Source organism: Semicossyphus pulcher, unplaced genomic scaffold, assembly GCF_022749685.1.
Source record: "Semicossyphus pulcher isolate SPU_LCO1_2020_fin unplaced genomic scaffold, fSemPul1.0.p SCAF_16, whole genome shotgun sequence".
Taxonomy (NCBI): Eukaryota; Metazoa; Chordata; class Actinopteri; order Labriformes; family Labridae; genus Semicossyphus; species Semicossyphus pulcher.
This window is the reverse complement of record NW_027211670.1, coordinates 4,243,414-4,387,592: the sequence shown is the minus strand read 5'-3', so window position 1 is coordinate 4,387,592 and position 144,179 is coordinate 4,243,414. Positions and strand designations below refer to the sequence as shown.

At 41.1% G+C, this 144,179-nt stretch overlaps 4 protein-coding genes and 3 non-coding genes across 9 annotated transcripts; 2 read left to right on the top strand and 5 right to left on the bottom strand.

Moving 5' to 3' along the window:
• Positions 1–12,117: 12,117 nt before the first annotated feature.
• LOC138593895 (protein Tob1-like) lies at positions 12,118–15,541 on the bottom strand. Its single transcript, XM_069664978.1, has 2 exons — positions 15,347–15,541; positions 12,118–14,268 (listed from the first exon to the last, which is right to left on the bottom strand). Exon 2 carries the CDS (start codon positions 14,104–14,106, stop codon positions 13,078–13,080), a length of 1,029 nt encoding a protein of 342 aa, XP_069521079.1. The 5' UTR covers positions 14,107–14,268; positions 15,347–15,541; the 3' UTR covers positions 12,118–13,077.
• Positions 15,542–71,884: 56,343 nt separating this feature from the next.
• Positions 71,885–116,392, bottom strand: spag9b (sperm associated antigen 9b). Of its 3 annotated transcripts, none has more exons than XM_069664001.1 (29): positions 115,824–116,392; positions 105,696–105,816; positions 102,300–102,370; positions 99,650–99,765; positions 94,026–94,173; positions 90,127–90,550; positions 89,872–89,965; positions 88,715–88,839; positions 88,128–88,185; positions 86,429–86,581; positions 86,267–86,324; positions 85,897–86,027; positions 85,224–85,280; positions 83,890–84,069; positions 82,726–82,855; positions 82,504–82,593; positions 80,774–80,935; positions 80,454–80,625; positions 80,159–80,350; positions 78,991–79,147; positions 77,432–77,560; positions 77,256–77,336; positions 77,090–77,157; positions 76,825–76,973; positions 75,946–76,117; positions 75,699–75,812; positions 75,312–75,491; positions 74,889–75,020; positions 71,885–74,802 (listed from the first exon to the last, which is right to left on the bottom strand). In XM_069664001.1, the coding sequence occupies exons 1-29, from the start codon at positions 116,121–116,123 to the stop codon at positions 74,684–74,686; spliced, it is 4,083 nt and encodes a 1,360-aa protein (XP_069520102.1). In that variant the 5' UTR covers positions 116,124–116,392; the 3' UTR covers positions 71,885–74,683. The 3 variants fall into 3 exon arrangements, with proteins under 3 accessions (XP_069520102.1, XP_069520105.1, XP_069520103.1); XM_069664004.1 differs by having other exon boundaries at positions 75,312–75,488; XM_069664002.1 differs by having other exon boundaries at positions 89,872–89,962.
• An 859-nt stretch (positions 116,393–117,251) lies between these two features.
• On the bottom strand, positions 117,252–125,608 carry daglb (diacylglycerol lipase, beta). Its single transcript, XM_069664444.1, has 15 exons — positions 124,863–125,608; positions 124,586–124,737; positions 123,807–123,981; positions 123,442–123,709; positions 123,159–123,281; positions 122,892–123,019; positions 122,620–122,746; positions 122,401–122,484; positions 121,706–121,783; positions 121,138–121,218; positions 120,660–120,787; positions 119,710–119,778; positions 119,256–119,328; positions 118,893–119,146; positions 117,252–118,295 (listed from the first exon to the last, which is right to left on the bottom strand). Exons 1-15 carry the CDS (start codon positions 124,955–124,957, stop codon positions 118,100–118,102), a joined length of 2,031 nt encoding a protein of 676 aa, XP_069520545.1. The 5' UTR covers positions 124,958–125,608; the 3' UTR covers positions 117,252–118,099.
• Positions 125,609–126,606: 998 nt separating this feature from the next.
• Positions 126,607–126,678, top strand: trnaq-cug (transfer RNA glutamine (anticodon CUG)). Its single transcript has one exon. It is a non-coding gene; the product is annotated as a tRNA-Gln (tRNA).
• Positions 126,679–126,836: 158 nt separating this feature from the next.
• mrpl58 (mitochondrial ribosomal protein L58) lies at positions 126,837–128,739 on the top strand. The gene is made up of 6 exons (XM_069664872.1): positions 126,837–126,989; positions 127,520–127,544; positions 127,652–127,711; positions 127,874–127,956; positions 128,245–128,414; positions 128,499–128,739. The coding sequence occupies exons 1-6, from the start codon at positions 126,837–126,839 to the stop codon at positions 128,581–128,583; spliced, it is 576 nt and encodes a 191-aa protein (XP_069520973.1). The 3' UTR covers positions 128,584–128,739.
• A 184-nt stretch (positions 128,740–128,923) lies between these two features.
• Positions 128,924–128,995, bottom strand: trnam-cau (transfer RNA methionine (anticodon CAU)). The gene has a single exon. It is a non-coding gene; the product is annotated as a tRNA-Met (tRNA).
• Positions 128,996–129,285: 290 nt separating this feature from the next.
• On the bottom strand, positions 129,286–129,358 carry trnar-ucg (transfer RNA arginine (anticodon UCG)). The gene has a single exon. It is a non-coding gene; the product is annotated as a tRNA-Arg (tRNA).
• Positions 129,359–144,179: the final 14,821 nt, after the last annotated feature.

Below are 144,179 nucleotides of genomic sequence, written 5' to 3'. Positions count from 1 at the left end.
CAGCTTTAGCATGTAGGCGTCATATAAACTAACGTGAATACAACACTACAAAAAAAAACAATCTCACGACCCATGGTGATGTCATTGTGTTGCCAGATCTCAGCGCTTACTTTGCATGCACAGTGTTATCCAAGCTGATCATTATGAAAATTAGATCCATGTTGTAATTAACTGGAATTAACCTTTACATCAGCACACAGCCGCACTTGTTGCACTCCAGACAAGCGTTTCTGAGCAGCACCACTTCTGTCATCCCATCTCCCTCCTTTACAACAACCTCCCTTGTAGTTTTCAGTGGCAGTCAAACATTGTGTTATTGCTGAAAGGTTCTAATCCAATCCACGTGAGAGGAGGAGGGAGTGTTGCCCTTGAATGCGTGTCATCCTTTGAGTATGTCAAACAATTGCCTTTCAGGAATCACAAGAATGCAGAAGCACAAAATAGGATGAGAGTTACTATAACCTGTGCACTTAGAGTCAAGGAGTTCACGTCATTGTCGGGCCAACAAAGTATAAAGTGGAAAGTATACAGTTTGAATGTCAGTCTGTGTGTTTTTCAATTCCTGTCAGATAAGATGGATTAAGTGAAATTCCTTTGCAGGGCTTTAAAAGCTCAGCCACAGTCCAACATGATGTATTGAATGTGACAACAATGTTAAATATGAGAAATCACATGACAGCTAAATAGTAGAATGTTTTTATCAGGGCTACAAGTCTGAGAAGACATCAGATAACTGGATATTGCAGAAAGGAGTTGGAGAAGTGGAATGAAAGCTGTATCGACCCGCAGAGCAAAGATCTGAGGCTGATGTTACTCCAGTCGACAGATTTCCCAGCAGCACTTGCTCTTGAGAAGTCCTAAAATCGGTGAATCTTTCCATTCCACCTTGACCTTTCGCTGAATACCGTGTAGCGCATCAGGATGCCATTTGCTCTCTTGGCTAGTGAAATATTTAAACCGTGGGAGAGGGCTGCTTAGAGTGCGGTGCTGATTCCTCACCACTGTCTTCTCTGAGAGAAATATAACCGAGGCAGCAGCCGACGGCGCCGCTTCTATTTTGATATGAGCCATAAATGAAACATTGCTGTGGGGCGATGGAGCCTGGACAAACATGGACAAACAAGCAGCATTTGGTTAAGTCTATTCATGTATCATTTACGGCCTCTGCAATGAAAACTCAAACAACCCTACCTGCTCTTCTCCAAGAAAACACAGTCTGAAGCAGCTTTCACATCTGTTCCCCGCATATCTCACCTCCTAATCACTCCTCATTCCATCGACCATTTAGATCATAATGAGGACCGGAGAAGCACAGGCAGAGGAGTAATGATGGATGCTTTTACTAATAGTCCTCAGAGCAACTGACTGACCACACTTACACTGGCCACCATTTATCAGAGAGAGGGATTCTCTGGCCGTGAGTCATCTTAGGGTGGTTCCCTCTCTGTGCAGATGCATACTTATGTCACATACAGAAACACACAGCAAGCAACACACAATACAGATATTCCTCCGCCCCTTCCTGACTCATACGAGAGGCGATCCCACAGGCTACAGACTGAATCACTGTGACTTAGCACTAACAACAACAGTCACTCTGTTGTCGTTTCAGATGTTACTGTAACAATGTTCAGATATGCAGTTCAACAGGTCGGTACGGTTTCTTCGCTAGCGTCTTTGATAAATCAAATCCTCAATCTTCATCCTCTTAACCATTACTTCATTAAAGTTCTAATCTTGAAGATCTCATTTGTTGTTCTCTTTAGCGGCACCTACGGCGATAAACGGTAATTGCGATAAACGGTAATACACTTCCAGAGAGTGTTGCAGGTGTAACATTGACGGTTGGCTCCGGTTGTAACAGTTGTAACTTTTGATTTTCCTGGCTGACGGTCGCTTTCCTTTTTAGACAATTAGCCTTCATCTGAGCATCAAATTTGTTTCTTTCATTTATTTTTGTTGTATCTGTAGTCATCGATCTTTTCTTTGTTTGTTCAGCCATAGTAGATTACTGTTTACTTGCAACACTTGCAGAGACCGGAAAAGCAGCCGCTTAGCTCCACCTATACCTTCTCTGGCAGACCAGACTACAGCAATGGTCTATTCACCTGCCTCCCAAAATCAGCTGTCCATGCATCTACAATTCATTCAAAATCCGGCTGCATGAATTCTCACCAGAACTAAAAAGTTTGAACACATCACGCCTGTTCTTAGATCCCTCCACTGGCTCCCCGTCAATACCAGAATAGATTTTAAAATTCTCCTACTTGTGTTCAAAGCTTTAAATGGCCTTGCTCCTCAGTATAAAACAGACATGCTAATCAGCTACAATCCAGCTAGAACTCTTAGGTCCACAGGCAGCGGTCTTTTGACTATCCCACGTTCAAATTCCAAAGCAGGGGAGGCTGCACTGCACACCTGTACAGTTTTTAATCACACCTGTTGCACATATTTTGTACTATTTGTATCATGGGTATTGCTTTTATATTTTTATTCTTGTGTTAATTGTTCTGCACCAAAATCACCAAAATAAATTCCCTGTATGTGTAAACCTACTTGGCAATAAACACTGATTCTGATTCTGCTTTCAGTATTTATGCCCCAAGACAATGGAAGTCCCTGCCTGAGGACATAAGAGGTCCAACACTGAACATCTTAAAAGCAGATTAAAAACCATACTTTTTTCATCAGTTTATGGCTAGCACATTGTGTTGCCCTGTGAATGAAATGTGCTATATAAATAAAGTTTGACTTGACTTGACTTGATCAACCACTGCTGGCTGATGGAAAACGCGTCACTAACTGGCCGTCGCTTGTGATTTTTTCCGCAAAAGTTGCACCAGACAGCCAGTCTGTGATACTGCAAATGCGCATAAGTTTGGCTCACCAGCCTCTGTGCTCGACAGTAAGTAATGTTGGCCTAGGTTACTGAAGCTGGTACCTGGCACCCCATACACAACAACAACCTGTCTCTTAACCCCGTCTGCTGCTCAACTTTATTTGCAATAAATGCAGGAGTTTATTATCTGTAATTTATAGTCCAAAATCAAAATGTGCCAATGCTAACATCAGATTCTGCCCTAAACTCCCTATGAAAGGTACATTTATCTAATAACATGGCCACTGCCCTATACAAAACTTGTTTTTCTTTGTTCGTTTCTCCATGTTCTATGTATCTACAGATGAACAGACCTCGTTTGGAAGATTTTTTCCAAATGACCACAGCTGAGCGTGGGAAGTAGTCTGCTCCAGACACATATGGTGGAGCTTTGAAGGCTAACAGAGCCACTTCCTAGCTGTTTAATCAGTGAAATTCCTTTTAAAGTTTCAATGCTGCAATCTACAGTGGTATCATACTCCTGTGCTATCAGTCTCCTGATAGGACACACAATAGAGAGTCTGCACAGCAATAGCAGAGTTGCACGAAACATTAATGGTTTAAGTGTCTGGTCTTCTTTATATCCCCCACCCCTCCTTCCTTCTTCCCTGATTCTGCATCAATATTGCAATTTGTGAGTGAAAGTTAGCCTGGTCTTGGAGTGGCCAAAACAAATGTAGCCTTATCTCTATGGTGCAGAGGCGAGAGCAGTTACGCACAAACATCCACACACAGAGGCAGAGATTAGAGTGGAGACTGTGCCTGGGCTTCCTATTATTAGAGCAGAGGTTTATGGTCGGAGAGAGCTGCAGGGAATCACTGAGATTAAATTACACAGACGGGGAACATCAAATACAGGAGAAACTTCCCAGGCTCTGTAGAGAATGATGGGGTTTGGAGTAGTCGGGAGTAGAGAGGGAGAGATATTGAAGCGGTGGGAGAGAGAGATGTACAACACCAAAGCCATCTCTATCAAGTCCTCTACGCCCGGTTGTCCTCGGACACACACACCAAGCCTTACAGGAGTAATGTGGCCATAAAATCATACAAATGTGCTTCATCACAAGAGGACCTCTGTGAATATATAAAGGGATAGATACCATCCTATGTTGCCTACATAATGTACTTCCTGAGATATTTCTCTGAGGTTTGGAAAGGTCATTGGGCAGACAGTATATAGGAATTGGACGATGCTTCTCGTCCAAATATTCAAGATGATGACGTCCAAAATGCCAAACTTAAGGCATCAAAACAAACTAATGGGATATGTCAAGGTGGCAGGGGCGTTGCACACAGTTCAGGGCCCCGTACACAGGCGCTCTCTGTGGGCCCCTAACATTGACTGGCGTTCACAAATTCATTTTTGTGGGCCTTTCTCGCATGAGGACCATGTGTACTCGGCCTCTTTTCCCCCAGTCTAACGCCCCTGCACGATGGCTGTGTCCACTGCTTATGCACAGTTTTTGGGTGATTTTAAAGGTTCTGTTAAAAATCACAGGCACATCATATTCTTAGTTTTAGATTAATAGAAACAATAGAGATCAAACCATCTTTAACATTGAGCTGCAGACGTGCAGAAACTCACTCTGATTACCTGTACAGGAGCTCATACTTGATAGACCTTAAAGTGTTATCTCGGCCCTCTCACGTCATAACAACAATGAATTGCCTGAGCTGAATTCAACAGCTCCTTTCTGCTTCAGCAGGCCATTATCAGCATAAAAAGGTGAAGGAAGTGTGTTGTCATGGCTACATGGTTTGCCATTTATGTAGTCGGAAAAAACATCTGTGTATCACTCTCCTTTGTCTCTATCACTTTCCATGGAGCAGACCTGCCTGCTTTTCCGGCTTCTCTTCATGCCTCTGACTTGAGAGGGCAGCATACTCTACATAACTCTGAAACAGGACCCACCCAGGTTCCTCAAAAGGGCATTCATGCCTCTGCAGCTGTTACGTCAGCGCAGGTTATGATGCAGGTGCGAGGGGAAAGAATTGTTCCATGCCGTATTAGCATACAAGTAGTCCCTGCTGTGAAGTGAGGCACGGTTGGCTGATGGGAGGAGGAGGGAGGAGGGGTGGTGTGCGAGGCGAGGATTCTCCTAGGATGACGCAGGAACCCTGCAAGGTCTATTTTTAAACCTATTGAAGTGTGCAACACCCTTTCGGTACTGTAACCTTCAACTGCGCCTTCAAACCAAAACAAACAGACAGGAGAGGCAGAGGCGGAGAGAGAGAGCAATGGCAACAATACATTCCTGTCTTTCCTTTCCTCTCAGGCTTGTAGAGAAACAATGAAATATGGATTATGACTCCATATTGCTGAGATGTGGTGCTTTTAGGTTGAATGATTGTCTGGCTTGGAATAAGAATAGGGTTGAATGGATGATCCCTACTAAAATGACTTGGCAGCACTTGAAAGCAGCGCCTGACTGAGGTTCTGTCCTGGCCAAACGCAGAACAGCCTGTATTCATTAAAGTCTCAGCTCCGGGTTTATCAGCGAATAACACAGACTGGATGGGGCTTTTTTATATCCTCTTTATCTCCTCCTCTCTCTGTTTTTTTTTCTTTCAATCAAGTGAAATGTTGAGCTTCCCTGAAATTGCAGATGTGGTTCTCGCACGCGTGGCAGTTTCTCTGGACCATGAGCCTCCGAAATGTCCCCGCCGGACTGCACGTGCCAAACTCAATAACCAGGAACAGGTGCTAACCTCTCTTCCCACAGTATGTGAAGGCAACAGCCCTGATCAGCTGCTTAATATAGAACTGAGAGTGTTGATCAAGGTAAAAATCTATCACACCTACCTACATTGCTTAGGGGATGGAAAAGTATTCTTCTTCTCTGTTTTACAAAAAATTATGTCTGACTTCTACCTTACTGATCTTTACTCTTAATCTGTTATCACTGACGCTCCAAAAGACGTCAGATTACCCTCCCTGCTCCTCTCCTGTTCCCTGGCACTGTGCTGAAATACTTGGACCCATCTGTCCATGCTGGAAGCCTTGTGATACGCAGCACTGTGATAAATACACAGTTGAAATGTATCATCTACACTTTAGTATGACTCATTCTGGCTTGCCCTTTGCCTTGTAAATACTGTATTTACAACCCATCAGCCACTTGGATCTTAATATGTGTGATTGTTTAAACAAGTGAGAAAAGTCTGCCAATGTGGACGAGTAATTCAGCCTTATTCTTTCAGCAGTTTCACTTGCTGCACAAAAGGTTTAAATGTGAGAAGTTAGCCTTGTAGTAGCATGGTTAGAGTGCAATGTTGCAGATACCACCTGTCACTGTTTCTGTCTCTCAAAAAATCTCTCTAAAAATGCTCCAAAACTATTACAGCTATTAAAAAAGTGAAACATCTCACATCATTAGCGTTTGTTTTCATTGGTTCTTTAAGAAAAAAAAGATCAGCTTTTAAGACTTGATACGAGATGAAAAGACATTCCAATGGTATATTTATGAAAGCAAATAAATCCATGAGGATTTGAAACTTATAAGCGACTTAATACCTAATCTTGAAATTAGGTCAATGCTAAACTCTTGCAGAGTGCTAGATTACAAGATTGGTACCAGTTTAATGTCAGAACACAACAACCAACAGTTTAGTTAAGCTTATCATAAACACTGCTGGTTGGCCGAGCTTGGTCCAATTTCTTGTCTGTGAGAAGTCAACCAGCCGAGTCTCCAGGAAGTCACTGTTTCCGATCATGAAATAGCATTGCACAGAGATTACATTGTTAACTCACTTGTTTTTACACACTTTAATTTATTTTCAAGATTAAACAAACAAGACTCTTTTAACACGCTAACTAATGAGCTCTACAGTTGTTGGTAGATTTTGTAACCCTTTGACCCCAGAGCCAGGCTATCTGTGTCCCACTGTTTGCAGTCTTTGATAAGCCAAAGCCCAATTTGCACGAGACGAGCACCAGGGAAACTAAAGTGATCAGAAATGTACCCCAATCTGAGTTTTGTGCAGCACATTCTCACCAGATAAGCAAAGTCTGAAAAACATTAATCCTCTGATATAAAGTCAAGGCTCTGAGTAACATGAGCCTCATTGTTAGCCTACTATAGACTACCACATAATAACTGCTGAACATGTAGAGAGACATAAGTGTTTGTACTAGAAGCGTTGGGGCGGCTGTGGCTCAGTGGTAGAGTTGGTCGTCTGTCAATCGGAAGGTTGGGGGTTCGATCTTTCACTGCTACAGTCATATGTCAAAGCGTCCCTGGGCAAGACACTGAACCACAGATTGCTCCCGGTGGCACAGCCATCGGTTAGGAATGAGCATAGATCTGTTTGGAGATTGACACTTATGACTTGACCTGCAGAATGTGATATGTAGTGTAAAAGCAGTTTTGAGTGGTCACAAGACTAGAAAAGCGCTATGTAAGCACAGTCCATTTTACCATTTACCACATGCTGCCATCATCTGTCTGATCCTCCTTTGAGATTTGCTCTCTGATGAATTCTGAGAAAGAGGAAGCTTAAATCCATCAGGAGAGCAAAAGCTCCAAACATGATGAGATGGATGTTACGCGTGGCAGCATGCAACATTGTTGTATCTATCAACCAGCTCAACAACTATTATGTGGTAGTCTATTAATAGCGGCCTACGTTAGGGAATAAATGTTGCCTTCACATCATACATCGACTTTGCTTATCCTGTTTAAATGCCCTGTAAAAATCATATTTTTTTGGGTGGGGGGGGGGACTGATTCATACGTAGTATTGCCCAATATTTAAAAAAATGTATTCAAGCTTGTTTGCTTTGTTGCTTTGTGTAAGATGGGAATAAAGGCTGATAACACTCCCATAAGCCAGCTTCCTGTTATCATAGCTCAGGACAAAGAATGCACAAAAGTAAAAATGCTAGCCTGCCTCTGTCCATCTATCTACCGATCTTATTGTTTAACATCTGATCTGAGCCAGGCCAGCTCTTTCCCATTCTCAGTCTTTAAGCTAAGCTAAGCTAACCGGCTGCTAACTTTAGTTTTATATTTATATATGCCCACTTGTTCTCATTCCTTTCTTGACAATAAAGGGAATAATCAAACTCTTTGAAATGTCATACTGTTTCTTTAAATTGCTGAATTGCTTTTACATTCCAGAACTTAATGTTAAGTCACTTATAAAATATGAATTATCACTGTTTAGCTAGCCTCAAAGGTGCTGAAGGTGGAAAAGGCTACCTTTGAGACAGTGCCACATGTCTCAAGGTATAGCTTCATATTTCTTGTACAGACTAAAGGCCGATATGAATAACCTAATTTTACAAAAATGTCAAATTATACCGATAACTTCAACATTGTGATTAATAATAGCTATGTATTTATAACATTAGGGTTACCATGGCCTGCCTTTACTTCAATAGATGTTCTTTGCAGCTCACGTTACCATGCACAGAGTTCCTCTTAGCTGAAGAACACCCTTCAGAACAAACACAAGTCCTGTATGCTGAGTGCATAACACTGCAGGGCGTGTGAGAGATACAGTATGATAAGGACCTGCGTGTAATATATGAAGCTCATGTCAGGAATCTATCTCTCTGAAGCAGGGGGAGAGCACGCTCTGGAACAGACAAGATGGAGTCACAGCAAGGCAACACCCCACACCCTGGGAGTCTCCCAGATGGTGTGACACCAGACCATCTGTGGGCCTGTTTATCCCAGAGAGATGAGCTAGTCATGTGGAACTGTGTGTGAATAATTTTGAGTGTGTGTGTATGTGTGTGTGTGTGTTTTGAATATTGTTTTCCACCGGACTGCAAGGCTTGAAAGGCTTCACTCCATATTGAAAAGTGGCAAATTGGGCTGAGGACTAAAATAGTTTCTGTGGTACAGGCCGACCCAGTTAATTACAGCAGCACACACAATGGGAAATGGACTTTGGTTTCAATAGTTAAGAGCTCCTGAAATAGAACATTTGCACCTCAGAATATTAACTGACCACCAGAGCATACAGACACAACACTCACTACATAACACTATTATGCATCTTAATGAAGTCTTAGCAGTTAAACGATGTTGACAGACAACAACAAAAGGTGTGTTACCTGCAGAGAAACCAGTCACTTAAGCAAAGACTGCTCTCTATACACAAAGGCATTGATGTTACTCACAACATCAACGTGGAATGTTTTAAATAAAACTGAGTTAGAATCACAAACACTTTCCCATCTATTCCTCTGCATCTACTCCCCGAAGCACTGCAGGAATTAAATTGCAACGCTGGGGTTTCTGAGCAATTTATTTGCCACATTAATCTTAACTGAGATTTAAATTTCACCACCGCAAACACAATTCAGAATTAGACGTCTAAAACTTCATTTTAGCTTTCTACAAGCTGCAGTGCACACTGCAAAGGCTTTCTGAGTTTAAGTTCAAGTCAATACCTTACCCTTTTTGGCTTGTGCAACCGTCTCCTCTTAAATGGCTCCAGTTAAATGACTGTTTGAGACCTGCAAAAGAAAGCGGGTCTTAATAATAATAATAATACATTTTATTTGTATAGCGCTTTTCATGGTACTCAAAGTCACTTTACATTATTAAAAACAACTAAAGAAACAAAATAAGAAACAGGGGAAAAAAAGAAATGACTTAAGGATACAAAATATTGTTTTAATCAGAAACAGTAGTTAGCTACACCGCTCTCTTCACAGTCGCCAGATTCCAACTGATATTTTACTTCACAGGATTCAGGATTTGCTGGTTTACCACTGCCTGGATCCATTAGTTTGTTTGTGTCATTATTTGTTATGACACAAACTGGCATGACCATTTAAAAATACAAAATCACAAGAAAAACTCAACAAATCTCAGTTTTGGCAGCAGATTGTTCTGCAATGTAAAATTAATGTGTTTTTTTTCAATGGAGTCTGGTGGCTTTGAAGAGAGTGATATAAGGGCTGTGTAATGACAAATAAAAGCATCTTACACAAACAAAAAGTCTGTCTCTGCAGCGATCCTTCCCATAATGGTAAACGGAATAACAGTCTGAGCCTACGAAGGAGTATTAGGGCCACACTAAGAAGTTTGTTTTTAATAAAGTTGAAATGTCAGGAATACAGTCGAAATGTTGAGAATAAAGTCGAAATGTTGAGAATAAAAGACAAAGTACTATTTCAAGAAACTAGTCAAAATGTTGAGAATAAAGTCGAAATGTTGAGAATAAAGTCGAAATGTTGAGAAAAAAAGACAAAAAACTATTTCTAGAAACTAGTCAAAATGTTGAGAATGAAGTCGAAATGGCGGGAATAAAGTAGAGATGTTGAGAATAAAGTCGAAATGTCTGATATTTCTATATTATTTCATGGTATCATCATGCCTCATACATTAATGTGACAAGACTCTTTGAAGTGTACCAGGTTAAAGTGGAGCTACATTTAACTCGTGTTTATTCTGTACAGTAATTTAATGTGACATTGATTGATCAGGTCCCTGATGAACCTGAGGAGTTGACTTTAATCTCAACATTGTTTTCGACTTTAATCTCAAAATGCAATCTCAAAAAAAAAACTCCCTTCTCTTATTTTTGTTTTTCTTAATGTGGCTGTAATACTCCCTCGTATGAGCCCGTCAGTGGTAAAACAAGCACTGCTAGTGGACTCATTTCCATCAGGGGCATTTGACCTGCTGCCATTACAGCCGTTTGGAAGCTGCCGGCTAAAGCAATCTACATTTCATTTAAAACGTGTCAAAAAATAAAATATGTAAAATAATGTCATCATTTTTAATGTATGAAATATGTAAAGACAGGACCAAGATTAAAAAACACCTAAATTCCCCTTTAATAATCTCATGTCAATCATTTCACAAACTCAGATTCATCTTGTAACAAAGTTCCCAACCCCGAGGTTGAGACCTACTTGACAACGGAACTGGATAAAAAGTACGAACTAGCTTAATGTTGACGAGCTTTAATGGTCAAGTGTCTCTTACATGTTGATGTATCAGTGTTAGCCATCGAACAATAATATAAAATAAATAATGAGTTAAAATGGCAGGTTGAGTACCATTACTTTTAATATTTTAAGTACACTTATCTGATTTAATGCAGTATTTTTATGCAAGTATAGTATGGATTTAAGTGGTGGAGTATAGCATTTTACTTTGTTGCATTGTTTCATTTACATTTTACCTGAAGTAAAGGATCCGAGTTATTCTTCTCAAACCAAGAAACAGTATAACTGGACAGAAGGACAGTACATAACAACCCCATAAAGGCAACTTGTAAACACTCGTATAATGTGGTCATTTATGAGCATATAAAACAGGCTTTAGGTGTATTAAGGTTCAGCCATAACGACACTTCAGTGTTCATTAGTCTATGAGGAAGTGGAGAGCAGGAATCTTGAAAGCCATTTTCCTTCTCAGACCTCTGAGTCATACATGATTGCAAATGTGGTCATGTCTCTGGCAAGTAACGTGGTTGGAATTTGAATGTTTGGCTTGTTCTTAATGCGACTCTTCCTTCACATCCAAGACTGCAATAAAGCCAAGTGTGATCACAACGCTCTAGCATACTGTTACTGGTGTTTCAAGCCTATACAAACACTTTCCCAATTCAGCAGAAATTGATGAATCATAACGGATAATTAAACCTGAAATAATATTTTCTGTATGTTTCATTCATTTAAGGAAAACCTTTTATCAATAAATGTAAGTGCATTAAATTTGTTTGTCTAAAAGAAAGGCATTTTGTGTCGTGTGCTCCATTGATCAAAATGCCCACTGCTTATGATGTATGACTTGCCATATATTGTTTTCATGCATTTCAATGAAGAGAAAATAACTGCCAACAGAAACACAAACACGTATCCACCTTCAAAACAAACAAAGGCAGCAGCTTTAAGTGAAAGGCGATGGTTCATACTGCTACAATGAGTGTGACAGACCATAAATAGCTCTCCACCTGTCTTCACAGCCACAATGTCACATGGCTGCTCCTCCTGGTTACTGACATTAACCTCCACCTCCAATCCCTGAAGTGATCCAACGTTTACAGTTCATAAGCTACAGGCTTTGTGTTGCCACAGACAGATAGCACAGTCAAGCCTCCATTTTAACCTCAAGTTGCCCCTATGACACAAAGAGGCAACTCCTAGCATGTGACCATCAACACCATTATCTGCTCAGGCAGAGGATTGCCCAACAGCAAAGTCTGCTCCTGGTTAAATATTAAGAACAGAAGTCACTGTTATGTTTCAATAAAAATCCGCTTTCCACAGATCATGTTCAACTGTAGTTTATTTTATTAAAAAGACCAGGGTGCAAATATGAAATTAAAAAAAATAAAGACAAGCATATAATTTTTAAGCATTTAATACAAACTTAACAATATAAACTATTTCAGTCCCTCTTGACATGTAAGACACTGACTCAAAATACTTTGTTATACCGTATTTTTTATCAAGTATTGCACAATGTAGGTACAAAATTAATATTCATACGATTACATTTTGTCCATAGTATAGCAAAATCTTTTTAACCTCTTAACAGAAAATACAATTCATCTTTCAGAAAAAGCAAATATTCCTACACTTGAATTCCACCACTAAGGAATACTCTGTACACAATCTTCAGAATATTTGATGTATTTTTTTTTTTAAAGATGGATTTCTTTAACAATTATCTTTAAAAAAAGAAAAAATAAGGAAAAGCTGCTGCAGCCATCACAGATCACTGGAGTAGTAAAAAGATATAAATGCAACACCATGTCATAGAAACAATATATACTCTGATATCTTACAAACTCTGTACTAAATTAAATTATACAATTAGAAAAAGACCAAGTAACCCCACTTAGTAGTGCCAATTCATAAAAATCAGCCTTGTCTTACCACCTGTAAAATACTGTAAGAGGCCAAAACTTGAAGCTTGTATTTTTTTTTTTTTTTTTTTTAAGTTTTTGGAGAATTTTCTCAACATGGTAAAAAATTTTGTGCTTGGTTGGCAAAAAGGAAAAAGAAAAACAACGATGCATGTTGAATTGAAGTAACCAAGCTTGGATGTGTTTGTACAACAAGCTTTTAGTAGAAACAAACTCAAGGGGGCACAGTAAAAACACCCTTGGGCACATGCGCTTGACTGACTAGACTATATCCTTGAAAGTCCAGTTTCTAAGTGTGCGTTTTGTTTTTCCTTCTCTTTGAGCCACCATCATTCATAAATAACATCTTGATGATGAGTTTAGTTAGCCATGACTGGCTGGAATTGCTGGTTAGAATACTGCATGTTGCTCAGACTGAAATTGAGACCATCCATAAGGGACTTGTCATTGAGGCTTCCATAGGCCGCGAACATGTCAAAGGCATTGTTGTACTGCAGAGGACCGAGTCCCAAGGAGCCCTCCCCGGGGAACACGGCTCCAGGGCTGGCCTGGCCCTGCAGGCTGGGGAACACAAACTCCTTGGCGTTAGGGGAGAGAGCAGAGGCTTTCTGCTGCTGCTGCTGCTGCTGCTGCTGCTGCTGACCCAGGCCCAGCCCGTACAGTGAGTGCATGGAGGTGGAGATGGCTTTCTGCTTCAGCAGGGTGTTGACATTCAGACCCAGGTTATTGGTAGGGGAGGTGCGCGCCACCTTGCTACTACTGCTGCTGCTGTTGTTGTTGGCGTTGTTGCCGCGGCCGCTGCTTTTCATCTTAGTGGAGCCAAATTTGGTGGCAGCAAAGGTGGCAGTGGTGAAGGTTAAGGGCTGGGTGGAGCGCGGCATGAAGGAGGGGCTCACGGCAGCAGACTGCCCAAAAGGAGGGGAGGGCGAGCTGGACTCTGAGGATACCCCGACAGGGTCGCTGATTGGCATGAAGACCTGGGCCTCAGGATTAAAGCTGTTCTTGATCTCTTTGTCCAGCTCTGACCCATTCTCATTGTTATCATCCACATATAGCACCTTGACTGGTCCCTTCTCCCCAATCTGGTATGAAACCTCAAACGGGTCGATCCACACGCTAAGGTCCTGAGGGAGATTATTCCGGACGTCTTCGATGTCCAGCCCACTCTCTTTGGCTGCCTGCTCCACCACGGGGTCCACCTTCTCCCCTACATGGATGCACCTGAACCCTGAACCTTTGTATGGCTTATCCGGATACCAGTGGCCTTCATATTTTTTCTTCAGCTGCCTCTCAAGCTCTTCGCCGAAGATATTCACACGTCGTCGAGGGAGTTTGTTGTATAAATAGGAAATAATAAAGTTGAGTGCTACTTGAATTTCAAGCTGCATAGCTGCTTCAGTGGCGAGGGTGAGTCTTCTTCTGTCACAGAGTTGCTTTTTCTGAGTGTTGCAAAAACCTCCAAGGCAGCAGTGATCGGCGTAATGAAAAACTGATGGAGCGTTTGTTGCCAAAACGAATATCCTTCCTGCAGCAGGGTTAAGTTCAGGATCCTGAAACAGTGAAAAAGGGAGAAACATTAAGTATTATGAGTTGTTTGTAGTTTGTAGTTTGCGCAAAAAACATTTTAAATTCAACACCATGATATATTATCTATACAAGCTTCTTGTACTCCGCTTTCACCCTTCACTCCCCCCCCACCACCCCCTCATCACAGCAGTGCTCCATCTCAGCTGCACAATATCAACAGCTATAAATAAACAGAGGCCACTGACTCAGAGACGGTGTCAGCAGTGTGCGTTCCCCAGCGGTCTAGTGTGACAGAATACTCGAGCGTGGTTGACCTCTGCGGAGGGCGGTGGATCTGATAGCAGGTGTCAATAGTCAGAAGGATTTTCAATTGACTCATTTTGGCACGCGGACATGTCCAGGCAGAACTCCTGTCTCGTGTGTCGAAGTGGGAGTATGTTTTTAATCAGCCATCAAGGCAATTCTACAGCTTTCCCGTGCATCGTCCAAGCTACAGTAGATAGGAGAGCACGTACAAGCTTGCGACGAGAATTGCTGTTACATAATCCACATTCAAAGTCTAACCACGGCCATAAAGCTGGAGCAAAAGACACTTGCTTAATGGCATTACGACAGTGACAATAAATGCAAAAACCACTAGCTTTCCCGTCACGTTCGACGCTGATACAGCCCTCCAACTAGCATTAGCTGGCCAACTTAATGAAGGGTGTGAACAGAATTGTAGCAGGCTAGCTATCTGGACGCCAGATACGGTTAATGTTTAGCTCGACCAGCTGGTTATCAGTGTTTCCTCGCTGTGACATTGTGTACAGCAGGTAAATAAAATGTGGGCACGGACAGCAAGTGGCAGCTAGCGTAACTGTTAACATCGACAAAATAATTATATCCGCTCCAATCTGGACCTTGTTGACCGATTGCATGCTAAGTTAGGTAGCATTTAAATTAGCTATGTGGCTACAGCCTGAATATTTGTCTTAAGACCAACGATCAATAGCACTATTGCGTGTCAGTTTGAGAATAATTATGATATAACTATAAATCAATGCATTACTTTCTCATATAAAACGAATGTTATGTCGATATATATATATATTTACTTACATGGAAATTCACAGCAGGTCCTTCTTGCACGAGCCAAAGTCCGTCAAGCAAACGTTACGCTTGTACAGTCTCTCGTAAAGCTTTCTCGAGGAGATACAAAATGATGTTAGAATGCTCCAGGCGATTTTCCTTCTGTGGGGTATAGTTAAATTCCGATTCGTTGGTTACCAAGCTAACTCCCCACAGCCTGGGAGTTTTTACAACTCTGCCCTTTAAAACTTGGGCTGATTTGTTTATATAGTAGTCCTCCGCCACGGACATGGAGGAGGTGGTGATGCGGCTCGCAGAGGTCAACACCCAGTAACGTGTTTCTATTGGCCATACGCTGCGTCGTCATAAGCAACCATCCCAACCCCCCCTGCTATTGGATGATTTTGTGCTCAATCATACGCATGGTTCTATTTACGGTAGTGCTTTGCCTTTCATGTGCTGAGACCTATTTTATTCGAGCAGGTTTGACCGAAAGTATCTTTTAAAAGCCGTATTTGACAGAATAAGATTCTCTTTTAAAAAGTCTAGCACCCTCACACCAACCCGGTTAATTGGTTAATACTTAGATGGTGTTCATGTCTGTTTTATGTGATGCCAAGCCCTTTTAAAGGTCCTATGTACTCAGAGGTTGTGCTCCGTCGTGAATGTATGGCTATGGCTAAGGAGTTAATTATAATAATAATCTTATACAATCGCTCCTGCAAAAGAGAGTCACCACTAAATTGGAAGCACATTTAGCTCTGCTCTTACCACTACAGGGTTAAAAACAGAGCAAGATAGTCACTGTGGCGGAGGGACACGTATGACACTGCTTGTGTTCCCTGCTCCACACTAATGACATTTTGATGTTCCCTGAGCCAGCTGTAGCTGTGTATCTAAACAGCCTTTCCTGGCTGGGAGTGCTGTTTTATGATACAGCACAATTTCATCCACTTTTAAACAAAACAGATGGAATCTCATAATTGCCATCTGTGTAAATATTGACATTCTTGTCCCGCTGTGTACCTGTGATAAAATTCTCTTCATTATAAGGTCTGTGGACTGTGAAAATGAAATGTTACACAATGGCTTCTTAGCAGCTGTGCAGTGCAGGGCTTAAGCTCTCCCCTGTCAGGCCTAAGGTGTTTGACGCCACAGCCTGTTCTTACCTAACATGGGCTCTTGCACTGTGTGTTTGCACAATACATACAATGCCACATGAATTACACAGCTGGGAGGCAGGTGGTAGGGCAGGGGAGGGCAAGGAGAGGAGACAGGCTGTTCTTTGGAGGGGTGCGCTTAGACACAAAAGTATATCCTGACTCAAAATCCCAAATGTCTGTTACAGTGAATTTCAGAGCTGTTTTATCGGAGAGCTGCAGGCTGGGAGTCAATATAATTTCAAAGGCGTATGTGATTTGTCTGAGTCAATAATAATTCACTTAGGTAGTCTGTTGTCCAAGCCATGTGTCTTATTAAATCATGATAGAAGAGATGAAAAAAATGGACACATTCATCTCCTCTTTCCCCGCTGAACTAAAATAAACATATATGCTTCAAAGTAAGTTATTCATAATGGCAAACTTCAGAGTGGCTCTGGACAGACTGCCATATCCCTGGTGAGAAAATTGGCTTTAGTATGTATGGAGTACAAAGAGATGAGAAGCAGAGAAAGATTGTTTCATCAGTCTTAAAAAGCAATTCTTGTCTCTTTAAGTGGGTTTTTTATATTCAGAGCATTTTTCTTTACACCTTCTAGTGTGCAGTTATAAAACATTAGCTAATATAAATACATGAATACAATGCCACATCCCAGTGCTACAAACAAAGTGCTATAAAATGCAGTCAGATCATAGCCACAGGGCTGCAGGATGCTGCAGGCACAATGGAGTGTTCTTCCAGCCTCCAGATTGAGTCTCAGCAGGGGTGAGAGATGACTCCCCCCACCTCAGAGGATCTCGTGTGATGGATGACCTGTGCACAAACCTAACACACCGTGGGGGCCTTGGAGACAAACCAAGGCCACCAGAGCAGGGCAGGCTTTTTTTTCTCCCCCTTCACAGCACAGGAAATGTTTCACTATGACCAAATGTTCAGACATGTTTTAATTTTCACTACAGGCTGCATCCAAATTCCACAGAAATACATTTTCCCAGGACTGTAAGAAATACCATGAACGGGTCCAGAATCCCTCTGCTCACTCTCCCACTGTTTCTGCTCAGTATTAGTGTTAGTTTTGGCTGTGGGTAGGTGGTGCTTAACAATGACCTATTTGTTATTCTCCACCAGAGTATGGATCTGGTGAGTGGAGAAAGTTTCCTCCTGTTGTTCTGAGTCCGTCTGGCTGGGACCTGGAGGTAAACACAGCTAATGAAGTGAGATGTTTTAGCATGACTCATGCACATTTTTGAGTGAAGTCAGTTCACAGAGACATTTTTCTCCTCTCCTCACAGAACTGTGAAATCCTTTCCTCTGTTCTCTGGCTCTGCACACAGGCCCTGCTAAAGTCCCAGATGTGGTCAGTGGATTTCAATCTGATATGTGTAACATCACGTGCTCAGTGATACCAAGAACAGTATGAAATAAAAAAACAGATGTTTTATATGGAAAGAAATTGGATTCTGGCACACTGAAATGAAAGAACTGGTGAAAAATCATTGCTCATGTGAACATGCGGTATAATGAAAGCTGTCAGAGGAAGCGTTAATTTCTTTTGGTTATTTGACTAGCACTGAGAGAGCTCGGATAGATTTATTAGATTCTGTTCTTTCCAGTGGACTTCAAAGCTCAAAGTGTTTGGAAAAGGTGACTTCACTCTTTTATGCCGTACCAAGGGAGCTCTCTTGATATCTTCAGCTCCAAATTCTTTCTCCCGCAGGATAAAGACTTTTTATTACTTTTCAATTTTGGGTTAGGGGAAATCATGTAGCACCTTCTTATCTTGTCGCTTCTCTCCTTAGCATATGAAAAAGTGGAATTTAAAAAACGGGCCAAAATAAAAAGGGTCTTAGTTTTCCTGCCCTTCCAGCCCTTTGAAGACATGTTCACCTATCATCCTACCTACCGATTTCTAACTAATCCACTTAACTGTGTTTGTATTTTAACATTTTGTCACTTGAACTAAATGCATCAGCATGAATCTTTATGTATATTGTAGACAGTAACAACAACCAGAACATGTTGGACCTCTGAGCTTTTTTGTGTCTTTTAGCTCTTTTAGCTCATTGTTTTGGTTTTGTAACCTTCTAACCAGTTTTCATCTACCTCATTTTCAACCAACTATGCTATTTGCCAAATACCAAATGGTTAACAAACAGTACTAACAACTAACTCTCCAAACATGAGATTTTTGCTGCTGTGGGAAGAGTCCAAGAGAAAGTATGGGGAGAGGGGCGCTAGTTGTTTCCAGGGGTGAACAGTAAAGAAGTAAATTTACCTGAGTACTGTACTGAAAGTGCTAATCTTGAAATTCTCAGTTTCGTTCTATTTGGCGGCACCTTATGTGGGTGCAAATGTCCCAGATAACCAGACGTCTACGGTTGGCTCGCTTTGTTAGGGTTGTAACTCTTGATTTTCTAATGAAGACTGCTTGCCTTCATCTGAGTGTCGAGTTTGTTTCTTTTTCTTTGGATTTTCACTTATTGTTGAAGTTGTATCTGTAGTCATCCATCTTTTCTTTGTTTGTTCAGCCATAGTAGATTACTGTTTACTCGCAACACTTGCAGAGACCAGAAAAGCAGCCGCTTAGCTCCGCCTACCCTCTCTGGCAGACCAACGACTGCTGGCTGATGGAAAACGCGTCACTAACTGGGCGCCACTTGTGATTTTTTCCGCGAAAGTAGACACCCAGTCTGTAATACTGCAAATGCAAAGGCTTTCATCAGTGGGCCATAGGCTCAATCACCAATGTGTTACCTCATTCAGGGATAGATAGTGACATTTATTTAAATGAAAATCTTCGAGATTATATCTTTAAGTAAAGTTTGTGTATCTGTACTTCACTTGAGTATTATTTTTTGGGGAAACATAATACTTTTACTCCACTACATTCGAAAGACAAATATCGTACGTTTGACTCCACTACATTTCTATGAATGTTCTTGTTACTCGCTACTTTTCCTCTGAAGTCAGCTGATGAATTTTGGTTTCTTTTCTAAAATCCGAAAGACAATAAACTGGTTGTATAGATCAGCGTGTGGTTTGTCTAAGTGGTGTTGCAGTACCCGTACCTCGCAAAACATAGAGCAAATGCAGGGCAAACGTCACTCAGATCAGGCAGTTTATTTAGTCGTGCTAATGATAGCTATACGGCAGAGAAGGACGATGATTCACATATTCTTGACTGCACTCATGCATTGTGAAAATACAACAATGTTTTGAGTTTTTTTTAGAAGTACTTGGAATACTTTAAAGTAATAATCCCGATGATTTTCATTGAAATAAATGTCTGTTAAATCATTATCGCCAAATGAGATAACACAATGGCGATTGAGCCTATGGCCCACTGATGAAAGCCTTACGGAATTACGGACTGGGTGCCTGTGGTGGCAGAAAAAAATCACAAGTGCCTAGTTAGTGATGTGTTTTACATCACCCAGCAGTGGTTGGTCTGGTAAACAGTAATCTACTACGGCTGAACAAACAAAGAAAAGATCGATGACTACAAATACAACTTCAAAAATAAGTGAAAATCCAAAGAAAAAGGAACAAATTTGATGTTCAGATGAAGGCAAATAGTCTAAAAAGGAAAGCGGCCAACCGTGGACGTCACACATGCGATGCTGTCTGGACATCTGGTAAGTGCGCTCCCGCAAGTACCGTTTTGTTGCCATGGGTGCCGCCAAAGAGAACGAAACTCAGAACTTCGAGATTACCACTTTAGTATTTTTTAAAAGCAAGTAGTCCAGTACTTTAACTTAAGTAATAATTTGACCGAACAACTTTCACTTGTATTGGAGTAATATTTGACCAGGAGTATCTGGACTTTGACTCAAGTAGTGAAGTTGTGTACTTTGTCCACCACTGGTTGTTTCTAACTACCTTTCTCTGTGGTCCAATCCCAATCTGCACCCTAAAGCCTAGCACTGAACCCTCACTGCCTCTACTGATGTCAGGCGTGCAGTGCATCAGTCTGTGAGGGTCTGCATAAAAATGTGGAATGGGATCACTATCATGACATCACTCGAAACAAGATGTGCCATTAAATAATTAGAAAAAAAGCAGACCTCCAGCACGTATTACAGTGATACATATTTTAGCAAACTGTCCCCTTTGCTGCAGCTGTACCTTTGCCAATATTTAAGTGAAAAACATAAACAGCTCTAAAAATGTGCAATAAATAACCACTAAAGTAATTAACTACATGTTGTCACTTACAGCTAAACTTTTTTGGGGTTTTCCTATCACCATCCATGCTTGCTTTGTTTACATTTAGTGGGGGACAGGACAATAATATAAGTTTGTATATGTTACCAAGTTCGCTATGAACTCTGGGTAAGTCCCACACAAAAGACTCAATGTGTAATTTGGCGTTGTAAAGTCCATATCAGAGCCCTCATGCACTCGGTGATTTGACAGTGAGTCTGTGAGTGTGGAGATTGGGATAGGGCCTCACATTATTGTACAACTAGCTAGCTAGCTTTAGCTGGTAGACAGGTAAGTAGTTTGACAGGCAGATAGCATGTATGGTAATTGAGCCACAGATACCAGATTTCTTTTTTCTTCTTCTTTTTAGGAGCATTTGTTTTTATCGAATGCTGTGATTAAGGGATTTTTAAATATAGAACTTTTCTAGTCAAATATCTACATCTCGAATACCTTTCCTGTCCTTGCTTTATGTCAAAGTAAGTAAAACTACCACGAGCTACTGGTCATCACAGACCAAGTGCCTTTGTAGAAGCAAATCTAAATGTATAAACATGAAGTAACATAGTTCTTAATTTAAAGACCCTCTCCAGTGAAAATCCAGTGTTTAACCTTGTAAACATCTCCATGTGGTGTTCTTCATGTGCTACAAGACATATCAGGGACAACATCAGCATCATCTCCATGGCTGGGCCTGTCTGCTTTTAAACGGCAGCGTACCAAGGACAGGCTGAACAGCACGTTTTCAGGTTTGAGACGTCACAAACCAAAGGAGCCAACGTTAACATTACTGCTAATTACTAAATTTCAAGCTAGCTAAGTTTCAACAAGTTGCCACTGAACGACAGCAGAGACGTGTTTTGTTTTCGGTTGTAATTTTATGAAAGGAGAGACGTAGGGCAAAGTGGGCGGGGCCTATGCAGAGTCAGGAATTTTTAATGAGGGAGAGGGAAGAGATGCCCTGGGAGGAGTTTTACAAGGAAATTAAATGTATCTTGCAAAAACAGACACAATTCATTTTCAAACAGAGCATTTTATATGTCTTGTCTTGTCAGTCCAACCAAAAAATCGACCAATAGATCTATAAAAAATGTGAAAAGAGCAGTGTGAGAGAGTGTGTTTGGAAGATTATATTGACGTGATATGTTCCTGCCTTTCTTGCTAAAATGAAATTATCTCTGCAATGGCCTGAACCTTCATGTTGGATTTCACTGTGATCTCTCAAAAATAAAAACAAATCATGATAAAAAAATAAAACTCTACATTTAGCTTTCAGTACAGTTTTGGCAGAATTGTATTCCACTCCTGTTCCCTTTGCTCCTCTATTTCAAACACACAATCTCTGCAGCAGCTTTCCTCTGTTATTGAATCTGTTATGAAGTTCTCTGTTCATATCATTTACCAGCTGAATAAATGTGATTCTGCCTGGAACAGAAGTTTTACTGCTCTGTTATTGAAATACAATTTCCCCCGTGGAAGAGGAGATGGTGCTCAATTAGTATTCATAGCGGATCTGTAGTGATAGCAATCTAAGATTACGCTGCTCACTAGAATTTATAGCTTCAAGCGCACATGCACAAGCACCTGCTTTATTCTTCCCTTAAATTCAAAGGAATGACCGTGTTTAAACACTGTGGTGATGAAAGCGGGCAGAAAGGGACTCATCTGCAGCACGTACGGTATGGGCCGTTTACACAGAAGAAATCATTTAAAAGTTTAGAAAATGAGTTTTTATTCTGGTACATGCCAGGGGTCCTGTGTGCGGTGTTCTTGGGGGTTTGGTTTTACTTCCTCTTGAGTTGTTTACAAATGCTTTAGCAGTCAGAAGGAGACTCTTTTTCACACCAGAGGCAGGAATGTCATTAATATAAGCAGTGGTAATATTTGCGTCCTCGGCCCCCTGACACTCTCGTACCTGCATGCATGGACAAACACAGACATTTCTCGGAGAGTCTGAGCCTGAGCTTACTCTCTATACATCTGCAGAGGGGGATGAGATGGTGTTTATGTGGAATAGTGAGCGTATTCATGCCATGTAGCACCCAGCGGTTTTATATTTGAGCCAGGTTACAGTGTTTTGACCCCTGGAAAGATTCATATCAAGCCATCTGGAGGAGAAGGAAGGTTACACAATAGGGGATCAGCTGCGCTCCTCCCATTTAAATACCATTCTGCTCGACTATTTGGTTTCATGTTGGAGGATTATGTTTAGCATGCCGGGTGCTGTGTCATGAATCAGCCAACAGAACTGAACAGAGTCGCATTAAGCTTAATAACACGAGCATGGCACGGAGACAAGATCACTGCGTGTTGTCGCTGCCATCCTGCCTCAGACGGCGCACTACATGGCAGAGCTGTGCCCTTGCAGTCAGATCGACTTTTAGAGAAATTCAATTACGCTCTGAAATGAACAGCCAGTGCTTGTGGATGGAATGGGTTTTAGAGTGAGAGCCATCCATTGCAGTGGGAATGTGTCACATTTCCATGAATACTGAATGGAGTGTGCTACAGCAGGCAGGCTGTCCCTGTCGTTGTGATTTGTATTTTTATCCCCCGTCTGCACATCTTCCAATCGGACTGTAACCTTCTCCCCCGCACTCGCTGCACGCTCCTTTAAACAGATTTCTGTCTCCCCTTCGTCTGTGTGGGTGAGATCCATCCCTGGGCAGGCATTGCACTGGATGATGTCAGATTATGCAAACAACATGCATCATCATCGCAAGATATTAACAGAAACATCAGCGTGTACAAGCTCAAAGACGTCCTCAAAACACGGCTTTTTCACACGAACTCCCATCAATGCGTACGCACAGCCAGAATTTGCACAGACCCTCTATTGAGAAGCCCTCAATCCTGTTTGCCAGAAATGATGTCAATGTAGTCATGGCAACTATTCTTACACATTACCCCATGCTCTTCCACAGTTAGAATAGCACTCAAGTGCTATTTTTCTGACAAATGTCAGATCTCATCTCTTAAATGGCAATGAGGTTTTTTTCTTTTTACATTTGGAAGCTTAAAATGCAGAGGAGGAGAAGTGTGTGGGCCTCAGACACGCTTCGTGAAAAGGAAGAGAAGCAGCATTTTTAAGGTTAATCCTTTGCTTCATTTTGCTTTCATCAACAGCTGACCAGGAGGAGGAAACCGGATGAGAAGGAATAATGTGCTACAGGTCATGATCATTCATGTGTGGAGAGGCTAATGATAAGTGCTGCTCCCAAATTCATTTATATGTAAGCGCTCCAACTGGAACTCACCTTACACTCGCTTTGTATGCTGAATATTCCGTCATTCACTCAGGTAAAAGTGACATAATAGAGACAAATGTGTGCAGTGTTGGAGTGTGTGTCTGTAACCTCCCCTCCACCCCAGCAGCAGCAGCAGTCGGTGCTCTCTGGTTGAGAAAGCTGACACAGAGCAGTTGGGGTAACTGAAGAAGGTGGAGCCATATTTCGCTGATGGATGTCTTTTGATAGAAATGGAGAAAGGTGATAGGCTGAGCCAAAAAGAGCGTGAGAACATAAAAAAGAGCCGCGGTGCAGAAAAACGAGTGTTTCAGGGAGCCGCTGTACTGTATGCAACTGCATCAGCAGCTCAATGCCGTAATCTCCGGGGAGGGGAGAAGGAGAGTAATTGTGACATTGCTCTTTGGCTGCGAATTGCTACTCAGTGCAATTCAGCCTAGTAATCAGAAAGCATTGGGGTGAATACTCAACGCGGTCAATTCAATCAATTCAGCTGGTTCAGATGATAAATGGAAATGGCAACACCTAGCTGCAATAAACCCATAAAGGAGAGGGATTCCTTAAAGGCTCCCCCCTGATGACTAACATGGCCGAGAACACTTCCTCTAAGTGTTCAGGCCGGACTCTACCGGGCCTCTTTTAAGTAAGTCTCAAGTCATTCGGTCCAAGTATCAAGCAAGTCTCGAGTCATTTTATCTTGGGCAAGTCAAGTCAAGTCACAGGTTATGTCAAGTCCAGTTCAGTTGAGTCTTTAGTTAAGGCAAGTCAAATCACTTTTTTCCACCCAAGCTCCAGCACTCTTAACTGTAGTATCCGTTATTTATAAAGAGAAAAGAAAAGGTGTTAGTAGCTCGTCTGATAATGATATTATTGGCCAATTTATAGAACCTGTTCAAAATGTATGACAATGAATTGTATCTGTATTATCTTGGCACAGACGCAGCCATGATGACGGTCTGCTCTGAGAGTAGTAACGAGTACGACTGATGAGGCTTCTCTTTGGGGGTTAGCATTTTCTTCTGGCAAATTTTACTCCTAGCTATGAATGTATGCCTTTTCAATCATATGGCATCACACTGGCAAACAATAATGTTATCTAAGAGACGGTTGAATGATAACCTCACCACTTGAAAATGAAATGCTAGCCAAGACTTGGTTATACACAAACATTCGCTGTTGTCTAACTGAACCTGAAATATGCTGCTTAAACTTGAAATATGTCCCTTCATTTTCACTCCTCAGGTGTGAAATTACAACAATTAGTTAGAATTACTACATATTTATGATGTGTTAGCCTGAAGTAGCATTTGAGCTTCCCACCCTTAGCATGGCATCAAAGGAAAATGGCCGTCATGTGAACATGGTGAATTGTTAGTAATTTCCCCCCTGCTTCCAATCTTTATGTAACTCAGTCACTCAGTCACACACAGACCCATGTGTAGGGCTGACCCCGGTGGTCAGCCAAATTTAAACGTCAGAAAAATGAACACTTGGACGTAAATCAGCACAATAATAACTAACTATAATGACAGAAAAATGTACTTGCCCTGTATTTTGATTTTATAGTTTGACTCATGTCCCCTCTGATAACATGGAGGAGGCGGGCTTTATGAGCTATACTGCAGCCAGTCAGCAGGGGGCGCTAAAAATGTTTTGGCTTCACTTTTAGGGAGCTGAAATGTCGTCCATCGTTTTATACAGTCTTTGGTATGAACACACAGTCCCAGACATTGGAATTCATTCATTGAGTACAAAAGAAAATGGAGAATCACTTCCTCGACATAAATTAGGGATGAGTTATTGGTTATTGGTACACCCAGCTCGTTCACTTTTATGTCTGGGTGATGATTGGTTAAAGGAACTTGCTGCTTCTTTCCTCCTGCAGTTAGTGAGCAGTCAGTCCAGAGAGCCACAACCACATGAACACACATTCACTGAAAAATATTGGCAGCTTTCCTCAACAAAGTAGAGTTAAGGTCTGGACAAAATGTCGCTGGCGTTTTTTCAGAAAATAAAACCCTCTCAAGGGCCTTAAAAGTTGCCAAATCCAGAAAGAAAGTGGCCAAATCCAGGAAGAAGTCGCCAACTAGGCAACACAGTGTACAGGCTCCAGCTTTGTACACACAAACATGAGAGTGGCATTCATTTGGTACAGACTGCAGTAAAGGTTATGTGGAAGAATAAACACCAGTACCTCAGGTCCATATATAAGCAGTCTGTTTTCAGGCAAGCACAGAGAATATTGTGGGACCCATCTCATATCCTTCACGCTGAGTGTGAGCTTTTCCCCTGTGGCAAACGGTATATAGTACCCTAATGTAAAGTCAACCGTTTCAAAGTCTAATTTGTGCTGCTCTATTCACATTTTAAACAGTGTTGCTTAAGGCTATAAGGGTTGTGAAATAGCTTCATGTCGCTCTTACCACTGTTTGTGTAATATGTGCAATATGTATAATGGGCAATATGTGTAATAAGTGGTATTGATTTTCATTTATCTTTTATCATCTTTTATATGTTGTCTTTTTTTTCTATTTGTACAAATTTATCAATTGTATTGTAAGGTATCGTAACATATCGTAACGTATCATAACGAATCGTAATGTATCGGAATGAATCAGAATGTAATGTAACATATCGTATTGTAATGTATCGCAACGTATCGAATCGTAATGTAGCGTAACGAATCGTAATGAATCAGAATGTAATGTAACATATCGTATTGTAATGTATCGCAATGTATCGAATCGTAACGTAACGAATCGTAACGTAGCGTAACGAATCGTAATGAATCAGAATGTAATGTAACATATTTTATTGTAATGTATCGTAACGTATCAAATCGTAACGTAACGTATCGTAACGTAGTGTAACGAATCGTAATGAATCAGAATGTAATGTAACATATTTTATTGTAATGTATCGTAACGTATCGAATCGTAACGTAACGTATCGTAACGTAGTGTAACGAATCGTAATGAATCAGAATGTAATGTAACATATCGTATTGTAATGTATCGTTACGTATCGTAACGTATCATAGCGTATCGTAGCGTATCGTAACGTATCATAGCGTATCGTAGCGTATCGTAACGTATCGTAATGTATCATAACGAATTGGAATGTATCGGAATGAATCAGAATATAATGTAACATATCGTATCGTATCGTAACGTATCGTATTGTATCGTATTTATTCAGTTGCGAAAATTACAGTAAATATATAAAAGGCAGTGGTCTGCCTTCATTTTTTTTCACATATTAATCATAACTTATCTTACAAGTATAAAGTCACTGAGGAATAAATTAGTTATTGTACAGACTCCACGTCTTGTCTTTCTGTACTGATTTCAGTTTCACTCCTAAAAACAGCTAAGCAGATGTTTGGGTTTTACTCCTGTCAAGCAGAAGGCCTCTGTGTAGGTGACCTGTTGACCATGATTCGTGCTGTTTGTGTGATAAGCCTTTAAATAATCTGAAGTTTGACCTTAGAAGTTCAGCTCCCCTCCTCCTATCTCTCACCATCCAAAACCAACGTCATGTGTCCCTCTGTTGCACCACCTCCTATAAGTACAATACAAAAGGCCACACAAGGCAACTCCAGTGCTCGCCACAATACAGCTGAGCTGTGTCAATCCCACAAAGCTGCCCCTGTTGGGAAATATCCACTGCGTAGTTGGACACAGGGACTCAGTCCCCACACCAACAGCTTAACATACACTGATAGAGAGGAAATTCCTACATCCTGGTTATTGATGTAATACGATTTGAAGTAAATACTACTTGTACTAGCCCGCACTCACAGTTCAACTTCTTTCATTCACAGTTGTTATTCATGTAGCATTTGTGACATAGCTTTAAGCATCAGTGTCGTTAAGATCTAGCTTCCGGGGCTTTATCCAGGAATCTTATTTGACCAGCCCTCACTCTTTCTTACAGAGAACAAAATCTGTAATCATGATGAAAGGTTAATAATTTAATTCTGGACCAGCCTAAATCTCGCTGTTGCCTGTGTATAGATGTACAGAGACTGAGGGAGTGGGCGATGCTGGTATATAGTCCTGGGTATAGTTATGTGCAATTGCAATTCATTTACAGAGGGAGACATCAAAAGTGACAAAATAGCCATAGCCATCTTTTTCTATGTCATTGCTCATAGTATATCGGGACAGTTTTTGCTCACTCACTGTATGCTTGGAAATGAGTATTACCATGACAGTGTGCACCTGTGGTGCTTCAAGTATGTGGAGTCACCATTTAAAAGATATCCTAGCCAGCAGACCCGCTGAAGCGGCCAAGAAACTTCAGCAGACAGCACACATTGACCTCATGGCCCATACAATCCCAAAGTAGTAAAGTGACAGTGGTAAGACAGAGGATCTGTGAGTGTCATGACGGCTTACATTAAATCATATTGTAAACTTTATGGTCCGATGCTAATTTTTGCATCTGACTGTACGTCCCCCTTTCTCTCTGTCTGCTTGTTCGTCTCTTTCCATCTCTTTCTGTCCCCTCTATGCCACCTTCTCGGCCCATCCAGTCACGACAGATGGCTGTTCCCCAATAAGCCTGGTCTTGCTTGACATTTCTGCCTGTTAAAAGGAAGTTTTTCCAGTTGCTAAGTTCTTGCTCGTGGTGGATAAATAAAAGTTCATCGATAAATGTAGTAGTGGTTTAAGTTGTGCAAGCGTGCATTGAATGGGAGCAGACAAAGTTACAACACTGAACCAAACATACAGGCACCTATCTGAGAAGCAGGAAATATCCTGATGTTCCCACAAAGGTTGCACAAATAAACATGTTCCATTTCAGCTGGCATGGCTACAGACTCTTAGCCTTGTGATCATTCATCAAAAGAAAAAAACACCTGAATGTCAACTAAGATTAAAACCCGAGCAGCCAGAAAGAAAGCTTTTTTAGATGTCTGACCACATGTCACAAGTTGTGTCTTACAGAGAGATTTGTCCACAGTTCAACCTGCAAAACAAGTAACTGCATGTGTGTGGAATAAGCATTTAGTGTGTGCCTCGGCTTACAGAGGTGCAAATAAATAAGCTTTCTGTACAGCCCAGTGAAGCTAACCTTCTCCCTCTGAGCAGAGGCCTGACAGGCATTTACTTAGCGCTGTGTTTACTGTCTGCCATGACCCGCGGTGTGGGCGGAGAGACACCCACAGCCCTGAACTGGGATCGGGCCTGAAAACAGACAACAGATAGGGAAGAATGTCACAGGGAAGTGGTGAGTGATTTCATGCCTGTGTGAAAATCCATTAATCACAAATTCGCCCTGATTGAAATGAGAGGTCAAAGAAAGAACCCAAACATGCCTCTCTCTCTGCTTTCTCCCCCCACCTCTGACCCTTTTTTGTCCGCTCTTTCCTATTTCTTCACTCAGTTGTGTAACCTGCTTCTTCTTTACACTTAGCTGTGTAATATTTGTTCTTTCCCTGAGACAGTTTGCTCTTCTTATCTGTCCTTTTTTCCATAAAATGTTCTATATTTCCCCCTCTCCACCCTCAGTCACAGTGTGAGTGGCTGAAGTCTGGAGCAATGCCAGTACAAACAGCTTGGGCAAACCTTTCAGAACAGGGTCCATAAGAGCATTTCTCCCCCGCTAGCTCACGAGTGTGCGTCTGTGTGTTTGTTTGTGCGTGACACGCTCATTTGACTAAGTCTGGGACACGGTGCCATGAGTCCACGAGGTCAACATGTACATTCTAATTTGATTTAAATGGCACAAATCAACTACCCACATGAATATACACATGTTCTGCTTACACAAGTGTTGGTACGATGTGTGCTTGTTCTGAAATCAGGGTACATTGCACACATGCTGTATTAATCAGCTGTATTATTTATAGTGGCTCTGAAGCATCCTCGTAAACAATAAATACAGCAGTGTGGTGATAAGACAGCAGTGCCAGCAACACACAATAACAGCATTACCCAGAGGAACAATATTTTCCAAGAATCATTCAAAGGCAATACAATGAGGGCAATTTTCAATTTCATAACAAGATTTATTATCTGCTCAGATGTTTCAAGAATTTAGTGCAAACAGAACTGTTTGAATTATACATTCGCATCTCGTATCAAATGCTTTAAACTGTTACAGCATTTGTTCTGCTGCTAAGAGCTGCTTCTATTGTTATACCTTATGACGTCAGTATAGTGACAGAGTAATATTCACATTCACTGGGAGCCATGTGTCTGGACAGTGCAATCTGTTTCTCAATCAAAACTAGGTCTGTTATAAATTCCAGTCAGGATTCTTTGAACACAGCGCTGAGACAGCTCTACTAATAGTGAAAAATCACCTCCTCTGTGTTGTGGATGCCGTAAATGTCCTACATTAATTCTTCTAGATCCCAGAGCAGCTTTGAGATGGCAGTTCATCCTCCACACTACAGGTGGCCACAAAATACTTCATGTGCTCTGCAGGGTTCTGTTTTAGGTCCTCCTTTTTTTCTGTCTTTACATGCTCCCATTAGCAAGAATCATCCGTACTAGTGATATGTCTTTTTCCCGCTATGCAGATTGATACTTCCCTCAGTTACAAAAAACAGGATCTGAAATGTTTATGTTCCATATGACTTCAAATGCTTGAATCTTTTTGTTGTTACAAATGTTAGACTCACAGTGTGCTGTCACGGCTAGATTTCTAGGTGGCTGTGGCTTAGTGGTGCAGTTGGCCGTCTCTCAGTTGGAAGGTTGGTGGTTCGATCTCTGACTGCTACAGTCACATGTCAAAAAGTCCTTGGGCATGACCTGAACCCCAAACTGCTCCTCAAGGCAAAGCTTTGGGTGTATGAATGGGCATAGATCTAATTAGAGACTGGCACTTAGGCCTTTGCCATCAGTGTGTGAATTTTAAAAGCACTATATTAGTACAGTGCATTTACCATTTCAAGCTTTGTAACGTCACTGGTGAATTTTTATTTTATTTATAAAAGCGAAAATGACGATACAACAAAATATGTTGACTGTCTCTGCAGGGGTTTCTGCTTTGCAAGGCAGCTGTAATATCTCAGATGTTGGCAGTCTCTCTCCCTGGAGATAATTCAAGCCTTTCAATCAGCCTGTTCTATCTGTTGTAGGAATAATGATAGAAATACATGAATGTGGCTCCAGAGAGTAGTAATCACACTGAGCAATCTGCAGCCTGTCTCCAAATCCAAACCTGCATCTGTGCTCCTGAACAAGACAGATTGCTATCATTAATGCAAAGCACAAAAACTGATGCATGGATGTCACTCAAGCTGCTTAAAAAACCACCTCCAACAACACTGAGTCATCTCGTCAAACTCTCTGACTCCGGATGAGGAGCGTGAGCAAGGAGGGGAGGGAAAGAAGAAGCAAGACGGATTGTCACATCATCATCCACTCCCTCAAATCCAACACAGGATTTTGATTATTACTTTTAATAACACACTTTAAACTACTTTCTCTGCTTTGAAGATAAAGCTTGAGTTGTGGATTCTGAAGCGGAATTCTGAAATTTACCTGATGTGAAAACTCGAAGGGCAAACTCGACCCACAAGCCGAGAGAAGACGCTTTAGTCTTCTCAGAGAAACCAAAACAATAAAGATCTGGTTTCAAGCTGGAGTCAACACTCCCCTTATTTTCAACACTCATTTAGGGGGAACCAGCCTGACGCACACAGTGAAGCCGCACACTTTCTCAACAGGACTGTGGGCAGCTTGTGCAAGCAGAGCTTCACTTTCAACAGCAGCTGTTATCGAATGCTAATTCACAATCCCATCTTGTGTTTGTGTATCCATGTATTCATTATTGGCTCAGGGCAGGCTGAGCACAGGATCATAATTGTGTGCAGCCACTGGTGAACGATTTCAGGAGGAGCTGTCCTCTTCAGTAGAGTGGAGCTGAGTTGCCACAATGCAGCATTGTTCCGCTATGTGCTGATATGAGCTTTCCTGTTATCCTTTTTCACCTCGGCCATAATAAAATATGGAGGGGTCTCAGAGAGGAATCAATAATATGTTTCTAGTGGGAATCAGAGTCTGTGATGAGAGAGGTTTATATTTCACCGGGCCAGACCGGGGTGAAACTCCAGCCCAGGCCTGGTCTCTGTGGGAATGAGGCAGAGGCAGGGCTGAATACTCCCTATTCATGGATGATGGCCTCTCTCTCTCTCTCTCTCTCCCTTGCTCTCTCTCTGACACGTTAACTGTCTGTTGCCTGTGTCAAACTTGAATGCAAGTAAGGGGAAGAGTTCAGAGTATTGAGATGGTTGGCATTTGTTGACTTAAATCGGAAGCTTTTGGACCGGTCACACTTAGAAGTGAAGTCTGGAGGCTCTGATTAAGATTTGGCACAGACATGAGAGCCCAAAAGGAGGAAGAGATGGGTGAAAGAGGTCACCATATGTCTCATATGAAGTGGCTTATTCAAACTCAAACTTGAAAACAAAAGTTCACCAACGCAATGAGAGGATCTCTCATTCTATGGTTACTTTCTTGAAACAAGGCTGACTGAATTCTTACTTTCAATGAAGAAAGAATGATGATGACACAAACGATTACTTTGAACAGATTAACAGATAAATAAAGGGAACTGAGTCGCAGCTGGCAGCCATTTGTCTTAATGCTGTGCCCACATTTTACTGCAAGTAGCGAAGGAGAGGAACAAACACGTATTTGCTAACTTCATATTACAGCACTCTGAGGTTGTGCTGCAATGGACTTGTTTGAATTTGCATGAACAGTCACTTATGTTTGTAAAATTATATTTCTGTTAAGATGAATTTCTCTAGATTAAAGTAATCAAAGGGATATTAAATATACATTTCAGTCATTCAGGCTGCCTCTTAGTGCATGCATTAAGCTTCACAGGACCCCGAAAAAATGTAAGATTAAACAACTTCTGAACAACATTACACCATCGAAAACAAAAAACATAGTACCTCACAAGGAGACATGTTTGTTCATTCCCTCAGTTGTTCAAGAAGGTTTTACATTCATAACTACCAGACTTTAAAGTAATAATCTAAAAGATTTTCATTTAAATAAATGTCACCATATCTGTCTCGAAGTCCGATCACCATAGGTGTCCGATCACCATAGGTGTCGCCAAAGAGAACGAAACTGAGATCTTTGAGATTACCACTTTAATCAGGCACCTGTTATTTGCCAATGTAACTTGATCACCGAATGCATAAGGCCAAAATTATTTCTCATTTTTTGTTATTGTTCCGTGTTGTGAGAGCCACTGAACATGTTGATAAGTATAAACTTGGCTGACCCAAGAATTCATAGAATTCAATTCAGACATATTATTCATGCCCCCTACTTGTGTTTCTCCACCAACTACAGAGGGAAATATCTGGCTCGTTGCTAAACGCTTCACTTTGTTTACCAGCCTGTAGCTTTACATGTGTCTTTGCTGTTAGGTGCTGAGCAGGTAGTGTATGAGGCATGTATGAAAGCTTTTTTACTGAAAGCAGCTGCGGCCTAACATTACAGCAGGTAAATGGAAGCTTGGAGAGTGAACAAAGACGGCAAAGTTGCAGGTCAAACCAAAACACTAAGTTGAAAGCTGAAACACTCTGTGGAGCTGAGGGCAGCTGCACAGTCTGCTGATAGTTCTCTGTGGGTTTGTCACCGTGAGCGAGCTCCTTCATGTTACACAGACATTTTTCACTGTTAAAATCCAAGTTTATTTTAGTCCTTAAGGTCTCACTCTTGTCCTCAAGAGTTTTACAAAGAGCTTATGACAAAAACTCAAGTATCTAGACTATAAGAAACACTGTCCGCATATATGAGCATACCCTGCACTGTGTGTGTGTGTGTGTGTGTGTGTGTGTGTGTGTGTGTGTGTGTGTGTGTGCATGAGACAGTGGCTACCTACTGAGCCCCTCTTTAGTTTCCACCCTGTGCTCAGTTTCACTCTATTTCAGAGTTGGCTAATTAATCATGCATTATTGAGAGACAGAACCAGGGAGTGTAATAGCCTTCACTGCAGTCCCAGCACAATACAGAACCAGGTCTTAATGACTGCTGTGCGTGTGTGTGCATGTGTGCTTGAGGGGCACTCAAGGTCAGGCAGACAGTAACTTTGAGAGCCTTTGTGTTTTCTGGCTGTTTAAGTTTCACCAAACTCCATTTAGATTTTATAACTTGAATATTTCTGTTATTCTATCAGGCGTTTTGATGCTGCTCTTCCTCTCATGTGTTTACAGTTTTCTGCTTACACACATTAGCCTGTGATTGTGGTGACTGACGGCAGTTTGTTGCCTATTCCCTCTTTGTTGTCTTTGTTGGAACTCTGCTTGGCTGTCTATGACCAGCGGCCTGACAGCGCCACAGGTCACCTGCACCTTCCGTTTCATACGCCTCCTTCACCTCTCTCTTTCTCTCTCAGAAAACTGACTGACAGACCGACTGCTAGTGTCCTCCACACACACACATACCTCCACCCTTATCCCTCCCTCCCCTTTTTCTCCTCCCCCTTTCCTTCCCTCTCCCCTGGTGGATAACGTGGGGCAGCGTACACGTGCAGACAGAGCTGCTTCGTGCCTTCCCTCCCCTCCCCTCTGCTTCACACACAGACATGCTCTTTCTGTCTCTCTCTCCTCCTGTGTACACACATGGGTTCTTGCCAGGATGAAGACCTTGCTTCAAGGGTTTAATCAGAAGCAAAGGGACTCTCGTCTGCAAGCAGCCGCTCTGAGAAATAACACATAAACCCAGCGGTGGAGAGGTGCAGCCGCCCACTTTGCAATCAGGCAACATTTTGAATACTAATCAAACATGAGGCAGAAGATTTGGAGGAGCCATCTGCCCATTGATTAGCAGGACACCACAGAGATCACTCTCTGCTCGCATGGTGGACATGACATGACATGCATATTAGAAACAATATTGATTCAGCTGCGGGACTGTTCATCTGGTAGGAGGGGTTAGTACGACTTCTGTATGTCTGTAGAGTACACTCGTAACTTTTTTGTTTTCTCTGATTGGATGGCAGTGTTGCTGGCCTTGACTGCTTCTTAATATTTGAAATGACCTCTATTGCCTACCATACACATAAAGCCTGACTCACTAAAGGATGATGCAGCTTTTGCAGTTGCTAAACCTGCAAATGAGACAACAAGACATAAATCTCAAAACGCATGAAAAGGGTTAAATGCTCTGGTGCTGTTTGTGCTTATACGTTGGTGCAGGTCATCCCCCACTCTCTCTCCCAACATGTCCTGTCTCTCTGCAACTGTCCTATCCAATAAAAGCAAAAAATACTACAAAGCAAATATTTTGCTTGATCAATTGTTCCGGGGTCGAGCCTTCGACTTGTACATACGGGAACACTTTCTCCATGTGTGCAGACAGTTTGAAGCCGTTATGTATGATGGGGATTATTATATCTGGAATATATCTGTCTATATTTGGATGAGCTGCAGGACCATTTAAGAAATTAAGCTGCGCTACAGGCAGTGAAAACATTTTGGGCATGTGTACCCTTAAATGTCATAAGTGTAATTTGCTTTGTAAATCGGACTTCGAGACAGATAGCGGAGGCAACTGATGTGCAATTTATGGTGCTATCAGCGGCCGCAATCCATTTTTAGTGAATTCCCCACTAAGACTTAAAAAACTTTAAAAGCTAAATTCTGAGAACTTCTCACAACTGAAGACATTTTATTCGATGACTTCAATATTTTGAGACTGGGCATCCTCAAGGTGTTTTTTTACGTCAGTGAACTATTTTACAAGGGCTGACAAAGTAACAGCCCTTTAGATTTCTATTAGAAGAAATGGGCTGCAACTTCTTAATGACAGACATGAAAGTTTGAGGAAGCATTTCAAAGCATACGCTCCTCAGTGCAGGATGAGTTTTTTAGCATTTTTTTATTCATGGGAACTTTAACATTCATCACAGTTTACAGAACAACCTCCTGGTTTAACTTCTCTATTAGCTCACACACTAACATAATTCCCTAAGTGCAATGAGGGATCATTTCCAGCATATCTGGCACTCTCACTTCTGGTTTTACCTCCAACAAAGTGGTTTCAGTTACTTTGATTTGTTTACAACCTGTTTCTATGTCTGACTTTGTGTGTTTCCTGCCCTCCTGAACTTTAGCAATGTTTTCAATCACAACTAAAAAAAAACTAAATCCAACTCGCAAAACTATGAAAATAAATCTTGACTGGATTTATCCTTGAAATATGACACTTAAGACATTATTTCTGTCAGTGTGCGTTGGTGAAAGCTTTCTCTCTCTGTTTACTTCCTGTTATTTTCCAAGTTAAATCAGTTGACCTTTGACCTCTGACGCACATGATCCATCCATAAAGTCCAAGCTCTCCTCTGTGGCTGTTTTTTTTTTCATTTGAACATTTATACGGCTCCAACGGGAGGTCAGGACAGTATTTAGAGAAATGCTGTGAAAGCCCCACCTGACCTCACAGCACGCTGAAGGCACGCAGGCCTGCTCAGCTCTGGATAATCTGCAGTCAGGAGCCAAAATGGAACAAAGTCAAACTCACAGAGCGAAACAGCAGCTCGGCTCATCTATATGTCAGGCTCCAGTTACATGAGAGGTGAGCTCGCTTCACAGTATTTCTGCCTCGCTGCTCTTCATCTCAGGAAGTGGTCAAACAGATCGCTGACAGGGGGAGTGACCTGGAAAACGTGACTCGCTAATAAACACGCTGGAGTGTTTGGCACAGTGATGACCTGAGTGTGTAATGTAATATGCTGTTGTTTTTTGCCGTGACTAATTGTAACCTCTGTTCTCCAGCTGAGGAAATCCGTCAGTTCAAAAGAATTTGTGGAGAGACCAACAGATTGCTCAACCTCAGAGCATGAGGGAGGTGTTTTTCTCTCTTTTAATAGCGCAGAATGGAGAGGGGGAATCCTATTCTTGCCAGCAATCTCTTGGGTTACAGCGCAAGACACCCCCAACTTACCGCTGACATGCAAACATCAGGCGGCATCACCCTCAACCAGCCACTTGAGCTTCTTACAACACTGTAAAAGATATATTACAAGGACTTGAGCAATAAAGCTGTTAAAGTTGGAGGCCTGAGTGGTAATCGGCCCCGCACAGCTGTGGGCAACGCTTTAGACATTAATGAGAATATGATTGATCACATGTGGGGTAATTGAAATTGATTAATCATTTGAGAGTTGGAACTTAATCTCTTCAGGAGTTATAGAGGTTATGAGCGGACAGCGGTGAGATTGAGCATTATCATGCGTGCCGCAGGTAGCCCAACAGGCCAACAGAGCACATCGTGATCAATAGCAGCAGAGGCAGACCTGAGAGGCCCTGACAGCTGATTTCCATCCCCCAGGGGACTGAAAAGTGGCGAGTGCTGAGGTATGTGTTGACATCATTGAATTGGATCTGCAGGGGAAGCTTGGATGGATTGATAACATGATTAGTATGGACAGTGCACTGTCTGTTATCAAAAAGTTAAAGTTGCGTAATTTGATGTTTCATGCCAAAACTTGAAGATGTGAGTGATAAACACTCACAGGCGGAAATATACGCACAACCCACCACATCTGGCTCATCTGGCTCGGCTACAAACTCTGACAGGAAGTGGATTAGAGCGCCGGTTGGTCCGATGAGGACAAACCCACAGAGAATATCTATAATCTGCACATCCACAGATCTAATGGAGATCATGGCAGCGGCTTGGAGCAGCACTAAGAGATCTGAATGAGGCAGCCAGCTGTTGTAGGGACGCAGCCAGATAGCAGAGCCCTGCTAAAGACCTGAGTTTATTTAGCACACTCACTCTGTCAGGAGGACAGAACTCAGCAGCATATAACTCTTCTCATGACATTATGTTGTAGAACACAATGACAATCACCTGTGTGCAAACTGTAATAGCAGGCAGCAGTGTTTGATGTCCTCTTTCAATACTCGAGCATCCATGTGCGTTTTAGAGTCGCTGTGTTTTCTCAGTCCCAGTCTGCTGGCACATGATCATACCACGGCTAAAATAAACCGTCTGAAAGCTCGGAGGCTTATACCCCGTCTGTTGCTTACATATTAGGTGGGCAGAAGAAACATGACTTTTAAGGATAACTCCCCTCCAATTTGACTGAAGCAAAACATCTCACCTAAACAGAGAAATAGGGAGAATGAGATGATGACAGAAAGTTTTTAAGCATTATTATTTATTTACATATTCACTCCTACATTGCATGGACTCTAATGGTTTTAATTCAGAGTTATGATAACAACTAAGTTAAGACTGCTGAGATTTGGGAATCCAAAGACGTCGCTAAAACATGTCTGATGGGGAGGAAACACAAGGTTGTAAACAAGCTAACAGTTTAGCATGATTATCTAAATTGCTTCTGTAATGGCCTGTACACTATAAAAAGAAACCTATAGAATCTACTCAATAAAACTTAGGTAACAATTTGCACTTTGTTTGATTGAGTAAATATTTAATTATTATTATTAATTTTCAGTAAATGTTTTGAATGAAGAGTACCTGAATTTAACTATGAGACACTAACATGAATTGGCTAAATTCTACTTAACATTTCTCATCTTAATAAAAAGGAGTAATAACAACTCTTGACACAGAGACAGACAACTTTTAATGCTCACACTTGCAGGCAATTTAGAGTCACCAATGAACCTAACCATGATGTCTTTGGACTGTGGGAGGAAGCTGGAGTACCCGGAGGGAACCTATGGATGCACAGGGAGAACATGCAAACTCCACACGGATTTGAACTGGGAATCTTCTAGCTGTGAAGCGACAGCGCTAACCACTGCACCACCGTGCAGACTTTTGGGAATTTAATTTCTTGTCACAAACAAACACGGTGACTACAAATCGTCTGGTATATCTAAGTAAATAATATATAAACCCCAATGGCACACCAATACTGGCGATACTCGCACCTATTAATTCAACCCTGGCCTGCAGCCAAGAACAATTGCACTTTGCAGGACAGGCCCGATATCTTTGGGTAGATTTTATTATGTTATTTTGGGTTGCAATTGTTACTGTTGAAAATTAGGTAATGCAGGTAAACTTTACTCATTTCTATTAATTCACTTGCTGACTTATATACTATCAGTAAAATTTACACAATTTGCATTAATTTTATTTACTACCCTCAAAAAACATTTTTTACAGTGTAGAGTGAAACAAAAAGACATTGTGTCATGTGTTCAGTCATCCATATTTCTTCCCCTTACTTTCTTTCCAGAATGTTTTGATGAAACATCTTGATCTTGGGAATGCACATAAATATGCCCAATCAGATTTTGATTGGGAGGACCAACAGAGTATTAATATGTGCTTATGAAGACCATGTGTGATCCTTAGCTTGTGAGTCGTAGTAGCTAGCTAGCAGAGCAAAATCATAATAGAAGCATACATTTTCCCCCAATAGTTTATACCCAGTCCCACCCTCCTGTGCTGTGTTTGGCTGTTCATGCTGTGCTGTGATTGGCTTGTGCTTGTTGTCTCAAAGTTTGCATTCAAGGTTTCTAATTAGAAGCTTTTAAAGGAGATCAGGAGACCACTGAACCTAATCATGAAGTGTTGGTGCCTAAACTGAACCCAACTATCACCTTCTCACAATTTTAACTATGTACTTAGTTAGGTTAAAGTACCTACACTACTTGGTTAGGCTTACACGGCACATCATCAGCGATACCCTGGGTGAAAGTCTTCTGTTTGCAATGTTGACTTTTCCAGCCAATCACAGCAAAAATTAAGCCTAGCAGGAGGTGTGTGTTTGGATCTATGTTAGTGTGACATTACAGAAGCTACGGACACTGAAACTGCTGTTTCCTTATGACATAAAGTAATGTCACTATATTCCCAGATTGAAGCACACAACCATAACAAACAGATATAAAACTGCATCTCACTGTGGACCTTTAACTATGAAATTTGCTAGAATAAAGACAGTATTTGGGCTTTAGTGTAGAGTCCAGACAGGCCCGGGGGCCATGTTCATGGTGAAGGACAGTATCATATGACAAAACCAAAAAGCTGGGCTCTTGATTTTTCCACAGATATAATTCTGAGTAACCGCAATGGAGCCCAACATTCTGAAATCATCTCCTACAGCTGTCACCTCCTCCAATAAGTTAAGAGACACTCTGTTTTTGTCATCTCCCTGCAGCATGTTCCTCAAAGAAAGCTTCCTCTCCCAGATCGTGCTCATGTCCCAGTTTCAGTGTCGTCTCTTCTGCTGCGTTTTAGCCCCAAACCTCAGCATCACACTCCAGTCTCCTTCTCAAAAAGCTATTATCAGCTTAATAATGTAAGTTACCACCAAAATGCTGCAGCCCAAAATGTATGAAAATCTCTTTTGTTTCTAAAATACTGTTAAATAGATGTCCAAGGGCACAGTAACTCAGTGGTTTTTAAACCTTCTTTTCTCCCAGCAGCAAACTTCAGAATCAAACTTAAAGATCAGCTTAAAGATGTTCTGCTAAAGGGGAAATCGATCAAATATGTAACAGAGGTCCCGGACAGGTAATTACTTTGAAAACATGCAATTTAAAGTTGAGCAAATTTCCAAAAGTTAAATTTTCATACAGCTTTTACAGTCTCTGTTAAAACCTGCTGCCATTTAACAGCATGAAGCAGTCAGGCATGTAGCTTATTCCTTCCACCTATAAAAATTAGCTGGCATAAGTGATCCCCCCCCCTTAATCCCCCCCTGTTACTGTTCTCGACAAAAAGCCGGGTGAAGCGTGTTTGTAGTTTCTTTTTGGTGTTGTTTTTGTGTGTGTACCGCCTCTTGCCCAATCACACCTGGGTTTGGTTCCAGCCCCCCAGGACCCCTAACAGGGTGAGATGTATAGATAACAGATGGATGGTAACTTTTATGAACAAGGCCAAGGATGCAAACTGTGGCTAAAACATTTAAGTATCAATATTGCTCCTGCATTGTAACCTATTTCCTTCCTGCGATTTGTAGTCCTTCTTTCAGCTTCTTCAGGCCGTATTGCATAACGTCCAGGAACTCTCCACCAAACACTGCGTCGACCAAATAAATGAACCAGGATCACCATGTTTCTTTGTTAATAGTTCTGGGATTAGCATAAAACAATGGCTTCCACAAGGTCAGCGTGTTGAGTGTTTATTTTACAGGTCCCATAGCAACGTCTGTTTCCAAAATGTTATTTTAATCATAGAGGAGCCTAGCATGTAGCATATCTCACTAACTCCTTACACAGGAAAGGGGAAAGCTGAACAAGTTTCTGCAGCTTGTTCTACTGTTATTTGTGCATTGAGGGAAAATGGGAGGGTACTTATGATTTCTTTCCCATGACTCTGTCCTAGCTAGGTTAGTATTTTGTTTTCTCATTTGCTGTTGACAGCTGAAAACAATCAGAATGCTTCAAAGTAAGGGCTTCGAGATTATGCTTTCAAAATAAATTCTGCAGAAAATACTTCTAGTATTCTTCTGGTACTTCTAGTAGAAATATTCCCCAAAGTGTTGTTCAGAGTTTCTCTGAGCCATGACTCAAGAAGAGTGTGAGTCTGGAACTGTTGTGGCAGAGAAGTTTGGACGGACTGCTGCATGTGTGCCTGAATACATCAAAGATGTTGAGGGTAGCCTCTGGTGGCTCGGTTTTCATCAATAATTTTCAAGTTGAAGTTTTATCCATCGGTACTGAAAATGCAGTGAGAGGGGGCGAGGCGGGCTGAGAGGAGGACGAGAGGGAAGAAGCAGGAATCCAAATGTGAAGATGCAAGTTCAGGGTGAGGTTTGTTTACACTGTTTTGAACTTTAAGCTCGCATCACATGTTTAATATAGTTGAATTTCTTTATTTATCTGCTGACCCAGCAGCCAAAGATGGTTGCGGTTTACTGTGGAATGTTAGAAGACACACAATAAAAGAAGAGGCAGCATGCAGCAGGTGAACAGCTATCAGAAGCACTTTGCAGCCCTCTGTGGTTTACTTACCGTGTCACTAATTAAATTAGGTCAGTCAGCTCCAAATAACAGAAATAAATATCTGCTGGCTCGTGGTTTGATAAGAAAACAGCACTGGGCTTCTTGGAGGCTGCGAGTGAAGCTCTGTGTCGTCCCGGAGGCTCACAGACAGCCTGATCGAGGCTGACAGCCTTCTGTGGGAAGGGTCTGAGGAAAAACAGTCCAGCAACAAGGTGAATCACAAATGTGACAAGGCCCTGAAAGGAGAAGTCAATGATGAAATCGCAATATTCCCTTTTCCCCAGCCTGCCTGTGAAGGCCATGCTGTAATTGGATGAGCAGAACGTATTTCAAGAAATGTTCCCCCTGATAGAAATGTGGAGGGTGACTTCAAAGAGATGTCGCTTAATTTAAACTGCGTGTCAGCAACAGAAACAAAACAAAGGCGGCTGATTCTAGGCCTCGGAAATTTTTCTGACAGTTGTCTTTCCACCCGTCAGAAGTAATGAAACCAGCTGCTCTAAGGGTTTTCTCCCCCACATATGTAAATAGTTTTAATCTACAGGAGCATGTTGATCCACACATAAAGTCCTGTTCATATTACTGCTTTTAAATTAATGCTTCGTCCAACACATGCATACTTTTTTTACTCTTGTTACATCAAACTCAGTTTAGAACGTTTTAAGTTAGAAAGTTTTTATCCAATAACCAACATCTGCTAACATTCTCTCATCAAGAACAATGCTTATCTGGATTATGTTAAGTGTCTTTAATATACCAAGTGACTAGTTCAGCCCTCATACATACAGGCTGCATGCTTATGACTTACTGAAGCTAACTTGTGCTGAGCCTCTATGAAAACAATGTGCTCAAAAAGCAACATGAATATATATGACAATATATCTTATAAATATAGTACACTACAGGACTCCAAAGTGTTGTTCCTTATGGCATCTACATAACGCATCTCACAATGCATCTCTTACTGCTAACATATGGTGGGATATTTGTGTGTGTTTTGCTAGCTGAGGCTAATGTAGCCTTTAGCTGCTCCCCTCAAGCAGAGATGGGGAGCAGGCTACAGAGGCCAAGTTCATAAGGGGTTTAGCTGACTTCACTGCAAATCATCATCAAAGCAGAGAGTGTTACAGCAGCCAACAGACTCTTGCTGCCTTAACAAATACCTAACTCCTGCATACTAACATGCTCACGATGCTAACATTTAGCAGGTCTAATGTTTTCGATGTTCTTTAACTAGCTGCATTTTAGTAGCTTATTTGCTGTGACTCAGGAGTGGCTGTGGCTCAGTGGTAGAGTCGGTGCTCTTTCAATCAGAAGGTCGGAGATTCGATCCCCAGCTTCCTCAGTCTACATGTCGAAGTGTCCTTGGGCAAGACACTGAACCCCAATCTGCTCCTGGTGGCATAAATGAATGTAATAAATGATTGAAAGTTGGGCACTTATGTAGCAGCCTCTGCCATCAGTTTATGAATGTGTGTGCGAATGGGACATGTAGTGTAAAAGCAGCTTTGAGTGGTCGCAAGAAGAAAAGCGCTATAAAGGTACAGTCTACAGAGGCAGGAAAAGAGGCGGAGTGCGAGCCATCTGAAGCCTATGGCTGAGGACTATGGGCGGGCCGTCACCTAGCTATGAAGCTCAGCGTAGCTAGCAGTTATCAGCCACAGACTGTATAAATAATGAATGAGCTAGTTTAACTTTCCCAGGAGGAGATTCTGTTTGTGACGGTGACTGACTGCAGGTGTTTAGTTATCAGAGTAAAGAAGTAGCAAACTCGCTGCTCGCTCGCCCGGTGAGAGAGCGGTGAGCAGACACATAACGGAAAACGGGAAATAATCGGTCTTCTCATCACTACGGTCCTCTGTAATCTCTCCAGGCAAAAGCCAACTCCTATTTACTGGCCGACGATTAAATAAATGATTGATAAACACTGCACAGGCTACCAAGCAGCTATAGTGAGCACAATATACCTGCTACTTAGTGCTAAAATTATATCAATACAATTATACTCACATTTAAGTCACTGAAAAGCTGGAACAGACAGCTCTGTTGACAAATACGGCTCCTGCAGCCGATCTGTCCCCGATTAGCAGAGTAGAGGAGGATCGGAGAGAGGAAATGTTACTAACATTAACACTACACTCTAAACGTTAATTAGATATGCCAACATGCGGGATCCTTGCTGGTTTTTTCGGTAAGTTAAGAGTGTGTTTTGGTTAGCAGAAATGGCTACAGCGGCTCCATCCATCGATCTCTACTGCGCAGCTCTGGCTCCCAATTACTTCACCGCAAGATGGCAGTGCCCATCATGAGGGGTATTTTGGCTTCAGTTTTGTCTTGACAAAAGGGGCGGACTGGTATGTTCTTTGCTACATTTGCACAGACAGATCCCCCTCTGACAAACATGTCAGGAAAAATACCTGAGAAATGACTGAATCTGAAAATTAAAAACACTTTATTTCAGTTTTGATATAAGGTAGTGCATTGAATTATAACTGAGTTCAAGTTTTCCAGGTTTGGGAGGACTGACCCAGTAATCCTTCACCTTGCTGACACAGTGTCTTTGAAGAAAATCTGTAAAAGTGGGTCACAGTCATTTTTAGAGTCGCAGATGTTCTTTGACCCCTGACCTCAGGGTCAGTGTGTCGCATAAATCACACGAAGTAAGAAACTCAAAACGCTGACCACACATTGGTTTCTCTTTGTATGTGCAAGTTTGGTCACCCGAAAAGGTGTGAACACAGACATGTGATCCGTTCCCCGTTTGCTTGTCAGCTTCTAAAACTGGCATTGGAGCCTCTGAAGCTGGAACAAGCACATTATGGAAAAGTTAAAACTCAATAATTTACCACACAAACAAGAGCCGTAGTATCCAGCCAATCACAATTCCCCTCACTCTCACTCACTCACGCATGCAGCCTGTTTGTGTAAACACCGTACGCCTCATCACTGTGGCATTATATCCATAAAAGACCACATTAGCACATGAATGGGCATCAAAACAGGTGAATTAGAGCCCTGCTTTCAACACTTTCTCTTTCTTCTGTCTCTTCCATCCACAAGCTCACAGCCCTTCCCAAGCTCCCCCTTCTGTCTCTTTCCTGTGAGATGAAGGAATAAAAGAAAAAAAAAAAAAAAGATAAAGGGAAAAAGGGAAAGGCATTCCTGTCGGACTGGAAGAGGGTAAGCCTCAATGTGCCTGAGTGTGCGTCACAGGTGTTTGTGCTCATGTCACGCTTCTCTGTGGCTCTGCAAGGACAAAATGTGACTGCGTTTTGCTTTCACTACCAACTATGCTGAGAGTACTGATGGCCTTGGGCTGCAGCGTTCAGTGGAACAGGCAGGGAGGAAAGAATAGCAAAGGAGAGCCAAAGAGTGAAGGGCGGGGGGCATGGTAAATGAGAACATAAATCATCTGAATATATGAATTAGACATATGAGTCAGTAAGCAGAATTGTGCTCTGACTCTCACCATCAGCAACAGAACGGTTAGTTTGGAGGTGCTCCTGTATGAGTGCAGAGTGAACCATCAGAGTCTGGATCTCCTGCTACAATAACAGGCTGAGTCCAGCTGTGTGGAGACTTCCTGACAGAGAAGGATTATTCTGATCTCACTCAACCTTTTAAGGATCAACCATCATTATGTAATCATTTCTGAATGGCAGAATGCTGTAACATCACTTTAAATAGAGGCAAAAACACTAATAGTGCTTGTTTTTGCCATTTTTGTTACACCCCACCCTTAAGTGGCCCTATGGGGCTCACAAATATCCACAACCTGACCCAGAAATAATCATGTGAAACACTCAAATACATGGAAATTATTTAAGGACAATCAAACAACCAAATCATTAACTGAAGACCAACAAAACACAACACAAAATCCCTGCTGAGAAGCAGAACCACAACAGTCCACACTCCAGAAGGCTCTGGCTGTGTTCAAAATGCTGTACTATATATTACATACTACATACTACATACTATATAGTACGTACTATATAGTGCATACTGCGTTTGGCGATGGTATGTAGTATGGAGAAGTTAACAATAACCGCCGCTTCTTTAGCTATAGCGCCCCCTGATGTCCGTCATTTCAACTGCCGCTGTGACGTTCCAGCGCTTTGCATTGTGGGATACAGTAGGCGAGGTAGACTGGTCCGATGCATACTGGAGATTTTTAACGAATCAGTACAACATCCGAGCATTTTTGGCATACTGCACATTTTGCTTTTGTTTGCATACTGCATTCTACATTTTGGCCAAATCAGTACGTACTGCTGGTATAGTGTGACATTTAGAACACAGCATCAGTCTTTCCATTTGTATTTGAAATGTAAAAGTTTAGATTCAACACAATATTTATGTCACACACATTAGTTTTTGTCTAAAGAGCAAAAGAGTCTGGTGACTTTAAGGACAGCGTTGTAACAGATATTTCTGGTTTAAAAAACTTTCTGTAAAATTTAGATTCACAGCCTATTTGTGGCACAAAAACAAGCAAATCACTGTGTGTGGTTGTTATAGCCCCCAAAAACTTTGTTGTATCGATTACAGCCCGTTTTTAGCCTGCTGGCTTCTGGAACTTTTTTTAAACTTTTGTATGTATTAGTCATTTCGACTCAAAATTATGTTGAAATAGGGCTCTAAAGTAAAAATACCACAAATGCACTTTGCACAGAGTATAAAAAAAACAGTGTAACTGTTGCCTGTAGTGATGAACCCAAAGAGAATTAACCGTCAAACTCAGCAGTTCTTTTAAGTTTCACAGAAGTTTTAGACTCTTTTAACTGATTTCACACAACTTTAACTCTCTGATCATTCTCAGCAGCATCATTTACAGGAGCACCATGCAGATGTTTGGCTAAAAGCTACCAGCCCGGCACTAAAAGATGTACAAATGTTTGACCTCACATTCATCATATCCACTTTTTGAGCTGATGTTATTTCAGTGTTGTCTTTACAGCTTGTTGTCCTAATTCCAAGAGGCCAACATTTTATTATTGCAAAAAGGTCTTTTCGGGGTTGGTCGTGACTTTGACCCCTGAGATACCCAAGCAACAACCAGCACTGGTTCATTTAAAGTTTAAACCATGTCCATGACTTTACCCTACCTTGAACCAAGTAGGCCCAGCAGGCCGAAACATTAACCAAAACTTCAGGTCAAGTGTCAGGTCAGAAAATGCTAAAGAGGTTATTACAAGTAATCTGTTTTGTTGGTTAGGTTAAAAGGCTTGCTGAATTTGTCTCAGCAATTAAGTTCTTACAAGGTGACCACACAATTATAACAAAAATATAGTCATTCGGAGTAAGATAAAGACAGAGTAAGATTTCGGGGAAAAGCAGAGCTGAATGTGGTGGCCTGTGCGTTTGTACAGTTTGTGTGTTTGTGTGTGGAAGGGTAATTCAGTCAACCATATCTGACCCTTAGCAACTGTCCCCACCAGAGACAAGTCCCCTCCCTGTCAGCCAGTGTAATCCTCAGCCAGCGGGAGGACTACCATACAATGTTCACCCCGACGTCATAACTTTGTGACCTGGAACTTTTTGATTGACCTCGGGGGGATTTGGGATTAAAGTGTGGGGATAATGTTTGTTGGGAGGCTGAGATGGATGTGTGTGTCTGTGTGTGTGTGAGGGGTGATCTGGGTGTTAAGGTAATCCTGCGGGAATCTGTATTTAAAGCCCCAGTGGATACACACTGATGGCCAAGCAGAGACAGACAAAGTGAGATGATTGTGGCCATGTGGAAATATTAAGTCAGAAGTTATGTAAGAGATACACGGACGTACACACCATCCCACTAACACTACCTCATGCTTTCTTTCTCCCCCTCTCTCTAACCCTCCTACATGTGCAGAGTGTACAGGACCTGAAGCGCTGAGAGAGGTTAATACATTATGACCGATCGCCATTCCAACCTACACATAAACCTCAAATAGATTCTGGACCTCCACTGTGCTCCAAGAATCACAGTGGATGGACGCTAGGGGCCATGAACAGATATAATCGTATGGTTGCGTTTGGCATTAAAACACTGAAATGTTCAGCACATTTAGGAATGTTGCGTATAAATCTTTTGATTTGTGGAAGTCAATGAACACCGGGAATGGCAGGTTGATTGACATGCAAACGACTGGAATATCATATCATGTAGCACCATCCAACGGTAATGCTTTCCAGGAGTTGGTTGTATTCGAATGTTAGCTGTTGTCTAACGGTAGCTAATGGGTTATGGGTTGCTTTACTGTCCCTCCAATTTTTCACCTTCCATTGTCAATTCAGTTGCTGATCAATTGAGGAGCAATTAACGATTTGTCAGATTTATTAGTTTTATATAACTTGCTTCCTTAGCAGTAAGCTCAAGTAAGCTCAGTTGTGTTTCAATTGAGATACTTCTGTTAGATAAGATAAGATAGATAAGATAAGCTTTATTGATCCCCCACAGGGGAAATTTACTTGTTACAGCAGCTCACAAAACATGCAAATTAAATAAAGTACTCAAGTAATAAAAATAAACAAAAAGTACAGGTGGCAATAAAAAGATAGAAAATATGACAGTATAAATAATAACACTAACATAATAAGAAGAAAACTATGAACACTATGTACACATTTTTCCTTGTTAAAGAATATGCAGGGGTTATTTTTCTGCACAGAACATTATACAGTCATTGAACGCGGCCATGGACTGGGTAAATGAATTTGGCAGGGTGGTGCTGCCCCTAATCAAACATTCTCGTTGTGCAATAATCAAACGATCACTTCCTTTTTGTCTCTTTCTTTTTAAAGGCTACTGTGACCAGGTGGAGCATTATTGGCAATATTTGCCTGCACTTGACTTAAATGGAGTTTCAGTTAATACAATAGCGCAGTCCCTGTTCAGAGAAACCGTCCACAGTTTCTACACGGAAGCTAAGCTAAGCACTGCTGCAGACAGGGCCAAGAGTAACACGTACTTTAGCCACTTAAAACAATCCTACATATAAGAAAGCACATTTCAGTTTAAGTGTAAGTTTTGGCGTCAGGCAGCCCTTTCCCTTGGCACTATGCCTTACTCTGCACAACAGCCCTGTATACCTACAAGTGCAGCGCATGGTGTCAGATCAGCTGTAAGTGGTACTCGTGACCCCGTCTGCAGCAGTAGGAATTCCAGCCGGCTTCAGGGACCGTGCTGACTGTTATCCACTGTACGTAGTACGTTCTGTCCTGTGTCACATGATGTAGAATAACAAATACAAAGGAATAGCTTGTATAAAATTATGGCATATTAAGATTTAAAATTAATTCAATATTGAGAGACATTACAGAAACAACTTGCCTGAGCCCTATTTGAGAAAAGTAGAGCTTATATGTAATGTTTTGTTTCCAGCCTGTGGACACACATGGTACACCCACACGTGATATAACCTGTTTTAAATGCTCAGACCTCGTCATGGGACTGTGTGGGCGGATTAAGTTTGATTGACATTTCCTTAACTCTCCACTTAGCAGAGGCATTTTCTCGAGCTGAATATATACCTTAACAACAGATACTGTGCCCACAAGTGACAAGAACAAGGTATTAATAAACACGAAAATCATTTACCTGAGGGTCAGCATCGGAATTAGAAAGAAAAGTTTGGTTAAACACTCAAAGTCTTTATTTGTTGCCATTTTAAGACCTTACATTGATTGGTTGATTGGCACTGGGAGTGAGACCAAACAGCAGATAGCTGTTAGATGGATAGATCTTGATAGGTCTTGCTTTCTCTTTTTTCATATATTGAGCTAACTTCTTTCACCATAAAACTAACCACCAGGTTTGGCTCCTCTTCATCTTTTGCGTGTGTGTGTGTGTGTGTGTGTGTGTGTGTGTGTGTGTGTGTATGGGATGGGGAGGGGGTTGTTACATGTCACTTAGCACAGTAGCCTAGTGACGCTCTGAGCCTCTTACACAAGTCCATTAGCGAGTCACAAACACACACATATACGGATTAGGTGTCGTCACACCAAGAGGCAACCATCATGGACGCTGGAATGTGGACAGGGTTTCCTCATATGAGGCGGCTCAAATTAGGAAAGGAAATGAGAGGGGATGTCAGGTGGTGCTGCCACTGAAAGGTCAATGATACAAGAGACGACGGCCTCCAACAGCACCATGAACACACACACACACACACACACACACACGGAGCAGCTGTGCATCATAAACAAGCCAGTGAGCAGAACCCAGAGGGGTCACGTCCATAAAGGGGTGACACACACATGCAGAATGACACACTGTAATATCACATCTGTGTGTCTGTAATGATGGGCTTCAATGAGCTCACAGTGTTAATAAACTTAGCAGAGGATCACTCCGGTCTGAGCTGATAGCAGATTGATTGCAGCTTTTGTCCCGCAGCTCTCTACACTGCTTGATATCTGCTTGAGTATTCAGCAGCAGCTCCTCGCTCTCCACACTGTGTCTTTGACCAAGGTGAAACATGACTAGTTGGGATTTTTCTCTTTGTCTGTGTTGGACTGTCAGAGACAAGGAGTCAGCTTGTAGGTTCAGCTGTGCAGCGGTGAAGCAGCTCTGTGGATGAAGAGACACTGAGCACAGAGCGGCTAAGAAGACAGTAGCAGCAGGTGGAATTTAGCCTCAAACTCAGATGTCAGATGATAAAGGAAAATCTTCGCTGCACTTTCCACACCGCTATCTCTGTGATTTACTGCATTCACCTTTGGGTGCTATACAGTCATTCTGTCATTGGCTGAACCTGCTCAAAAAATACCTCACGTCGCCGTCTTCACACAGAAAAAGGGCTCTTCTCTTCTCACTCGGCTCGTTCTCTCAAACTCCAACATAAATCTCCTTCGTCTCATTTTCTTGTGCTTTGTTCTTTCATGATTGTTCTCATGGGGATATTTTAGGGCATTATAGCCATGACCCTTTACTAACGCCTTGTAATGTAGCTGATCTGGGTATTAAATCTCATTTAATATTGCATTCATTCATTCAGAGTTGCCCCACATAAGGGTATTAGCTTATTAATGCAACCAAGCTGCCTGAAGTTTAGGCTGTTTTTTCAACTCCATGCAGGCATCTCAAAATGTTTACATGTGACTTTCAGCTGGGTGTTTGCTGGTATTTACTACAGCCTGCAAAAACAACAACAAGGGAAGGTTAACAGATTAACATAAAGCAACATAAGGAAGAAATGATGAGGTGACTTAAACACTGTAAAGGCAACAAGCAAGTTGTCAAAGTAACCTTGGGCCCCAGGAAGGAATTTTCATAGCTTTTGACATTTGAAGGACTAAACTTAAAAAGCAATACAATATATTATATAATTAAAGTATGATTACTGTATTACTTTAAAGTGATAATCTCAAAGATTTCATTTAATTAAATGTCTGCCTTTGCACTGCAGTATTACAGACTGGGTGTCTGGTGCGACTTTCATGGAAAAAAGCGGCGCCCAGCTAGTGACGCATTTTCCATCACGCAGCCGTGGTTGGTCTGCCAAAGAGGGTAGGCTGAGCTAAGGCGGCTGCTTTTCCGGTCTCTGCAAGTGTTGGGAGTAAACAGTAATCTACTATGGCTGAACAAACAAAGAAAAGATGGATGACTACAGAACAGTCTTAAAAGGAAAGGGACCGTCAGCGAGGAAGGAGTTACAACCGTTACAAAGGGAACCAACCGTGGACGTCACACATGCGACACTCTTTGGATATCTTGGAAGCGTGCTCCCGCAATTACCGTTTATTGCCACCAAAGAAAACGAAACTGAGATCTTCAACATTACAACTTTAATACACCCACACTAATAACACCAATCCATGATGTGTAACAGCGTCTATTCACCATCTTGTAATGTGTAAGCTTTTCCTCACAAATGTACCACATCTGGCCGACATTTTAGACCATATACCACATTCCATTTCTTCTCTAAAATCCCTCTGCTGTTTCATTCTCACATGACTCATTACACAAGACGGATTCAGTTGTCTTTTAAAATTGAGAGGCTTTGCGGTTTTGTAGATCCTGATATTTTACGACCTTGTTATAAGCCACATTATATCACTGTTCATTTTTTTCCCAGGGCCCCAGAGCAGGTTCATCTGCTCCTGGATGCAGCCCTTATACAAAGTCAACATAACCATGGATGTCAGCTGGTATTAGCTTATCTACTACATCTACAAAGACATGATGGTTGGTAGTGATTAACTAAAAATGAATGACATACATAAAAGTAATTATATTTCAGTTCAATGAATAAGGAAGTACATGTCTACAAGATAATCTCCCACACAGTATTAGCTGAAAGCTTAGCTATGGATCTTTATGTTAATACAATATTTACATTATTATGCACATTTGAGTTACTGGTCCCTGTAATCTTTAACCATGTCTACATGGGCCTGAGGGGATCCTCTCCTTATGCAAATTCACCTGTATAAGATAGGGGACAAAATCCACCGTCAAATTATGCATCCTGTAATGTTAACTGCCCCCCTGGGTTTGTACAGAATGGGTTTCCTTGCTGCGCTGTGAGCAGAGAATAGGTCTCCTTTAAAGTCTCATGCAGGTTTGTTAATAGAACACATCTACAGTTAATCTCATTGATTGTATAATGGAGGAGGAGGTAGCCTGGTTTTCAAAAGTGATCAAAAGGCAATTCAGAGGTGCCTTAAATTATATTTTCCAATGACCAGCAGGGTGCAGTCTTTTTTGTTTTCAGATCTGTGAGAAAATGAGCCTTTTCTCCTGTACTATTACCTCAGTATACATTTTCCTGGTGATGTTCAATTTGTAGACTATAGTCTACTTCATGTAAAATAGGTGTTCAAGCTGAATATACGTGGATTCTGGTCGTTGACTCTTCGCTACCACAGCAAACTGAAAATGTCTTTTTTAGCATCCCGTTGTACTAAAAAGAACTCTGAGGAATCAGCTGTTTTTCACTTGCATCACAGTTACCAAGAGTTATCGATATATATTGCTAAACATGCTAAAACTAAAACTAAAATTAGCTGAATAGGGTTTGCTAATCCCTTGATCGTCTCTCTAGCGCCACCCTCTTATCCACCACAAAGAAATACAAGATGGCAACAACCAAATTGCAAAAACTCAAACGGTACAGTCCAGAGGCCAACTGGTAAAGTTACACAACTAGGTCCACTTCAAATATTCAGCCAACATCAGAAGAACACCGAAGCCCCATATTTAAGCTGAATATGTCTGTGCTCAAAACATGACTGGAAGGAATCACAGGCCGAGTGAACAGAAAAAGAAATCTAACAGTATTGACTATGTAGAGCTTTTTATGCTCTATATTCAGGTTTTTACTGTATTAAAGTTTTAATCTCGAAGATCTCAGTTTCGTTCTGTTTGGCGGCACCTATGGCGATAAATGATAATTGCGGCAGCACACTTCCCAGATATCCAGACAGTGTCGCATGTGTGACGTCCACGGTTGGCTCCGGTTATAACTCTTGATTTGCGGTTGTAATGGTCGCTTTCCTTTTCAGACTGTTTGCTTCATCTGAGCGTCGAATTTGTTTCTTTTTCTTTGGATTATCACTTATTTTTGAAGTTGTATCTGTAGTCATCCATCTTTTCTTTGTTTGTTCAGCCATAGTAGATTACTGTTTACTCGCAGAACTTGCAGAGACCGGAAAAGCAGCCGCTTAGCTCCCCCTACCCTCTCTGGCAGACCAACCACTGCTGGCTGATGGAAAACGCGTCACTGACTGGGCGTCGCTTGTGATTTTGTCCGCAAATGTCGCACCAGACGCCCAGTCTGTAATCCTGCAAATGCAAGCGCTTTCATCAGTGGGCCATAGGCTCAGTCACAGTTGTGTTACCTCATTCGGCGACAGACAGTGACTTAACAGACATTAATTAAATGAAAATCTTCGAGATTATTACCTTAAGTTAGACTTCTGAAAAGTACAAACCTGATGAGTGATGGCAGTTTTAAGTTGCACTTTTGTCAACTGACTTGAAATTTAATACATGTTTACAGTACAAGTTTTCTCTACAGTAGACAATGGTTTACATATGAAGCTCATGAACTGTAGTTGACATTTCAGGATACTGTAGTGTAACTGAGGCCTGTACAGCTTGTCTGTTTTGCCCTGTTTTCTCTGACCTGCTATATAAACAGAGTGGCTGTCAGAGACAAGGCGAAGCGAGGCGGGCCCCCCATGCCAGAAGAAGGGGGGGAAGTCGAGATGCTGCAGCAGTCTGCCTGCTCCTGGAGGACTGTGCGAGTCCATCTCATCTCTTAATTACTGTCGTCCCTGAGACACAGCCCGCTAATAACTGCCCCGCTACTGCAGCGGGCAGGAGACTCCACTGAGCACGAGCAGATGGAGGGAGAGAGAGAAGCTCTCTGCTTTACAGCCAGGCAGAACGCAGAGGGCTCAACTAGGCCTTTCTTGACCATCTGGACTAATATTGAAAGCACGGCTCATACGCACACACAACCACACTCACACACACACACACACTTTATTTTTGTAATAACACAGGCCATGCGACACCCTGTTCTAAGTCACAGCTGATTTGTAAGAACATTTGTCATCATCATCAGCCCCGAACACCTCCATTAGAGACGCCCTCGTCACAGAGCCCGCAGCATGGGTACCAGGTAGAGAAAGTACAGTACATATGCTGCTGAACGCTCGACAAAACAAGGGCCTGTATTAGTGTTAGGCCTATTACTGTACTGTGCCATACATGGCTGGCCAGATAAAGTAGCATCCACACTGTAAATAGCAGTGCATTACTGTAAATACACACAGCTTTAACCTGGTCAGCGTGCGTAACTGCCTCAGCGCTTCCCTTTCTGGGAACATATGGGCTGATGAGGATCAATGGCAGATATGGGCCAGTATTAGCACAGACACTAACGCGGCTAATCGCTCTAACTTTCTAAGATGTTCTTCTCTTTGCTGAGGACACACACACACACAGACACACACACACACAAGCTGACCTCAATCCTCCCTCTCTGGGCCTGTGGATCCAAGGGCACAGGTTTTATTTCAAGGCACTTTTGATTAAAGTCTGGCCAGCAAGCCACGGCCAAAACAGTTTATAGTCAACCAGTGACCTCTTGCTCTCCTGTCATTGGAAAGATTGAGACAAAAGAAACACATTTATGTGAGGAGAGTAGCAGGTGAGAGATGCAGTCTGTGAAATACTGCAACCCTGCTTTGACCCTGGATTAATCTCGGTCAAAACACAAACTATCCAGAATATTTACAATATAAAAACTATAAAAAAAGGAAACAGCTGTCTGAAAATATGCAAGAAGAAAACTGAAGTTTGCAAACAAAGTGAACACAAAGACATCGCCTGAGGCAAAATCATTTAGGGATAATTAATCCTCCCCTCAAAATTGAGAGGGGATGCTTCCCCTGCCTTCTCTGCATACACTCGATCAATTAATTTATATTCAAAGAGGGTCAAACTGCAGTCTCCAATCCTGCAGGCTCCAATGGATAGAGCTGTAGGGTCCTAAGGAGAGAAGGTGTGCCACTTCCTTTGACAAGGAACACAAGTCTTACAGTAGAGTTAAGCTCACAATTCTTCAAGTGACATCACTGTAACCTCTGTGAACAGGACAATAAGTAGGTCTAGCACTAAAGTAAGCTGTTTGTCAGGTAAATTGTCAAATCCCTTAAGCTTTTGTAGCCAATGCATCGAGTGATCCTTAGTGTCTTTGCTTTAAGGGAAAGAACTACCCTCCACAATTAACATTATGAATAAAAGGCTAACCTGGTAAGTGTTAGACTGTTGGACAAGGTTATATGGGTGTTAGTCAGGGGGTTAAGAGCATGAGACATGCAGCATGATTATTCACAAGCATAAAACTGAAAATACAACTGTCATGTTTTATATGTGTGTTGTATTTAAATTCATGTCTATGTGTCCAAAAACATAATACAAAGGGATATTTTAGCAATGTTAGCTTGTTAGCAGGAAGCTAATAATCAGGCTAACTTTAGTAAGTTAAGCATTAACTTGGAGTTTAGTAAACTTTTTACACACCTTGCCATCTTTAATATGCTGAATGTGTATTTCAGTCTGTGATTCCTGTGGAGTACCTTAGCATAATTTTCAGTCAAAAAAATAAGGAAACTTCTCATCTTTCTCACACTGGTGCTCTGTGCCGGCCCTCATACAGTCTCTGCCTGAAACGACTCAGTCAGCTCTGTCCCTTTAAGAAACCCCGCCCCTACAAGCTCTTCTGATTGGCCACTCTCCAAAGCATGCTGAGGCTGCACTTTGAGAGGTCACAAAGTGCAGCGTGTAGAAAAAACTGTGAAAGCTGGCGTTCACAGCAGCCTGCAGACTGAGCGGAGAAGCCTTGGGATTACTCCAACATACTTTTACCTACAGATTTGAAACTCCACCCACGTTTAGTCAGGACATCCAACATTGTAACATTATATATATGTCTTAAAATGTGAAACAGCATAAGACCCCTAGTTAAGGTATATTTTTTTCAACCAAAGTTATGGCATTTTTAGGATCTTATCCAACAAAATGTAAAGATCAAGCCAAAATAAATCTTTTATACATTTATCATAGAACTTACAATCATTGTGACCCTTTCACAAGCACCTTACAAAAAAAATAAATAAAGTGAAATAAACCACTGCTTGCACGCACAGGTTCATCTCTGCTTGTTATACTCAACCCTGAATAAAACTATCAAAATAATTTATAAGACCCTGGCAAAGGGACAATCCACAGAGAGAGCTGCTTTTCCTTTCCAGTGTCAATCCCACCTCCTGAGGACTTTTCCATGTTAGCTGGTGTCAGTTCCGGTCATCCTTCATTTGCCTGCGATTCCTCAAACTCACCGCGTACACCTATCTGTCGTCAAATTGGAACCATGTCTACATGATGGAAGCTGCAGGTAGGGTTGAGTATATTATATGTTTTTTCAACACTTATGTCTAGACTCGGGGACTGCGACCACTCATTAACATGTGCATGATAATGCTTTCTGGCTTGTATTATTGGGTATGTTTTCCCATCAACAGACCCTCCTGCAGGTCTGAATCGCCTGATGAGGGTATGAAACACAGGCTGCCAGCTGCTGTGCAGTACTGTAAAGCCTGCCAGTATCTCTCAGTTATATTGGAGTGAACAGCTGCTGCAGACTGGACAGAACAGAAGCATCACCGGTGACAGAAACTCGATTGGAGCTCACCTCGACCCACCTCGCACACACAAACAATGTCCCGTAAAAACAACAGCAGCTCAGAGTTAATGCAGATAAGTCCCATTAACCTTTGTGAGCCCGCGCTCTCCATCCCTGCCTCTCGTTCTGTATCCCTGGGTCCACGCTGTCCTTCACAGTCTTTCCATCTCTCTCATGAATGTTTGATGGTGCTGCCAGCTGCTCTCTAAGTCTGAGGGCGGCACGTGTTCTTGCTAACAAACACAGGCATTGTTTTTGCCCTCAGTGGACTTTGAAATACAACAGCACTATGCATGTTTTTCTATGACGATCAAAAAGGCCCTTACAAGGTAAGGGTCTTGTTAAGATGTAATAGCGTGAGCCGTGCAATGACTATTTTTGATGTATTGAAAAGTCACTGTTTTGTGCCCAAATACAAGAAACAACAGCTCCTCAGTCATTTCAAAAATCTTTCACAAATGAAGTGTGGGCAACTTCCCCTCCCACTCAAATCACCCTGGCTGTGTTTTTGTGCACAGACATTTCATTTTCTACAGCCTTCTTCTTCTATTGTGTGAGCTCTTTCTCAGAGTGAAGCATCCTTTAATCATACATTTCAGGGCAGCTGTTTGCCAATACAAACAAAATAGATTTGAAGATGTGTGAATGTTGTCATGCACACACACACATTTCTAACATGCGTCAGTGAGCTCGGCTACATAAAAAGACCAAAACATCTCCCTCACTCTGTTTTCCAACCTTGCACAGACCTGCCCACTCAGCGAGAGCTTCCACCTATCCTGACACCCTGACGATTCTCTGAAAGAGCCATATGTCTCCTCCGCGTCGTCACAGCAACAATCTCAGGACCATCATGCACTTCTCTCTTATCATGCAAATGAAGCAGGGATCCTGCCCAGTGGCCTGCAGGCAGACAGTTAACACGGTAGAGACACCATATAACACGAACTAGCTGCCGAATGTACAAGTCACACTTTGGTTCCAATATGAGTTAAAACTGAAGTGTCTTATAGTTCTTTAAGAGTTAATTCACCTTCATGATACCACTACACAAAGCTTCAGTATGCCTGTCCGTTTATGTTAAAGTAGTTTATTCCATATCTCTGTACAATTTTTTTAAATTCCATGTTTCATATGAATATAATCTTGTTATTTCCACATTATCTGGGCCATATCTTCTAAAAACATATGAATACCAGCTTTATCACATGATTATGGTTATCTAAACCAAAGAGAAGTGGGCCAAGGACGAAACCCTGTGGAACTCCAGTCTGCTTTTTCTCTCCAAGAAAGAAAGACAGGATTTGAACCATTGTTAAAAATAAAGGATTTGGTATCCATTTATACAGCTGCCCCATTGATTATATTAAATACTGCCCTCTAAATATAAGTATGAAGAACTCAACTGGGATTATTCCCATCCCATCTCCGGCTTTGTCCATAATTGTCCTCTTTTTGTCCTTCTGCACTGAGCTGGATAAGATGTACAATGTCGAAATACTCTTGAGTCTCCAGGTGGAGAAGTCGTCAGTTTATTTACAAAAAGTGAATTGGACGCTGACACTGGCTCCCTGATCATTTTCAGGACAGGAAACTGGTTTCCTCATTTATGAAAGCAAGACAGCAGTGGTTGCCAGTTTGAGGAAAAGTAATTTAGTATTTGCTGCAAAAATTCTAACTGAATTGATTGCTTTTGAAGAAGTTATAAGACATCTGTTCATGACTTTTAATAATTTGTAGTTAGTAAAAGTCCTTACAGTGACTTAACATGTTTGCTGAAGCCTGGTAGTATGGGATAAGAGAATCAAGCTGGTGTGAATTTAAACCTTATAAAACCTTATAGCTTCCTTTCTCCTCAGCCAGAATCTTATGTCACCCGTCCGTCTCCTCTTCAGTCCTCCTCCTCTCCTCCGACATTGTCCAGGCAACATACAGACAGAACTGGGTCATGGAGAACCTGAGGCCAGCAGCTCCCATTACTTTACCTCCAGTCAGGACCTCGAGGCCTTGAATGGGAATCAAACATCAAACTTTGGCTCACAACACTATATATCACCGTCAGCAGAGCTAGTCAGCAGAGCTGCTCTCAACTAACGCAGCAGTTAATATAAATGAGGAGTTTTGGACACACACTCGTGGGTCAATAAAACATTACTCCAACTGAGGGCAAAGGATTGCACCGTGGCTAAAAATGCTTATTTGACTTCAGTGTGTTTATGTGGGTCATAGTTGTGCAAGATTTTGCTCTTGGCTGTAAAGAGTATTGGCGATGAATTCAAAGGGCCAAACATTGTACTGCTTCATAGCCCTCAGAGGTTTATAGTAAAAAGGAGAAAATAAGTACTTACTCTTGTAACAGTATGGCTGTGGTATATCCAGTAATCACCATTATTGATCCAACAGATACAGGGGGTCATTGTTACAGCTACATTCTCGTCTCAATAGCTTCTTATTTGGCCCAATTTCTTGAAGACTTAATGTCTTAGCTTCGGTATAATGCAACACGTGAAAAAAAGTCAAGCTTAGCGGTTAATTTTTTCCCCAGGCCTCTCAGGGGCAGCAGAACCTCACTACAAGCTGAAAACAAGGTGATTTCAAAGTAGTTGTTTATGAAGAAGACATACTTTAATTATCCCCAAGGCGAAATTCATTTTTTCACTCTGTTATTACAAACATAGGCCCGAAATACACACAAGCACAAACAGGACCCTATGGACATGCATTAATGGTGAGATGTCAGAGTGAGGGGGCTGTTGGGGCAGTTGGGGCAGTTGCCTTGCTCAGGAAAGGAACTGACACTTGGTCCGTACTGGGACTTGAACCGGCCAGCCCCTGGTTCACAAACCAAGTCCCTACAGACTGAGCTACTGACCCCAAACACTGTTAGAGCAACATAATCATACAGTTAAAGTCGTGTTTTTCGCTAACTGAAGAATATAAGTACAATATTCAGACCTGGGGTCTGGTCTCCATCAAATCCTGAGAAAATGTTTGGCTCCTCAGCTGCTAAATGTTTGATGCTAAACTCTCATCACCAACCGGTCGCTAACTTGTCTCTATGACTAATTGTGATGCGAGATTAGCGTATGTTGGCTTTATCAGACCTTTTCCACAAAACATACGTTACGTAACTTAGAAGAACTAAGAAGTCAACAATTATCGGTTTCACACAGAAGTCAGGCCCGGTCTCCTAGATTAAATACCAATGTTTCTTTGACCTATTCATCACAACAGGAGACTTTCTAGCGCTTCATACTAGTCACCTGACTTCAATGGCACCTTAAATAAATAAGCAAGAGCACAGCGTGCAGTAATTAGGCTTGAGAGGTACCTAATTTAGTCATAATTTGAAGCGTTTAGCCACTGACCAAAGTGCCGTATTAACGAGATTAGAGTGAGAACAGGATGCCAATTGATGCATTGTTAATTTGAATAATTTTCATAATTGCAGCTTTAAATTACAAAGTTTGAATAAGTGATATGGTTTTTATCATTAGAGATAGTTTTTGTCAATATGTAGCCTTAAGTGAGACCACTTGTGAATCTGTATGTCAGTCTGTACATGTGTGTGTTTGTAGAATAACCAAAACAGCTTTGTGTACATGTCCTGCAACACTGCAGCTCAATCAACATACAGATGCTTTTTTCTACTACTTTATATAAAACAATGTACGTATAATTTAAAGAGCAGCAGTACATGTGTTAAAAACAAGGATTTATTTAATTTGTACATGTTGATAATAAGGAAGGAAAAAATCCTTTCCATCAAATGGACTTTCAAAAGCAAACATAGATAACAGCTCATAGGCTGCCCAGTGCATGCTGGGATAGCCCCCTGTTTCCATAAATAGCAATAAGTACGTAAAAGAATGGAGGCGTTGCTGAGATCATGCAACTGTATGACTGCTTTTGCTTAAGACTGTACAAAATGTAATACATCCTGCAACTGTGTGGGAGACCTTTACATGCTAGGCTGTATAGTGCACATGAAATGTAGCTCACTTTCATAAGAGGCTTACAGTCAGGAGCTCTCAGTAAACTGGAGCCCCAGTGTTGCTAAAACTAAGGTGATTGCCTTGAAACTCTTAACATTGTCCAATCAGTTAAGTGATGCATCACTGTGACTCAGCAGGCAAATATACTGAAATCAGAGTCTATTGTCTGACCTTCGTATGCATAATCTAAAATCCACCAGACTCCACTCTCTGTGTTTAGTGCTACAAGAAGCTCTGCTATGAAATAAAATGTTTTCTTTAATGTGTGTGATGCTCATGCTCTGTGGTCAGTAGTCAAATACATCTTTCAATTCATAAAGAACCTGGTGGTTTGAATATATAAAATGTTATAATCACTGTGCGCAGAGCCAAGAACTCAATGGAAACTTTCAGATCGAGACTACTTTAAAGTTCAGTTCTGTAATTTAATATAAATGCTGACTTTTCAGACATCTGAAATGAGGGTAAATGCGTTCCTCCCTCCTTCATCTTAGACAGTGTCCCCGTTAAGGATCCTACTGGCCTGAATCTCTTCCAGGACCTCTCTGTGCTGGCTCGGTGTGTCCGTTATCATCCTCCCATCCCCAGCAGGGAGAAGGTGCTCTACCTTCAGGTACCACAGCCTACTTTAAGTTGAACAAACCACTCTGCGATGCTTTGTGGTCCTGTTCACCGCTGTTTTTGTACCCATCAGGAATTTCCTTTGTATTTGAGGGAACAGAATTTTCTCAAGCATCTGAGGTGATGCAGTTTCTTTCTTGACTTTTTTCACTTCTGAGTTAATATGCAGCTTCCAGGTCAGACCCTTGGATGTGGACACCATGGTTCTTAGTGCTGTCCATCCTCTCCAACTTGAAACCATTGATAATAATTACATGTAGTTCCTTCCCTGCTGCATCCGTCAGGTCCTACACTTCCTGCAGGTAGGCTTTTTCTTCTTGATCAGACCCACAGTTGTATCAGCAGACTTTATGAGGATATTGGAGTCAACAGTGGTTACACGTTCATGTGCACAGCAGGGGGCTCAAAACACAGCCCTGGGGTCCCCCAGTGTGAAGGGTGGAAGAGGTGTATCCGCCCACCCTTACCTGCTCATCAGGAAGTCAAGGATCCACATACTCCGTAAGCTGTAATACAAGGACTGGACGGATGAATGGGCAAACTCATATAGCTCCCTGTCATGTACAGGTGAGATAGGGTTGTGTTGAAGACGTGTGGCATTGCTTCTTGTGTGATTATGACTGTAAGCAAACTACAGAGGGTCCAGTGTGCTTGGCAAAGAGGAGCAGATATGATCCGTGACGTTCATTACTACAGAGACGACTGGACAAAGACAATCAGGCAGGTTGATGGTTGAACATGGTTAAACATGCATGGCAGTGCATGGACAGTGGAAGCATGTGTGGCAGAAAGAGCCATGGATACTGAATATCACTGTTCAGCCCACCTGCACATTGATACTATCTAGTCGTGCAGCTTTCTTGCTTGAAAACCCTGCTGACGTCAGGCTCGGTGAGTGTGAAAGGTGCACCTAACCATCCATTAACCTCTGTTTCAGCTGTTCTTGCTTGCTGGCTGCCAATGGCCCCAAAGCGAGCAGAGAATTTGTTCAGCTCACTTGGTAGAAATCACTTGACAAGGTTTGGGGGGGATGGGAGATGGGCTTGTAATCTATAGTTCTTACAACTTGCCAGCTTTGACACAGTGTGGACATACAGTATTACTCAGTGGATGTACTTACCATGGACTAAACTTAGCTAGCTCCCTGACCATGTGTTTAGCACTCACATTTAAGCAGTGTTTAGCCAATTTATAAAGTGATGTGGCCCTCCAGACACTTTAAATACAGAGTACCTCTCTTACCAGAGCGCCAGCCACCCTGCTTCAAAACATGGACAACTTGGTAACTACTTATAGGTCTGTTTGCCTACAATAACAATCATTGTTCAGGGGCAGTTTTGGCTTTTAAGGTCATCTATAGATCTTTTGACTGATTGGTGAAATATCTATGACAATATTTCCTGACCCACTAAAGGAGACGTGGCAATGACACAGGAAGTTGAAACATTAGGCAGGAGGATGGAGGCCAAAGGGCCAGACAGGAAGGCCAGGCTCACACACACACACAAAAACACACGCACACAGAGAGAACATTTTTTGGCTGGGAAGAGTGTGCCTCCTGGGTCTGCAGGGCTCGGGTAAAGAGAGCTTGTTTTCTTCTCTTCTATCAGTACTTCCACACAGCAGTGCTCTCTGCAGGCCACAGCCACACCTCAGTGTGAAGGCAAAGACCATAAAAACCACACACCAGCCTCAGAGAGGCCTCAGAGGCACAGAATACCAACAAAGCACAAAGTAGAGTGCAGTTTTGATTTTTTTCACCTTGTACCATAACTGTTTGAAAACACGGCGTCATGGAGGGTGTCCTTTGAGGGTCGCTGCGCTGCCTCTGACCAACGTGCTGCATCTGATGTGTGTATCAGTGAGAGCGTACGGTGGCATAAGGACGGGTCAGTGAACAGCGAAACGTGGTGACAGCATGCAGGGTTCAAATGAGTGAATACATGAGTGACTCTGTGCTGAACTTAAGCCTGAGGACCGTCTGTGTTCAGTACATTTATCACCGTGCCTCGACGGCTTCCTCATGAGGGCACACAGCCCTGCATGTGATGTAACTGTCTGGGATAGATGTGTGTAGAAAAATAGAGGGATGATTGTGCTTGTTCTGTGTGTGTGTGTTACATAACTTGCAGCCAAAAATTCTCCCTGAGGATTAGACTCAATAGAATGATATTCATGGTTTAATGTGGCTGAAAATGGAAGCTACAAGGATGGGAGAGGCTCATTTTAGAAAAATCAAAGGGACTTGGGCAGACGTCATATTTTTTGCTTCATGGTCATGTAGCACATCATTAGATTACATTTGGTTACACTTCGAATGACGACATCGAGCAGCATCACAAAAGCACTTTGTGCAGTTGACAGGTTGAGTGCAGCTCTTGTGGGTTCAAGTGTGTGTGCCCATGCATGGATGAAAGTTGGAGAGTAGAGCAGAGCAAGAGAGCGCAAGGACAGTGTTTTTTTGTGAGGATGGAGGGATGTGTGTGTGTGTGTGTGTGTGTGTGTGTGTGTGTGTGTGTGTGTGTGTGTGTCTGCGGGCTGTGTGAGACCCCATTGAGCCCAGTTCATTTGGGAGGGCGGGGTGACTCATCTCACCCGCTGGCTCTGCTTCTCAAAATACATTTCTTTCTCTTTCCCTTTCTCACCTTTTTTCCTGCCTGTTGGTCTCAACTCATCAGCTCAGATCACATGACCTTACTACAAAAATGATTTGAAATAATCTGTTCGGCCTGTCAGTGTTTCTCATAACGAAGGACAGACGGGCTGAGAGACGAGCAGCAGCAAGGGGAGAGAATGCTGCAAATGCAAATGCAGATTCATTCTGACAGTGTTCATGGCAGCAGACAGGGCATGGAAAAGATAGAGACACACAGACAGTCTGCACTCGCTGACCACCATCACCTCCTCTGTGCATGAGGCCGCTTAGCAGTCCATCCCAAAAACTGATCTCTGAACAATGACAGATCTTTTTGGCCTGTTGTAAAATAAAGTGTGCCATCTGCGTTATTTGGTGTTTGTTTTAGGATAACATGACTGGCCTACACATTTTCATATTGTTCTTTGTTTTCCAATGTCCTTATTATAGTTATCTCAATAATATGAATTCAGCCAAAGTATTTACGATAGGACCTACAGTAAATATCTCTCAGTTAACCAAAGTCTACTTTGAACTCAAAGTAACTCAGTGAGCATTTTTCCATTGAAAAGTCGTTTAAAAGACAACTATGGACCCCGTTGAATTGACGTCAAAAAAGTTTTTTCGCCGACTATTTGAAAACGTTTGTTTAGACCAGATTTCACCTGCTTCTGTCATAAGATAATTAACACATTCACACACATGTTGACGGCAATTTTAAAGCCGTATAGCAGCTTAAATTATTGAATAAGTGAGCAGTGCATCACCGTCACGAACAACATGTTTTGGCATACATGGGTAGAGTTAGATGCAAACTCACGACACTTGCATTCTAATTCAGCACTTATCACCATCAGAGCCTCCAGAAGATGTGATTTTCCATCAGCAAAAGTCGTACAGGAATATAAGACGCAGTCTGTTTTGGGGGGTATCCCAGATGGAAAAAGGTTTTCTGTAGCTATTCATTAATAAAAAGCGTGTATACAAGTTATTTCAACACTATTTAAATGTATTTTCATTCAAAACACACACAAATTACAGCCTACCATCTGTTTTCACCATGTCGAGTTTGCAATCCTGCTAGCTACCGGTGCTGTAGCTAGCGGGATAAAAAGTCAAAAAAATAATACAAATAAAATAAATAATAAACAAAAAAAAACCATACCTCTCTCTGCATTTTATACTAGTATATTGGTCGCAGCGGTATGTAGGACACAGCCCACTTTTTAGATGAAAAAAAAAAGTATTAAAAGTGTGTCTTACACACCAAATGTTATGGTAAGTCAGCATCCAGGGTTTGTTCTGACTTCGAAGTCAGATCTGCACAGCCAAAGTACCAGGGCATGCGCAGTCTTCTTTTTTCTTCTTCTGCGGGGAATGTTTAATACGGTTTACTTAATGATGTCTCTGAACGTTCTTGTAAACATCACACAGCCCAGAAAGCACAGTATTTTAGATTTTTGTATGAAAAATAAAATGCGATGAAATTACTTATTTGTGTAGACCTGATTTCACCCATCGCTGTAAATTGATTCTGAAGAAATGCCATTACAATTATCGCTCAAATGACCAAATTATCAAATGATAAAACAAAAATGTTTTTTTTGACACATTAATGTCGTAGCCATATTTAAGCCGGTTAAAAAATGGTTGAAATTAGGACTTCACCTTATTTGCAACCACATTTTAACGTTGAAATCCCAGTTGATGCTCACTGGGAACTGGGTTTCTCTGTGATTAAACTAAAATAAGTGGGACCAAAGGATGTTGTAATAACCAAGTCTTGATGTAAGTTCAAAAGAAAATTTGAAATTCAAACCCCATTCCCAGTCAATGTGCTACTTACCTGGAGGAGGCTTAATTTTTAACAGAGGGAGTACTTTCTAAAACATAAAACAACATGCAGTGTTAGTGTTGTGGTGTTATTTTTACCCAGAGCCCAGCATGAGTCAATCCAGAAGATTTGTTGTATGAAGAAGTAACCTAACAGTGATGTAAAAATAACACCAACACGGGGTCACACTAGTGTTGTGACTTCATGAACAATCCGATTCTTTTGAACGGCTCTTTGGTGCGAACGACGCGAACCGAGTCGTAGGTGAGAGCCGTCCTTTTAATAGTTGTGCCCAAATTTCACTGCCTGCCCGAGATCCACTCCCCTTTATGCCTCATTACCACAGGCAGCTTTTTTCAACTGCAACTGCAAAGTGCGGAATTTTGAATATGCGTGGATGTTGACACGGGAGAATATAGTGCAGGCACGTATAGAGTCTGACCACAGAACAATGAGCCGGTTAAATAGACCCACGCAGGGTCAATTATTACAGGAATGCAGTGATTTTTTTAAATGAGAAAATTGTGACAGTGACACATACAATCCCCTCCGTTTTTCATTCTAAAAACTATCTTTTTAATTCATTATTTAAAAACCCATTTTTTATTCGAGGTTAGGGATAGAGATATGCGCTGATGCCAGAGTTTTAGGATTCTTGACAGCTTCACAAACACTGTCAGCTCAGCTCTAAGTGATCTAAGAGTCACACACACTCACGCAAAGAGAGAAAAACCCTTTGGTGACAGAGATGATTGTCAGAGGAAGGGGGTCCTTGCATCACAGGGAAAACAAACAGAAGGGAATGGCAGAGAGGAGGCAGGAGGGGAGAGAGTGAGAAAAGTGATGAGAAATGATGAGAGGACAGAAATAGATTGTGTGAGTGTGTGTGTGTGTGTGTGTGTGTGTGTGTGTGTGTGTGTGTGTGTTTTACTCGGAGGGGACTCCAGCTGTGTGTTTACCCTGCACCAGGGAAGACTGTGTCAAGCCAGCTGAGATGACAGAGCAGACGAGGGCTGTGACACACAACACAGACGACAGGCTGCATGAACACACTCAAAGGTGTGTGTTGTTTTTCTCTCTCTGAAGTGTGTGTGCATCTGTGCGTTACACATGACTCATGCTGAATAGACGCATCACAGCAAATCTGTCTTGAGGTGAGGGTGAATTTCTGTGAGCAGCAATTTCTACCTCATGCGTTTGCCTTCTCCGATGAAAATGTGGCATTTGGCAAAGTCAGCTTCCACCTCATTACACCCGTGTGACCTTCTGTGAAATATACAAGACCACACAGACACAGGCACGCACACGCACACACACACACACACACACACATTGTCACACATCACCCTTTACAGCATGCTCTTTGCAGGATTTCAGAGCCGAGGATTTTACCACAGTGTTATTGTAAACAGACATTTGCAGTGGTATTAGTCGGTCAGTTAACCTGGAGCATCCTTGGCACAAGTTTCCCCAACAGGATCAAGAGGTGATGGTTGTCGTGGGACCTGGAGATCCCTCCTCTACCCAACCCTCCCACCCCCATGTACGACCCTGGAGCCACCATCTGGCTGTCTTACATAACCACTGAGTAGACGGTGAAATGGTACAGTTAGGTTATGCAAACTGGCAGAGTAGATTTTTCTCATGTTAGCAAGGTTGGTGTAAATGATTCTGACCTTTATAAACACAATTCAAGTTATTACTTACGTGAAAAGAAAATTCTGAAAACATGACCTTGGTGTTCTCAGCAGGAGTTACAGCACTGATTATCTTTCTACGTGGGCAGCTGCGTCTGAAGAGCAGCAGAGTTTTTGTTCTGAAGAGTTTAGCAATTCATAACCTGTTTATATTAATACAAAATAATCTGAAAGTGAGACTGTAACTTTATACTTTTTTCAAAACAGTGTTCATAAGAAAACCTAATCTCACAAGTGAGCTGTTGAATATGAAGCACATCTGTACAGAAGAATAAGAAAACCTTTATTGATCCCATAATGGGGACATTTCTGGAGTTAAACAGCAGCAAAGAGGCAGACAGCAAAGAGCACACACGTTGCACACAGTGCACAATAGGAAAAAACTCAGTGACAGGCGAGAGCTGCTGTAACAGGCTGCCACTAGAGCGGCGCCATCTTTACATCAAGTGTTATTTGATCTGTTTTGACCAATGACTGTACATATAGATGGACAACGCGTCTCCATCTGCTCCCATTGAACGAAATTGATGCCAAAATAGCCCCTTCGATGGTGACGTCATTTGGAGCCAGAGACTGCGCAGTAGAGATCGGCGAGTGAAGCGGCCGTAGCCACTTCCGCTAACCCAAACACTCACTTAACTTACTGAAAAAACAGCAAGGATCCCGCACACCGGCGTGTTTAACAGCAGAACAGCTTCTCTGTGTTGGTCTGAGGTTAACGTTCACAGGTATGGAAACTTCAATGACTGTAGTGATTGTTTTAGTTACGTTTCCTCTCGCGGATCGTCCTCCTCTCTGCTCACCCGGAACTGATTGGCTGCAGGAGCCGGATTTGTCAACAGAGCTGTCAATCATCATTTTGACACGACAAATAACTAATTAAAAATAAACTTAATAAACTCAGAAAAATGAACACTAGGACGTAAATCAGCATGATAATAACTAGCTATAATGACAGAAACCATGTTTGAGAAAAGTTTTTTTTTTTTTTATTGATTTTATAGTTTGACTCATGTCCCATCTGTTAACATGGAGGAGGCGGGCTTTATGAGCTATACTGCAGCCAGTCAGCAGGGGGTGCCCGAAATGTTTTGGCTTACTTTTAGGGAGCTGTCATGTCGTCCATCTTTTTATAGTTTAGTATAGCTTATGGTGGCTAATGTTAGGTAGTTTAGCAAACCTTTGAATAACTTGTACTACTTGCACTCAGTTAGTCACAGTTTGTTTACATTTTAATGGTTTAATAAAGAAAGTTAAACAGAAAATAAACAACCCAAGTTTATTGCTCATCTGTAACAGAAAGGCTAACATTAGCCAACATTACACTCCGTTGCAATTGTATTGAATTGAGGGAGAGTGTGTAATATTACTCTATTCGCTACTTCTACAATAGTATAATATAGTATAGTAGCGCTAGCAGTTAGCCTTACTTAGCAAAACAGAATAGAAGGAAACGGCTAGCCTGGCTCTGGGGGTCTTGAACGAAAAAAAATTCAATCAATAAAAGTCTAACTTAATTTACATGGTTTGTCTTTAATCCATACCAATGACTGTATATATAAATGGACAACGCGCCTCCATCTGCTCTCATTGTGCCAAAATAGCCCATAGTCATTTGTAGACAGAGTTGTGCAGTAGAGCTCAGCAGTTGCGTGGCACCTTCACTAACCAAAACACACAGCAAGGATCCCGCACGTCGGTGTAGTTAACAGCACAACAGCTTCTTTGTGTTGGTCTGAAGCAGACGTTCGCAGATATGGGAACTTCTCCTCTCACCGATCCTCCTCTACTCTGCTAATCCTGAGCAGACTGGCTGCAGGAGCTGTATTTGTCAACAGACCTGTCAATCATCCTTTTTACAGCATCAGATGATGAATTAAAAATAGACTTGTCAGAAAAAAACACTTAAACACGTAAATCAGCATGATAAGAACTAACTATAATGACAGAAACCATGTTTGAGAAAAATGTATTTGGCGTGTATTTTGATTTTATAGTTTGACTCATGTCCCATCTGTTAACATGGAGGAGCTGGGCTTTATGACCTATACTGCTGCCAGTCAGCAGGGGGCGATAGAGAGGGTTTGGCTTCACCTTTAGGGAGCTGTCGTGCTGTCCATCTTTTTATACAGTCTATGATCCATACAAACAGAAAGAAAGGTGGGGTTTTACAGTGAGTTGAATGCAAGGGTATAACATAAAACCACAAATGGTTCTAAACACATTTCTGATGGTTTTAAACGAATCAGACATAAGACAAAGATAAGTAAGAGTGCTGCTGGTAGATGCCCTTTTGTTACTTAATGTATAAAAAGCAGGTTCAAATTAAACATTCAAGAGAGAAAAGGTTCTCAAGTGTCAGTGCTGCCACGCAAATTTCATGCAAACAGTCACTGGGCAGACTGTGCTCGTCTGTCTCACGATTACTTAACCTTTTACTCTACTATCATGACTGTGATCCATGACAGCCAGGTGTTCTGCTAAGAGCTTGGGAAGAGATTAAAGCCTTTCTATCAGTCTGTCAGCCTGCTAAGCACCCGTTCAGCCTCAATCAACAGGCTGAAACGAAACCAAGGCCTTGAATAGAACAGCGGTGGACCAATCACAGGCAGGGGAGGGGTGCTTTTGTCCTTCTAATAAAGTCACTGGGTAAAGAGTATTACTATAAAGTTCAAGCACGCCACCTAGTGTTGATCAAGAAAACTGTGTAGGTTCTTTAGGGTGATTTGATCAGAATCGAGTGTCGAGCATCAAATGTTTTAATATCAGATCTGGTGGATCGTATGATGGCATCTGCCCAGCAAAGGAAGAATAAATACTGTCAATGAAATGAAAGAAACAACTTTAAACTATTAACTAAAAGCAATGTATATTTTATAGCAACAAATGAGAAACAAACCATGAAGAAAGTGAAGTTCTGTTTCAGCTTGATTGTGCTATTTTTAGTGACAGAACAGCCTCGATACAGTAAAGCTATAGTTTTTAAATGTCTTCATATTGACTGTGTGATCCGCTTGTGTTTTAACTCACATTTAAAGATAGCAACAAAATAATGAAAATGCTACTTGCAATGAAGTTGTTTTAGTATTGCTTTGCACAAGCGACTCCCGCTGCCTGAGGTCATTCTGTTTTCTGGTTGTTCATCCGTCCATCTTATTCTTGTGAACACAAAATCTCCAGAACACCGGGAGGGAATGTCTCCCAATCGGCACAAATGTCCACCAGAACTCAAGGATGGACTGACTCAATCAAAGGTCAAATCACTGTGATCTCCTAAAAAATTTTTTGGGCCATAACTCAAGAATAAATACGAACGATGAAAAGTCAAAATTATGAAGTGATAACATTTTCTTCCCAGAAAAGGTCAACATCACTGTGACCTCATGATGTCCTGAAAAAACACTTCTCTCGCCATTATTCCCATCCCATTCTTGTGAACGCAATACTGGTGGGCAAGGGTTAAAAGGTCAAGGTCACAGGGACCTCATGTCCCTCCTAATTCTCAAGGAGGTGATAATTCAGTAATATTTGTTTATCTGTCGGAGAGACTCTGCTCTTCCCCTCACAAAAACGTGTGTTAGTTTAGCTGTGACTAGAAGGTTCTTCTGCCATGTTTACTGGTATCACGTCCCTCTTGTAAATTATTGTGGTGCGACCTCTCCTGTTAAATATAGGCCTACTTATGCGGTTGTTTTCTTTGAGGATTTTTTCTCAGATATTTGCATTACCAAAAACATGCCCCTTCCTACTATCTAAAATAAATTTACACTAATAAATTTAAACCTAAGCTTGACTGGTTGTCGGAGGCAAACTGTAAGGCAGTAATTCCAGATCACTTCATTGTTAACTTTGGAGATAACTCAATTTCAGAATATCAGATTGATTGTACTTCTGGGTAAGCCTGAGGTGAAGATAAACCTGAACACTAGTCTGACCACTTTGGGTTCCCTTTGGTGCTGCAAGGTTGAAAACTGTATAACAGTCTTCTACAAAGCCTCGGCACTTAAGTGCTTACCAAGATCCTAAACATTACATGACAAAACATTACAAGCAGACAAAGTTGCCCACAAAAAATGCTTTAATTTACTGTTAAAAATAAGTAAGGCTAGAGATGCAGAAGTACAAGATGGTGTGTGTACTTCTAACTTTGTAGAGAGGGAGTCCCGGGCCAAGTTAATGACATGATAAGAGGGGGTGACACAGACCTGTGGAGGTGGACAACTCTGTCATGCTATGGTGGGATGAAGTTGCTTGCTGATTATGTCAGGCTCTGTCTGCTGGACAGTCTGAAGCCCCATCACTCCCCTCCCCTCAGAGACACAGTGCATAGCTGAGTAAGGTAATCCTTTACAAAACAAATTCATATTAATCCAACAGCAACATCTGTTGTGAAAACAATAAACCCAAGCCATGTTTATGTTTCATACATATATAATCATATATATAATTCATGTTCAATGTACAAAGTTACATTCTGAATTGCAAAGGCTCAATAATTGGAAAATAAATACTGAAATGGCTAAACTGCAATGACATTTCACTCCTCTCCGGGAGAGAAGACACACACATACACTTAGCGCACACACACGTGATGAGGACAGTCCCCCTCTGATACTGTTCAATACAGAGAGGACAGAACATAGAACATACCAGTGCAGTGTACTGGTACAAAGGCCAGAAATACACTCTCATATTGCAAACAATTGAACATCTTGTGTACTGTACTGAGTGCAGTCGAAAGACATAAAAAGTTCATAAAAATAGACTTAAAACATTTTCTGAAAAATCAGATTGCAAACCGTGAGGGGAATTCATCAAATAAACATCATCATTCTGTACAAATGGGGCAGCCAGCAGCAGCAGCGCTGCAAAACCAAAAATGTCAATGTTAGAATTTTGACCTCTAAATGTCAAGCTGGGGATTAGAGGAGGGGGGTTATGTATCCCTCAGTGTGGCTGCTTGTTTTATCCTCTCATAGTAACAGGTCCAGCACTTTCTCTTCTCTCACTCCATGAAAATATTTTCATTTCCTAATATGAAAGTCTAAAAATATATATCTTATCTTTACACAAGGATTGCTGTTACAAAAGCTTTCATGCTATCTACATGGAGGCAGACTCAAACATGCTGCTCTAAAGGTGCCATGTTAGATGAGACACTACTATTGTTTCAGCATGTGGCAAACTATCAATCTTTAATTCCTTATCCTTTGGTAGCAATAACATTCTTTTTAAGGAAAAATAAATACTTTGTCACACTTGAAAAGCCCGGAGATAGTCTTTCCACCCTTGATACATAAGGCAGATTTTCAGAGTGTTTACAAGCTGGATCTGGTCAGCAGGCTGAGAGCAGAGGTCGAACCTGATCCTTGTATATTTGATTAAAAACAAGTCTGTGGTCTATCAGTGTTTCAGCATTGGAACCAGAACTAACACAAAGTAGAGGTACATGAAGGAGCAGCTGCTGCTACTCATGTCATCATTCAGGATTTTAAGAATAAATTCTGACTGTCTCTTACTTTTTTAGCTTTCAGTTTGTGTTGCTATTGTATAAACATTACGTCATGTCACAAAGCCAAGCATCCAGTTTCATTAAGAATAATTATCTGCTGATATTTGAACACAACTAAGAGTCTAAAGATAGAATAGCAACTCTGTACTTAGCCTTTACCTAAAAGCTAATGTTAGCATGCTACCATGCTCACAATAACAGTGCTAACATGTTGATGTTTAACAGGTATAACCACGTTCGGCATCTTACTTTGGTGTGTTAGCATGCTAACATTTAATGATTTGCGCTAAACACAAAGCACAGCTGAAGCTAGAGGGAGTTGCTACAGAAAGGTGTTTGACAAATTGAAATTTAGACCTGATGATGATGATTGGGTCCGGACTGAAGAGGCCGACTGAGCAACAGTCATGCTGAATTGGAAATAGGTCAAAATCTCTTTTATCAAGCATCAGACCGATTATTTCTGCATTCAAAGAGTTAGTATAGTTTTTTAGGATTCTGGGAAAACCTTCAAAACTGCACAATGATATCCTGTTGGTTTTTCAAAACACTGACAGCTATTTATGTCATAAAATCGACTTGCTTAGCTTTGTTACTGGACTTTAAGGTTTTATACACATGAGAGGCATAAAATGCCATTTCAGCTTATATATTGAGATATGTTGGGGGTCATCCTCTGCACCCAGATGCTAACCACATGCATCTGATGTACTGCATTTCACTTAAACAAATCTGGACCTACAGACAACTGGCAATTAATCAAATTTATCTTGCATACAATCAAAAGCCAAGTTCTTAAATGATGAAAACACAACAACAAAAACATGAAATATCATCATGAGTCCAAAATGAATGGCTACCATGATTAGCATGATTGCCCCGGTCTTAGATTATTACAGGACAACAGGGAGACAAATCAGCTGATTTAGCATCAAGTTTAGTCCAAAGTGAGGGAACCTGCAGATTTCAGGAGGAAAATTCATCGTATTTGCTGATTGAATAAAAAAAACAAAAATGTCTGTATTCAAAAAGAGCATTACCTCAAATAATATTAAAAGAGAAACAGGCATTGTAACAGGTGGAAATTTAAATTCATAAAATTATAAAACATAAGAGAAAACGACTCGTAATAAAACAACATCATGCAATTTTTTGCGTCAACCTGTTTGCACTGCTCCAGCCCAGTTTATTACTGAGGGTGCTCTCAGAGCAGTTTCTGCTTGATTCACTCTGTTTGTTCAGGTTTGAGGAAGAAAAGTGCTGATTAAACTCCTGCCTGCAGAGCGGAGTCGTCCACCTGAACTCCTCCTCCACGGCAAGAGAAAAAAGGCAAAACAGGCCTCAGGCATCTGAGGTCAGAGTTCAGTCCTCATTGGCCATGATCTGCCAGACAATGAGGTGGCTGCGCTCTGCTTTAGCCAGGAAGGGCTGCAGTTTTATGCGAGTGTCCTCGCCATCCTCCGCCTCACCATCTTCATCACCTACAGAGATACAGAGATCACATTTGTGTCTACCCCTGCTGCAGTGGCTACAGGATGTTTTTCTCTGTTACATGTAGCAAACTCACCCATCCTAAAGTCGATGTAGCCTTCTCCTCCGCTCATCACCAACACAGACTTGGTTCCGTCCTGAGTTGCAGCATCTGTCGCTTTGTCACCTGCTGCTTCTCCTCCACAGGACGCAGATGGAACTGCATGACCTGAGAGCACAGAGACACAAACTGTAAATAACACCAAACAAGTCCAGATTGTGTTTTTCTGGTACAGACTTTTAAGCAATATACCATATTCAAATGAGATCTCAGCTCTTCGGATCGCTGGTTCTTAATCTGTATCAAATAATATGCGATGCATCTTTTACAGAATATTAATATTCAAGTAAAAATACATTAAGTATTTCCAGAACAAAATCCAAAGAGTTCAAAATCAGAATAAGAAATATATATAAATAAAAAGGTAAAACCTTACAGCATGCAGGCGGGTTTGTTTACCTGGAACAGCGGTGAAGAACTTCACAGCATCTCTGTGGCCATGGAAACAGAGCTGAGCGTGAGCCATGGAGCAGTATGGAACAAAAGTCCCTGCTGTCACTTTGTCAGTCGTGTCGTCACCGTAAACTCGAACTACACCCCCTGGATGGTTTCCTGCTGCCTTGGTCGCCTTGTTGGCTGCTAATGGAACAGTGGAAGTGTGAGAGACAGAGAGATGTGGAAGAGGCAAACCAAAAATGCGCAGTCAGTGTTGTCCTCCTTCAAGACAATGTTTATAATTTGTTTTGGGTAACTAATGTGATATTCTTATCATAAAAATAGCAAGAGAACCGCACAGTGTGAACACTAAATAAAAAAATATATATATCAGTTGGCTCCTAAACTCACTCTCTGTCAGAGGGATGGAGATGATGACTCCATTCCCTGTGCCGATCCACAGACGATTACTTGACACCATAAGGGCTGTGATCCTGACAAATGAGAAGCCCAGTTTCCCCGTACCTGAGAATACAATAGTATAAGAATGCAGTCAAAACCGCATCAGAGAATATGAATAAAAGTCTGCCAGCCCTTGATGAGTGTCTTTTGTGTTTCATTGTGGATGGAGACAATAGAAATCTTATTATGAACTGACCCAGCATCTTGCTGACGTAGGGCTCGATATCGACATCCTGAAGGTGCTGGAAGGTGTGAGCGTGGAACAGCCTGAGGGTGGAGTCCAGTCTAATGGACACCCAGATACCATCGCCGTCCCAGGCAAGCTGACGTACCTGACTGTCCTTACGAGGGTGAGCGTCGAATGACTTCTGTGAAGGACAGAAAAGGAGCAGATGTGGAAGAGTGTAAGAAGAGAGATTCCTGATTTCGTGGCTCAAGCCTGCGAACAAATACAAGTAAAAGGGGGTGTTGCGGTTTTCTGGATAAAAAGCACTGCAACATTTACATTCCTCAACCCATTTCAATGAGTCGTTTATTATTGTCGAGGGTTAATGATCTTTGTGGAATAGACAAAAAATTCTCTAGTTACTTTCAATCTCAATAGTTAGGCTTTAATAGCTGCTATACATTCAGCTGTGTGTATACATACTTGGTCTAATGTCTGATTAGATCTTTTTGTATATTGTGCCTTTTGAATGCAAGGCATGTTCTCCCCCTGCATGTATGGGTTCCCTCCAGGTACTCTGGCTTCCTCCCACACTCCAAAGACATGCTCATAAGGTTAATTGGTGACTCTAAAAATTGCCTCTAGATGTGTATGTGAGCGTGAGTGGATGACTGGCGACCTGCCCAGGGTACCCCACCTCTCACCCAATGACAGCTGGGATTGGCTCCAGCCCTCTCGTGACCCTTAACAGGATCAGCGGTATAGATAATGGATTGGTGGAAAAATAATAGCCTCAGTCTGGGACAGGTTATAAATTCAACGATGCCGAGCTTTAAAGGCGTGGATAAACGACAGGTTTGGACGCACTCATTTTCACAAACATGATTGATGTGTTCATTTTCATTATACCTCTATCTTCATTGCTTTGGGCTGCACCACATAGATCTTGTTCCTGTAGCCACACCACACCTTGTCGTGTACTACAGTCATGCAGCGGATGGAGTGGTGTGGTCTTCCCAAGTCTAACAGATGGTAGTTGGTTAGGTCCCACTGTCCATCTGACCAAAACAAAGAAAGACAACATATATGGTTATATTCACAGATAGAGCCCACATCAGGGTGATGTGACTTGTTTATTTGAACAGAACTTGTTGCACAGCTCATATCTCCTCACCCTCTCCTCTGTGGAATATTGCTAAAGTGCCGTCAGAAAGGCCGACCAGTACACGCCCTTTCACATGTCTGTTGGAGACAAACAAATGTTTTTCTAAACATTAGCAAAATGAGAGTGAAATGGAAGTTGATGTTGAAGTTAAGTGTAAAACATTCGATTTACTTACACTATGCCGAGCACAGAGTCCTTCAGCTTTATAGAATGGAGGCACTTCTTCCACTGAGTCACAGACGAGTGGACGTACACACTAGAATCAAGGAAGTTTTCTCAATCATCTGAAGTACTTGAACACTGACCATATACACGAGTGTGCTGAGCAAACAGAAACACATAAAAACTCACCATCCGTTCTGTGCACCCAGCCACATCGTGGGCTGAACGCTGCTCATTTTCTGAGCCTCTTCTCTCATCAGGTCCTGCTCCTCTGCACCAGGGTTGGAACTTACTCCATCTTTCAACAGATCACTCTCCCTGGTCAACAGAAACAACAAGTATTACAGTTGCTGCATTTGCATCTTTCTAACAATAAAATTCCCAGTCTGATTGGCAATAAACAAGCTGTCATTCTTTTTTAAACAGAAAGCTAAGTCTTCTGTCCTCTGCAACGTTGTTCTCTCCTTGAATCTGTAATTATATTACGTTACATTCAGTATAAAACCTGGTGAAAATTCCCAGGCAGCAGAGGGCGACTGAAATCTGGCCACAGGAGATCATGTTTGCACAACTCTTTAAAGTAATAATCTCTAAGATTTTAATTGAAATAAATGTCTGTTAAGTCACTATCTATCGCCGAATGAGGTTACACAATGGTGATTGTCAGTATTACAGACTGGGTGTCTGGTATGACCTTTGCGGGAAAAAATCACAAGCGGCGCCCAGTTAGTGACGCATTTTCCAACACCAAGCAGTGGTTGATCTGCCAGAGAGGGTAGGCGGAGCTAAGCGGGTGTTTTTCCGCTCTCTGCAAGTGTTGCAAGAAAACAGTAATCTCCTATGGCTGAAGAAACAAAGAAAAGATCGATGACAACAGATACAACTTCAAAAATAAGTGAAAATCCGGGAGCCAACTGTGGCCGTCACACATGCAACAGTGTGCTCCCGCAATTACTGTTTGTCGCCAATGGTGCCGCCAAAGAGAACGAAACTGAGATCTTCGAGATTATAACTTGTATATAACAGAAGCAGATATTAGCAAATTTCACGTTAATTGTAGAGATTAACTTAAATAGCTTATATAACCTAAAGGTTGTAGCGATTTTAGGAATATGAATCATATAAAGACACTCCGAAAAAACTGTATCAGCAAAAAAACTATTGTTGACACTGTGTTTCCATTGCAGTCAAAAATATCAAAAGGCCTTTCCACCCAGCCTGTAAAGATGAGCATATCTCATTTACAAAAAAAGGACACAGTTTAAATAACTTCCTGAGTGTGAAGAAATATTTTGCTCATTTTCTAAAATGAATTTGTTTTGTATTTAGCAAAATTTTAGAAAAAAAAATCAGAAATTGTAATACTGCTATCGATTTTTATTGTTGAATATTATCTTTAAAAGTTCTAAGGGTTAATCAACAGGAAGCTGTAGCACTGGATATATATTGGATGTGTTTTCCCTTGTTCTAAAGACGTACATAATGTTACAGCCCGTTTTACAGGAGTAAGTGCTTAGGGCAAAACACACACTTTGACAGCAATGTAGCAAAGTGTACAGCATTACAATAAGAATTTACTGTCAAACAAACATTTACAAAGCTTCCATGACAAACAATAAATAGTTTTACAGTGATTTGATGTTGTTGCTTGGTGGTTTTTCAATGGTTGGTGTAATAAAATGGGCAGCTTTATTGGAGACACTGTAGTGTAACGACATTGTGCCGGATAATGGGCCTCCTGATTTCACCTCTGAGAGTAGTTGGCTGGAGCCTCTGCTGTCTGCTGAGCTCCGAGTGGATCAGTGAAGACGTGTTCTGTGTAGACTCCCCTCAGGCTCTCTCTTTGGTCAGCAGACCCTTCACTGGTCTCTGTCGCCTCCGTGGCTTCCTCTGCTGGTCTGGATTCTGCAGAGAGGATCATCTCTTAGTTAACTGTGCAAACTCGTGTAGGTAATAATGAGCTAACACTTTAGCTTTCTTACATTAGGTGCCACAATGGGAGAATATCCAGCGTGTTCATGTACTGATTTGTCATCCTCTCACTAATCTTCAAATTGATGAGCATATCTCTTTTGTTTAGGTTTTTTTTAAAGCTAACAATTATTATTATTCAATTGTCTTACTTTTTCTGGCAATGGCCTGTGTTTATCAAGCTTTTAAGTGTTGGAAAATGGCTAAATATTTACAGAAGTGAAGCATTTTTGGTCCTGCTTTTACCATTTGAAGTAAAATAATTTCTGTAACTTTCTTGACTTAGTCCCATCTCTGCTATTGTTGAGGAGAGATCCAGAATTTGTGATCAGAAGATGTTAGTCACATGCATACACATTCTGTGGGAGTTGTTGTGTTCACTGACGACAATGACTTTGTAAAAAATTGTTTTAAAATAAAGACAAAAGGTAGCAGTAAGTAAAATGCAGCTCTGAAATCATCTGTTCCTGTGTTAATAAATTTCACTTTGATTGCTTGTACAGCCTCTGAGTTAAGGTAGAAATGAATGCTTTATATTGTTGGCCAGTATCTCCCAACACTATTCGAGTGACACTGTAGAAATAATATTTCGGGTTAACAGGAAGTGTGGCTGCCTAATGAGCCTCATTCCACATTCTTAATGAAACATCACTGTGTGCAAAGTGCATAATACATGCACATGAGGCACTAAGAGAGTTACAAAGTTTGATTGGATGGAGCTGACTAGGATGTCCCACACAGCTTAATCAAATAAAAATAATTTAAAATGATTAACCTATATTTTAATTTAATTCTCAAGTCGCAGTGGTTTTGTTCTAGGTTAGCTTTCAACTTTATTTTAAGGAGTGATTCTTACATGATAAATGTAGACTGTGATCACAAAGAGTGTCGAGTTAAAATGGTAATAAAAAGTAAACATGTCTGTCCAGTTTCTTCATCTTTTACCTGGACTGAGTGCAGTTTGAGGAACAGCTGTTGCTCCCTCAGCGTCACAACCAACAACAGTGATGCCTCCCAGCACGCTGTCACCTCCTGATGAGCTGTTGTTGGTTGATTGTGAGGTGCCTTCTCCCACTGGTTCTGCCTCAGAGTTTAGAGATATCTCCTCACCCGCGGGGTAGTCTGTCTCTCTTGCACCTTAATTAATACATTTGCAGATAAATAAGGAGATATGTGGGAATGAAAAATTATCATCTCTTCCTAGATGTTGACTCAAGTACACACATATTCATCTGCTGACCTGGTACACTGGCGATGCAGAGGACGTGGGAGTTGCACACAAAAAAGCTCTCCAGGATGTTTCCAGGCTGGTTTGCATCTATGACAACAGCTTTAGTTGTGGACTGGGTGCTAGTACAGATCCAAACAAGCGACGACAACTCTTCCTGCTGCCGTAACTCCTTCTGCTGCTCCTGCAAGAACAAGCAAAAAAAAAAGCAATGAGCATGAAATACTGTGCATACTGTGTGCAAAAGTGTGTGTTTGAAGCTAAAGGTTCTGTTACGCTATTTTTATATCCACATGCCCTCGTGGCATTGGAAGAATAATCTGTGTGTGTACCTTGAGTTCTTGATCCAGTTTGTCCAGGCTGCTCTGAGATCCTATTTTCTTTTTAGGGCTCTCTGGTCCAGGTACGTCACTGTAAAACACACTGGCTCCTACGATGGAACCTCCATCTCTGGTTTTCCCTCCAGAGAGGTTCACACCAGCAGCGCACCACAACTGAAGCACAGACACACAGTCAAAGCAGTCAAATACACTAAGATATGCAGGAGAAATATCAGTGCATCCCTAACACACAACCAAGTTTCACTTCAAGTTCTTTATAGTCACAAATTAATGTAGAAAATGTGTACAGACTCGCATTTCCCTTTTTTTCGTGACAGTCAGCTAGAATTACGCAGTGGTGGCACAATTACATTTACCTTTATGAGGCCTTTGCTTATGTCCCATATGAAACCAGAAGTCAATGTTCACGTTTTATTTCAGTCAAAGCCATGATATTTTCCCAAACTTAATCTGATTTTGGTACCATAACTAACAATAAATGTTGCAATTTGGTTATGTTTAGGCTTCAAGAAATTCTTGGTAAGGTTCAGAAAAAAGGTGAAACTATAACTAATCTCAAACCCTGATTTCGGGATGAAAGTCCTGTGTTTGTTTGACCCATTATCCCTGACCACCACACTGGCAAATGTTGTGGCTCTATATACTACCTCACCAGCCTTCCTAAGGTCCCGATCAGACAGAGCACGTTTTAGCAGCTGGGGGCGGCTTTTTTGTTGTTGTTTTCAATGAGAGGGAAGCTTTTTGCGCGCTGTTTGTGCGTTACTGAGCGCCTTGCATTTTTCCGCTCTGTGCGCCTCGTGTTTTTGGGGAAACGCTCTGAGGGCCTCTACTTGAAAAAACTTTAACTCAAAGTAGAAAAGCGGCCGACGTCGTTGGCGTTTTTTCTCATTTCTAATCGGATGAATTCTGTGGCGGTGACGACATCAATTTTACCGTTGGGCCAACTTATGTTATTCGCCGTGATCTTTCCTCTTTCTGAGGGTCTCATGTACCCACATGGATCTCTGCTTCCCTGTTTAGTGTATTTGGGAACAGCCTCTCACCCGCCATCAAAGCCAGACTAAGTGCCCTCCGCCTGTCCATTTTTTAATGCAGATATAACTAATCTATTGAACTCAAAGTTAAGTATTTTAGCTAGCCAAAATAAATGGGAACAGATCTTTCAGTTTACAAAATAATGGTTAGGTTAATGACAGCTAATGATTCGGTGGTCGCCTTAACAACAGTAAAAAACAAAAAGGCGCTGCAATATTTTTAACCGAAAAGGAACTAAAGGTCTTTATTGCAGTGACAGGCAAGAAATATATTTCCAATTGAAACACATAAATTTGAAATTCATGCTGACTGACTGAAAGAAGAAAAATTGGTGTCTGGGTAAACAATTCTATACATTTTATAATTGTGTGACTATTTCACAAACTACCTCCTGACTGGGCTGTATCACCCTACGTAGACAGAATCCATGACAGCTATCCAGAGATATGCAACGGAGCCAAAACACATTCACAGCTAACACAAAGAAAATGAACCATAATTGCAGGCACTGCAGTTATAAATGGTATAATATAATAATAATAATATTGGACTCTCAGCAGTTTCAGTGTGACCATGCAGACTTTAGTCTTCCTGTATTGGTTAAAATGATTACAATTTTAAAAAGATGCATATTTTATGTTGAGGATTAAAACTAAAGAGTACAATTGTGCAGCTGGAGGTAATACCTTCATAGAAGCATCTTTTTCATCCAGTGGTCTGAGGAAGACGGGAACAGGTAGATTCTTCAGCTTACCCTCAGCCTGACCACCGTTAGTCTAAAAAAGTAAATACATAGCATCCCAATTTGTTTCAGTCATAGCACACAGCTCACAATAGTTCAACGGATTGAAGGGGAACAGACAATCTATTGTTCTTACAAGGGAAGAAAAGAGGAGCGAACTCCTTACTTTGTATTTCTTAGGGAGACTCCAGCCGTAAGCCTGCACTCTGCCATCCTCCTTCTGGACGTGGGCTTTCACCTGCTGATACTGAGCCCTCTTCTGCTCTCGCCTCGACACAACGTTATCTGATGCCACTCTGTGGGACAGAACAGCAGCACGCTGAAAATGATGTCTTTTATTGGAAGCCAGGCTAGGTTTTCAACATAAATAGATGAAACTCATGGTTACTGTGAGCAACTTGTTTATAATAGTCATGTATATATGTACATAATAGTTTCTTTTCTTTTTTTGAAGTTTCAGTGTTCACATTTACAGTATATATGTATGTTATTATACAATGTAGGGTAAATAGTGAGGGAATTAAAATTTCAGTGACTAACAGTAAGGCATGCTGCAATATACTGCTCCCAATGTGAACAGTTTGATTGCCTAGTGGGGATGGGCTCCTGGACCCCCACCCTGGGATCCATACCCCTGCATGTTTGCAACATTCACAGTCTTTCATCCGCACCGCAGTTGCATTTAACTGCAACCGTCAGTTAAACAATCAGTTAGCTAATTTTGGTTATTATGTGACTTTGATGTTTTAAATGCTTTGTTCATACCAAAAACAATATTTGTGTAACACACAATAACACAAAACTAAACAATGAGGGCAGTGGTAGAAAAGCAACTCGTGTGATCTGCAAGGTAAAAAATAACGTTAATAGAGTGTGGTGTCTTTAAAAAAATATATAATGGCTGTTTTTGGTTTAAAAAATGCATCTTACTCTGAAAAAGGTCTATTTATGTAGGAATCCATTAATGTTGGAAGACACTGAAAAAACAATCTTAGCCTGTCAGTGGTAAAAACAAGCATTATTAGTGGACATAATTTGATTGTGCGCTTTTGCCGTTCAGCCATTACAGCCTAATATCGCAGCTGCCAGCTGAAGCAATCTACTTTTGTTTTTCCAAAATCATTTGTAGCTTTTAGTCATTCACACCCAACAATCTGGAAAAATATGACCCAGGTTTTAAAATACAAGAGATACCCTTTAATGCTTGATTGAAATCAGATGTGTCGAATCCTTTGTAAGTGTTCTATATCTTTGATTTTGAGTCAGTGCATCAATCAGATCTTCAGCACACACAGGTAACAGCATTACATATTTTCATTGACTGACTTACTCCTCATTGAGGAAATCGAAGGCTTTGCTCTTGTCACTGGGCAGCTGCTGCAGGGTGCTGCTCCTCTTCTTGACGGACGGCTGAATTTGAGAGGTGGGTGCGTTGTACTTGACGTTCACTGGGGCCTCCACCGCCGGCTTCTTGGCTGCCCCGCCCGACGAGCTAAACAAACGGCTGAAACTGGAGGTGTAAGGGCGGGGAAGTGGGAAGGAAAGGGGGAGAAAAGCACACAGACAAACATATAGAGGGGTGGACACAAGCAGTAGCTCGAGCGGCAGAGGTTGGATCCCACAATTAAGGATATAAAAAGTACCTTTCCCCATGCCAACACACCATGCCAGCTTTCACACAGGTAGCTATCAGAAACTGAAATATATATCCCGTTAACTTGTAAAGTCCATTGACAGGTCTCCCAAACAGCAAAGCATCAAAGCAGCTGTGCTCCCAGAATGCTGAGGATCAGGTAGGGCAGGGTTAATATTGAGCACCGACTGGGATGTTAGTCAACAACACAGAGCACGACAGGCCTGGACAATAACACTTTACATTTCCCCACTAGCGCTACCCCGGAGCAGATGGTATTCAGCACAACACATCTGACAGTTTATATACTAGCATGTTTCCAACACATTTATAGAGACTATAAATCTTCAACTTAAAGATAAGAAATATGCTCCACTTATTGTAGCTAAGTGAGACCATCTGTTTTGTTTTGACCAAAAAACTCCTCCAATATTCCTGCCTTCCCTCCCATCTCTAAAGCAACCCTCACAACACACCTCCTGCACACGGACATTACAACATCAGGCAGAATATAGAGGGACACACAGAAGCAGGGCAGGAGAGATGGTGGATTTATCAGATTTTGCTTCTCTTTTGCAAACAAATCCAAGGCCAAAAACAACGTTCCAAGTAATCCCTTCAAAATAAAACACACTCATTCCTTATGATACACAACAAAGGAGAGCCTGGATCACAGTTAGTTTTTCTTTGAGCAAACAGGTGCATTTTCCAAACCTCAGTCCTCACTCAAGCTTTTGCCTGGTTGATGTTTACAACTTTTAATAAAGAAAGACAATTGTCAAAGAAGCTTAGATCTGAGATCAGAGCCAATGTTTCCTCGCTCACTCTCCTCTGTTAAGATTTTGTTATCAAGATGAAAACATCAGAAGCCCAGTCAAGATGTTAACATGTCAAAGATTTACCTACATCCTGGAGAAAACCAAACAACACGGAATATAAAAGAAAAGCAAAATGAAACATGTAAACAACAAAGACATCACAGACTGTTGTTGGTATTTCAGAGCTCAAGTGAAAAGAAAAGAGGAGCTTACAACTGCCAGAGGCTGGATTTCTTCTTCTCTGGAAGAGATGGGTTCTCCTTTGAAGCCCTGAGAGAGACAATTCACTTTATTATCACATTTTCAAAGAGTGCAATTTTCACCTTTATTTGACACCTATAACATCAATTATCATCAGTGTTTTAAGTAGCAGAAAGAAACCAGCAACAGCTATTTTCAGCAAGTATAATGACAACTGTAGCAGGCGGATATACTCAGCTGTGGCTTAATCATTTTATTTTGTGAGCTGTTATATCAACCATTTTTGTAGAAGAAACATCCCTCTTTTTGTTGGTTTTGATGTAAAAATAAAGTGTTGTAAGCCATCGTCTGCAGTTACTACAAAAAAGAGTGGTAAGTATTTTACTACATAATCCATCAGTAAGAGTTATAGCCTCATTTATAATAAGAGCGCGAAACAAGTTGTTTCAAGCTTGTTTTATCAGATTCTATTCATGTAAAGGAAATAAAATGTGCCATTATGTAAGTGCAATCATATATTGTTTATTTTTATGTTAATCACAAATTTAGGCCTTGCAGTTTGGCATATAAAAAAATATTTCTGATTAAATTGCTATTCGTTAGGAAAATGGAAATGAGGTATTTTCCATCTGGTCATCTTGCCCTACTACTTATTCACGACTTGCCTCTGTGCATCCTGTCTTACCTGATCATCTCCGTCCATCTGACAGCTTCCTGCAGCTCCATCAGCCTCTCCTTATACTGGTTCCTTTCCATCAGTACTCTGGCCATCTCCACCCTGGTGAAGCGCTTCCTTTGTGCTGTAGGCACATCGCTCTGCAAGTACAACCACATTTATAATCCTCATTTAAGCTTTATATAAATCAGAAGATCAATATGACGGCTGTGAAGCTTTTTAAAGAAACCACCAAAGGCTTTACTGGGATGGTGCTTATTGACATTGTCAAGGTCATATTTAAAAATACTAAAAACAGGTTCAGGTTGAACAACCTGAAATATCTAAACCCCTCTAATCTATACAGATGCATCACACACTCAGACACACAAGGACTCACATCATCCTCGTTGTCATTCTTGACCTTCTGCTTGGCTTCTTCAAGCTCTGCTCGAATCCTGCAAGCGAGGAGAAAAAACCTTCAGTGTTTAGCAAGCCATGTTTATACAGTGTGAACTACAACTCTATATGTGGAATGAGAGGGCGGTGCAAAACATCTCACTTCTTGAGTTCTTCTTCTAACTCTTTGTTCTTCTCCTCCAGTTTGGTCTTGGACTGAGTGACAGCTTCCAGCTCCCCGCGCAGAGCCTCCTTCTCACAGGACAGTTCATCCAGGCGTGCGATCAGGTCGTTTTTCACAACATTCAAAGCATTTCTGAAAACAAAAACACATTAACAAACATTCTAGTGTGATGTCAAAATTGAACACAAGGTGGCAGCAGTGTACAGTTGCTCTAAGATGCAACAGAAGGATATTTGTGTTTTATTTACAAACAAGCTATGTTAACTTATTATCACTATCAAAAGTGCTACAAGAAGTAGAAAGTAAAAATAATAGCAGCTTCTGGCAAGTATTTTAACTCAATCACAGTTACAAGAACTGCTACAGAGGCAGTTCACAGTAGGTTGAATGTCAATTAACATCATGTATAGCCATAAAACAGAGCTCCACAGAGGGAAAATCATTTGCATCCAAACAGGTGCATCGGCAAACACTGAAAAATGAGTTAAATACGTCAGGTAAACAGTCTGGTATCCCATGACAATATGCCAAACACGAGGCGATCATCTCTAACAAGAAACAATATGAAGCGTATATAAGTATAAATACGTAAGATGATGCTGGTATTTATTCCATGAGTGGGCCATGTTAGGTTGTACGACAATAAATCTCTATAAACAGATATCCACAAATGAATGCAGAATCTGTAAGCAGGGGACACGATTTTTAGTACTGGAAGTGTCTGGTTCTGTGTTTAAAGTGAGGCGTATGCATTTGAGCTTTGCTTGTAGCAAAAAAAAAAAAACAGTCCCTGTGGAAGGGAAAAAGGTAGAACATTGGCTGAAATTCAATCCCAGAACCCAGTGAAAGACTATTTAACTTCATCTATTTCTCTAAACGGATATCTGCATCTAATTCTCATGTCCCAAGTTTCTAGTTGAAATGCAAACATTAAACAGCAGACAGAAGAGAAAGTTTCAGCCTGGATTTCAAATATCAGTTATGAGAATATAAGCTGGCTTCACCAGAGGCCCTAAAATTGGTTTAGCCTCTGGGTCTGGGATATTGACTGCAATGTTTAATGTAAAAGTTATTTTCCATGAAGTCTTGATGTGGTTACTCCTGGCTCGTCAGATATAGTAGAACTGTTCGATATAAGAAAGCCTGCAGTGAGCTATGTCATTGTTCAATTTTAAAATGAAGACATGATATGCAATAAATAAACCTACAATAACAGTTCCCATTTCTTTCTCCTGTTCAGTATGTTTTACACAATACCTTTGTTTGTTACAAACCTGTCTCAAAATCCAAAATAATTCCAAAAAGCAAAAGTTGTTTAATTTCACTACAGTGGCTTTATCAACCACATTTTCCTATTCTGTCCCCCCTTAAACATGATGTTAGCTAACCACGCAGTCGTCACCACATTGCTATGGAGACTGCTCATTTTAGGTTAGCTGACAGCTAGCTTGAGCTTCATCTGATTGGCTAATCAGTGTTAATGCATGACCCCGTATAACAGCTTCAGCTTATACGTAGCTCAACTGTTTGCATGCTGAGTGTAAATGTAAGGCACTTACATAAAGTGGAAGTTGATATTCATCAGGTTTTGAATCTTGCAGCCAGAACATATACATGTGGGGCACAAACGGCTTTAAAAAACAAAACAAACTCTTCAGTAATTATAATGAGTACTAACTTGGTCTCCAGCAGCTGAGTGTTCTCATGGATAAGATGCTCCACTTCCCGACCCATACCTGAAAGTGATCACCCATAATATAAATATAAAGTAAACGTCATGTTATCATCCATCCAACATGAAAAGGAAAAATACAAAATATTGTTTCTTATGTCTATTCATACATTAACATTGTTCTCACAGTCTTACCTAGAAAGTTGTAATCTGAGAATCATGCAAGAGACAACGGAAGATTTGAATGGAAGTTAAATGGTCTCATTTGAACATCTCTAGAATGGCACTCCTGCGTTGTGAAATAATACTATTGACTAATCTGTTCTATATAACCGTAATACAGTAACAGAGGGAACTGAGAGTGAACACATAATCAGGCACTAAAACAAATGATAAGAAGAAGATACTAGCAGAGAGATATGGGGGGATGTATTGATACACACCAGAAAACTCATCTGTGAGACAATAAAGCCCGCCAGCCAAAGGAAAAAACAATTCAGAGAATATGGCAGGGGAAGAAAACATGTATGAAAAGGAGGGATTGTGACAAGATCATAGTATTAAAGCATGTGAGGCAGTGTGAGGCTTCTTACCCAGCAGATCCGCTCCTTCATCCATGTCTCCGATCAAGTCGTTTCCTGCAGACGACAGCTCCTCAAACAGAGACTCAGTATTACGGTCAAATGCTAGGTTCTCTATTCCACCTTTAGTTGGTGTGCTGGATGGACAGATACGGGGCGAGGTGGGGGACAAGACAAAGACAAAAGAGGGTTAAAAAAAGTGATTATCATAATTAAGGAGGCAGGATATAAATATATGCTTTGCTGAAAATGGTCTAATGCATTTTTCAGCACTGTTTATAGTTCAGCCCTGTTTTTAAGCTCAAAGTAAAGTAAGAATCAAAAATTGTTTGATAGAATCTTTTAGGGAAAAAAAATGTATATTAGTGGTTCGGATTGTTTCCTTCTTGACCTCGGACACATCTGTTGACAAAACAATCTTACCACAAGGTCTATCTAGAAGTCGCTCTGAAGCTTTTAATTGTAAATTAATTTCTTGCAATAATTTTGTGACCTGTTCTTAGAGATGTACATCTAAAGAAGATACAAATGGGGACAGACAAAAAGGAAAAGAAATTAGATGCCTGTTTATTATGGATCGACCTGCTGTCCAATCACAGGAAGTGTTTACCTGATAAACCATTCAAATGGGAATGACATAGCAAACGTGATTATCCTTTCCCTACTTTTATATTTCCCAAGCCCAGTAAATTGACGGTTTATTGAAGTTACTGAGGGTGTGCTCAAAATCCTGAGTGGCAGGGTTACCATGGTTTCCAGAAAATTCTAATTTAGCATGCAAAGTGGCACATGCTTATGTTTGCTTTTTTGGTTACCAGCTAATTGAACAATTCATCATCATTATCACCTTTTGCCTATAGGCATCCTGTGCTACAGTTAAATGCATTTCCCCCCATTTGCTGCCATGTCACAAACAAGTGGTAAGTACAGCTGTAATGACAAAATGTTGCCTCCAAAGCCAAATTTCAACATTAGAAAGATGTGGGGAAGGAGACGTTTGACACAGGTTGATCAGTTGCTGAACAAATCATTAGAACATACTGAAGCTTTAACTCATTTTTGTTTTTTGTCTTTTCATGAAATTACTTAAGATGATGAAACATATAGACCAATACATAAAAATATATTTCCAACCTCATGATGATAGAATGTTATTATCAGTCGTGTACCTAGTTGCTCTGCAGCCATCGAGGTCCATGTCCAGCTCAGGAGTGGACTCTATGATTGCCTGCACCTCAGACTTCTCCAGGTCGTCAGCACCTTCTGGTACAACCATCAGAGATACAAAACAAAAGAATGAGCAAGCCTGTACACTCGTGCAAGTAGGTAATGTCAAAGCGTCTCATGTTTACATGAAAGACAAGGTGCAGTACTGACCATCACCTTTGAGGGGTGAATGACTTGACTATTTCACCAAAGCTTACCATGCTGTCCATCTTGCACCGCTGCAATGTTCTTACTGCTCTCTGGTTTCCCACTGTTCCTGTCCAGGTTCTTATTGAGTCCGTCAAAAACTTCCTGTTCCTGAAGGGGCGTGTCCACTGACTCCATGGCAACATCGGAATTATCAGTAGACGGGGTCACAGAGGTTGCCCCACCCCCAGCACTGGACGCAGGCCTCATTCCAGTGGACACTCCCTCATGAGGAGATAGTGGTGTGGTGGACTGAGAGTTACCGCTGTTTGTAGATGTCGGGGTGTTTGATTTCGAGCTTCCACCCTGAGAGGACATGTTGGATTTGGATTCTCCAACTTGTAAAGACAGAGGAGTTCCACTTTTGGACACACTTCCCTGGTTGGTTGGTGTACTGGACTTGGATCCTCCACGGTTTGCACCAGCCATTTCATCCTTAAGACGGAAGAAGAAGAGGGCAGAGACAAAAAGAGTCAAAAATATAAAAGTAAAGAAGAAACAGAAACTAAAGATGTGTAAAAGAAGTGGACATAGCATCGGGGTCTGAAAATAGAAGCCAATGCCAAGTGCCTAAAACCTGGATTCTTTAAAATGGCCAAGAGGGGAATCTTTCTTATCGAAAATCACCCTACTTATTAGAATCAGAAATACTCGGGGGGAGACTCAGGCGTTACAGTTGCACTGATACAGAGAGAAGCATACTCGATTTATTACCTCAGTAAACATTTCCAAATGAGTTTATGGTCTCAATAGATAGTTTTAAGTTTTCAATACAGCATGATGTTCAGTTTGTAACTCTGTCACTGTAGCTACATCCACTTCTTATTTCTGAGTGAAATAAACATTAAATATTTATTTGTTAAACCTCTCATATTTTAAACTAACAAACTAATAACAACACAAAAAAACAACATATCAAAATACCATCTATCCATCCCCATGGTTAATTAAACAATATCACATGAGAGGGAGTGGTGTTGTACTGAATATCATAACAGCTGTGATTCGGTGGTAGGCCGCAGATAATCACAGCAGTGCTGATATTATGTGCAACATCACAACCTCGAGTGTGATATTGCTTTTATACAACAGTTACACAAGCAGCAAATTGTAGTAAAAAGTAATGGTCAACAACGGATTATTTTTGGCCCCACCAACTTAACTAGTTCCAATGATCCAATGTTACAGTTCCTTAACTTAACTGAAACTGGACTATAGTTGCCAAGCGGCCCAAACATTTTACTGCACTCTGTGTCTCTGTGATCACAGATCAGCTGTTTTATAATATGTTTATCTGTAGGTTTTAATTGATCATCAACCAGTGAAGAGTCTGTTATGTGATTCAGTGGTACCAGCTTGATTAATCTAGACATACACGGTCTGCTGTGATGTTAATTAACAGCATTCAGAACACCTGGCTGAGGCGGAGTGATTCACAGAGTGTCCCAGTGAGCTTGTACTCTACATCACCACTCATGGAACGCCTCTTATCCATGAATCAGATTCCTTGGTCGGAACATATTATTAATAATGAACACTCTACATGGTTGAGGTTTACTTTGACAATTATTTCTCTACATTTTAGTTTAGCTAAATAATTTAAAGTCAGGGCTGATTTAAATTAGCCTTTTGTTGACCTTTCAACCATGAAAATCTACACTACAAATAAAATTTGATTGAATTTGATTTGTTGATTGACTCATGCAGCTAAAACCAACAAATGCTGATCAAACCACAACATGCAAACAGGACATGCTATCTTTCACAAATTTAGCAGACATTTTCACTTGTTATAGCGCAAAAAAACACAGCTTAAACAAATTATGTCACCAGCTTGACATGAGTATTTTCCAGTAATTTGGCATTTTTTTTAATCACACCACAGCAAAGTCAGCATCACAACTAATAAGAAAGTTAGGTTTGCTAGATGCTGTTGTTAGATTTTCTCTTTGAGGTCTACCTGGTCCTGATCAGCCTCCTCATTAAGCAAATTCTCCTTCACACTTTCACCTTCCATTTTCAAAGGGCAGAAGTGTTCCTCAGGCTGAAGGATATTAAAGATCTTTTAGGCAAAAAAATAATCAAACCTGGACTAAGAAATGTCACATTTTGTATGTTAGGATGTTACGTGAAATAAAAAGAAGAGAAAAGGATGTTTCATCAGAACTGTTCTGACAGGGTACCAAAAAAGAAAACAAAGTTGAGGAAATAGCCTGAACTCCATGAGTGAACTCTGTAGTGAGCAGTATTTATGGCTTCGTCTGGCACACAAGGTGACCTGTTTGGCAAAAGCTTTCTGTGTTAATTAATGAAAATGAACTGGATTTACAGCACCAATCAAACACCATGGTTTATCGGCTCTTAGCAGCCCCATGTGGCATGCAGAATATCTAATCCCGTATTGTTTTGATCCAGTATGTCAAGTGGCTTCAGTCCTATAAATAGCGCAGTGCCTGATGGAAAAGAATCAATCAGGACAACAACAGAGCATCTATACTGATCCCTAGGTCACCTTGAAAAGCGAGGAGTGGGGGATGCAAGATTTAAATAACACGGGAGGCTTTAAGACTATTAAACTTTCTCCATACTGTTTTTGTTCTCTTGAAGTCCTCTTAACCTTTGTGAGTCTACCTGCACTGATGGGAGTATTTCCCTTAACATCCCTCGTCTGCATCTGCATCACTCTGTTGTTGCTATAGCAGCACTAAGCAGCCAATGGGGCGAAGCTTCCCTCTGCAGCTACTCTGCTGATAATGACTCTTCCCCAACCCTCCAAAAACGTTACACTGACACACAAACACACTCTCTCCATTAACTGTAAATCTTTATAAAAATGTCAAGTCAGAGGACAAAACACAAAGGCTACAGGGCAGTGCCTTGTCTTTAGTGGGGGTGCCTGGTAAGACTGTAAGCCCCCAGGTTATTATAATAATTGGGCCCCATTTTTATTTTATTTATTTTACAGCTTTTTACAAAGATACAAAGCAGTTTGCTTTAGCCAGCAACCGGGAGACGGGCTCTAACTGCCGCAATGTAATCTTACAGGGCAAATGCGTAACTCTAAAAGAGCTGATTTTCTTCCACAGAGAGGATCAGATTTTTCAGGTTTTTTTAAACTTTCTGACAACATCATGGAAAGGATTCCTGCAGAAAAGCCAGCCTTTACAAGCCAAAATATATGAAATAGAGCTCAGGTTTAAAAATAGCATACCACTCAAAATTACATTACACAGTATTAAGTAGTAAGGCACAACATATACTTAAACAATTAGAAATGTTTTGTAACCATTAGTCATTCAGACCAGATGGCCCAAACAATGACACTAGCCCTGAAAACATGTTTGAAAATAAAGGTTACTCAAACTCAAACCACTTCCCAAGTTATACAATGTCCATGTGACCCTGTACTAGTGTAATCATAGCAAATGAATACTTGTTAGGAGGTCATTAATATTCATGATGGCGCCTTGCTTGCAGCATGGTTTCCAACAGCAACAATGTGAAGACACTCTGTCCTTTCCACCCTCCCTTTAGGTGAAAGGCAGGCCCCCGAATGGTACCACTTCCTCTACTTGCTGGGCTCCCAGCCACCCCATTTAACACACACACACACACTGCTACTAAAAATTCTGAACACACTGAACAATCCTTTCTCTCTGAATAGAAATGTACTCTTTCTTTGGTGATTGCTGGCATTGTGTGTTTGCATTTTGTTTCCACAACCTCTTCTAAGAATTGAACAGGGGATGATGTCACCAGTATGATCCGTGGGAAGCTCTACCGGCCAACTTCAGACAGTAAATTTACACTCTATAACTAGCGATAGAAAAAAGTCTTTATTTCATTAGGTCTACAAAAGCAGGTCTGATTTGTGTGAGTTTGTGTAACTGTGTCGTAATTCATGTCATACCTTGAGGCTGGTGTTGGACCGCGGATGGCTAAGGTTGTTGAATCTCCATGGTTCAGAAGACGTGTCCACAGGTTCCCTCTGGAGGTCAGGGGTCATGCCATCAGTCCCAGGAAGTTGGAATATGCCCATGGAGATGGGACGTTCCTTCCTGGATACAGGGACAAACAGAAGGAAGGAGAGGAAGTTAGTGTTGTTTTTTTTATTTTCTAATTACATAAGAGCCGCCTGACTAAGAGGCTCCAGCTTAATAGCTTCTCTATGAGGCTGTACTTAGGCACAGTGGGTCTAATCTTAGTCTTAGTCTAAGCATGTAACTATTTGCCAATCAGAACTTAATACAAAGTATTGCAGAGGCAAAGTATTAGACGCATTGAAATTCTGACCATGATTCTTTCTCTAAAGGAAATGTCAGGGGTTTACTTAAGCTATTGAAATGTTTCCTAGTGGGGAAAAGAAAAATGTGTCCGGGCAATCCATCCAATATCAGTCAGGACATTTTACTTTAAACTACCAATGTAGAAGAAGTCATAGGGATAACCAAAGTCAGCTGTTTTGTGTTGCGTCTTAATCCTCCAATCACTAGAGCAGCTATTTCACTCTTCCACTCCATCATTACAACCAAGACTGAGAGAGTGGTAAAAAAGTAAGCACTTATTATTAACACTAATGGGGATGGACATGGGGCTTCATTCTCTCTGGGTACAACCGATATTTGTAGATATTTCTGTCCAGACCAAGTGCTGGGCTGTAAATCCCAATGACAGACCATCATCACTATTTCTAGAGCCTTGCTGCTGGTGCCTGAAAATAAAGAATTCTTTCAGTAGCAAAGGAGACCTTAAACAAGGAAAACAGCACGGGCAAGAATGATTTATAGTCAGTAATAAAATGTAGCGGGTAAGGGATATATTTTACACCATATAAAACAGGTTGGACATGCTCTAATTAGTTTTAATGTCTCTACCGTCTCTCAGTATGTAGCAGCTACTGTTTGTCACACAGCCTGAAGTCACTTCCATTTTTTACTTAAAAAAAACAAAAGCATGTGCCAATTGTCTTCAGCCTGTTTTTTAGGTTTCCCATTGTTCAGTGAATTGGAAGCAGATCAACATAATATACTCAGAGAGACTAAACAAAACAAATTGGGTGATACCAAATCTTAGTCAAGACTTCACACAGAGGTGTTGCAGCAAAGATTCCCTTGGCACTGAAGTGGTGGGAAGAGAAAGCTGGCTGTCTCATAAACTCCATTACCTCCTACCTACTAGGTCTGACAATAACAAATCCATTTGTATCTGACTCTTTGATGGAGATGTGTTATTAGAGCGAGGTCAGCAGAGAGACTTCACACAGAGGCAGGAACATTAATCTGTTACTATGTCTAACTCTGAAAATAACTCACTTACCAGCTCCATCTTGGTGTAAGAAGATATAGTAGTGATTCTCAAAAGCACTATTGCTTTTTCATTAATAGTTAACTTGAGGAGATCGTACTTTTTCACTGATAGAGGCCAAGATACTCTGGCTGCATAAAAAAAGAAAAACTCAGATGTAATACATATGCTGAAGTGTTCTGCAGACTTTGAGACTTTTTACTTTTCAGAAAATGATCAAGGTACACAAATACGCTGAATTGAAACCCCTGTATAGAGATAGGTATTGCAAACAAACAGACCTATCTTGCATGGAAGTGATCATATTCAAACTTCTACACTTCAAACACTGAAAGACCAATGATATTCAGTCACATTTAGGAAAACACTGAAGTAGATACACTGCACCCTCTGTTGCATCCGACCAGACAGCAGCAGCTATTCTCAAAATATTGCACAGGGCGAGCCGAACAATGGCTGCCACAGTGAAAAGAGCACCCGGTAGGCAGCAATGAAAAAACAACAGCCCAAAAACAATGGACACACCACCATATTGAGAGGAAGAGGTCACACGCAGGCCACTGATGGTCACCACTGCTGCCTTTTGTTGTAACTGAACTGAGGGATGAAGGAAAATATCACATGCACACCATCAGTCCTAAAATACTGTTTCATTTTCAACTAAATTATGAGAATAATCATATAAACTCGTGTAAGGTGGTCATAACAAAGGTGGTGTAGTCCTCCAGGTATGACTCTGCCATTTTTCACATCTTTCCTGCCCTACTTTCAGTGAGCTGTCTCATACTGTGAGACTGTAACGCACCCACATGAGAGCAACGCTGCGACTGCATGGCTACCAGCTGGCAGCTGTTAAAAGTCATCGATTACAGCAGAGAAGATACAATAAGATAACACATTACAATTAGAAAACAAAGAATACCTGCTGGGTCTGGGTAAGGAGGGTAAGGAAGGCAGGGCAGGTAAGCCACCGGTAGACACGGAGTAGTGAACCAGCAGCAGCACTGACAGCGAGACCAGTACAGCAGAGTTGATGACCACCGCTCCCCCAACAAAGCCAAAAACAAACAACAGCATACACCCGGGGCTCATGGCCCCCCCAGATGATGGCCCAGTGCCTAAACAGGGACCAGAAGGTTTGGGGGGCACAGATGATGACAGCAGATGAGGTGAGGGTCACTGAACCATCAAGCTGGCAGACCTCTGATTGGACAACCTCTGTAAGTTCATGTACAGCTTATGTCAAAGATGCTGTATCCTTGTAGCAGCAAAGCAGTGGGCTCCATATACTGCAACTCAATTTTGAAGCAGACAGAGAGCAGGAGCAGGTCAAAGGCAGAGCGATCTGCCAGCGGCAGTCACAACAACAGTAATCCTGGTGGCTTCAGCAGCAGTGACCGATTAAAGCAGAGCAGCAGCACACGCTGCAGAGCAGCGACAGGCTGGTAGAAGCAGCAGCAGCTCCTGTTCCCCAGTGTCCTCCTCTGAATGGTAATTCTATTTTCTTCCTCCTTCACTTTTCCTATCTCCTGCCGAGATGCAACGCGGCTGCCGCTGTGCAGTCTAGAACACTCTGACGCTCTCCCTCTCTCCCTCTGGTAGCACCCACCACCCCTCCCTCTCTGTCTCTCCCCATCTCCCTCTCTCTCTCTCTCTTTTGGATGCTGAGGCAGCTCGTTCCATATGCCTCTTCTCAGGCTGCAGCTTATTGGCTGCAAAATGGGGAGACTGTTAAAAAAAGTGTGTGTGTGTGTGTTTGTGTGTGAGTGTGTATGAGTGTGTGTGAGTGAGTGGGGGGGGGGAGGTTGGCAGTGTTTCTGTATAAATTTGATAGATCGTAAGAGCTAGGAAGCACAGGGGGCTACCTGATTACACATATAGAGCCCATGGTGCATTTGTATAAACGGACATAGGTTTTAAAGTCAAAGACACATTTCTTCAACTTTGGGGTATGTATCATATCACTAGAGTAGAATTCTTGTATTTTTAATCCCGGCCCTATTTTCATGTATAGTTTTGGAAAAGCCCCGCCAGATGGATTCAGCAAACAGCTGCATGATGGGCTGTAATGGCTCCAATGAAATCTTTCAGGCCAAAAGGGTTGATCAAAATACATCTCCTGTAAATGCTTGCCTTTGCCACTGTCAGGCTGAGATTGTTATTCTAAGAGACTGATAATATTACAGATCCTTCACGTCCCTCTTTTTAACGCCAGCAGACTCCATTGACCAAAACAATCATTTTGGCTTGCAGAACATGAGAGGTGCTGGTCTACTGTTGCCGTCGGTGGTTAAATAAGTTTTTAGTTGCAATACTTTGATCTGATTTATATTTTGTAAGGTATGGTCTTATGTAGAGTAACGTATATTAAAAGCAGGGGATGCTTAAGAGTGGATACCTGTGATACACAGGTCACAACCACAGCAACCAGGATAGAGGCGTAGCAATGCATAATCATTCTCAACCAAATAACATCAGAAAACACAGGATTTCAGCAGCCAAAATGCCAAATTTGAGGCTTCAATTCTGTAGTCCACAATTTAATAGGGGACATCACAGTGACTATGTCACTTCTTTTTCACAGTCCTTGGTCATAGACCAAAGAACAGGCCAAATTGAAATTTTGTGGATGGTGCTAGATTATCGGAACCAAGTGCCAATCAGAGGAAGGGTAAAAGGAAGTGCCCAGGATACAAAACCCCTTTACAGAAGTATGAAACAGCTGTAAGTCCACCTAAAGCAGAGAAACTCACTGTAAAACAAAAAGTAGAAACCAAGCGGAAGAAGATTTCTGATAAGACCGAGGAGCCTTTTGAGCCCTGTGCTGAATGCATTATTTGTTATAACCAACCAACACTGCACCTTATTAGAGACTTCCCTTCCCCTCAACAAAGTGTGGTGAGGGAAGCATCATACTCTTGGGGTGCTTCTCTACTGCCTTTGAAAAATCATGAAGGTAAACCGTAAGATTAATTCATCAAAATACCAAAAAATGATACAGGAAAAACAGCTTGAACAGAATGAACACTGATGCTTTCTGACAGACAAGGCTGAACCAGTCAGTATAATATAAATCTAGTGACAGTTGAAAAGTTCCTTTAAACAGGGTGGGGTTGGGTGTCAGCTGACCTCCAGGCTCCTTGCAGCAAAAATAATTTGCCCCGCTAGTGAGCAATAAACCACAAAGCCCATCATCACATTAAAGTAGATTGTTCTGACAGGAGCCAAACTGCAGCACTGATTTACATCTACAGCATCCTTGATTTGCCCCACTGAATTCCAGTTTAACTCCTTCCTGCTGTTTATGATGACAGAATTTCTTCTTTTAAATGTATCTTCTCATAAAAGATCATGTCAATAATATTTCATAAAATAAAATTTTTCCCTCTCAACTCTTTTGCGTTTAGCTGCAGCAACTTTCAAGTTTTTCTCCTTTTTCCTGCTTTCATTCTTTGCAGGATTTCTGTGCTGAGACAGGTTCTCTGACCTAGTTCTGCCTCTTGCCCACGGGGGAAAATATAGTGTATGTGTGGGAGTACATCTTGCAGTGGTTAAAGCTGCACCAATACAGTGTTGCAGACCTAATATATCCCTCTCAAGTCCAAAGATCCAATATATTGACCCTTAAACTGTTTATTTTATTTCATGAATTTAAGTCAAAATAAGTATCTTAAGTACAAAATCACTAGTGTCGAGAAAAAACAAACAAACTTAAAAGTCGTAAATCAACTATCCACTAGCTGATTATCGTCCAATAAATCCCAACCACTGGCCCTCCATTATCATTATATTTTACAGGGATGCTAACATGCTAACATACATGTTACTAAAGTAAAATTATTTATCTTTGCTCTTTGTCAAAACACCATCCAATGTTGCCAACTCCAAGGCCTAATGAGTTACAGCGAGCATGGTGAGGGTCATGCAAGGCAGAGAAAACAACAGTCAATATATCAGGAGAAGGAGTTGCCTTTCAATGAGAAAAATGTTTGAATGCACCACTGTCCTAAAGCTCAAATAAAAGGATCATCCTCCACAGAGCCCTGCCTCGAGGTGCTGGATTTTGTGTGAATTCAGCCACTAGAACTGTAATTTACACTATGGTTAAATTTTGCCATTGTTCCATGGTTCACATGCACTCCGAGGAGTGGGGGGCAGTTTGTACGGATCACGGATCAACTATGTTGTGTTACAACACTAGTGTGAAGCTGTATGGTTTGACTGTCTCACCTTGTCCTGGCTGATGTGCTCGTGCTTGCGCCTGTTCCTGAGTCTGAGGGCTCTGCTGCGGTCACTGCATGCTGGTGTTTAGTCCGCTCCAGGTGCTCCATGTAGCTGTGGATCATCTGGAAGGTATGAAACAGACGATGAGTCATTAATAGTGTTGGTGTTAGACTCTCCATAGAGCCTGTACAAAAATATAAATATATCTTTACCTTCCTACAGTTTGGGGTATGTATCATATCACTAGAGTAGAATTCTTGTATTTTTAATCCCGGCCCTATTTTCATGTATAGTTTTGGAAAAGCCCCGCCAGATGGATTCAGCAAACAGCTGCATGATGGGCTGTAATGGCTCCAATGAAATCTTTCAGGCCAAAAGGGTTGATCAAAATACATCTCCTGTAAATGCTTGCCTTTGCCACTGTCAGGCTGAGATTGTTATTTAAAGAGACTGATAATATTACAGATCCTTCACGTCCCTCTTTTTAAAGCCAGCAGACTCCATTGACCAAAACAATCATTTTGGCTTGCAGAACATGAGAGGTGCTGGTCTACTGTTGCCGTCGGTGGTTAAATAAGTTTTTAGTTGCAATACTTTGATCTGATTTATATTTTGTAAGGTATGGTCTTATGTAGAGTAACGTATATTAAAAGCAGGGGATGCTTAAGAGTGGATACCTGTGATACACAGGTCACAACCACAGCAACCAGGATAGAGGCGTAGCAATGCATAATCATTCTCAACCAAATAACATCAGAAAAAACAGGATTTCAGCAGCCAAAATGCCAAATTTGAGGCTTCAATTCTGTAGTCCACAATTTAATAGGGGACATCACAGTGACTATGTCACTTCTTTTTCACAGTCCTTGGTCATAGACCAAAGAACAGGCCAAATTGAAATTTTGTGGATGGTGCTAGATTATCCGAACCAAGTGCCAATCAGAGGAAGGGTAAAAGGAAGTGCCCAGGATACAAAACCCCTTTACAGAAGTATGAAACAGCTGTAAGTCCACCTAAAGCAGAGAAACTCACTGTAAAACAAAAAGTAGAAACCAAGCGGAAGAAGATTTCTGATAAGACCGAGGAGCCTTTTGAGCCCTGTGCTGAATGCATTATTTGTTATAACCAACCAACACTGCACCTTATTAGAGACTTCCCTTCCCCTCAACAAAGTGTGGTGAGGGAAGCATACTACTCTTGGGGTGCTTCTCTACTGCCTTTGAAAAATCATGAAGGTAAACCGTAAGATGAATTCATCAAAATACCAAAAAATGATAAAGGAAAAACAGCTTGAACAGAATGCAGTTGTACATACAGTTGTATGACAGTATAAGCTCACCAGAACACTCCATCCAACACCGTTTTTAACAGTCATGATAAGGGATGCATGATAATATCATGTGATCAATATCAGCTGATAAAGGCTTTAAAATAAAATATATGCATCAGCCATGACACATTTCTGCCAACATGAAGGACTGATAACATGGCACTTTAATTAGGCGCACACAACATGAGCCGTTGATTATTCAGATCACTAATGTCATTCACTACACAGTGCAATACAATACGTTGCAGTATACACTTTTAGAATTGTAACATAACCTCAACGCTCAAAATGGGAAATTATCGGCTTTGTTGTCAAAAATTAAATATAGTCCATTCCTGGTCCTTACTATGGTCACTCAGAAATGAAGAACACACAATTGCGTTCAGGAACAGCTGTGACAGGAAGTCTCTTAATAAATGGTGTTGATATATCTACAGTGTGCGTGTGACAGCTTTTATTAGGCTTTTATCTTCTCTATTCAACATTAGTCAGCTCAGCCGTAAGCTGCTGAAGCCTGAGAGGCTTGTTTGGACACAGGGGCATCTGTTAGTGATGCATAATGAATAACAGACCAAGGCAGACCAGAGGCTCAGCAGAAGCAGAATTAATGTTTGGAATCTTCATCATCTTCATCTTGCCCACTCTATTCTGTTTTTAGCTCCTTTGTTTTTTCTGTCAATCAGTATCCAAAAATATACCACACATAATCGCTTATTGTGTGAGTGGTATATATAGTTCTGCATGTATGCATTACTGTGTAAGCACACGCATATATAAACAACTTTGTGATGACCTTAACAAAACATGGATTATTACAGAAGTCAGCCAGTTTGCCTTGAACTTAAAAAAAGCCTATTTTTGGCCATTTATAGGGTCCATACTTAAACAAACTCCTTCTAGGGACTTCACCCAATCCACTTCTGTGTACAGATAGGAGACCTCGGGGAAAAAAAGTTATTAAAAACAAACTCAAAGGGTGTGGCCGTGGCAAGCACTCAAACTTGAATGAGTTACTATGAAATAGGAAGTGAACAGGAAGTGGTCTGTAACTCCGCCAGACATGTTCCAATCTGACCCAGACTTTCCATGTTTGATAAGGCTCCCGGCCTGAACACGTTGATAGGCCATTATTCAGTGATACTTTTAAGTTTAAGTTTTAAGCTACAAGCTACTGCTCCAAGACAGTACAACATATCTGCCTCACCTTGATTAAGGTCTGAGGGAAAAAAAATAGTCACCAAAATCCTTTGCTGCCGCTATAACTCGGCTGTACATCATCATGTCTGCACCTGGGGGTTTGTATATTCATCACTCAAAACAGCATACCTCAGTGTGTCTCTGGTGGAGAGTATTATACTCCTTCTTGAGCTCTGCTTCTCTCTCCTCCAATCTGCTAACTGAAAGAAAAAGAGAAATAATTAGTACATATGATAAAAACAGCCAAAAACAAAAATAAATTGTCAAAAGAATATTACTATTTCTATGTAATTTCATATATTCTTTGTCAGATGCATCTATGTCTTGTCAAACTCCAGGTGGAAATCAAGTTTTGTTACTGAACAAATCTGTGGTACCTAATGTGGTAGCAGAGCGTTGGCTGCAATAACAGTTTAGAGCCAGAAGAGGGCCACGATGCATCAACAAGCCCCTCCTGAGCGGAATCAATGACTGTGAAACTCTTGACTGTGAAATCAACCCTTAATAATCATCATAAATGTTTTAACCCATTTTAAATGCACAATCAAAAGCTCGAATTCATCAAGGATAAACATCTTAACCTATGCAAAAAGACATGGCAGCTCACTGAGTCTAAAAGTGTATGCAGGTTAATGTAATTTGTTATAACAAAAGTCCAAGTAAGCTTGAGTTAAGGGATGTAAATGGCCTGTCACCTTCAAGTGGTGAAAAAAATTATGACTATACTATTATACTTAGTAACAGGAAAAAACATATTTCAAAGAATTTACACACCTACGTACGGAACAACTATGAGCCTCAGTCACATTCAGCAACAACAGTCAACCTCTAAGAGTTTGTAGTCAAAACATCCAACAGTCTTGGTGTGTGTTTTCAGATGCCAGCCAAGCAAAACCGCCCTCACAAAAAGGTGAACAGTGACACTGAAAAGTCCCTTAGAAATCCGTCAAGTGTCCACGCACCGAGCAAAGGCTGAGATTTGATAAAAACAAATTTACTGGACCTTTCATTAGTGATGCGTTAAGTCAGAGATCGCCTTTTTCTCCAGGCAACGAACAAGGCTTGAAAACACCTCCATGATCAGTGAAGAGTGACATACAGCAGCTGCATGGAATGATGTAAATTGTGATTCACTGTGGTTGTAAGAGGGCTGATAGAGGAAGTAGTGGTTGAAAGGTGAAGCAGAAATAACCCAGGTCAGATGCAGAGGTGTAAAAAGGAAGGGCAAATAGGAATTGATCTTCTCATCAAAAATACAAGAAATATTTAAAAAATACTTTGATTGAAGCAATAATTTGAGGTACATAAATGGGCCTGCACTGTTATTCAACAATTATAAAAATTGCAATTCGGCGGAGGCAACAATGTTTTGAAAAATGTGTGACAAAAAAAACTAGAATGACATACTGTAGTCAGCAGAGAAGCTCTGACCTAAGAATCTTCATCTCCTACAAGATGTAAGAACAGTTTGCTGGATACTGACCCAAACAAATACAAAAATTTGCCTTCCCACTAATGATGAATCATATTGCAATCCTAATATCTGGCAATAGAAGTGCAATATGATTATTTTTCCGTATAATGAAGCCCTATAAACAAGTGATTGTTAGGGTGTGGTAACGCTGAAAACATTTGACTGGAAGTATTTCTGATCATCTAAGTTTGTTTGAGAACAAACGGAAAAGAGATTTATTTTTCGACCCTGGAACCCAAGAATTGAAAGATAAATGACTGAGAAATAATAAAAATGGGGCTGCACAGGGGTGCAGTGGTTAGCGCTGTCGCCTCACAGCTAGAAGAGTCCTGGTTCGAATATCGGTTTGGACGTAGGAGGCCCTTCTGTGTGGAGTTTGCATGTTCTCCTCGTGCATGTGTGGGTTCCCTCTGGGTATTCCGGCCTTCTCCCACAGTCCAAAGACATGCTTGTTAGGTTTATTGGTGACTCTTTAATTGCCTGTAGGTGTAAATGGGGGCGTGAAAGATTGTCTGGATCTAAGTGTCAGCCCTGTAATTGACTGCCGATCAGTCCAGGGTGTGCCGCGCCAGCCCCCCCACAACCCTGACCAAAATAAGCAGTAAAGATGATGGAATGATGGATGGATATAAAAATAACTGCAGACTATTTATCATAACTGATCAGTTCAAAGTTCAAGTCAACGAATCCCCCTGAATCATGTGATTTCGTGTGATTTTGTCAGCCTTCAAGTAAACAGGCAAAATAACATTAATAAACTATAAGAGAGGGGTGCCTGTTTAGCTCAATGGCCACAGTCCGGACCCGGGTTCAACATAAATGGCCCAAAAAAAAGTAATCCAAAAAATCTGAAAATTGTGATCAGAAAATGTACTTGACTGTGTTCACTAACATTAAGTGTCCCTGTCCTCTCCTCTGACATGATTTCACAAAGCTCAGTGACCTAAGTCACACTGCTGCTAATTCAGTCCTTACATAATCACAACCAAATGAAACTTACAAACCATAAAAGAAGAACTATTACATTGATGGAAACATAAAGAAATTTGCTGAGAGCTCTCAAATTTCCCCCAGCATAAAGAGGCGTATGTTATGATCGTATGGTGGAACAAAAAGAGCAGTCACACACTGTCAACAGCACAGTCATGCACATATCATGAGGATCTCTTCTAGTTCCCTGAAAAGACTGCCATACTCATACTTTTAAATGTGGCCTCTTTTCTTACATAGTTTGTTTGTTTTACTGTGTTACACTGACATTTGTTGGATCTGAACAAAGCATTCAAAAAACACCAAGGTCACACAATAACACAAACAAACTAACAGTTCTCGGCAGCCTGTTCTGCATGTAAAATTATTGTTTTTGTCAGTGGGATTGGCAGCTTTAAAGAGGAGGACGTAACAGCTGTATGGTTAAGAAAAGGCTCTTACCCTAACAAATACAGGCACTTACAATGTGCAAACTTTGATTGGGCACATTTGCCCTGAAAGATTACTGGAGCTATTCGTAATGTTTTTGCACCCATAAGTCATTAAATACATTAAAAAAAAAAGGAAATAGGGCCCAGCTTTGGCAACACTGCCCTTTAAATTTACAGGCTCTTCCTTCTTCATAAAAAAATTATCAGTGACGTTTTCCATGAATGTTTTAGACATTAAGCCGTCCAGTTTATCTAGAAATACAGAAGTTTCAGAATACAGTTTCATTTCCTTGATAAAAATTACAAGTTTGTTAGGGCCGTATCCCCATGAATCTTCCTGTAATTCACTTAACCTTTCTGGGCTTGAAACATGGTTGGTGTCTTCAATTACAGCTCATTTAGCAGACTTGGCAGGCAAACACTTGTATGTTACTAATGGCCTTTATTCAGTAACAACATCGGAGTCCATCTGCCCTCTGGCACATCAGGCTAACAAACAGTCACAAGACCCGCAAAAGGTCGATGGTATCTGTTGTGTGTGCGTGTGTGTGTGTGTGTGTGTGTTTGACTTTCCAATAACACATGCAGTACAGTCCCTCTGGTGAGAGATGTACAATGCGATGGACTCACTATGATCTGCATAGTTTTTTGTTTTTAGCTCAAGCTGACGTGTGTGTGACTCCAACGTCACGACTCGACACTGGAGATCTTTCTTCTCTCCGTCCTGTGAGTCTTCAAAGGCGATGTACCTCTGCAGATAAAGACAGAAAAGAGAGAGAAAGATAAGATCACTTATCAATTTAATTAATTAATTGATTGATTAAAGTACCAGGGCTTCTACACCTGATATCATCAGTGGAAAAGTGGAAATACATAGCAGTTTCATGTTGGAAACCTCCTATGCAGAAAAGTGGATGACTTTCCACTGTCACACATCTGTGGCCAAAGAGCAAAACACCGAATCATTACTACCTATATTGCTATATTTTTGGTTTCAAATATATTTTTCATTATCTTTAAGAAATAATAACCAAAGGTGAGTTATAAAAAAAAAGGTTATTAAGCTCCTGTGAAACCCTGTTTATTCTGCGTCCATGGAAACAAGTATGAAAGCAGACATAAAGGTTTCCTAGGCCAGAAAGTATAGTCTGTTTATTTTTCTGATAGCTACTTCACTAATAACAACAACAAAAGCAACAGGTGACAGAACTGTCACACTTGGCTGGCCCTCTGACTGACCTCATAGAGTGTGCATGAAAAAGAGTGAGGCTGAAATTGAGATGTGTTGGACTAAATCCCACAGTTGTGTAAGTGATGAAGGTGTGCTGCTAGCTGTGTTGATACCAGTTAAAAACAGAGCATGCAGTATCTGTCTTCTGTCCATTGTTGAAGTCATCTAACCTCTCTGCACAACAGGTGCGCAGCGTCCACCTCCAGACAAAAAAACGTTACAGCTTTTGTGTGTTTGTGCAAGTCTTTGTACAGACTCACACAGTTTCCCGTTCAAGTTAAAAACAGATGATATCAGTGTTGAGGTTGTTTTTCAATCTTTACAGCAGCCTCTGTTGCTAACCTCAGTCCTGCTCTCAGGGGATTTCAGACTAAATACTCTCGACTGTTTTTAATTCAGGAAGAAACACTTAACTACCGCTGAGGACTGTGGGTTCAACACACTATCTTCAGCCATTCTCCTCACATCTAATCCGTTTAACGCTGGGTGAACCACTGGTCCCTGATGGCAATTTACAGGTTGTTTGTGGACTGGAACAAACTAAAGAAACAGTAGAAACACTGGCGGAGCAAATTAAAATAATATGAAAAAATAAGAGTGTGTGATTTTACAGTTAGAGTGAGAACAACATGCTGAGGCCAATAAAAGAAACAAAGTATAATATAATCAAGGGGGAAAACAGGTGTGATATAGGCCTACTACATTTAACCATCTTAATTCAGCATGTTCATGTAACGATCCATTTGTATACATCAATATTAGGGATTGGAATCGGCCGTGTTGACGGACATTGGCCCATTGGCAAATAAGGTGGCATGCACCAATGGCAGTAGGCAATGTTTTTATTATTTAACTTTAATTGTGCAGTAAATTTAATTGTAATTGTATTTATGTTTTCAGAAAGATTTTTGTTAAGCTATGTAAGCACTGAAAAATGTTTGTACTATTGACCAGGTGATTCTAAAACAGGCTAAAGGCCCGATTAGACAGAACGCATTTTAGCAGCTGGGGGCGGCTTTTTTGTCAATGAGAGGGACGCTTTTTGAGCTGCTTTGGCGTTGCAGAGCGCCTCGCGTTTCTCCGCTCTGTGCGCCTCGTGTTTTTGAGGAAACGCTCCGAGTGCCTCGAGTTGAAAAAGCTTCAACTCAAAGCAGAAAAGCGGCCAACGACGTTTTTTCTCATGGTCCAATTGGATGAAAGGAGAGGCGAGCCTTCTGTCAGTAGACAATATAACGGTTGGGTTAATGACAGCTAATGATTCGGTGGTTGCCTTAACAACAGTGGGAAGAAAAGGCACAGCGAGCTGCTCTTTTTTTAACCATAGGCTTCAACAAAAAAGGCAGTGCGGTGCGCTGTCTGATCGTGCCCTAAAGAGGTTTTTCAGGCTGTTATTTTTTGTAAAAAAGATTATTTTTATGTGAAAGAAAATTATAAAAAAATCCATGTATTCAGGCCTTCATCACATTCTTTGAGAAAGCATGAACTAAATCTTTCAAATTGATAAATCTTTTATTTAAATTAAAAAGATTTTTGGCCTCTTATCCAGAAGAGGGCATTAATAATTACAAAAATTACATAAAAGGTTATTGAAAAAAAAAAAATCGGCATCCAAAAAAATTGTTGTTTTAAACATCTGTCGGCCCTGATTTTCTTAATCAGTGCATCCCTAATCAATATACTGATTCAATTATCAAGAGTTCAAAATAATGGATACAAACTTAAAACACTGATCCACATAATCATCTTAAAGTAATCCTTTTTATTTTTAATTCCCTAACACTCTGCAGTGTGGAAATATTTTAATGAGAACAAATGGATCAACAGATAAGACACATGTAACAAGAGAAAGAACTCAGGAAGGGACAAACCTGGCCTGGCAGCTAAAAAGAAACTCGGTATTGACTCTCACCTTTAGTTCTGCACTTCATTTAAGAAATGTGGCTCTTTATGATAAAAGTAAAAAGGTCTATTTTTTCTTTCAATTAAAAAAGATAGCTTTTCATTTACAAGTCTAAAGGAGTTCAGTTATAAAGTTGTCAAATGTTATATTTTTTATGAGTTGATTGAATGTAAGTGTTTTGTGTTAAACAGGCCTATGATACCATCTCATGTCACTTGCATTCCCTTTAATTGAATCAAATCAAAATCATAGCTCGGCAGACTGTCATATGAGCAGACATCACATTGTTTTTTTAAAAAAAACAATATATTATCCTATTCTTAAGAAACTAGATGTGATGTGATTTACAGCCCTACATGGTGGCAGGCTAAAATGTGCACATTTGCATTAAAAGAGGGAGGTTAATTCAATTCATCCCAAAAGTGTCACAAATGTCTGTACTAATTTCACTGTACTAATTGATCCAGCTGTTTTGAATCAATTTCACTCCGGCCCGCAAATTTTAATCTCATCATGATGCTGGAAGAAAAATCACGGGATCCTTAAGTCATCCCGCGTCATCCTCTGTGGGACATGTATACCACAATTATTACTAGCTATAACAAAATCCTATCTATAGGCCCAATGTAACAGTCCACCACATTTTTATTAGCTTATGTTTTGAGCAGCAGAAGATGGACATTATGGTCAACTAGTGAATGGTTAAGACCTATAGTTCTAAAAACAAATATTGTATGTGTTTTGCTGCTCTTTTGGCTGTTTTTATTGGGAGCACATCTATTGATACCTCAGCTGATTAAGTGAGTCAGGTGTCTGATGGCAGGCCATGCCCGTAAGCATGTAGTCTTGTGATGTGGGTCCTCGCAGGAGATAAGATGCCCTGTGGTAAAGCTCTGGGCCGGGGGCGGATGTCATCTGCTAGGAGATGAGGATCACCTGAGAACCCTGTTACAAGCATTCATCTCTACACGCACGTCACACCGAGTCTGGAGGCTTCTAACAAGAGGCTTTTGTGATTTAATTTTAATACAATTCAGTCTTTGGTGGGCTCAGATGTTCTTCATTGCTTTTGGGATATCGAAACTATTGTAATGTAGAGCACTTTATCATAGGGATGGGCAAATTAGTCAGTTCGAATATTTAATTTCTCTCAATAAATAAACATAGAGTACTTATGTAATAGCAAAAAAAGAAACCCAACAAAAGACCCTATTCTTAAGTCTATTAGCAAAAGAATGGGGTCAGAAATGAGCACCCACACAGTTTTTCCCTTGTGCTTAATGCGAAAATGGTAAATTATACAACTAGTTGTTGATGCTGTACAAGTTTAACGTTACAGATCTTGCACTGCAATATCATTGAATTAACTTTTGTCAAAATAAATAAATAAATACACTTCCAAACATCACTCTTATGCCTACTCATGGCCATTCCGCAATTGCACTATACGCTGAACAAATGTTGACATCCTGAGTACTCTTGGCCAACTTACTTGATTCCCCATAAATCATAGATGAATCCCCTCTTTATCATATCATATGCACTTTTCTCTCACACCAAAAGGCAGTGTGGTGTTTATCTGGGGCAAAGGGTTAGGAACACGTGGGGGGGCAAGGGGGGTCTGAAAGGAGCATCTTAAGAACTGAGGTACTGATAAGTAACGCGGCATTTCCCAAGTAAATATATTAAGAGCATTAACTCAGCACTGGGACAGCAGGGTTTAAAGTGGGGGTGGGCTGGGGGACTAATCTGCAATGGTAAAGGACTACAACATGAACTGCAGACAGGAACAATTTGAAGAAAATACATTTTTCTCCTTATTTTGACATCCATTAAAACCATTAAAGACAAGCAAACTGGATGACGTTACGCCATCATTAGAACAACTTCCAACATCTTCCTCTCTTGCCCTGCTGCTCATCATATGACCTAAGAAGGAGGCTTGTGCATATGACAACGCTCCAGAGTATGAGTGTTCCAGCGTTTTAACTTCCCCCTGCACTGCGTGTATAATACCGCCTTTGTCCCTAAGTGCAACACACAGAAACACATGTGGCTCAGACACAAGTGTGTGCACACCCGCACAGACAGGGCTCCACTGTATTGGCACTCAATTGACAGAGAATGAAATCCACTCCTGTTAGTGTGCTTTGCTGTTGGTTACTGCTCGGACATTTGGGAAAACAGGACTCTGTAAGGTCTCGGCTTCAGACGCAATAAACTGTCTGAAGAGCTACGGCAGATAGCGTAGCAGACCTTTCCGTTATAATTACACAGTTACTGATACGGATGTGACAAACTATGCAAATCAATTTGCATACTACAATAAAGTGTCATTCAATAAGTGATTTACCAAAGGTAAACGAGCTGCTGATAAACTATTTGTTGCAGTGGTTAAAATAAAAACAGGACTATAACAGTCTACAAACATGATGGCATCTCTGTGAGGCTGCATTTAGGGCACAGTGCTGCTTTGAGCTAAATGCTAATGTAGTAATGTGATAATGTTGCTTTTCATTGAACACTTTTAGTATGCATTGCTGCGTGTAGGATGATTGAAGTTTTCAAGAAAATTACAAACTCTGAAATACTTTTAGAATACCAACAAAATAACTTTTGACAATACTGACAGGTGACAATCAGTGCAAAATATATGTGATTTATAAACTTAATCTTACCTTTTTTCATTTAATGGGAATTTTGACATGTTAAGTTTAGACTCTCAGCATGCACACATTAGCTAACTACCGCTAAAGTACAGCCAAACTGATTTAAATATCCTTATCTCTGTAGGTAGGCCTATTTATAAAAATAAAAAAAAGAAGAAAATACTGGACAACCTAAATAAATAGCAAAGTCAATAGTGTTCATCATCTGGAAACTATGAATCTGTACAAAATTCAGTGCCAATTTATCGAGCAGATCTTAAGATATTTCACTAGATAGACCCGTTATAAGGTTGGTCTACTACCAGTGGTGTAAGATCGGGGGATTCCCAAAGCTAGTTTAATTCTCTAGGAACCATGAATGTCAAAATCGTCTGGTAACTGTAAGTGATGAATTGACCCTTGAACCAATTAGATTTCATGTTAATGATAAAAAAAGTGTTCAATCAGCTGGCATTATGTGTGCGTATTCTGTGGTCCTGACATCCCTGACTGGGAAAAACAGAACTTCCCTTGGTTCTTTTGTCTAAAGAATTTCCTGCCTTGCCTTTTCCTCTGCTCTGCTGAGACAAACTACTAAGAGGAGGTATTCCTCTGGGCTTGCAGCAGCAAAAAGCCGGACTTAGCTCATACAATGTGTTTGTGTGGTAAGATCATCTGCTTCTTGGCTTCCAGAATGACTGGTTGCCCAAATGAGCAGCTTAGTAACCAAGTCTGTGCAAGGCCACTTATTTGCCCCTGTTGATTAGGCAGTTGCTTTAATGTTAGAAAAGTCTCTGCATTTTAATAGTCTGAGTGTGTTGTCAATTACTTGCATTGTGTGACTGTTGCAAGGTTGGGTGTTTATGAGTCTTTACTTGTGGGTTCAGATGAACAAGTCATGGATTTCCGCATATGGCAATTGCAACAGAATGTACAAGTGTAATTCCAGTGGGGTTGTCAAGATTCTGCAAATTGATGATTCAATGTGATTTTTTATTTTAAGGTCATGATTTGATTACTTTTTTTTTTTTATTCAGTTGTTTTTGCAAGCACTGGCAGCCAGTGATACAATGTATTGTATGCTCATTTTCCACTATTAATATGAATATGACAATATTTACAATAAGATACAGGCCTTAAATACTGGGGTTTGTTTCTCAGTGACAGTGCATATTATAATCATTACTGTAAATGTAAAAAAAGAGGCCAGAAGGCTGGCTAAGTGCCCTGTAAAGGTACTACAAATCTAAAGTCAAGACAATTTAAACAACATCTAGCATGAAAAGCATGTCAACAACAGCAGGGAAAACACAGCTAGGGGGCGCAATGAAGCAGAGCATGTAAACAGGATATTCTATTTGGATGTGCATATTAGGCAGTATCACATAATCAGTAAAGATATTATTCAGGTTTTGGAAGCATATTTTGGTTTACAGCACACACAGAATGCGTCTCAATTAGGTTTTTTACCAGGACATGCAGGTACTTGCCTGTTTAGTGAGCTCTGTGCGTTTTAAACAAACCAACTAGCTCACAGTTGATCGATCGTGAATGTACAAATGCATGTGAATGGAATATTAGTGAAATATTCATTTTCATTAGCCATCTTTTTACATCCTACATATACTATACACACAGTATACAATAATTGGTTACTTGCTTCAGTAATGTATATTTTAAACCCTGACTGTCACAGTATCTCTTAAAATAATTTGTAATTTCTTAGCCTGTTTGTATTCTGTAATTAGATATTTCCTGATTTAAATCACTTAACTTAATAGGGTGGCTTGTTTATTGAACAGCTCTGTTCATTGACCTCATCCTGACATACTCTGGGCTTCCTATAGCCGCAAATGCCACATCCTGAATTGTGATTGTTCATTCAAGTTCCTACGCTGCCATGCACAGAGACTGACCTCTCCTATAGAGTGGGTGTTGAGTAAAAGGACAAGACCTATGACATCATCTCAGCATAACAACATTAGTGATCACACCAGCATGAGAGCGGTCTGTCTGACTGAGTGAAAAGCTGGTTACACTGTAGGTGAGGTATTTTACACACAGCAGTCAGAGGGAAGAAGACAATTGTAAGCCTATAACACAGCAATGGAAAATCAGTTGTTAGATAGACCTGTGTGCACAGGTCTATCTAACAACATGTTACGACATGACATAAATTATTAACACACTGCTTTGTGACCTGTTGCGCTTGTCATTCAACATTTAACTGTCAAGTTGAATGTCAACAAATTGGATGACACCGAGGAGTGGCATAAAACTGCACATGAACAGCCATTGTACTGTGATTTTTTTTAGACCTGACTTACTTAAGTTATTTGTTGTGTTCGTCATTGAAATTTGTTCAATAATGATTTGATTGTTTTTGTCAGTCCTAAGTTTGCCAGGATGAAATGTGTAAAGACTGAAATATAAAAAGCAGATGAGGTGCATACTGTATATTCCCGATTAATAAACAGTAATGTTAGTATTGTGCCACAAAAACCTTGATTTATTTTGGCATCTTTGATCTCAATTTCCGCTTACATTTGTCATGTCGTCCATCTTTTAATGCAGTCTATTAAACCATAGTCTGTATAAAAAGATGGGGACATGACAGCTCCCTAAAAGTGAAGCCAAAACATTTCGAGCACCCCCTGCTGACTGGCTGCAGTTCAGGTCATAAAGCCCGCCTCCTCCATGTTAACAGATGGGACATGAGTCAAACTATAAAATCTATATATACAGTCATTGTTTTAAACTTGACAGATGTAACCTGATAATTTAAAACCACCATTCTGCTGCAGAGATAGACCTTTTTGTTACAGAATATATATATATATTTTTTTTTTTAAAACAGAAAGTCATTACATTTCTCTCTTGAAAGTCACCAGACTCCATTGACAAAAACAGTTATTTTAACTCACAGAAGACAGGTGTAGCTGGTCTACCGCCGCTACAATCAGCCTTTTGCTTGGTGTTATTATGTGTTAAACAAATATTGTGTTGGATTGGAACTTACCATTTAAAATAATTGGAATGAACAATAATGCAAACTAACCAAATGAGGCCGCAGAAGACCAGCAACTTCTGAGTTCTTTGAGGAAAAGTTATTGTATTTGTCAAAGGAATTTTGGAGGCCCATTAATAATCAATTTCAAACAACAAAATGTTTTAGACTTATGTGCAGTCATGGAAAAGTACAAGGAACTACAGAGTTGATCACCACCTGGATGGCAAGGATAAATCTGGTTATTTTTTACAAACGTTTTGCTTCAGTGATACTCTATTCTGGTATACAAATACCCTTAATCACTGAACTTTTCTGTTCTTTCAAGGAACTTTTAAGGATGTCTTGACAGGATTTTTTCTACGCTTGGGCCACTTTCCATTGTTAATGTGGGAACTGTTTGAGGTTACTGTGACAGGAGCTGTGATTTGACTTAGGATGAAAGTACAACTCATTTCATACTCACTCATACCTCACAATAGGTAATGACAGGACAGTGGGAGGGAAAGCATGTGCGCAGGAGGAAAGCTGAAAGTTAAATGTTTTTGCTAATGAGCACCTTTACAAAACACATAGCACTATGGATCCTAAAACCTTCATGTCATCAGTGTGCCTAATTGTACCATGGATTTAACACAGGCTTAGTGTCTGCATTCAAGATTAAATACTAGACAGACAACCATTGTGGAATAGTTGTTGTTTTAACCGGCATCACAAACATTTTCATAGAGGCCAGTGTAGTGTAAGAGACCTACCACAATTGACCTAAAAAATGACCTAAAGACATAATTATACTTGAATGGAGACCACAACGTGCTAGTGTAGCATCCTAACAACTGTAAATGTGTCACTGTACAAACACAGACTGCTCTGTTGAGATAAAGTAATGACGATAACGGTAATAAGCGTGTTATTCCGGTTTCATTTAATAGGAGGGCAGCAAGAGTGTCATTACTCATGGAGCTAAATATGATTACATAGCTTTAAATGTGTATTCATTGTAGGCAGTAAAGAGCAAACACCTCACAAACAAATCAATGCCTTCAGTGGCGTACTCAAGCTGTTTGAGGTGCAGGGGGATCCGCTGTATGCCATGGGGCACCAGCATGCAGAAAGTTGTGATGCGAAACAATCACGTGGGCCTTTTTGGCTATAGAAGCATACCATGAGGGCACATTGTCTCACATGTAGGATTCTGAGGAGGCCAACTAATTTTACAATATGTATCAGTTATCAACTGGAAGGTCACGTTATCATTTTTTTAAATCAACGATTGAGGGCACTTTCACAGCGTTTTTTCAGACATAGGGGTACCAGAGGGAGCGAGTGCCTCCTCCCCTGATTACACCACTGACTGCCTGGTTTGAATGAATCTAAGACTTTGCTGTTTAGGTGTTAAAATCTAAACTACATTGCTGTGCATTAACCTCTTGTTGCCTCATCAACACCAACTCCCTAGAGTAGCTGGTATCCATGGTGACAAAAACTTACAGCCCGAGTACAGTGTGTGCTTCAGTAATGGTAATTTTCAGGTTCAGGGCGGACTTTTCAAACTTCTTTTCTGAAACCGATGAGCTTTGCAGTTTGGCAAACGCATCTATCCAAAACAAGGTTAAACAAAATTCCAGTGTACAAAGGTTTGCCTGTGATTGCCTCGATTTCCAACGCCAAAATGCCCGGTAGTGGGCTGTAGCAAGCTTCAACAACCAATGTATAAAGCGTAATTCTTCTTCTGAAATGTGAACGTTGAGGTTCTGTAAGTGTGCCGAATCAAACAATAGTTTATGTGTTTCGTTAATGTAGTCATTCATGATTAATGAGTTATGATCTCTAGTTGATCAGCAACGCAACAGGGAATTGCCAGATTTTTATCAGGTTCGGCATATAATCTATTCATACCAAAGCACATACGTGTTCTCAAACTATAATCCGGGAGTACAAATTACTTTGGCAGTTATGTAGTGAAACCCACCTCTTCTGCGTGCTTTCTGAGTGCCTTCTCTCGTTCATACTGGGTAACGAGCTGCTCGTTGTCCTCTTTCAGCAGCTCGAGCTCCACTTCGTGCTCCTGGTTGACAGCGAACACGGAGTCCAAGTTCTCCAGTACGGCGACGACCAGAGGCATCAGTTCCTTCACTACGTCCTCGTCGTATTTTTCGATTAGCCGTTCAAACTCACGGTATATTGAACTGGCTAGACCTGAGACTCTCTCGGACATCATGGTCGAGTTGCCAGACTCGTCCTGATACAGGACTACTTCGTCCAGCTCCATTTTCTTGCCTCCACTTGCACTTATTTCCCGGCTAACGTTAATGAGCTAGCCGCAAGCTTCAGCTGGCCAGAGGCTGTCCGCCTTGCTACTTTCAGCGCAGTAACAAAACAGTGTTCCTAAAACATAGCTCAATGGTGTGTGTTGTACAAAAGAGACACTGTACTTCATTAACAGGCTGTATTCCTTGGTCGTTTGGATGGCTGACTTTAAAAGCTTGCTAGCCTAGTAGCTAGCAGTACAGAAAAGTCTTTACTTCGCTCCTGATTAGTTTCCCCGTCCAACAGATGAGCTCCTGCTGCTGCCTTCACGTGCTGTGGGAAAGATGGATAAAGGAAAGAAGTAAACACTGCATCAAGAACGTCAAGTTGTATTTCAGTGGTTACTGGGTATCCAGTATATCAGCAAGGTAATTCTTCAAAACGCGAAACGAAAAATGTGCGATGGCAATACAAATTATGTCTGTTCCGTTTCTCAGATATAGTTACAGTTATGTGACGTTTAAGGGGCGGAGAACGATTCATAGGCTATCAACAACTTATTAATATAAATACTTTATATGTAGCTATCTATTGTCATTTAGACGCAAGAGTGCGCTTCTGGCCCATTTATTACATTTAATTTTCTCGCAAATGTTGTCAGTCACCTATTCATTAACACATGTCCTTTTTGTCATCTGTAAGATGAAGCACAAACTAGGCTTTTGAGTGGGCCTGCCATTTGGTTTCTTACATTTTTACTTTAGCTCACGGTAAAAAGTTAAAAATGTCAGTGAATCAACTTTGATAATGCAGCCTACAGTATCTCTGCACTGGACTTCACCATGCCCGAGCTTAGAAATAGGATTTTACGAGGATCACATGAAGATGTCATGTGTTACGGGACGTCGCGCTTGCGTCACATGCTAAACAGGGTTGATGAAGGGTAGATAAATAAATGTAGTTAATCCTTATGGCTGTATTGACTGGAAACATTTCATATTTATTTGCACACACTCCCGTATACAATAGGATTTAGCCAAGTGATGAATCCATTTTTTTTAACCCTCTCCTTGAAATTAAGTTACTTGAATTCAGTTCAACAGGTTGCTGGGGTTTGGAACTGCTCATACAAAAATCACCGGATAAGGAGTGTGCTTCATAAAAGCTTTTATTTGCATTAAGGATGTCCAATGCAGTCTATTGAGGATGTGAAATAGTTATGCAGGCATCAGTTGAATCAAACTTTAATAGTATACATTACCTGAAAAAAACATGTAATGTCCATGGCAAGTAAACAGGTTCCCACAAAATGTACAAGTACATTCTTTCTACATTTGCTATCTTTCTTTTTTGCCAAACACCATGCACTATTAAAACTGCATTGTAGAAATTGCAAAACAAAACTTGCTGTAAACACACTGCACTCATCACTGTCCCTTTGTAAAGCAATTCTGTTGCTTTTGTTTTTTCTGCATAGGCACTGTTCATCCTGATGTCTTTGGACATTAAGCACAAGACAAACTATACACAGTTACTATACAATGAAGACGTTATGCTTCCATCCACATTTTATGTAAAAACCCCCATATTCGCATATCTTGGACCAGACTGCCCCTCAGTCCTCTCCGCAGATAAGGAAGACAGCATTGGACACCTAGTGACCAGGGGGCAACTTGAACACAAGCCCTTCATTGCTCACACAAACATAAAATGTTTTACAATTACATTAGAGTAAAACTTCAGCACTGTCAAATACTATACGCAACGAACATTCAAAGATCATGGCAAAAAGTTCCTCCTGGAGAACTCAAAGTGAAAATAAAGCATTTAAAGTAAATATCTGAAAAGTGCAATTAAACAAAGTACTTGTGCTCCAACATGTTTACATATCAGGTACTTTGATGGAGATCACAAAATGAAAATGTATATGCTTCAATGTCTTCCATTGCAATCTATTCTGGGAGCACAGGCACAAGGAGTCAGTCTCTATGGTACATTTCAGATGGTATTGTGCTGGCTGTTGTTTAAAGATGACGGACAGAAGGGGAAGGGTCTGTCAGTGGTCAGACTGTTGAGTGCTCGGAGAACAGCATCAGGCATGTGATCTGAAAGCATCCTGGGACTGATCAAAATACTCCTGAACGCCATTTCATTGGACCAGTCAGCACGGTACCGGACCTGGGAAAAGCAGGACCTGAGGAAATAGACAGAAATCGGTGGAAAAATCATCCAACTTTCCAACATTCAGTCTGATAAAACAGTCCTTGAATAAATTCATGTTTGACATTCGCAGTTGATTAACTGATACACAGATCTGAACTAGATTTATACAGAACTGTTTTGTACAGAATTTTATGGCCATTTTGGAGGCTGAGGTTTGTGGTGCAAAAGTCGGACATTATAACCCTCACAAAGGTGGTATCGGTTACAGGTCTGTTGTATCAGACTGTATTATATTTATCTACATGGACAGATTAAACTGTTAACTGAGTGTGACTACCACCATCTACAATAATCTTTAACCCGCTGTTGAAAACCAAAATTGCAAGCTTTGCTTTTTCAACAAAAATTATTTATGTTATAGGTTGTGTAAAGAAAATAAATATCAGTAAATATATCAATAATCTCAAATGCCATTATGGTCATAGCCTCAAAAATGTTGTATCAGTTAATCATTGGAAGCAAACTACTTCTTACTAACTGAAGATGGGCAGAGTAACTCTTTTTTCAGTTAAAGTTGCAGTACATTTTTTGTTTGGTTTCATAACTAACTAACTAACTATAGACAGACCTCCGGGACGGCCCATCTTCTGTGATATGCAGAATGCGTCCAGGCAGGAACAGAGGCAAGTGTGCAGCTGTGTGGGCAGGGGAGTCGTCTGACGCCAGGCTCTGATAAGATGATGAGTGGCGAATAATCAGTGACTCCTCCCCCAACAGCGGCTGGCTTAGCTCCTCCTCCCTCCTGTTATCCATCTCAGTGGGGAAGTCGTCGGGGTCTCCTCCAAAGAGCTCGTACCAACAACCCCGAAGCAGGATGCGGTACTGAAACGCACAAAGAAAACATCTAAAATTACATCTGTGACTTCAGCTATCAAAATATGGTGTTGAGATGTAAAACTACACCATTGTCTGAGCTTTGAATGGATCTTACCTTTGGCTTATTGCAGTTGGAAACTATTTTAAGTATCCTTCTCTTCAGATCCTCCATATTGGGAATGCTCAATCTGTATATATATAGTGAAAGCAGATTTATTAAAAGAAAAGGAGAATACTGCTTATAAAAGGAAGAGAAGGAAAAAAAGAGGGCACAAGTTGCACTCATTTTCTCCTTCCCTGTGCCTGTAATAACAGGGCTGAGCCAAAAATAGCGTCTCCATCACGCAGCAGTCTATAATAGTACAGCACATTCATATTGGCCTTTTGAAGCAGGAGTCTGCAGTGCAGCTAGAGCGCAGACATATTTTTGCCTTCAGTGATCCCTGTTGAATAACCTAAACCGTAACATAGAATGGAAGCAGTATTCACATAAAACTATACTACAGCTTTGATTAAACATTATGTTAGAATGGCTGTTCAAAATGTACAGTAAAAAAAGCTTTCCTTACCTGGGAACCAGATCCTTTCCAAGCACAACAGAGACCACAAAGTCCTTGGAGTAATCGGCTAGAGCTTTACTGTACATGTAAAAAATACAGAACAGAAATTCAATGTAACATTGGAAGCTGTATGCAATAATAAATAGCACAAACAGAATGTAAACTTTAAAAATCTTATGTGTGATACTGAGGATGAGATTATATACACCTTATAAGATTGTTTTCAAATATATTGTTTCTCAAAGTAATACATGCCATACCTTTAAATGTAAAAACTCTAACATTAATATGTTGATAATGAAGTTTATTAAGGGATAATGTATATTACTTACTTAATAATATCGAACACAAACAATTTATGAGAACTACAAACGAACATTACTATGTACATGGTGATTTATGTACAGTATAATAAGATCAATTATTTAAATGATGCTCTGTTCTGCAATTCTTTAAAAAATCATTTGATGTAATCTTAGATTTCTGCAATGATGAGAATTCTTCAGTTTGTTACCCCAAATTCCTGCGCTCCATTTGACCTACAGGGGTGTGGACTGTGATGGTGAGGTGACTTTTATGGAAGATTTGAGTTGGCCAATATTATAATAATTATGGAAGTGTTATGGCTTCCTATAAGCCCAAGTACAAATAACACTGCTGGTTTGAATATCGAAAATGGATCAATAATTAATGTTTGACAGAAGGTAATTTAATATGTGAGAGGATCCAGATTGTAGAAATGTAATTTCCACAATCTCGCTTCACCTCACCACGTCACCTTCTGTGTCAGTCTCCTAAATATGCATTGGTAAGGGTTCACTTACAGGTCAAGTTTGTTTTTATAGAACTTTTGCATGGGAAGTCGTGTGCAAAAGTTCAGGTCCTGTTGAAAATAATACCCCTGAGTCTGCCCCTTGTTGTCTTGCAACTTGCCAAAGTGCCACTTTACAGTCTCTTACCTCAGGAGTCCCCCTGGTGGAGAGAATGAGTAGCACTGCAGGGTGGGGAAAGAATTGCGCAAGAGGATAGACAGCAGTGAAGCTGTGCCAGCACCCAGACTGTGACCAGTGATCACCAGTTTATACTCCTACAGACATAAGCACACAGAAAACACACTGCATACTCAGAGAATTGTTCATGATCTTTCACCTCCTCAAAACAACAGCTACAGCAAAAATGATAAGCTCACAATATCATGACTATTCTGTATCTTTGGGCAGGCTGATGGAGGAGTACATTGAAGTAATTAGAGTTGGGTTTTTAATCAGAGGAGAAATGCAAATTAGAGTGTTTTCTCCTGCCCTAACTGTAACCACGCTGTAAACCTGTCCCCCAAAAAACATCTAATTCCTTAAAAATAAGATTTAGCAGTAAAAAACCAAATACAGTAATGACTGGAGGTGAAATTAAGTGTCCCATCTCAGTTGGGCTTCTTACCGGTGCAATGGAGAAAGCCTGGTTCAGGATGCCATCATTCACCAACTTCCTGTAAATATAGCCTGCTGCCTGACATATGCCCTGCAAGAATCAAGGACAATGCAGCATTAAGACAGGTATATTCAAGTACAATAACAGATACAATCAGGATTTTCCAGAGCTTTAGAGTTTAAATTGTGACCTTTAACAAGTGACATTTATTCAGTGCATATGGGAATGTTACTTTTCTGGGTTAGGTGAATTGAATGATTAGAGAAATTCTGACATTATTATTGTACTTAAGGTACATTTTCAGAGTTTAATGTACATATATTGTATTTATGTGCATATATTTAATATGTTGTTTATTTCTGTTTTTTCTTTTTTCTGAGTAGCAGCAGCACCTGTTGTAGCAATAAAAGAGGTCTGTAAAGTAAAGACAGGTGTTTTAACTGAAGATCTTATGCAATTATTGATATACCACACTTCTTGTATCATTTTATGTGAAAACAAGAAAACATACTCTTTAAAAAGCAGGTGTTATTGTCTACAAAGACATGCAGAGTGTTGGGTTTAAACTGATATTCACCTTGTGAGCGTAGCAGGCTCCAGTCACTCCTTCTATGGGCAGGTTCTCACATTCGGCAGACAGGTCTGTCAGTACATCCTGCAGGACAGACATGGTGTGAAACTAAGACACTGAAAGGGTTTAGCTATAGGCTACAAGTAGATTTTTTAAGTTGTATCGAACACAATCCTGAGTGGGAACAATTGTTTCAGACTTGTTGACAAACATAAGCAAAAACAAAAATATCATCTTTCACCTTCACTGTTTATATATGCAAATGTTTGTCCTTACCGTCATACACACAAACGTACTCATTCACCACACTTTCACTTCCTACTTTAAACTTCTTTTTCTTTATGAGCGATATGTAAGTGCTATTTTTTCCTGTTTCTCACAGGACTAGAAGACCAACTGTGACCTATATTTAAACGCACAGCAGGTGGACAGAGGGACTTGTGACAATACAATACTAAATCCAATCTTTTTTTTCATGAGCACACATGAAAAGAAAGTGTAAAATTCTCTGCAAGTATATTTTAGACTAACACATACACATACACATAAACATAGAGATATATATAAAAGAAGGCGCAAACAAGAACACTCAGACCAACATTCTAACAATAAAGACACAACAGCAAACAAACAATAAGAAGGTTAAATAAAAACAGTTCTCTCACATTACAAAGAAGTAATTCACTGGAGTCCAAACTTACCTTCAGTGACAGTGTTCCTCTGACAGCCACCAGAACAGCCTCCCTCTTATGATCCAAAGCCACGAAGAATGGGATCTCATAGATCTGTAACAAAGGCTTGTTTACTTAATTGATCAACAGAATGTGGATGAACACTTTATATCATTGAGACTTCGCTGACTACAAAAAAAACCTGGGAACAGTAGTACTTCTTACGGGGGCAACTAGTGAAATTTCTACCTGGTTGTGACAGCTGACGTGGATGAAGTCTCTGTACTGCAGACCAGTGCTGTGCAGGATGGAGGAAAAATGACAGCCAAGGTGGTCTCCCCCCACGATGTCATACTCTGCTGCACGGCTCCTACAGCTGATACACAAACAAACTGATTAGGTGTGCCTAGGTAACTGAGTCCGCTCCTACTGTTACACAGGAGCTGTTAAACCTAACCTGGCCTGTTTTGTGACTTGTCTAATAACCCCTACTGACTCGGATAAGTAAAAAGCAACCTTACCAATCTCCACTGAGTTTGCAGGGCCCAGTAAGGAGGTTGGAGTAGATGTACAACGGCCAGCCATAAGCTGCTGCAGCAAACTGCATACAATGAGCGGCTTTCTCTAACTCTGTCTCCAGATCTTCTCCCTTTAAATGGTTAAAGATGTACAAGCACATTTTAAAGATTAGGGTTATGCTTCACAGATTTGCATGACTTGTACAGTTATAGTTTTCAACTCTTTTGGAGTCAGCTACAGGAACAAAACTGAGGGACTACTGTACATACGATGGGAGAGGAAGGACTGTGATCAACAGAGACATCTGGGTCTCTGCTTTGCTCCATTTTGTCCTGCTCCTGGTGCAGCAGAGCCAAACCTGCTGCTATGTCACTGGGGACCAGGTCTGTGTCCTGCAACACATGTACACACACAAGTATACTTGAGCTCATGACGGTTTTTGTTGAAGTATAACATCTTTCTCCATTTGTTGTATATTTTACAATATGTTAAATGCTAATTAACTGGCAGGTATAAAGGACAGAACAGTCAAAGGGAGAAGGTTCTCCTTACAGAGAAGAATCCGCTGACAAGCTGTGCAATGCTGGAGAATGCTGCTCGGTGACTTTCGTCCTGCGGCAGACAGCAGCAAAGGAGCCGCAGCCTGCTCTCCCACACCTTTACGGCCAGGGAGCGAGCAGTGGAGAAGAATTGGGTGCCCTCATTGCTCTGCAGGTCTCGAACTCCCAGAGGCTCCATGGCAGCAGGCCGGGGACTTGGGTTACCCAGTGGGTCAAACACAAACACTACGCCTATCCCAGTGAATAGCAGGATGATCCAGCTGTTGTGACACAGTAAGAGAGAGGCTGGATCAAAATACCTATTTGACAATTTATAAAAATAATGAAACCATAAACTCATAACTGGAAACAACATACCTGGCGACCACTGCTGCGATTACAGAACCCACTGTGGCCGGATCACAGCCTTTGCTGTCATCAGAAACCCAGACAGCTCCAAGACAGGCCCACACTAACTCAGGGATGTACAGGAGAGCACGTAGGTACACCAGGGCAGGCATAGAGCGCCGTGGGCCGGGGTTCGTAATGGTACCTGACAAACAATCATAGATATCTGTGTAACTTACAAAAGAAATGTACTTGTGATTTGCACCACAGATTAAAGTGTAATGAGCCGCTGTACATAAAGTACAAGATTATTATGTTGCAAAGGGTTAGAACACATGCCATCAATTTTTCATTCTGATGCTGAGAATGAAAACTGAAAATGTTATATGACAACTTGTCAAATAATGTCACATATTTTAAAAGGGGCTAACACGTTGTTATATGACAACATATCAGCCTCAAGTAAATATAAGATACTAAGTGATATATTCAACAGTATAACAGTTAGCTCCTTCCAGTGTAAAGGATGGCATGTGTGAACGTGATGTGATTTCACAAAAAAAGGGACTTGGACCAACTGTCTTACAAACTTCTGGCATTGCACATTGCTTAACATCCTGTATTTTGACACTTTTGCTGCTGCAGGCTTCCACCCCAGCAAAAAGTTTGTTCCAAGTATGGGTATCATTATATATAACACTCACTGAACTTAAAAGAATTTCCCCTCTGGAGATCAATGAAGAACTATTAAAAAAAAATTACCTTATCTTAAAGCTATGAACCTGGTAAACTATACAACACTGATTTACCTTGGGCACTGACGTAGACAATAGCACATAATGACAGGATGATGAGAGCCAACACAACTAATAGTCCAACAAGATAGCTATGGAGAACTCCTCTTCCATTACAATCAAAATGACCCTTGTGATAAGTGAACAGGATCATAGTGCCAATCCACCTAAGGAGAAAATGACAGCAAGACAAAAGCAGAGTCAGTGAATGTTATTATGAAGTGTAACAAATTGAACTTGCAGTAGCAAACGTGCTCAGCGAATTATGGACATTAATGAGGGTACAACATACCAAAGTACACGAAAGAACAGTTCAAAGCATCCAGGGAAAACAAGGTCATCACTGGCGATCCCCCACCGACGACCAAATACCACTATTCCAGGCATTTTGCAGATAAAGGAAAATTCCCACTGATGTTTTTTAACCTTTTCACCACCATACAGTGGGTTGGATCCTCTGGAACAATGAACACTTCAAGTCACGCATGACTTCACTGCTATGGCAGTGGCTACACTAGCTGTTGTCAACGAGCTTCATCCACTGTAGTCACATTATCACTTCCTGTCTTGCCCAACTGATTTCGTCCAAACGGGTAAACTAGCTACTAGCTAACTATAAACAAATTATTTCAGCAGATGCCTGGGTGTATCCGATAATGTTAACGCTACCTTATCTCATGTAATTAAGAACGCCTCACCTATATTTTGATGTCAAATACAGTACTGCGGCTTGTGATCTGTAAATACGTAAAGTTAGCTAACTTGACAAACATTAGATAATGTTGTTAATGCTGTTAAAGACATATGTATAGCAGTAACTATACCGTTGCGTGGCTAGCTTTACATTAGCTACCTAGCTAGCTAAAATACTCTAGCTTTTCCGAGAAAAAGATAATTAATTCGGTATCACAAACACGAGCGATTGCTTTTTTTAGCTAGCTATATATCAACATTTTGCTGTATAGGTACAGCGACCCATTTATCTCAAACGTTCATGTAACATAAATAATAGCTACATTACATGGGTGGTTTGTTTTGTTTCGTTAAAAAAAACAAGCAGTGTCCGTCCGCTGATGGTACCCAAGCGCAACAGAGACCATCACACAAGAGTTCCAGTCCAATCTTCTCTCGCTGTAAGCACGCAGCTACAGCGCCACCTAATGGCAAATGGCAGTTTTATGTGAAGTGTTTTTTGTATTGCAATGTTTCGCACATGGACTCTCTCTCTCCATCACAAACTGGGGCATAAAATAAACCAAAAATACAGGAATTAAAGGTTTTGACACTCAAAATTTCCTGGGTGAGACCCCCCAGACCCTCTTACATACAAACACACACTATATTTCCTTACCAATATTGAAGTATTCATTATTATTTTTGTTTTATTAAGTATGAGAGCTCTGTGTAAAGGTTATAAGCGTTGTTGTAAAAACAATTTAGCCTAATTGTTTTTTCTTTATTTGATTTGGCAGACATTCAAAATGTATAAATATATGGTACTGAAACATAACGCACGTCAGACATTATGATGTTCCGGACCTTTGCTTGAGGAAAAAAATCTCTGACTGGACCTCTTTCAAGTAAAACTGAGTACCCCTGCTCTGGACCTTGGTAAGTACTGCCATTTTAATTAAACTACATTTTAAACTGCCCTTTTATTCTGACAACATTAACAAGTCCTGAATTCAATGCTGGTGATTATATTTCAGTCAAACATATACTCAAAGAAACCCTGCTACCTTCCATCTAAAATGTGCTAGCCAAATAAGCATATATAGCTATTTGAATAAGAGATGGAATGGGTGCATTCAATATAAACTCTTAACTGATTGAATTAAGAAGTAGAACTATGGTGAAGTAAGTTATTTTAATTTGGGTAGGTATCGTTTGCTGTCATAATGACTTTACGCGCCTGGTTTCAGAATAGTACTTAAATGTACCTTTTCTCCTACTTTTTTAACGTCAATGTCCTTGATCACAAGTCAGTGTTTCTAGGTTCATTTTAAACTCTTTAGCTTTTGTCTCCGTAAACATGTGGTTCCATGGTGTAATGGTTAGCACTCTGGACTCTGAATCCAGCGATCCGAGTTCAAATCTCGGTGGAACCTAAATTTATTGTTACTGTTTTTCTACACTTTCAATATAAAGTACTGTGTATATCAACAGGATGCAAGTTTATGACAACTCTTGCCCACACAAAATTGCAAGTGTCGCTAAGCAGCAGCTAAGAACGTTTTTTCACTGACTGTAATGACGTCAATCCAACATGGCGGCGCACATAACACGACGTTCTTTTTTACTTCTCCGTAGTATAGTATTTCCAAGGCATGTAAAACAACGTAATGTTGTTATAAGAGGTATTAACAACACTTTACAATCGAGCGTTGGTTACGGGACCCGAGGGACAGACTCCACAAAGGTAAGCTAAATGACACCAGCAACATGCAGCCATAGTTTCTTTTGTATGAAGAATATCGCTGCCTAAAAATGTATTTAATTGCCTGTTAAAGGCCAGACTAAATGGAAACAGAACCTCTTGCGTTCTGGAAATAAATCATCATATATTTTATCCAAGACTTGACGCTATTATAATTCACGTTAATTGAGTTGCATTAAAATGAAATGAGTTTAGAAAGAGTAGAGAAATAAGCTTGGAAGTGCCGCATTTTACATCCCACCAACTACGCTAATTCAAGGGTCAAAAAGAGGGCAATCGGAGGAATGGCTAACGCAGGAATGAAGAATGACACCATACAAGCAGTAGTGTGCCCTTTCAAAGCTCCTGGAAGTTGTTGTGCCAGTGTGACGTGTGGCACTCTCTCTATGAAAATAATCAGAAGACAAATCAATAAATGAAATTTAATTAACAGTGTAAATATAGTCTTATGTTGTCTTTAACAGGACAATGGACAATACAATGTTAAGCTTATTATTATTTTACATTTTCAGGAAGACAAAGTGCACATCCCAGTAGGTAAATATACACATATTTAAGGCTATTCACTTAAACACACTATGAAAATATTTCCTTTGACTTTTTGTATCTTTTCACATAATATTTATCTTCCTTTGGGCTTTTAGAACGTCTTACAGTGTCTTACAGCAGAAGCAGCGGTCCTGGTGGTCAGCACGTCAATAAAGGTTCTTAAAGTTGATTATTTATTAAAGTGTTCCTTGGTAGACAAAAAAGCATTTATGCCCAAGTAATTAGTGACTCCTTACAGCTCTTACAAGACATTAAATCCTCAATCTTTTCTATTATGCACAGTATACTCCTTTGTGTAATGACATCTCAATCCACAGTCAGCACGAAAGCAGAGATCCGTTTCCATTTGTTAACAGCAGAGTGGATCCCGGAAGATGTTCGCCGCAAAATCTTTGAAAAGGTTTGTTTTCAAATGCTTGGGAATCAGGATAAAAGCCTGAAGTGTTAAACACAATTAAACAATTTTGTCCATAGTTGTATTACTGTTGTTCTTAAATCAAAGTTCTGTACATTATATTTTAATCAAAGTTTCTCTTTTATTATTTTCTCCTACAGAATCATTACATTGTCGTTAAAAATTGTTGCAATTAGTATTGAATGTTCTCTGGATTTTATTATTTTATCCTTCTTTATTTGAGTCTGTAAATATTATTAAGTCAACTGTATGTTTTTTTTGTTGTTGGCACAGAACAAAAACCACATAAATAAGGCTGGGGAGCTGCTGGTGACCTCAGAGCTAAGTCGGAGTCAGCAGAGAAACCTTGCTGATTGTATACAAAAGATTTCCGCCATCATTGCTGACGCCAGCAAGAAGCCACATGAGCCATCAGCAGAAGATATAGCTCTTAGGGCAGCGAGGTACTCCCAAGTTGCACAGCCATTGTTTTTCTGTCCAACTTGATTATATATGTGTTGTGTTTGACTTGAAATTTGCTGTTGCAGGTTGGAGAAGAGAAACCAGGAGAGACTAAGACAAAAGAAGATCCTCTCAGCTATCAAGCAGAGCAGACGACTGGATAATGACTAATTGATTGACTGTTAAATATCTACCTCTCATGATTGTATGTTTCATATTTACATATTATTTATGTGCCTAGTGTTGATTGTTTTGATTGTTTTGTATGGCGGACAATGTATTGAAAAAAACAAGTGCTGAAATAAATATGTAATTAGATCAGTAAAAGTTGTGAATTAAGCAGTTGACAAATTTACATGAACCTGCAGTTCTATTATTTTTGTACATCCTGGCTAACATTTGGTGTTGTCAGGTAGGTGATCCTTCCGTAAAACGGGGCTTAGTTCAAACAAAAGGGCCAATGACCCCACGGTGGTCGGTCGGCAATGTAAATTCCGAATCATCAAAAACCTAGCAGAGGATGGTTTCGATCCATCGACCTCTGGGTTATGGGCCCAGCACGCTTCCGCTGCGCCACTCTGCTCACGGAATCACTTAGTAACAGTGGTCAAATTTTAGTGTCATTATAATGAAAGTTATTGTATTTCTTTACAGTGAGAGTGTGCGTCATACCGTATCTAGTGTTGCTTCAGAGTTGCTGTTTCGATCAATCAAATTCTTCACCTGCTAATCTATCTATTTGCACTCTATGTTGAGAAAACGGAATGATCCCCTGAAATTCTAACGCCACACCGATCTAGCTACGTCTCTTCCTGTAAGCTCTCGACTAAAAAACGTTAAAACAAAACTGCGTAACTCATCGTGTGCAAAATACGACCACGAAGGGACTCGAACCCTCAATCTTCTGATCCGAAGTCAGACGCCTTATCCATTAGGCCACGCGGTCGAAGTAACGTGCAAGGTGATGTATTGTCTAGAAATCGTTACAATATGAAACACTTGGATAACCTGTGCTTTCGAGAAGAAGCATTAAAATTAATTTGATTTTTTGAGTTGTGTGAGCGTGTTAAAAATTTCAGGAAAGGACCACCACGATTCAATGCAATAAACATCCATTTAAGAAAATTGTTGCTTGTACAAGGACCTTCATCTGTTTGGCTCTCTGCAGTCTGAAAGCAGTTAGCTGCACTCAACCTCCCAGACAAAGGATCACCTTTCCTAATACAGTTGTAAATTATCTACTCTATGTGTGATGCATGTGATGCAAATTAGCCTTAGCAAATAAGCTTCAATCATTGGTTAAAACTGATGGAGGGAAGCGACGGTTTAGACTCCGCTCCCTCGTTTTTGGCGGAGGGACAAGTCCATGCCCCCAGCCACCCAATCAGCCAGCGGGGTCAACACCCTGTGGAAAAAGATCCTCCCTGCTCTCACCTACTCTGCCTCCCACTCTTGGGGTGCTGCAGGGATGCGGCCTTATCTGTAACTTTCTGGGAGATACAGGAACTCCTTATATGGAGTTTGTTTTTCACTTTGCAGCCTTGAACTTATCTTGGTGAATCTCAGTGAGCAGTTTTCTCCCACTCTGAAGGGAGGCCTAAGAACCTTTATGAATATTTGTGCTCTTTAGTATGATCCATCTGAGTAACCTGGCTTAAACTCTCCTATGTATTAATCCATCGTAACATGGGACTAATGATTCAAACCAACACACCTATTCAACAGGTCACCTCATTCTAAAGCTATCACTCTGAAGTTATAGGTGTATGTACAAATACAAGAGAGATGAGCATATTATAAGTAACAGTGTATCAGTTTCTATATACCAGTGCAAGGAAAACACACAAGTTATAATTCAAACACACAAGTTTAATTTCTACAACCTAACAGTTGCAAACACCCATACTAGCACCCATACTAGCTCTGACACTTTAGGTTATATGTGTAATCTCTATGCGTAAAATGGACCACGGTTTTGTAATTATAACCCTGCTACTTGTGCAACAAATTAGCTTTTTGTTTGAATGCTGCCTTGGAGTATCAATAAAGTGGAAAAGTCTCCTTTACCTCATCTAAACAACTTGAGGAATCTTCTCACTGAAGCTATTGGCTCCTCCGGCCTTTTTTTCCAAAAGCGGAATATCCAATCCGCCAGTTGCTTATCATTTCAGTCGCTTCGTCATTAAGTACGACGGAGTATTAGGTAATAATAATTATTATTTCAGTTTCAGTTTTAGCTCGTTATTTAGACACTTAGGTTTTTAGCTTTGTTTTTTTTAGTATGTTTCTTAGCCAATGTGTGAGATGTGAAAGATGCTTTTTCACACGACAGCAGAATTATACAAACAAATATCGAACGAAATTTTGCCTTATATTTCTCCTCTCCTGTCCTGTTTCCAGTGGTGGCAGCATGTACCTTGAGCTACATGCTAAAACGTTGCAAAAGAAGAAGAGAGAGATCTGCATTGTAATAGGTATGCATTAGTGAAGGTAAACTGACCTGACTTATACTGTCAGTATTTTCATCAGTACTAAATCTGGGTATGCCTGCCACATTGCTGGCTTACTGGGAGTGTCACAGTATAATTTTGTTGGTAAACTGTATACTACAGATAATAGTTTGGTTGAATGGACTGTGCAGACACTGCTTTTGTTACATAGACACAGGGCACAAAACTAGCATTGCAGTGCCTCTACAGGTTCTGAGGTTGTGAATGTATGACCGACTGTTGCCAGACTAGCTGTGATGATATCTGGGCAGTTTGGAGAGACACAAGCATCTGAGATATTTTCTGGAATATTTCTACTGTACAGTACATTAGAAGTGATCAGATAAATTTGCGTTGCAGCAATGTTACCAATATGCAATACAGGATGTGAGAAGGCACAGCTTTTCTACTGTAGCCCCTGTTATCTGCTGCTTAAAACATGTTGCTTCACAAAGTCAGATATAAAAATTCAAACAGCCTGTGTTGATCCTATGTATCCAGTACATCACTATTTTTCTTTCATATATGACTTGTTTTTTGGTCCATAAAAGTTGCATCTACAACATAGATACGTCATTTTGAAAGGCAAGCACAGTTTTCCTATAGATACCCAGTTTCACTTTTATTTTCTCAAGTCAACAGCAATGTGGCCTTTTAAACGTATAGTATGTAATCTTTCCGCATTAAAATGTCTAAAATGTTCAAACCCAGAGAAATCTGTAAATTAAATCGAGTGTAGTGAGATCAATCGTGTCATCAGTGCTGTGGTTGTCTGCCAGAAATGGACTTTTTATCCAATTTTAGGCCACGTTTTTTACAATACACCTTTTAGATCTCAGTGTTTTTTTTACTATATATTTTAACTGGATGAAGGATTTTAGTTATCTTTTAGTCCTCTGGATCTTAAAGCTCCTGTGAGGAACTTTCAGTTTGTCACAGTCAGTCATATGAAATACTCACTTTAAATTTTTGCCCTGGAAAATGTAAACAAAGGCAGTGTGCAGTTAATCGCTGCGTCTGACACCTACCCCCCTCCAGCAGTTTCGGGCATTAAAATGAACTATGTAGAAATAATCAATCTTGTCACTGATGGTCTGGTTTGCTTTTGTAGGCCATATAGAGTAATCAGAATTAATTCCAATCTGTTTTAGAACCAGCGAAAAACTCCTCACAGGAGCTTTAAGTTATCAGAGAAACAAGCTCATCTCATCTGCATCTCCTGGGTTTACTCAGTTTAAACTGCCCTCCTGTTTATTTTACCCTAAAGGTCCATGATGGCAGAGAAATTGTCAGATATTGTGACTTTCCTGAGAAGTCGAGGTGTTTCGGAGGAAACAATCGGCTTGTTTGATGAGCAAAAGGTACTGTTCTGAATGTAAGATGAGTCAGCCACTCAGGCACTTTCCTTATTTAACTCTGAGTTGGATCTTGATTCTGTTGACCAAAATTACTAACTAAGATACAGTATTTCTGTACAGTACATGGCAGCCATTGTTCACTTTGACAGGATGCATGTTACATTTTCTTATTCCCAATTTATACATGTCAATTTTTCATTGTATTTTAGTCCCTCTTTGAAGTATTGTTATATCCTTTCCAGTGCGCTACTGCAATACAATTTTACAAACTTTGTTATTGACTAAACGTCTCTGCTTCTTTACCCTACCATTTGTTACTTAAGGTAAAATCATCTGTCTGATGGACAGAATAAAGATTTAAAAAAAAGTGCTAGTGATCAGTCAACAAATGTCGCAATGTGTTTTAGGAGACTTTGACACCAGATAAATTACCAGTGACTTAAGAATTGCATTCAAAATACCTACATATCCCAAAGAAACTGCCATGTGTCTATACTGTAGCCTATGTTATATGTATATTTCAAGAAGGCATTACCTGGATAAGGTTGAGGAAGCAGAACTGCATCAGGTTTTTGTCCAGGAAGTCACCTGTGAAATGTCCATTATCTCTGAGGGTCTGAAAAATGTCCATCCAAAATTGTACACACTGTTTTCGCAGGACCCCCCACCATGACTCTATCCTTTGATTTGCCGTACTGCATCCGGAAATGAAGCTTCCTTCTCCTGCATGATGGTCCGCATGATTTCTACGCAGGAACAGCTGCATTTCTCTGACATGACCTTTTTCCGTACCTGGACAGCCTCCAATGAGCCTGACGGTGCTTATGAAGTAGTCGGCGATTACCTTGGGATCACTGTTAGTTGTATATGCCTCCATCCACCTGATGTGTTGATTAAATCCGTCTATGCAGCCATTAATTGCAATGCCATACGGCTTTAGTTTGTCATATGAATCCATATGCCACAATGCGTTTGGGCCTCTGCTGTTATTAATTTGCTGATATTAATTTAAAAAAATCAAAAATAAGCAGGAGTGCTTTCAGGCCTACATGGTTGGGAGCACAGCTAATTTCCAACTAAAAACGGCAACAGAAAAGCCTTAATTTTTATATTAATGCCAAGCCATTCAATGCACAAACAAAGACGACAGAACGAACATTATAGGGTAAACAATGTGAAAACATTAATCTTTAAAAACAGTAGTTGAGCCAGAAATTAAGCTAAAATCAGCTTTGATTTTTTTATTCAAGAGAAATTGATAATGGGATTTCAATAAATGAATAATGTGAAGTAAATTAACCTTTCAATAAAATGACATAGACGTTAACTATTTAAAATCTCCATAGCAACCTTTAGGTGAGTGACGTCAGGACAGATTCTAACATGTACTTAAACGAACAAAAACAATCTCTAAGTCTTTTCAACACAAACAAATTGAGAGTTGGCAGCAGATTTTCGCAGTGGTTCTCAAAGTTGAAAATTTCAAGGATTTCTACAGAAAAACGATCTTCAGCGACCCTTCAGCGACCCTTCATCGACCCTTCATCAACCCTTCATCGACCCTTCAGCGACGCTTCATCGGGACATTTCTCCAAGGATCAAAACTGTTCCCGCATGGCAGACGTAAGACTTACTCTTTAAGAAACAGCTTGTTTTACTGTCGAGACGTGAACGATACATTGACTTGATGAAGAGTTTGTTAAATGACATTTTAAAGGGTGAATTTATCTCATTCGACAGCCGTTTGACAAAACGTTACTCTGTAAATGACTGTGCACAGTAACACCAGAATATTACGAATAAAATGTACATTTTGAACTAGTAGGCCCTACATAGAGAAAACCAAAGTGTTATGAAACTCATTTTGGTCCAGTCCCGCATATAATCGCTACTTTTAAGGCATTTAAAGGATTAATTCATCAAATTTGATGGACGTTTTCCAAAACATTATTATTTTATCTTTCAATCTGCATGTTTGGGATTCCGGTATAATATTTCCATCCTATAAAGGGAATACATTCTTATTTTCTTTGCATTTAAATAAACGTCAATGTATTTTTCACTCTAATAATTCACTAAGGCCTATTTTATATGGGCCTCAACTTTGTATTTATTATGATGATATTGCTAATTTGTTCGTCTTCGTCTCTGTACAATGTTATTGTTTTTTACGTCCGGTTAACCAGCTGTATATTTTTTCTCTTTTTAATTTCCAACACATTTTTTTATATTGAATTTAACATGCGTTATAGGCCTATGTATTAATTTTGATGAAACCGGAAGTTTGTCAGCTAAAACAAATGTAGCTTGATATCGGCGTTAAAAGTAAATAGCATTTCAAATCTCCATAGTAACCCTTAAAGAGCTGCTCCAGGCTGGCAGGTGAAGACGTCAGAAAATACGGTGCTGAACTGTTTCCGCATGGCAGACGTCAGATTTACTCTCAGCTTGTTTTATTGTTGAGAAGTGAAAGATGCATTAACTTGATAAAGAGTTCGTTAAATGACATTTTGAAGGGTGAATTCATCTCATTTGATAGCCGTTTGACAAAACGTAACTCTGTAAATGACTGTGCACAGTAACACAACTTTATGACGAAATAATTTGAATATTTGGACGATTCATAAAATATCGCAAAAATGATCATGAAACTCCTTCAGGCCCGCATGTTTGAGTCTACGTTATAAAGATAGCAACATTACTTTTCAGGCTAATCAAAATTTAGAGTATTTTTTACTAATCTTGTATTGTTTTTAGATGACTTAATATTCAAACGCATGTTGCAAATTCAGGTCAAACAAATCTATTTTCCACTAAGTTAACTGACAGAAACGCATAGGGACTAGAAAATGTAAATACTGTTCGAAAGGAAATCATCTGTATCTTTTCCACAGGTATTATTAATGTGTCAGATTTGATATTAATGTTTACTTTTATTTATTAAGTACACATAAAATCCTGCTGAATAGTGGATGATGATATGAGACTCCATCTTCTTGATGATACTGTTGGCAGGTGTTTGTGTCATCACCTTTATACAAGCTAACTTCTTACCTGTGTATTCATCAGGCCTTTTACTGGGATACAAAGTCAAATATATCATAGCTTAGCAGGCTGTCAGTTATTGAAAGTAGAAAAAAAACTGTAACTGAAACTTTTTTCATCAGGTTTTTGTACTTACAGCAGTGTGATATTATTGTGCTTTCAGTCGATTCAGTTGTTGAATTCTACAAGTGTGCATTTTGATTTGTTAATGGGAGAAGCAAATTACAGAAACATACAGTTAAGTGTTCAAAACAAGCACTGCTTAAAGTCATGTGTTTGTGTATCTGTGACTTTTATTTTTAAATGAGTCTTATTGAACTGAAATCTAAGGATGTGAGGACTTTTTTCCAGAGTCATTTTGGTAAAAGAGAGGTTGAAATGTTTGGTTTGTTTCTGTCGACAGGACGACCGCCGCGCCACCTGGACCGAGGTCCCCGTCCCCGGCATGCGAGTCCTCAGGGTGACCCTTTGGAGGCTCCCGGCAGCAGCAGGAGCAGCAGCCGGGTCCTCCTCAGGTACCCCTATCAGGTTCCGCACTCACACACCTCCCTCTAGCTCTCCTCCCCGCTCTCCCTCTGGCTCTCCTCCTCGCTCCCCTCCTCCCTCTCCCTCTGGCTCTCCTCCTCGCTCTCCTCCTCCCTCTCCCTCTGGCTCGCCTCCTCGCTCTCCTCCTCCCTCTCCCTCTGGCTCTCCTCCTCAGCGCGCCTGCTGGACCGAGGTCCCCGGCATGCGCGTCCTGAGGGTGAACCTTTGGAGGCTCCCGGCAGCAGCAGTAGCAGCAGCCGGTTCCTCCTCAGGTACCCCTCTCAGGTTCCACCCTTACAGACCTCCCTCTAGCTGTCCTCCCCGCTCTCCCTCTGGCTCTCCTCCTTGCTCTCCTCCTCGCTCTCCCTCTGGCTCGCCTCCTCGCTCTCCTCCTCCCTCTCCCTCTGGCTCTCCTCCTCAGCGCGCCACCGTGACCGAGGTCCCCGGCATGCGCGTCCTGAGGGTGAACCTTTGGAGGCTCCCGGCAGCAGCAGTAGCAGCAGCCGGTTCCTCCTCAGGTACCCCATTCAGGTTCCACCCTTACAGACCTCCCTCTAGCTGTCCTCCCCGCTCTCCCTCTGGCTCTCCTCCTTGCTCTCCTCCTCCCTCTCCCTCTGGCTCGCCTCCTCGCTCTCCTCCTCCCTCTCCCTCTGGCTCTCCTCCTCAGCGCGCCTGCTGGACCGAGGTCCCCGGCATGCGCGTCCTGAGGGTGAACCTTTGGAGGCTCCCGGCAGCAGCAGTAGCAGCAGCCGGTTCCTCCTCAGGTACCCCACTCAGGTTCCACCCTTACGGACCTCCCTCTAGCTCTCCTCCTCCCTCTCCCACTGGCTCTCCTCCTCGCTCTCCTCCTCGCTCTCCCTCTGGCTCTCCTCCTCAGCCCGCCACCTGGACTTCGGTCCTCGTCGAAGGCCCCGGTAAGTCCGTCCCCAGGCTGATTCTTCGGAGGGTCCCGGCAGCAGCCAGGTCCTCTCCCTCTGGCTTTCCTCCTCCCTCTCCCTCTGGCTCTCCTCCTCGCTCTCCTCCTCCCTCTCCTTCTGGCTCTCCTCCTCGCTCTCCTCCTCCCTCTCCCTCTGGCTCTCCTCCTCAGCGCGCCACCTGGACCGAGGTCCCCGTCCCCGGCATGCGCGTCCTCCGGGTGAACCTTTGGAGGCTCCCGGCAGCAGCAGTAGCAGCAGCCGGGTCCTCCTCAGGTACCCCACTCTGTTTCCACCCTCACACACCTCCCTCTAGCTCTCCTCCTAGCTCTCCCTCTGGCTCTCCTCCTCCCTCTCCCTCTGGCTCTCCTCCTCAGCCCGCCACCTGGACTTCGGTCCTTGTCCACGGCCCCGGTAAGTCCGTCCCCAGGCTGATTCTTCGGAGGGTCCCGGCAGCAGCAGGAGCAGCAGCCGGGTCCTCTCCCTCTGGCTCTCCTCTTCCCTCTCCCTCTGGCTCTCCTCCTTGCTCTCCTCCTCCCTCTCCCTCTGGCTCTCCTCCTCGCTTTCCTCCTCCCTCTCCCTCTGGCTCTCCTCCTCGCTTTCCTCCTCCCTCTCCCTCTGGCTCTCCTCCTCGCTTTCCTCCTCCCTCTCCCTCTGGCTCTCCTCCTAGCTGTCCTCCTCCCTCTCCCTCTGGCTCTCCTCTTCCCTCTCCCTCTGGCTCTCCTCCTCGCTCTCCTCCTCCCTCTCCCTCTGGCTCTCGTCCTAGCTCTCTTCCTCCCTCTGGCTCTCCTCCTCCTCCTTGCTCTTCTCCTCCCTCTCCCTCTGGCTCTCCTCCTCCTCGCTCTCCTCCTCCCTCTCCCCCTCCCTCTCCCTCTGGCTCTCCTCCTCCTGGCTCTCCTCCTCCCTCTCCCTCTGGCTCTCCTCCTCCTGGCTCTCCTCCTCCCTCTCCCTCTGGCTCTCCTCCTTGCTCTTCCTTTGGCTCTCCTCCTTGCTCTTCCTTTGGCTCGCCTCCTCGTCCTCCCTCTGGCTCCCCCTCTAGCTTTTATAAGGACTTTGAGGTGAGCTCCTCCTCGAGCTCCTCTCCCACCTCCTCCTCGGGCTCTTCTTCCTCTTCCTCCTGCAGCTCCTCTTCCTCCTCCTCCTCTTCCTCCTCCTCCTCCTCCTCCTCTTCCTCCTCCCCCTCTTCCTCTGACAGTTTCAGAACTGTTTCTTCAAGTCGGTCCTGTGTAAGCTCTTCCCCAGACAGGTTGCCCGCCTGCCTGACCCAGACGCTGACGGAGGAGGAGCAGTGGCAGAGGAACCAGCAGCGTGGAGGCTCCGGACGCAAGCGACCTGCTGGGGAGGCAGAGGGACCCCCTCCACCGAAGCGTCCTCTGAAGAGCTAAGTGCCTTCACACATAGATAAGATAGAATAGGTTAAGTTAGAATAAGTTAAGTTTAGTTAAAGGTATAATAAGTAGGATTTGTTCTTGCATTTTGTCAACAACACATTCAAACTGGGCCCCTCCTCCTGGGCTCTTCGTCACCAGAAGCTCACTCTCACTCTCTCGTGCGAGAACACGCCCACCCCACTGAGCTAACACCGACAGCGTCACGGTTACCTTTTGCGCTAGCATGCTAACAGCCAGTTAGCCTGTCCTACCAGAGGCACCTACCTGTCCAACAGAAAGAAGGCCAGCTCTGCGTCACTCTTTCGCCATGTTTGCCGGTCTTAATGGGGCCCAGTTGCTAATTTGAACCACTCTCACACTCACCTATACGCTGTATAGCAAAACAACAGAATAGATGCAGAGGGAGGGGTCTCACAAGTGTCTGCACACACACTCACCAACACGCATGTATAGAGGTCAAAAGTGATGAGTTATAGTATATTACATTTGTAAAAGTCTATATTTTATTTTTCCAGGAAAATCCTACTTATTATACCTTTAAGTTAGTTTAAGTTAAGTTAGTATAAGTTAAGTTTAAGTTAGTATAAGTTTAAGTTACTATAAGTTATGTTGAAGTTAGTATAAGTGATGTTAATATTAGTTAAGTTAGTATAAGTTAGTTTATGTTAAGTTTAAGTTAGTATAAGTGATGTTAATATTAGTTAAGTTAGTATAAGTTAAGTTTTATGTTGCTACTGGACCATAAAAAGGTGAGTTTGATTCCTACAGTATTTCATTCATAAAATGTGGATGGGATTCTGTTGATTTCTATTTTCTTTAGCAGGTCTTAACTGGACATCCCCCCCCACCCAGAGGAGCGTAGGCCAGACAAGATGTAGGACAGCCCCAGGATGATGAGCCCGGAGAGCCAGAGTCAGCTGAGGGAACAGGCCCGTGACGAGAGAGATGAGGACAAGATGAAAGACCTCTCCGAGTAACCATGGTAACTTGAAGATGAATGGCTCTATACTAAATGTCTTCATAAGTATAGTCGACTTTTAGAGATAACTATTGTAATATTGCTTTTCTTTTAACCCATACACTTTATATTTTATATTTTCACTTATATTTGAGTTGTTTTTTTGTATTTCTCTAATTTTCTACTGTATTTTTGGAGCTATCTGACACTATTATTTCCTTCAGGATTAATACAGTTCTATCTTATCTCTTATAGTACTTTGTTTCTAAAAGAAATGCTGTTACTTTTTCAGAGAATCCAGGAAGTGCTCTAATTCAAGTCTGTCTTCACGAAACTCCAAGATGGAAAGGATTGAGAAGAGCCCAGAAGAGCCCAAAGACGAGGAACGACCCCAGGACGCAGAGGGCAAGAGAGACGACATGAAGAGCAAGGTAAGGAAGAGAAGTCATTTTATCATGCATCATTATCATGAATTCTCCTGTACCACTGCACAAACCTTAAAGATGGCTCTTTAGACATTGTAGTTTCTGCTCTTCCACTGGAGCTCGTCTCCTAACTTTACTGTCCTTTCTCTTCAGGTTCAAACAGCCCGGCCTCATTGTGCAGTCTGACAGTGAACACAGAGGGAACAGCACAGTGTCTCCTCCCTGGCCTCAGCAGCAGAAAGCAGCAGAAGAAACAAAGAGTCTAAACTGCAGAGAAGATGCTCCGATCCAGAGAAGTTTCCAACCGTACGGTTACCCAGCTGATGAAGAGGAGATCCAGGAATAAATGCAGAGGAGCAGCTGAAAGACACAGGAGAGCGACGTGTCGACATGCAGGCTACGCTGAGAACACGAGTAAGTGAAAGGTCTCTTTCTCTTCAGGTCGTGGGCCGAGATCAGTTGTCTCTTCGTTGTCTGCAGTTAGTGCAAAATGCGGCCGCTCGTCTTTTAACTGGAAAAAGAAAGCGTGATCGCATAACACCAGCACTGGCCTCCCTCCATCGGCTTCCTGTCCGTTTTAGAATTGATTTGAAGATGTTATTGCTTGATTTTAAAGTTTTAAATGGGCTGGAGCCACCTTATCTAGCAGAACTCCTGCATCTGCATACTCCAGTTAAAGCACTAAGGTCGACAAATCTGATGCTCCTGGATGTTCCCAGATCTAGACAGAAAAACTGTGGCGACCGAGCATTTGCTGTGGCTGGCCCTAATCTTTGGAACAGCTTACCTGTTCATGTAAAAACTGCTCTGACCCGAGAAACCTTTAAGTCACTGCTGAAGACACACCTCTTCTCGTTGGCGTTCGACTCGAGTTGAGTCTGACACCTTGACTTTATTGTTTTTCTTTTATTCTTAGTTGTTGTTTGCACTTTGTATTCTTTGAACCTGTTTGTATCCTTTGAGCCTGTTCAGCACTTCGGTTAACTGCGGTTGTTTTAAATGAGCTATACAAATAAAGTTTGACTTGACTTGACTTATCCTGTATCACTACACAAACCTTAAAGATGGCTGTTTAGACATTGTAGTTTCTGCTCTTCCACTGGAGCTCGTCTCCTAACTTTACTGTCCTTTCTCTTCAGGTTCAAACAGCCCGGCCTCATTGTGCAGTCTGACAGTGAACACAGAGGGAACAGCACAGTGTCTCCTCCCTGGCCTCAGCAGCAGAAAGCAGCAGAAGAAACAAAGAGTCTAAACTGCAGAGAAGATGCTCCGATCCAGAGACGTTTTCCAACCGTACGGTTACCCAGCTGATGAAGAGGAGATCCAGGAATAAATGCAGAGGAGCAGCTGAAAGACACAGGAGAGCGACGTGTCGACATGCAGGCTACGCTGAGAACACAGGTAAGTGAAAGATGAATCATTTGTGCATCTGTGTCTTAAATGTTTAAAAACTGTTCTTGCAGACTTTTTCTGGCTTGTTAAAGTTACAGAATATTTATAGTGTGTCATGTGGTGGCACATGTGATGATTTATAGTAGATGAAACTTTTAAAGATGATTATCAGACTATTATATTCACTTATATACGAGTTGTTTTTTTGTATTTCTCTAATTTTCTACAGTATTTTTGGAGCTATCTGACACTATTATTTCCTTCAGGATTAATACAGTTCTATCTTATCTCTTATAGTACTTTGTTTCTAAAAGAAATGCTGTTACTTTTTCAGAGAATCCAGGAAGTGCTCAAATTCAAGTCTGTCTTCACGAAACTCCAAGATGGAAAGGATTGAGAAGAGCCCAGAAGAGCCCAAAGACGAGGAACAACCCCAGGACGCAGAGGGCAAGAGAGACGACATGAAGAGCAAGGTAAGGAAGAGAAGTCATTTCATCATGCATCATTATCATCAATTCTCCTGTATCACTGCACAAACCTTAAAGATGGCTCTTTAGACATTGTAGTTTCTGCTCTTCCACTGGAGCTCGTCTCCTAACTTTACTGTCCTTTCTCTTCAGGTTCAAACAGCCCGGCCTCATTGTGCAGTCTGACAGTGAACACAGAGGGAACAGCACAGTGTCTCCTCCCTGGCCTCAGCAGCAGAAAGCAGCAGCAGAAACAAAGAGTCTAAACTGCAGAGAAGATGCTCCGATCCAGAGAAGTTTTCCAACCGTACGATTACCCAGCTGATGAAGAGGAGATCCAGGAATAAATGCAGAGGAGCAGCTGAAAGACACAGGAGAGCGACGTGTCGACATGCAGGCTACGCTGAGAACACGAGTAAGTGAAAGGTCACTTTCTCTTCAGGTCGTGGGCCGAGATCAGTTGTCTCTTCGTTGTCTGCAGTTAGTGCAAAATGCGGCTGCTCGTCTTTTAACTGGAAAAAGAAAGCGTGATCGCATAACACCAGCACTGGCCTCCCTCCATCGGCTTCCTGTCCGTTTTAGAATTGATTTGAAGATGTTATTGCTTGATTTTAAAGTTTTAAATGGGCTGGAGCCACCTTATCTAGCAGAACTCCTGCATCTGCATACTCCAGTTAAAGCACTTAGGTCGACAAATCCGATGCTGCTGGATGTTCCCAGATCTAGACAGAAAAACTGTGGCAACCGAGCATTTGCTGTGGCTGGCCCTAATCTTTGGAACAGCTTACCTGTTCATGTAAAAACTGCTCTGACCCGAGAAACCTTTAAGTCACTGCTGAAGACACACCTCTTCTCGTTTGCGTTCGACTCGAGTTGAGTCTGACACCTTGACTTTATTGTTTTTCTTTTATTCTTAGTTGTTGTTTGCACTTTGTATTCTTTTAACCTGTTTGTATCCTTTGAGCCTGTTCAGCACTTCGGTTAACTGCGGTTGTTTTAAATGAGCTATACAAGTAAAGTTTGACTTGACTTGACTTATCCTGTATCACTACACAAACCTTAAAGATGGCTTTTTAGACATTGTAGTTTGTGCTCTTCCACTGGAGCTCGTCTCCTAACTTTACTGTCCTTTCTCTTCAGGTTCAAACAGCCCGGCCTCATTGTGCAGTCTGACAGTGAACACAGAGGGAACAGCACAGTGTCTCCTCCCTGGCCTCAGCAGCAGAAAGCAGCAGAAGAAACAAAGAGTCTAAACTGCAGAGAAGATGCTCCGATCCAGAGACGTTTTCCAACCGTACGGTTACCCAGCTGATGAAGAGGAGATCCAGGAATAAATGCAGAGGAGCAGCTGAAAGACACAGGAGAGCGACGTGTCGACATGCAGGCTACGCTGAGAACACAGGTAAGTGAAAGGTGAATCATTTGTGCATCTGTGTCTTAAATGTTTAAAAACTTTTCTAGCAGACTTTTTCTGGCTTGTTAAAGTTACAGAATATTTATAGTGTGTCATGTGGTGGCACATGTGATGATTTATAGTAGATGAAACTTTTAAAGATGATTATCAGACTATTATATTCACTTATATACGAGTTGTTTTTTTGTATTTCTCTAATTTTCTACTGTATTTTTGGAGCTATCTGACACTATTATTTCCTTCAGGATTAATACAGTTCTATCTTATCTCTTATAGTACTTTGTTTCTAAAAAGAAATGCTGTTACTTTTTCAGAGAATCCAGGAAGTGCTCAAATTCAAGTCTGTCTTCACGAAACTCCAAGATGCAAAGGATTGAGAAGAGCCCAGAAGAGCCCAAAGACGAGGAACAACCCCAGGACGCAGAGGGCAAGAGAGACGACATGAAGAGCAAGGTAAGGAAGAGAAGTCATTTTATCATGCATCATTAATTTTCAGGCCATGGGTGCTGGGACAGGAAGTGAAATGACCCTTGAGATCATTTATATTTACAGACATGTATAGTACTTCCTTTTGGTGGATGCAACCTTAATAGACTACGTAATTTCAGGCTGAGCTCAGGCAAACTGTATAACATTGAGATATACATATTTTTATTCTGCAACATGTGGGTATTTATCCAACTAACCTTTGTAATGTTGGTCTGTTTCAGCAGAGAGCACAAAGCAACTGGAGACAATCCAAAGAGGCAGAGGGACGAGTCAGGAGACAACAACACAAGACTTGCACAATGTTTCACACAGCGAGGCTGCAAAAAAAACACCTTCTTAAATAAATGTCAAAGACGCTGAAAACTCTAATCAGGTTACTATTTGGTTTCCTTAAATATGTGGAACAGTGTAACATTCAAACTCTGCATTATTGAAGGTATTCAGAATATGAATGACTTAATGTGCTGTAACTTTTTGCTGCAGTTATCAAACTCAAACAATTTCACATCTTAAAACAAAGGAATGAGTGTCACTTACAGTGATGGGTTCATTAAAGCCCAAACAAGCATTCATTTGGGTCAATTATCATCAAAAAGCCATTTATTTATTGAGTTTGGAGACTTCCAAATGAAGACTTCTTATGTGTCATTATTGTGTCAAAAATAACAAAACAATGAAGGTACTCTTACCCTACAGCCTTAATTCATCTGTCAGCACTGGTCCTGCAAAACAAAATATTTAACCCTGTAGTGACGGTGATCATAAATTCTAAACGACACAACACCAAAGATCGTCCACTAGATGGAGCTGTATGTTCAGTACTGAATATGCTCTCATCAATCTCACTGGGTCCTCACTATCATCATGTGTGCAAAGCAGGGTTATCATAGTTAAGGAAAA

Bases quoted from the DNA above. Each gene is read 5' to 3' on its own strand.
- LOC138593895 (XM_069664978.1), bottom strand. From the start codon at position 14,106: ATGCAGCTTGAAATTCAAGTAGCACTCAACTTTATTATTTCCTATTTA.
- daglb (XM_069664444.1), bottom strand. From the start codon at position 124,957: ATGCCTGGAATAGTGGTATTTGGTCGTCGGTGGGGGATCGCCAGTGAT. The intron at 123,020-123,158 runs GTATGTACAGTA...AACCATTTAAAG, and splicing joins ACAGTCCTTCCTCTCCCATC to GGAGAAGATCTGGAGACAGA. The intron at 121,784-122,400 runs GTAAGTTTGGAC...TCTGTCCTGCAG, and splicing joins GAGGAACACTGTCACTGAAG to GATGTACTGACAGACCTGTC.
- spag9b (XM_069664001.1), bottom strand. From the start codon at position 116,123: ATGGAGCTGGACGAAGTAGTCCTGTATCAGGACGAGTCTGGCAACTCG. The intron at 80,936-82,503 runs GTATTACCTCCA...TCTGTGCTTCAG, and splicing joins AAAAAGATGCTTCTATGAAG to TTGTGGTGCGCTGCTGGTGT. The intron at 77,158-77,255 runs GTAAGTAAATCG...TGTCTCCAACAG, and splicing joins GACTCTGTGCTCGGCATAGT to ACATGTGAAAGGGCGTGTAC.
- mrpl58 (XM_069664872.1), top strand. From the start codon at position 126,837: ATGGCGGCGCACATAACACGACGTTCTTTTTTACTTCTCCGTAGTATA. The intron at 127,957-128,244 runs GTTTGTTTTCAA...TTGTTGGCACAG, and splicing joins GCCGCAAAATCTTTGAAAAG to AACAAAAACCACATAAATAA. The intron at 128,415-128,498 runs GTACTCCCAAGT...TTGCTGTTGCAG, and splicing joins ATAGCTCTTAGGGCAGCGAG to GTTGGAGAAGAGAAACCAGG.